The 144179-nt window shown below is 47.1% G+C and overlaps 3 protein-coding genes across 18 annotated transcripts; 2 read left to right on the forward strand and 1 right to left on the reverse strand.

Moving 5' to 3' along the window:
• The first annotated feature begins 25736 nt into the window (after positions 1-25736).
• Positions 25737-93166, forward strand: ppfia1 (PTPRF interacting protein alpha 1). 14 transcript variants are annotated; one of them, XM_060071963.1, is made up of 31 exons: positions 25737-26945; positions 28437-28694; positions 45102-45203; positions 48378-48542; positions 48639-48713; positions 50477-50578; positions 50955-51188; positions 51697-51843; positions 53591-53725; positions 54640-54723; positions 55329-55460; positions 55571-55633; positions 55895-55974; positions 56190-56340; positions 57989-58212; positions 62917-63145; positions 69887-69916; positions 70358-70473; positions 72101-72273; positions 73235-73338; positions 75146-75229; positions 82488-82688; positions 82980-83042; positions 83648-83674; positions 83948-84123; positions 84763-84860; positions 85460-85650; positions 86272-86340; positions 87483-87654; positions 87892-87953; positions 91892-93166. In XM_060071963.1, exons 2-30 carry the CDS (start codon positions 28437-28439, stop codon positions 87945-87947), a joined length of 3741 nt encoding a protein of 1246 aa, XP_059927946.1. In that variant the 5' UTR covers positions 25737-26945; the 3' UTR covers positions 87948-87953; positions 91892-93166. The 14 variants fall into 14 exon arrangements, with proteins under 14 accessions (XP_059927946.1, XP_059927947.1, XP_059927945.1 ...); XM_060071964.1 differs by lacking the exon at positions 91892-93166 and adding an exon at positions 91746-91778; XM_060071962.1 differs by lacking the exon at positions 87892-87953.
• Positions 93167-94880: 1714 nt separating this feature from the next.
• On the forward strand, positions 94881-110875 carry hcls1 (hematopoietic cell-specific Lyn substrate 1). Of its 3 annotated transcripts, XM_060071129.1 has the most exons (15): positions 94881-95042; positions 96418-96531; positions 96689-96762; positions 96840-96969; positions 101083-101193; positions 103932-103986; positions 104922-105032; positions 105759-105869; positions 106978-107088; positions 108523-108578; positions 108735-108804; positions 108916-109202; positions 109438-109534; positions 110386-110454; positions 110638-110874. In XM_060071129.1, the coding sequence occupies exons 2-15, from the start codon at positions 96448-96450 to the stop codon at positions 110772-110774; spliced, it is 1503 nt and encodes a 500-aa protein (XP_059927112.1). In that variant the 5' UTR covers positions 94881-95042; positions 96418-96447; the 3' UTR covers positions 110775-110874. The 3 variants fall into 3 exon arrangements, with proteins under 3 accessions (XP_059927112.1, XP_059927114.1, XP_059927113.1); XM_060071131.1 differs by lacking the exon at positions 104922-105032 and having other exon boundaries at positions 110638-110875; XM_060071130.1 differs by lacking the exon at positions 94881-95042 and having other exon boundaries at positions 96402-96531.
• A 5546-nt stretch (positions 110876-116421) lies between these two features.
• On the reverse strand, positions 116422-119271 carry LOC132472162 (uncharacterized). Its single transcript, XM_060071642.1, has 3 exons — positions 119003-119271; positions 118612-118786; positions 116422-118358 (listed from the first exon to the last, which is right to left on the reverse strand). Exons 1-3 carry the CDS (start codon positions 119205-119207, stop codon positions 117194-117196), a joined length of 1545 nt encoding a protein of 514 aa, XP_059927625.1. The 5' UTR covers positions 119208-119271; the 3' UTR covers positions 116422-117193.
• Positions 119272-144179: the final 24908 nt, after the last annotated feature.

Here is a 144179-nt window from a genome sequence, read left to right on the forward strand (position 1 = left end):
CTGAAAGCTGACGCAATTCTGCCACAAAGTTAGCTACAGACTGACCCGACTTCCTGAACTGGTTGTGGAATTTGAAACGCTGGACAATTTCCGATGGCCTTGGATTGTGGTGGTTCCCAACGAGCCTGACTAGATCCGCATATGGAACTTCCCCCGGTTTCCTCGGTGTGGTTAAGTTCCTTATCAGTCTGTAAGTCCTTGCTCCACACACACTCAGGAGAATGGAGCGCTGTTTAGGCTCCTCTGTTACTCCATTAGCAGCGAAAAAGTGTCCCAGCCTTTCCTCATACTCCGTCCAGTCTTCGTTCCCCTCGACGAATTCCCCGATCGTTCCAAACGTGGCCATCTGAACGCGAGGCTCTCCTACCACTATCTGTTGATTCCCGTCTTCCAGCTCCTCTTCACTGGCTTCACTCATGAAGATAACGCAGGCTGGCTTGCCCACTTTTTCCCCTTCCTTTTCCTTTTTCAAACAAAAACGGAATGTAAAAAAAACTCTTACAATTTATCCTCATCGCCAAAAATGTAGTAACCTGACCAACGACACGGACAACGGAGAACGATGTATCCACAGGTCTTTTACTCGTGCATTCACAGAACAGAGGAAATGCATAATGCCAGTGTCACTTTATAGCAGAGCCCCGCCTGGTGGTACAACAGAGAACTACTATCTTAAACATTACAACAACATTGCCTGGCGAGCCATAGCTCTGGAGATTGGCTCTTTAGGTGAGAAATCAACAATGGTCGTCTAAGTACCCAAACCTTTAACCATAATGGGAAATAGACAAAATCAGGTCACATAATGGCTAATCACACCATGTAGGTAGAAACCAGATTACTGGTCATATGTATATTTTTATTTAAGGCAAGGCAACTTCATTTATATAGCACTTTTCATACATGAAGCACACTCAAAGTGCTTCACATAGAAACATTTTCATACGATAAAATAGATAAGTAAAAGAAAACACAGGCAAAGTTCAAAAATGCATTGTCATGTATTAACTGTCTCTCTGGTATCAGATCATGTATTAACTGTCTCTCTGGATTTAAGGGAAAATAACATTGTCTCGAGCACTCAAATAAAATAGCTACTGAGTCCAACACAGCAATAACATCACTGTATTTATCCTGAAGGATCAAAAAAAGTATTTATATATATATATGCAAAAGAGTATTTATACCAGAGAGGGATAATAACTAAATTATAGGTCATCATGACTACTAGGCTACACCATACGGTTCTGCCATTGCACACTTCCTAGTGGCGAATTGAAATATTGGCGGTGCCTCTCAGGATCTGCACGGAGCTCCTGGATCAGATTGTGGTATACCCCCTGTTCTTATCTCCGTTCATTGATGGGGTGCACCCAAACCCTTCGTCTTCTCCTTGCCCGTCTACGGCGCAGCAGAAGGAGGGCAGCCACCCTCTGTCTGGCTGCCAACAATTCTTTGTTCTGTTGAAATAAAAAACCCTCAATAATATGTTAAAGAGCTTGTGTTCAATTAAAATGGATAACTACTGGCTGCATACATGTAAATGTGTGGCTACGTTAAGGCTATATAGATGGATAGATAGATAGCTACTTTATTGGTCCCAATGGGGACCAATAAAGCAATCCAGTAGCTCAATACAATAAATGCACACAATAACAATTGGCCTTAAAAGGTGACTGCACTATATACTAAAAAGGCTTAATAGAAGGTCCTGCACTTATGAAGATTGTTGATGCAGTAGGTGAATAATTGCACAAAATATAATAAATAAGAAATGACAGTAAATAAAACGATAAAGTGCCCTACAAACTAAGTTGGTAGATCTGCTGCTTGAAAACATACTTTCACTGCGCAGATTATACATTTTTCAAATTATTCAGCCAAAAAAGATGGAAAATAAATAAACCTGGCTACAATAGGCTACTCAGCCATGGGGTTTCGTCTCTTTCTTGCGGTTGGTCGGCAGGTGACTTCCTGATTTTATACTGCAGCGTGACCGTCGCGCAGCATCCTGTTGGTGTTAGGGGCAGCTATTGAGGCGCGTGAAATGCGCGCCGCTATGGCAAGCCATCCCCGCCAGAAAACGGCATAATTTAGACGCGTGTCACCTTCATTACGCCGTAAAAAACGCCGTAAAATGTAGAAAAACTGCGTATTTTACGCCGTCATGCGCAAAAAAGCGCCGCTTTTTACGCCGCAATTAAGCCTTTCAAGAGCGCGTGTAAAAAGCGCAGTTTTGAACATCAAACCGCACGTAAAATACGGCGCTTTTGTGCACATCACAACGCCGTAAAATACGGCGTTTCTCTAGTACGCTAATAATCTCCGCCCTTCTTTTCTCTCAGCCAATGCATTTGAAGCGTTTGCGCCCAATCGCTGAACAACACAAGCAGACCAAATCAGTTCAGCACAGATCTCCTCTCATTTGGCGTTAGTTGTAGCGTCATATAGATATATATATTAGTAAAGGCAGTTTCAACGTTGTGATAACCGTGGTCCAATCGGTAGAGACGCTAGGCAAGAGGTTGTCGGATCGAATCCATTTATTGTCAGATTTGTGCTTTTGTCAGATGGTCACGCTTTTATGATCGCAATGCTTTTTAGTCCGCAAGCCAGACCTCCTGTGTTATAAGTTCCAAATTCAGTGCCTTTTTAGTCAGCCAGCCAGATCATCTAGGTGTCTTGTTACACGCTTTACGAGTTAATTCTATTTAAATTATTACAGCCATGGAGCCTTTATTTTCGCGGAGTTATCGTAACATCCTCTCTTGTTCAATCGATATAAATACACAGTGGAAGGGAGTGAGAGAGAGACACTGATGAACTGGGGAGCCATGCTCTAACAACGTTCAGAGGCTTGTAACAGTCTACTGAGTCTGACACGGTACTTAAATGTGCTCTGTAGGAGGGGGAGACGCAGGAATGTTGTTGGATTCAATTATTTGTGCATGGAAGCACAAAAATATCTCCCCATCAAGGCCAACAGCAGAGTAGCCTACGAAAAGAATAGACTGATATGAATGCTTCAAATATTAAAACCCGATTGATTAGGCCTAGGCCGACATATGCTATATCAGTCCTAATCCTGAACGCACCGTGCGTACATTTTTCACGGCATTTTCCCCCAGACAGACAGACAGACAGACAGACAGACACTTTATTTACCCCAAACTAACTTTCATAATCCAGCAGGTTACACAATATAAATTACTCTTACACAAATACAGACAGCCTATACAGTAGGCTAATACAGCGCCCACCTCAGCAAAAGGTAAAATGTAAAAAGAAGATACAAGCTACATTTAAAATACAGATGCTGTAGCCTACATAAAAATACAGATGCCACATGAAATATGAAAATAGGATACAATGCAAAACTAGGATATAACTAGGCTATAATGAGAATACTTGGTTATAGCTGTGCAATGACTATCCTCCTAAATTAAATGAGTGAGATGGAAAGATTTTTGTCTATCGAATGATCCTGTCACTTTACTGTCACCACACATTGTGTGTGTCAGTAAAGTGATGAGGTAGGAGAATCCGTGTATGTGTAACCAGGGTGAAACTACATATTTTAGTTTTGATGAAATATCACCAAATTCTGATTAATAAGAAACAAATATATGTTTAAGCTATGTTCAAGGTACCTTTTGTAACCTGTTCCAACCCCTATGTCAATGTGTTTTCAATACCTGTACTGTCGCTTTAAGAAAAGTTTGTGTCTTAGTGACGTATATGCAGCGTCAAGCTCAGAATGCCGTTGGCTATCTGAGTGGAGGCGGGAATGTGATTGGGCGCAAACACTTCAAATGCATTGTCTGAGAGAAAAGAAGGGCAGAGATTATTAGCATACTAGAGAGACGCCGTATTTTACGCCGTTGAGATGTGCACAAACGCAGCGTATTTTACGTGCAGTTTGATGCTCAAAACTGCGCTTTTTATGCGCGCTCTTGAAAGGCTTAATTGCGGCGTAAAAAGCTGCATTTTTTTTGCGCATGGCGGCGTAAAATGCGGCGTTTTTCTACATTTTATGGCGTTTTTTTACGGCGTAATGAAGGTGATACGCGTCTAAATGATGCCGTTTTCTGGCGGGGATGGCTTGCCATACGCCGCTGCGCGTCGGCTGGCCATCGGGCGTACCGCCCGGTGGGCTGGCAAGCCTTTTTGGGCCGACGAGGTTTACTTGAGGTTTCTTTTTTTTTTATGGACCCGGCCCGGCCCAGCCATGTCACACAGCCGAGGGCCGAGCTCCGTTCCTTCCCTCTCGGTCGTGCGGGCTGTCAACTTAACCTGAAAGTTCAATAAAACTTTGGCCCAGGCCATAACTCATTATGATTGGTTCTGGGCTGGCCCTGGCCCTATCACACACACAGCAGAGGGCCGAGGTCCCGCCCCTTGGGCCTCGGCTGTCAATCAGTCAATCAGTCATGTCACTAACTGACATAAAAATGGAGAAGAAACGTAAAGGAGGCGCGGAGAATCTCTCTCTCTCTCTCTCTCTCTCTCTCTCTCTCATATATACTTTAGGGTGCCACTTTGACTTACTGTGTTATAATTTGTTGTGTTTTAGTTAGTTTAGGCCTTAATAAAAAATACATATATTTTGTATTCTTCCTGTTGTTCTGTGTTCTTGCATTTTTTGCTGATTGTGAGACGGTTCAAACTGTACATATTATAAGCATTAGTAATTTCAGAGGGGATTTGACCTAGCTGCAAAAGTCTCTGCAAGTGAAAGAGCGTATCAATTTTTTAACATGGTTACTCTCTTCCATGTAGGCTACGGCGCTTTATTTTAATTGTTGAAACAGCACAATATGCGGATATATCCTCTGGTATGTTGTGTGCCTCCGCATGTCGTATAAATAATCATAGTGGGCTGCCATGGGCAAAAATGCCAGGGCCATTTTTTGGTCCCAGTCCAGCCCTGGGCGCCGGTGTGTTTTGGCCTTTACCCTCGCGGCCGTAAGGCGTCCGGTGGATTCGGGCCGTTAGAATCCTGATTAGAGCATTATGAACAAGCTGAACATGACATTCTGTCATTGCCACTCATTTAAGAAACACAACATTGAACAGGACCTGAAATTCATCAGGCAATCAACATTTCGGCTCATTCGTTTCCAAGAATCGGTCTGCCAAGACACAGACCGTGGTGAAGTTAGTTTGATGTTGGATATTCGACAGATATTCAACAGATATTCGGCCATTCATTTCCTATTGAAAATGACTTTTTGCTCAATAGCTTCCGAGGTATTGGACCCAGAGGCCCCAGACCAATGGAGACCTGTCCGACTATGTGGTACTAACAACACACACCTCACTCAAAATGTATATTTTGCACCTCCTATTTTATTTGAATTTTTAAAAAATCCCATTCATTTCCTATGGAAATCGGCTTTTTGCTCAATAGCTTCCGAGTTATAATAATAATAATAATAATAATACATTTCATTTAGAGGCGCCTTTCAAGACACCCAAGGTCACCTTACAAAGCATATAGTCATCATACATTTTTTAAAAAACAAGACATTGTGGAAAAAATAAATAAATAAACATAAGCAATAAGAAATAAATAAAACAAAAACAAGACAAAACAAAACAAAACAAAAAAACAAAACAATCAAAACAGTGATCAGTTAGACGTTGTGTGCGAGTTTGAACAGGTGAGTTTTGAGTTGTGACTTGAAGGTTGTAATGGTGTCTGACTGTTTTATGTGTGGGGGGAGGGAGTTCCAGAGCCTGGGTGCTGAACAGCTGAATGACCGGGCACCCATTGTAGTGAGTCGTGATGTGGGGATACATAGTAGTCCAGCAGAGGTTGAGCGGAGGGAGCGGGAGGGAGTGTATTCTTGGAGGAGGTCGCAGAGATAACTGGGGGCTAGGTTGTGGAGAGCTTTGTAGGTGAGGAGTAGGGTTTTGTATTGGATACGGTAGTGTACTGGGAGCCAGTGAAGTTGAATGAGGACAGGGGTGATGTGGTCAGATGATTTGGTGCGGGTGATGATCCGGGCGGCTGAGTTCTGAATGATCTGCAGTCTGTTGATGAGTTTGGTGGGGAGTCCGGTGAGGAGGGCGTTGCAGTAGTCTACGCGTGATGTGACAAATGAGTGAACTAGGATTTCAGTGCTGGATTGGGTCAGTGATGGGCGGAGTCTGGCGATGTTGCGGAGGTGGAAGAATGCAGTCCGGGTGATGTTGTGAATATGGGGTGCGAATGAGAGGGTGTTGTCCAGGATGACGCCGAGGCTCTTGACTTTGGAGGAGAAGGGTACTGGGAATCCATCGATATTTATGAGTGGAGCTGGGGTGTGTTGTGATTTAGTGAGGGTGGATTTGGATCCGATGAGCAGGGCCTCGGTCTTGTTTCCATTGAGTTTCAGGAAGTTCCTGCTCAACCAGCTCCGGATCTCTTCCAGGCACTTGATGAGGGAGGTGGGGGGGATGGCAGCGGTGGGTTTGGTGGAGATGTAGACCTGTGTGTCGTCAGCGTAGCAGTGAAAACGGACCCCATGGTGACGGAGGAGTGTGCCCAGCGGGAGGAGGTAAGTGGTGAAGAGGAGTGGACCCAAGACTGACCCCTGGGGGACACCCAGTGAGACACCTGAACACCCAGACTTGTGGTTGCTTAGTTGAACAAATTGTTGACGGCCGGTGAGGTAGGATGTAAACCAGGAGAGTGCAGCACCAGTGATCCCAATACCAGCTAGGCGGTCAAGGAGCAGAGGGTGGGAGATGGTGTCGAATGCTGCGCTGAGATCGAGGAGGATGAGAATGGTGAGTAATCCAGAGTCGGCTGCAAGGAGGAGGTCGTTGGTGATTTTGACTAGGGCTGTTTCAGTGCTGTGTTTTGGACGGAAGCCAGATTGGAACGGTTCATGGAGATTGTTAATGTCGAGGTGGGACTGTAGTTGTGCGGCAACCACCCTTTCAAGTGTTTTGGAGATGAAAGGGAGATTGGAGATGGGCCGGTAATGGTTAAGGTCAGTTGGGTCAGCACCAGGTTTTTTCAGGATGGGAGTGATGGCAGCCAGCTTGAGAGTGGGGGGTACAGTACCAGTAGTGAGGGAGGAGTTAATTATGTTGGTGATCATGGGGGAGATGGACGGAAGACATGCTTTGACAAGGGAGGTGGGAAGAGGATCGAGCTGACAGGTGGTGGTTTTGGCTTTGCGGATGAGTTCTGAAACGGTCTGTTCTGTTACTAGGGTGAAGTCAGAGAGGCTGATGAGAGGTTGGCCAGAGGTGATCATCCAGGGTGGGTCATCAGAGGTGGTGCGAGATGAGGCCAGTTGTTGGTGAATGGTGTTGATTTTAGAGCTGAAGAAGTCAAGGAACGCAGTGCATTGGGTGGTGGAAATATCTGGAGGGAGAGATTTAGGAGGCTGAAGTAAGTGGTTGACTGTTGAGAAGAGGACTCTGCTGTTGCCTGTACCAGTGTTGATGAGGTTGGAGTAGTATGAGGTTTTGGCAGTGGTGAGGGCATTCTTGTAGTGATGGAGGTGGTCCGAATACATTTGGCGGTGTACAGTGAGTTGAGTCTTATTGTAGAGTCGCTCCAGTCGACGACCAGTGGCTTTGAGCTGGCGCAGATGAGGAGTGAACCAGGGAGCAGTGTGGGTGAATGAGACTGAGCGGGTTTTCAGGGGGGCCAGGGTGGTGAGGGAGGAGGAGAGGCAGTTATTGTAGTGAGTCACCAGGTCAGTCAGGGAGGAAGCTGGGGGAGGGTTGGGGTAGGAGCTGATCATGGTGGAGAGGTCTGTGGTGTTGATAAGTTTGATGTTTCTGAAGGAGATGGTCCGTTGTTCCTTGGTTTTGTGTAGTTGGGTATGAATGTCAAAAAGTACAGCTTTGTGGTCGGAGATGGGGAAATCAATGACAACAAGGTTAGTGGGAGTGATGTCAGTGCAGCAGATTAAATCCAGAATGTGACCTTTGTTATGGGTTGGGAGGTTGACATGTTGCGTAATGCCAAGACAGTCCAGAAGTGATGTGAAGTCATTAGCAAAAGTACAGGATGGGTTGTCAATGTGGATGTTGAAATCACCAAGGAGGATAACAGTGGGGGACATTGCACATACAGATGTAAGTAGTGATGAGAATTCATTGAGGAAAACGGCGGAGGGTTTTGGTGGTCTGTAAATGGTGACAATGATAGTGGGTTTGGGGCCTGAGAGTTTTACAGTTAGACATTCAAAGGAGGAGTGAAGGGGGACTGTGACAGTGGTGACTTTGATGTTTTCACGATGGAGGAGAGCGAGGCCACCCCCCCTCCCATTAACCCGGGGTTTACTAATAAAGGAAAAACCTGGTGGGACAGCTTCATTTAGATGGGAGAAGTCATTTGGTTGTTGCCAGGTCTCAGTGAGGCAGAGAATGTCTAGGCTCTGGTCAACAATAAAGTCATTTATCAAAAGGGCCTTATTACTGAGGGATCTGGTGTTCAGCAGACAGAGTTTCAGACAGGTGAGTGGAGTGTAGCAGGTTGCTTTGAGCAGAGGGGACAGTACACTGTGATTGACGGGACTGACCGTACGGGCTGTGCGAGGAGGGGGGCGGGGCCCAGTGGACCAGAAGGAGCGTATGTTTTTGTTGCTGGTGTGAGAGTACTGAAAATTCCGTCCAGAGCCTCGGTGGATGTATTTTGGTCGTTTGAGAATGTCCTGGTGGGATGCAAGCTGAGGTGGTTGGGTCCTTGAGAAGATCCGTAGACGTAACATCTCCGTTACCGAGTAACGGAGCGGCAGAAATGCGCTCACGTGAGAGTCAAACATAGCGCAATCCAGAGGAACAGGTTAAAATCCACAGGTTGTGAAGTCGGAAGAAGCCAGCGGTAGATCCAGGCGATTAAGGTGAAGCCACAGAGCCAGCACAGCGGAGGCAGAGGAGTGGAGCAAGCCGGTTGTAGCTACGCTGGAGACGGGGAAGCCAGTTGGACGGCGCCGGGGGTTAACAGCAGTCTAGCCGGCCAGCAGGTGTCATCCACCAACAGCTGCACGACTCCACGCACAAAACACAAAACAAAACACGCAGACGTTTAACGTTCAGAAATAAATAAATAAATCAAGAAAACTGACGCAGTTACTTAACGTAACTTTGTAGTCCGATCCGAGGTCCAGAAGGGTTTCAGACAGAAGGTGTTGAAAGTAAGCAAAAGAAAACTGATACAAAGTTAAAAGACTAGAAAGAAAAAGAAAATCGCGAAAAAATAATGTTCAGAAAGACGTTCCGGTGAGCAGCAGCAGCAACAGCGTTCAAAAGGCAACAGCGTCCACCAACTGTACGACCTCACGTAAAAACACGTACAAATAAAGAAAACTGGCGCACTGACAATAGCGAAAAGTGACTATATAAAACTAGTAAACTTAGCTAAACTACTAAAGACCAAAAAAAAGACAAAATGTTCAATGCAATAGTGAGAAATATCGGAAATACTGAATAAAAACAAGCCATACAGAGCGGCGTTAGACTCGCCAGCGTCCCCGTTACTAGGCAACTTATGGGACCCAGAGGCCCCAGACCAATGCAGACCAACACAGTCTCACTCCGAGAACGTCAAATACCGACTGTTGGCCAAGGCACTTTAGCGTCGGTGGCTGACGGGAAAGGTACCCTTCTGCGTCGTCTGCAGACGGAAAGGGGGTGTTCCAGCAGCCCATTCACTCCTGTATTAACCCGACGACCTCTCTAATAGACGCTGTGAGCATCTTTCCTATTGGATAGTTTTTAGTGTAACGACCCTCATTTCCAGACATCCATGAATAAAGATTCAGAGACCGGGATTCCTCCGTAACATTTAATCCTGCATTCACAATATTACAAATTCCAATGTGACTGTGTGAATCGCCAACAGGGTTTCCCTAGTTCTAAGGAACGGGTCAACACACTGGATGACGCAGTCATTTCACCTACATACATACACATTACATCAACAACATTCTCAAGCTATTTACATTAGGAAATTATCACGTACCTGCATTCACAATATTACAAATTCCAATGTGACTGCGTGAATCTAGAATAGCAAAAACCAAAGGAGAACAATGCTCTCCATCACAGACATACAACATGTGTTTGCCGCCAAAACCACAAAGTAAATCATAAAGCCTGTTAATACCATACTTAACTTAAAAACGCTATATACATATTATTGAATCAAAATGTGTAAATAAAACATGCTAATTTATTGAAATATCAAATTATATACAGAGCGCTCCGTAGAACCTGCTTACCGCCAACAGGGTTTCCCTAGTTCTAAGGAACTACGGGTAGCGCTAACGCCCAAAAAGCGTGAAAATAAAAGACATGCAGTCACGCAGCCTCATATTAACATATTGAATGCGGTACAACATATTAACATGTAAAATAACAATGGCATGTTAATATTATAATTTTGTGAGAATTCAAATTTCCAACTTTCTTTTTTAACTCTGTTACACACACCCCCTACTGAATTCTGGACAAAATTTTACACACGTTCACAACACTATACCTATGACATATCTGGTATCATGGGACTACACACAACAAGACCGACTGTAGAAGTATCCCTCAAGGATGCAGTGGATAGAGAGCGATGTCAAACCCTCCAACCAACCACCGGACATAGAATGCCTTACACATACTACACTTGCCCAAAACTGCCAATACACATATATAGGTACTAGTGTTCACATATCATATTTTACAGTATTTCTAAGCACAATCAGCAAAATGTATATATTAAAAATAAGAAACTTAAGCCCTAAGAGCTTGAACTACAGAGCTGCATACAGTCCGAACAGTCTGCCATCGTCCAGTGACATCTTGTCTAGCTATGGCGTAAAGGAGCCTGTTAACCGGTCGAACAACACGACCCAGACGCGTAGTGCGATGTGGTGCAGACTCAGGCAGTACAGTGTGTGCAGCATCACTCACAGAAACAGAAGTAACCACTGACAAAACGGTGTGATCGTCACTAACAGTCGAGGCGTCAGCCTTAGCAACAGCATCATCAGAGTATGAGTCTTGGACCTGGTCAGTCAACACGTCGTCAGTCAGGTCAGCAAATGACTCCCGGGCACTCCCTTCAGGAGGCTGTTGACTCGTGGTGTTCAGGTGACTGACCCATTCCCTGGTCCTCACCCCAGATGCAGGTATGATATCCGAGTAATTTTCAAGTCCCTGGATGCTCACAAAACTGTGCACATCATCAACTGCAGATTGAGACCCATCCGGCTGACAAAACACTTGAACCTGAGTGTGGTCGGATGTAGCCTGACCCGAAGCCATGGAATGGACAGAGACAGAAGATCGGACAGAGGACATTGAAATACTAGACCGAGAAGATTGCGGGATATCTTGAACAGGAAGAAAGTTCACCAGCATGAGTAGATTGCGATGGACAATCCGTTCACGTCCTGTGACAGTATCCTGTATCTTATATGTGTGCGTCTGGGGAGTAATCTCAGTTACAGTGTAAACAATCGACTCCCATCGGTCTGCAACTTTTCTCTTTCCCCTCTCTTTCTTGTTAGCCACAAGAACTCGATCTCCAATTTCGATCATTGGACCTTTCACTTTCCTGTTATAGAGTCTCGCCTGTCTGTTCTGTTCCTTTGTCACATGCTCTTGAGCAATTAACGTGGCTTCCTTAAGGTCCTCAGACAGCTTTGCAACATATCTGCCAAAGTCTGTCACATCAGGGTCAGTCAAAATGTTCCCAAACAGGATATCCACCGGCAGACGGGGTACCCTTCCAAACATTAGGTAAAATGGTGCATATCCCGTCGTTTCATGGGTAGTGCAATTGTACATGAAAGTGAGAGTTTGCAAGCGTCTGGGCCAGTCTAGCTTAGATTCCAGGGGAAGAGCTCTGATCATATTGCCCAACGTTCGATTTAAAAAACGTTCAACACTGCCATTCCCCATCGGATGGTATGGAGTAGTATGGGACTTTCGCACACCAGATAAGCGTAGAAGTTCAGCGATCAACTCGCTTTCAAAATTTGCACCCTGGTCACTGTGAATCCTCTCAGGGAATCCATAGACACAGAAATACTTCTCCCAGAGAACTTTTGCTACTTGTTTGGCTGATTGATCCCTGCAGGCAAAGGCCTGAGCCAGTCTGGTAAAATGATCGGTCATTACTAAAACATCCACAGATTTGTTGTGCGAATCTTCAGCTGACCAGAAATCAATGCAAACAAGTTGCAGTGGGCGGGAAGTGACAATACTTTCGAGAGGAGGTCTTCCTGCAGGCTCGGCCATCTTACTCACTATACAACGCTGACAGTGACGAACGTACTCCCTCACATCCCTGTCCATGTGTAGCCAAAAGAATCTCTGTCTGGCGATGCTCAGGGTCCTTGACTGACCCTGATGACCCGCACTGTCATGGACTCCTTTCAAGACTTTAGTCTTCAGGCAATCAGGGACAACAAACTGATGGCGTCTTGTCTTTGAAATCTGATCATGTGACACTCTGTATAAGACATCATCACTCAGAACAAACTTTCCCCAGTGTTTCAGCAACCTCAGAACTTGACCCTCCTCCTGTGCCCTTTCACGTCTGGATGGTCTCCGAGACCTCTCCACATAAAAATGTATACGAGACAAGGTCTTATCCTTAGACTGAGCATCTCTTAAATCTTCAACCGAGAAGACAGGCAGGCTGGACAAACTGTCAGGAATGAGCTGGGGCAGATGACCCACAAGGGCCGTCGCACGAGTCCTAGCACCAGAGGCCCATTCAGTGTGTGACTGGATAACAGCAGCGACTTCCTGCGTGGACAATGACTGAGCTGATGTGTGAAGGGACTGGGCATTTGTGGCTAAAAGACATGTTAGCTTCTCCGCCATTACAGACTGGTTGGTGGATTCTCTGAAGGTCTGTTGAACGGCTGTGTCAGACACAACAGCGGCTTCCCTGGCGAGTTCACGAAGTGGTTCACTGACCAGTCTGTGACCGACACTTTTGCAAAAAGGGACACGGCTGAGAGCGTCAGCAACAATGTTTCGTGGGCCTGGCACATATTTGATGTCAAAATTGTAACTGGCTAATTTTGACACCCATCGCTGCTCACAACAGTCAAGTTTAGGCTTAGTCATAATATGTGTCAGTGGATTATTGTCAGTCCACACAGTAAAGTCGTGGCCCTTCAACCAGTGGCTAAACTTGTCGCATACTGACCACTTCAGTGCAAGAAACTCTAATCGATGGGCCGGATAGTTCTTTTGTGACCGAGTTAAGGACTTGCTAGCAAATGCAATTGGTCTAGCCACTGAGTCACCCTCACGCACCTGTGATAAAACGGCCCCAAGGCCATCCAATGAGGCATCTGTAGACAGCAAAAATGGTTGACTAAAATCTGGATGAGCCAAAACAACAGAATTGATGAGGGTCTGTTTGAGTTCAGCAAATGCCCGGTCATGGTCTGCAGTCCAGTCGGTTGATTTTAGTCTGCGGCTCACTACAGCACACTTAGACTTTCGGCCTTTCTTCTGTTTCTGACCAGCCAACAGCGAGAACAGGGGTTTCGCAAGTGCTGAGTACCCCGGAATGAAGTGCTGATAAAAGTTTAGCATACCGAGAAAGGATCGTGTACGTTTCTCAGATGGTGTCACTCCATCAGCTTCCATCAAGTCATTCACAGTCATACTGCTTATGCTCTCAACTTTTCCCGGGTCAGTCGAAACGCCATGCTCGTCAACAATGTGACCAAGGAATTTGACAGACTTCCTCAGAAAGTAGCATTTCTTAGGCGCCAGTTTCAAGTTGTGGGCACGGAGTCTGTTGAACACCATTTCAAGACGTTCAAGAGCAACTCTTTCATCAGGAGCAAACACCAAGATATCATCTAAATAGCACAGCAGACTTAGATAATTTTGATCACCAAAGATGGAAGTCATCATTCTCATGAAACTCCCTGGACTGTTACAGAGCCCCTGTGGCAGCCTGTTGTATTCGTAAAGCCCCATAGGTGTAGTGAATGCTGAATACTTCCTGTCATCCTCATGTAAAGGCATGTTATAAAAACCTGAAGTCAAGTCCATTGTGCTGAACAGCGAATTTCCACCAAGTGCCGCCAAGCAATCGGCCTGATGTGGCAGAGGGTGAGCGTCCTTCAAAGTCCTCTTGTTCAGCCACCTGAAGTCAGTACACACACGCAAATCACCATTCTTTTTCCAGATAAGGACTAACGGTGAGGCATACTCACTTGCCGACTTTCGAATGATCTCTTTTTCTTCCCTTTCACTTAAGACTTGACGTAGTTTTTGGTACTGGCTCGGTGGCACACGTCTGAAAGGAAGTCTGAATGGCTTTTGGTCAATCAAGTGGATTCTGTGAACAAACCCTTCTGCTTTGCCGCAGTCAAGGTGGTTGCGTGAGAAAACATCCTGGTAGCGAACAATAAGGTCGGACAACTTGTCTTTACAGTCAGATGACGCATCACACAAGCCGACGTCAAGCTCACTCAGGCCAATGGACTCTAGCACACCAGCACATCCCACATCAGGACAGACAGGGCAAGCAGGCACGGTGGAAGTGCTCTGATGACAACTGACCAAGTCTAAATCTTCTAATGCGACACAAGGCACCAGGTCAGCAAGCTTAGCGTTACGTCTCAAAAACAAAGGCTTGTCAGAGACATTCATCACTTTCAAGGGTACCCACCCATCTGCCCATAAAGGTGTGACTATTCTGGCGACCATGAGCCCCTTGGGTGCAGACCGTGCTGATGTAGGCTCTGTCATCACTGCACTACCAGGAGACACGCGTGTGGTTTTTGGCAGCTTTCCCCATAGGAGGTATTCACAGCCGGGTTGAAGGAAAGTGGCTGAGTTGCAACGCACTGTGCCTATCTTCTCGGGCATTTCACCATCTCCCCATCTATGCAAGCCAGCAAGCATTGAAAGAAATCGTTCAGTTTCAGTGTCTGTAGATGACGGCGCAGAAACTGCTGTCCAGTATGTACTACACTTCTTTGACTCACGCAGTATGTGTTTGATCACATTGGTTCCAATAATTAAGTCATCATGTTGTCCTTCAACCACGATCGTGGGCACAATCATTTTGCAGTCATTAACTTCCATGTTAATGTTGAAGGCCAACTTCGGGTGCACTCGTCGACCTGCAACACCAATGAGAGTCACATCTGTGGAAAACCTCTCTGCTTCACACACTGCCCCAGCAGAGAGCAGGTTACGCATAGCAGTATCACTGACTGTACATGCCATCGAGCCACTATCCAGCATACCGCCGATAGTCACTTTGCCCCCAACCTTCACTGGTACATAAAATAAGCTGTCATTGCCACCCACATTTTGAGTGTTTTGATACACAGTGTTTGTCATTTTAAATTGAGAGAAATCGTCAAAATTCAAAGCCGAACCGAAATTATCGGTGTCTAGCGAGTGGGAGGATTCCGTATGACCTGTATTACCTCCCTCTGGACACAGGTCAGCTAGTTTCCCGAAGCTGGGCTGAGTTCGGGCGGGGCAATGTTTGGGCAATCCTGCCTTGAGTGACCAGGGGCCAGACACTTGAAACAGAGATGGTCAGATCTGCAGTGAGACAAGGTAGAGTGATTAGCATCTCCACAAACTCTACATGGTGGCGAGCTGAAAAAGATGGAGCGTTTCTGTCGACGCTCAGGATTAGGCGGTTCCACCCTGGCCAAGACTCTCTCAAGCATGCTCATCATGCGGCCCAGGACTCCATCATCTTGCCGCTGCTCAGCGGTGGCAAGACATGTTGCGGGCGCTGAACGTGCTGTGGCGGCAGAATGCGCTGCGGACGCTGGACGTGTTGCTGGACACAAGCAGAATCCGGGCAGGAGTTGTGAGTCTGCATCAAAGACGTGGCATGAGAAAAAGTCGACTGGGGGTCCATACCACGCGAATCCGAGTGCGCAAAGGCGTTTGAACCATTGTCTAGCACAGCTGCAGGGTGACTTTTCAGCTGTGGGAAACTCTGAGACGTTGCAGACACACCCCATTCCCTTTGATATTCATCTACCCTGAGCTGGATGTCTCTAGAAGTCCACTCACTGACGGGCTTGCATTTAAAAATGGAGGAAAGCTGCGGATCAGGACAGTGTTTTGCAAACATCTGTGCCACCTCCCCACAAATGTTCTCCATTTTCCTACCCTGACGGTGCAGTCCCTCATCAGCTGTGTCTGCGGCTTTGTTTAGTCTGATACAATAGTCGACTGGATTCTCTTTTGGCTTGGGCAATGTGGTGTAAAAGTCTTGCAATGGAAGTGACGATGAAGACTGACTGAAGTAACGCATTAGAATGTCATATATGAGATCTGGGTCCTTCTTCACATCAAGTGTGTCATCACTCCTCAGCGCTATTTGGACCACATCTCTTGCCTTTCCCAAAAGCCTTCCCTGTATCTCATCTGCCTGTTCAGCTGTTGTGTAAGACTGCTTCCTAAGGTGAGCTTTTGTCATGGCAATCCATTCCCGAACAGAGTACTTGTCAGGACCATCGCCCCTAAAAGTCACAGGTTCACGTTCAGTCTTGGCATGAACTACTACTGGCGTTGTGTTCTGTTGTGTAGGGCCTTGAGTCGGAACAGTCACTGGTCTGTCAGTCAAAGGTGTGTCATGTGCTTTAGTACAATTAGCAAGTCCCGAAGAAAAAAATCTAGCCGCAATAGAGTTACCTATTTGCTCTCCCAGTTGGCCTACCATATCAGTCAGGTGTTGTATGACAACGTTGTCATCCACTGGAGTAGAAGTACGCACATCCTCCCTCAAAAACTGTTCACTAGGAGACCAGCCCGGGCTAAAACTGTGCCCTCTGCCCCTAACAATTTTCTGAAGACCACCCACACTCCCACTTCCATATCCACTAGACAATGCGTCACCCACCCCACCTTTAACATGAAGACCCCTTCCCCTACTCATGGAGAAGCCTTTAAACTCATTGGCCCGACCACTATTTCCCTCAGCCATGCTACCTCAAGTGATATATATCAGAAATTGAAATAATTAGAAAAAAAATGAAATTACTAACGCAGAATATCACTGTCACACCAGGCCTACCTAAAAAAAAAGTATTGCCACTACACTGCGATCCAAACGACTAAGGACATATATTAGAAATGCAGTGTTAAAGTACCCCCTAGTGGTCACACGGAATCACCAAACAATTCACGATGCACGTTCCAGGAACACAGCGCAGTGCAGCACCCTCGGCGATCTGCTTGCGGAGCTGATCCAGAAGATCCAGGAGAAGTCACGGCACCAGTGTAACGACCCTCATTTCCAGGCATCCATGAATAAAGATTCAGAGACCGGGATTCCTCCGTAACATTTAATCCTGCATTCACAATATTACAAATTCCAATGTGACTGCGTGAATCGCCAACAGGGTTTCCCTAGTTCTAAGGAACGGGTCAACACACTGGATGACGCAGTCATTTCACCTACATACATACACATTACATCAACAACATTCTCAAGCTATTTACATTAGGAAATTATCACGTACCTGCATTCACAATATTACAAATTCCAATGTGACTGCGTGAATCTAGAATAGCAAAAACCAAAGGAGAACAATGCTCTCCATCACAGACATACAACATGTGTTTTCCGCCAAAACCACAAAGTAAATCATAAAGCCTGTTAATACCATACTTAACTTAAAAACGCTATATACATATTATTGAATCAAAATGTGTAAATAAAACATGCTAATTTATTGAAATATCAAATTATATACAGAGCGCTCCGTAGAACCTGCTTACCGCCAACAGGGTTTCCCTAGTTCTAAGGAACTACGGGTAGCGCTAACGCCCAAAAAGCGTGAAAATAAAAGACATGCAGTCACGCAGCCTCATATTAACATATTGAATGCGGTACAACATATTAACATGTAAAATAACAATGGCATGTTAATATTATAATTTTGTGAGAATTCAAATTTCCAACTTTATTTTTTAACTCTGTTGCATTAGGATATTTTTCTGTGAAAATGGCGGACATACTTTTTATTCTGGGTGGATAATATGATATTTCAGTATAGTTACGCCATTAAAAGTGCTTATGTAAACATTTTAGTGAGCGTTCCACAGCATTGAGAAGAGCTGTGTAATAAATAAATAAATATATTTATATATTTATTTATTATATACGGAGACCACCAGACTTCCTCAAAGCAACGAGAATGGTCTATTAAATTCAAGATGGGAGTTAAGGGATATAGTGCCATACGGTCCATCGCCATACGTCAATATGAATTTCATTCATAGAATTTCCGAGTCGATGGTCAATGGTCGGACACAGATCTTGTTATAACGATAATTGAATAAAAGCTATGGTCTACTTATAATATTATAACAAAATAATGGTATATTTATATAATATATATTTTAATATTTAATTAATTAAATACAATAACGGCTGTAAACATGTGACATGCCTACGTTTTTTGTCCTTTTCTTTTCAATGGGCCTGCGTCCATGTCACGTGACTCTCATGGTTGCTATGGTGGTTGTCAGCCCCCTCTGCCCCTTACATGGCTCCAAACCACGTGGGCGGCAACGGAGCTGCCGTCAATTGTGTTGTTTTTGTCATAAACTAGGGTCCGCTGGTTAGGAAGTAGACAGATATTCCAAGGTTTCCTTCGAAAGGCACCTTGGAATATGTTTCTATTCTCCGCAGTTTAGACGTAATTAATAATACTTTTTAATGAACTTGACTCAGTCTTTTTTAATCGCTGTCTGGTGGCTTGTTATGTCACTCTGAGACACGCATGGACAGATTTTATAGTAACACACAGCCTATAACCTATTCTTGAAAGCAAAACATTGATTTAAAGAGGCAGGGTTATTTTAAACAATTAATTAAATATGTGTGAGAGGCCATTCCTCCTCTTGAGTGTGCTTCCTATTTATGTCTAGTGTACACCCATACTGTCCACAAGCACCCCCCCTCCTCCCCATATGGATATGGAGAATTGTTGCCACGTCCCAGTGGTGGTGGTTTCATATATATGAAAGAGGGCTATAGACCTGGGGTCTCTTTTATATCAAAGGGGGTCTCAAAGGACACATACGATTATCAACTTCAGGGCTCCAGCCCTACAGGAAAGGTTTACACAGCATCATCAAATGCGCCATTGAAACGCATTGGCAACAAGCCGTTGCTAGAAATGTATCTAAATTAGTTGACAAATGATACAAACTTGTCCATTAGACCTTCAACCAGGGTGCTTCTTAGGGTTACTCTGTGAAAATTGTGGCTCTCTGGGAAAAAGCTGGCCCTAAAAAATAAATAAAAAAAGTAAGAACAACCTGAACAATCCTCTCCTGGAACCGTCACCTTATCGTGGTGGAGAGGTTTGCGTGTCCCTGTGAACCTGAGGGCTGTGTTGTCTGGAGCCTTGTGCTCCTGGTAGGGTCTCTCATGGCAGAGTGGTCTCAGGTGAGGGGCCAGACTAAGAATGGTTCAAAAATCCTCAATGAATAACGGAAGAAGAGGAGATGTGACCCGGCCCGGAGGAAGCCCGGAGCCCCCGTCTGGAGCCAGGCCCAGACGGAGGGCTCGATGGCGAGCGCCTGGTGGCCGGGTTTGCCACGGAGCCCGGTCGGGCACAGCCCGAACAAACTACGTGGCACCCCCCCTCTCTTCATCCCATGGGCCCACCACCTGTGGGAAGACCCGTTGGGGTCGGGTGCGCAGCCACATGGGTGGCAGCGAAGGTCAGGGGTCTCGACGGACCAGACCCGGGCGGCAGAAGCTGGCTCTGGGGACGTGGAACGTCACCTCGCTGTGGGGAAAGGAACCGGAGCTTGTGAGGGAGGTGGAGCGCTATCAGTTAGATCTGGTGGGGCTTACCTCCACGCACAGTCTCAGCTCTGGTACCGTACTCCTGGATAAGGGTTGGACTCTATTCTTCTCCGGAGTTGCCGAGGGCGTGAGGCGCCGGGTGGGTGTGGGGATACTCATAAAACCCCGGCTGTGCGCCGCGGTGTTGGAGTTTACCCCGGTAGACGAGAGGGTCGCCTCCCTGCGCCTAAGGGTTGTAGGGGGGAAAACTCTGACTGTTGTTTGTGCGTATGCACCAAACCGCAGCTCAGAGTACTCGGCCTTCTTGGAGACCCTGAATGGAGTCCTGTATGGGGCTCCAGTAGGGGACTCCGTAGTTCTGCTGGGTGACTTCAACGCCCACGTAGGCAACGATGGAGACACCTGGAGAGGCGTGGTGGGGAGGAACGGCCTCCCTGATCTAAACCCGAGTGGTCGTTTGTTATTGGACTTCTGTGCTAGTCATGGATTATCCATAACAAACACCATGTTCGAACATAAGGGTGCTCATTGTGTACCTGGTACCAGAGTACCCTAGGCCGAAGATCGATGATCGATTTCGTGATCGTGTCATCTGATCTGAGGCCGCATGTTTTGGACACTCGGGTTAAGAGAGGGGCGGAACTGTCAACCGACCACCATCTGGTTGTGAGTTGGATCAGGGAATGGGGGAAATTTCCGGATAGACCTGGTAAGCCCAAACGAGTAGTGCGGGTGAACTGGGAACGTCTGGAGGAGGCCCCCGTCCTAGGTATCTTCAACTCACACCTCCGGCGGAGTTTTTCTGGCATTCCTGTGGAGGTTGGGGGCATTGAGCCGGAGTGGGCGGTGTTCAAAGCCTCCATTGCTGAAGCTGCGGTGGCTAGCTGTGGCCTCAGGGTCTTAGGCTCCTCAAGGGGCGGTAACCCTCGGACACCGTGGTGGACACCGGTGGTCAGGGAAGCCGTCCGATTGAAGAAGGAGGCCTTCCGGGATATGATATCCTGGAGGACTCCTGACTCGGTTGCAGGGTACCGACAGGCTCGAAGGGCTGCAGCTGCTTCCGTGTCGGAGGCTAAGCAGCGGGTGTGGGAGAAGTGTTTCTGGAAGACTATCCGGCACCTCAGAAGGGGGAAACGGGGAACCATCCAAGCTGTGTACAGTAAGGATGGGACTCTGTTGACCTCAACTGAGGAGGTTGTCGGACGTTGGAAGGAACACTTTGAGGAACTCCTGAATCCGAATAACACTCCCTCTATGTTGGAGGCAGAGCTCGAGGTTGATGGTGTTTCGTTGTCAATTTCCCTGGTGGAGGTCACTGAGGTAGTCAAACATCTCCGCAGTGGCAAAGCCCCAGGGATTGATGAGATCCAGCCAGAAATGCTAAAGGCTCTGGGTGTTGAGGGGCTGTCATGGTTGACACGCCTATTCAACATCGCGTGGGAGTCGGGTACAGTGCCAAAGGAGTGGCAAACCGGGGTGGTGGTTCCCCTTTCAAAAAGGGGGACCAGAGAGTGTGTGCCAATTACCGGGGTATCACACTTCTCAGCCTCCCTGGTAAATCTACTCCAAGGTGCTGGAAAGGAGGGTTCGGCCGATCGTCGAACCTCAGATTGAAGAGGAACAATGCGGTTTTCGCCCCGGACGTGGAACTACGGACCAGCTCTTCACTCTCGCAAGGATCCTGGAGGGGGCCTTGGAGTATGCCCATCCGGTCTACATGTGTTTTGTGGATCTGGAGAAGGCGTATGACCGGGTCCCCCGGGAGAAACTGTGGGAGGTGCTGCGGGAGTATGGGGTAAGGGGGTCTATCCTCAGGGCCATCCAATCTCTGTACTCCCAAAGCGAGAGCTGTGTTCGCGTCCTCGGCAGCCAGTCAGTTTCGTTCTCAGTGGGTGCTGGTCTCCGCCAGGGCTGCGCCTTGTCACCAATCCTGTTTGTGATATACATGGACAGGATATCGAGGCGTAGTCGTGGTGGGGAGGGGTTGCAGTTCGGTGGTCTGAGGATTTCGTCACTGCTTTTTGCAGATGATGTGGTCCTCATGGGATCATCGGCCTGTGACCTTCAGCACTCACTGGATCGGCTGGCAGCCGAGTGTGAAGCGGCTGGGATGAGGATCAGTACCGCTAAATCTGAGGCCATGACTCTTAGCAGGAAACCAGTGGATTGCTTACTCCGGGTAGGAAATGAGTCCTTAGCCCAAGTGAAGGAGTTCAAGTACCTCGGGGTCTTGTTCGCGAGTGAGGGTACCATGGAGCGTGAGATTGGCCGTAGAATCGGAGCAGCGGGGGCGGTATTGCGTTCGCTTTACCGCACCGTTGTAACGAAAAGAGAGCTGAGCTGCAAGGCAATGCTTTCGATCTACCGGTCGATCTTCGTTCCTTCCTATCTTCACCTATGGTCATGAGGGCTGGGTGATGACCGAAAGGACGAGATCGTGGGTACAAGCGGCCGAGATCAGTTTTCTCAGAAGGGTGGCTGGCGTCTCCCTTAGGGATAGGGTGAGAAGCTCAGCCATCCGTGAGGAACTCGGATTAGAGCCGCTGCTCCTTTACTTAGAAAGGAGTCAGCTGAGGTGGTTCGGGCATCTGGTAAGGATGCCCACTGGGCGCCTTCCTTGGGAGGTGTTTCAGGCACGTCCAGTGGGGAGGAGACCTCGGGGAAGACCCAGGACTAGGTGGAGAGATTATATCTCAACACTGGCCTGGGAACGCCTCGGGATCCCCCCGTCAGAGCTGGTCAATGTGGCCCGGGAAAGGGAAGTCTGGGGCCCCCTGCTTGAGCTGCTCCCCCCGCGACCCGACCCCGGATAAGCGGACGAAAATGAGATGAGATGAGATGAGAACAACCTGGTTCATAATCCAAAATACCGGTTGACTGAAATCCTTAGAACCAGTAGGTGGCATCCTTGAGCTCGTGACCAAATGTAGGCTACATGACGCAAAAGTTAGAGCACATGGAAGAGGACATGGAAGAGGATATTAATGGTGGGGCGGTTCAAGAGTGGACATACAAGGAAAAATAAAGACCTCTGGAGAGAAGCAGGAGGAAGAGAAAATATTGTAAAATCTTTAATTTCTCACAAAGTTAATGTCAATACGGATCAGTGGTCCTCTGTCACACTTCCTTTATTAAAAAAGACAAGGAAAACTTCCATTAGTGGTTGAAGGTTTTTTGGCAGCAGGACAGACAAGGAGTCCGCACTGAAGCGTTGCAAAAAGGTAGGCTCCCAACTACAGTTTTTGTTGTAGGTAGAATTTTAACTGTCCAAGACCATAAGAAAGGCTGTTAAGCATGAGGGCCGCCTGGGACAGAATTCATACTTGGTTTTACACACACTATTATAATCTCGCATATACACCAGTATACTCACACACACACACACACACACACACACACACACACACACACACACACACACACACACACACACACACACACACACACACACACACACACACACACACACACACGTATACACCAGTATACTCATACACATACACACACGTGTGTGAGAGAGTATAATAGTGTGTGCGAGAGAGTATAGATGTTTATGCAAGAGAATATAGTAGAGGCGAGCTTCATTTGAACCGTACTGTCATCTTATGACACATACCTAGACCCCGAAGCCGCCGCCAGCCAATAATAGTATAAGCCACAATAAGCGGCCATCTGATAAACCTTGGCTGAGCCAGCTACAATTATTTGCATCAAGTAATAATTATATCACATAGTAGGGCTTTGACTCCGAATGTGAATGAAGTATTGATTAGACAGCTATTGATTAGACAGACCGGTAACCATAGCAACGCCGGTAAACAAACCTTGTGAAGCCCAATCCAGGTCTTACTGAAGGCATTTAATGGTCAAAAGATTATTAATAAATATTCGAATATTAATATTAATAAACAAACGAACTTCGAATATGATTTTTGGGCAAAAGTCAAAGCCCTATCACATAGAGACATACACATGAAAAATGTCAGCCATTTGTAGCCATGAAAAATTTGGCGGCTGCAGCAGCCATTTAGGTTTTGGCTGAGCCGGCTAGCCAGCCAATAACTTCAACTTCACAGCCAGCCATTACTCTCAAAACAAATGGCTTCGGGGTCTACACATACCTCAATATGGAGAGGCAGAGAAGAAAGCCCTAGGGGTCACAACATAGAAAAAGAAAGATTGGGAAGGAGAAAGGGTGCGCAGGGATGAAAGAAAGCTTTTCAAAGTGGTTGAAAGACGTTTTTATGTCAGTTTATCAAGAGGAGGCTGGTAAATATTCAGGTTAGCTAAATCTACTACTTGTAAAACAACAGGTTACTGTTGTCTTGCAACTGTGTAGGCCTACTGATCAGAATGGAGCCTACAATATAACGGATCATAACAAGAAAAATAAAGGAACTTGTTTGTGGTTATTTTGTTTTACTTCTATCTCTATGCAAGTCTTTGTTTTATGTCAATAGACCCAGTAAAAACGGAGTTATAAAGTTGATACTTTATAACTCTGTTAATAATCAAAAAGTTAATAAATTAATAATCCCAAAAAAAAGAAGAAGATTATTATCGTATCTGAATCGAGACTGAATCGTTCTACACAGTATTGCGATGCATCGAAGAATCAATTATTTTTCCCACCCCTATTGGTTACTGTACTCCAACAGTTCTAACAGAGTCTATTGTTTTGCATGTAAGCTTTTTGGTGAAGCTAGAGTTGCTGACACGCGCCTTGTGGTGGGGCATAATAACTGGCAGTGTCTTTCAAAGATACTGAAGCACCATGAAACAAGTGGCTACCACATAAATGCTTATCTGATGTGGAAAGAATAGGCATCCCGCTTATGCCTAGGTAAAACTATTGATAGCGAATTGCAGAGAGCCTGTTGACTCGAGTGATCGACTGCATACTCTTCCTTGCAGAAAGAAACCTGCCACTGAGGGGGACAAAATGCACGGTTAGGAAATCCTAGAAATGGAAATTTTCTGGGTATCCTTGATCTCTTATAGCACGGTATGATGTTACACTGACTGGCAGAGCATCTTAGAAAGGCTGCCTCTAAAAAAAACACCGGATATCTGTCCTGGTGCACTCAAAATGATTTTTTTGATTCAATATCAGATTGAATCAAACGCATAGCGCCTGCTATGCCTCTGCATACCCCCCAGAGAGTAGGCAGTTGCGCCCCTGGCCGAATATCTCTTGAATATCTGTCTAATATCCAACATCAAACTAATTTCACGGTAAGACACAGTATGGCATTCTTCATCTAAAAAAGAATTGGAAATGAGAATGAAATGCAAATGAGATAACGTTGAAAGAGGTCGGGCTCATCCTTGCCTCAAGTGGACGTGAGGTAAGTACAACATTAACCAGTTGGTGGCGCTAGATACTCTGAAATGGGGGCTGAATCGTTAGATTCTGTCTATTGGCATTAACGTCGATCTATATGCAGCGTTTATTTTTCAAGCGAGCTAGGGAAATCAAAGCCCAACTCAGAATAATAAAAATAACACTAGGTGCCTGCAGCGACGTGACAGAGAATATACTATGAAACCATCAAGAACCATTCTAAGACACCAACATAACCCTAAAGATCCCTGGTCCCGGGGCCCAATCGGACCAGTTGTCCCAGTCTGACCAGTGGCCCCGTAGGACCAGTGGCCCCAGTCGGACCAGTCGTCCCAGAAGGACCAGTGGTCCCGGTGCCCCGTAGGACCAGTGGTCCCGGGGCCCAGTAGGACCAGTGGTCCTGGTCCCAGTAGGACCAGTGGTCGTGGTCCCAGTAGGACCACTGGTCCCAGTAGGATCAGTGGTCCTGATCCCAGTAGGACCACTGGTCCGGGGGCCCAGTAGGACCATTGGTCCCAGTAGGACCAGTGGTCACGGGGCCCAGTAGGCCCAGTAGGACCAACCAGTAGGAGGAGAGAGGAGCAGTAGGTGGTGAGCTGGTCCAACTCGGCTCCTATTGGCTGCACTGGACCGTGAGCCGACTGCCAGGCAGGCAGTGGCGACAGAAGACAAGCGGAGCGTCTCAGAGTAAAGGCCTGCCGCAGCTTGAACCACACCGGGGGACGACCCTGTGAACTACACCGGGGGACAAGACGCTCTCCGTGGAGGTCCTAGCTCTACCCGCACCGCACTGTTCTACTCTCGCTTTAAAGGATACGAGGGTCTCGATCGGTCTGGTGACGCGACAGAAGGAAGCTAGTGAGGCTAACAGGGTTAGCTGATCTAACCCCGGGGTTAACTGATCTAAATCCTCAGATCAACACTTCACACTTTAACCAGATATTTGGTTTCTTAAAGTTGTTTGTTCCTAAGCGTTGGAGCCCGGTTGTTCGGTACTTTATTATTCAGGACGTTACTTCGGAAACCTGTTTACATTTCTTCGTTCGAACTTCGATTCAAGCTTAGCCTAGCTGCTACCTTTCTTAGCCTAGCGGCTACTTAGATTGGCCTAGCTGCTACCTAGCTTAGCCATAGCTGCTACCCAGCTGTAGCTTCCATCAGTCAGCCGGTTCCTTAAAATCGTCATCCAGAACTGTGTTTCATTCAGCGGACTAGCATGTCGCCGGTAGCTCCTCCACGTCGGCGGGTCACAGAGCCGAGCAGCTCCGCGGTGTGCTAGCCTCTCCAGGGCTAACCTCATAGCCGAGCAGCTCCGCTGTGTGCTAGCCTCTCCAGGGCGAACCTCTTTTGGGTTTTGTTACTGGTTCTCGGAAAAAGATGGATCTGTAATGCAGAATCGCGCTATGCTGTCATAGAATCACCCGTTTATTTAAAGCTAAGTAGCTAGCACTGAGTTAGCCTGCTTCATGCTAACGTGGGGCTAACCTGCTAAATTTGGAACAGTGCCTTCTGTTGAATTCATGAGGCTCTGAGGTCTCTGGACTCTCTCGATTCGTACTTGCGGGGTTGGAGGTCTCTTGACTCACTCTAAACTAGTCCCTGGGGGTTCGGAGGTCTCTGGACTCTCTCAAGTCGTCCCTGGGGGGTCGGAGGTCTCTGGACTCTCTCAAGACTTCCCTGGGGGATCTGAGGTTCCTCTTGGATTTTGATATTGTTTGACTGACGAGCAACATTTTCTCCAGAGGATCTGGACTTCTTGGACGTTTTGTTTTGAAACAGAAAGTAAATTGGACTGAAGAGACCCTACCCTACAAGGTGAGATGGTTCACTAACCCTAACTCTACAAGGTGAGATGGTTCACTACACTAACCCTAACCCAACAAGGTGTGATGGTTCACTAACCATCACCCTACAAGGTGAGATGGTTCACTACACTAACCCTAACCCTACAAGGTGAGATGGTTCACTAACCCTAACTCTACAAGGTAAGATGGTTCACTAAGGAAACGATCACTCGGGTACAGTGCATGGTGAATATGCAATGTGTTCAAGTACAGGCCTATCGTCGAACCCTAAAAGGAAGGGTGAACCCTAAGTGCCCTGACCCTGGCGATCCACAGGACATGTAGATTCATTTTACTAAGGGGATCAATTGGATTACTTCAAATAGCCTTGATGACTAATGGGTGGTGATGATGTAACGACACGTCTGCCTGTACATCAACACTATTGAGTGGTGATCGGGGTTAAGGTTTCTGTATGCCCAGCGAACACACACTATGGTTTATCTTTTAGATCTCTGGGTATGTCAGTTAGACTAGACATCTGTCGATCCGTTATTTTGATGCTGGGTTGGTATGTCAGTCAGACTAGACATCTGTCAATCCTTTATTTTGATGCTGGGTTAGTGGCGTATGGCTCCTCCCCCCTGTTCACTCACGAGTTGATTTGGCTTGACCTCCTTATCCAATTCAGTCGATTGTCATTCGTCATTATTCATCCGGATCCTTGTTGGCGTACTATAGAGTCTAGGTTAAACAGGCTCTTGTTTTCTACCCTATTCTATTAAAGGTCCCATGACATGCCACCAGGTGTGAGTGGGATTAGGCCGTATTGAAAATCTGGCTCTTCTGACATCACAAGTGGGCGTGTCCACCTACATGTACGCTGGATAGATCAGTCTATCAGCCTACCCAGTGGACTGTAGCAAACGTTGCTTATCTATCCGGGCCACATCTAGGTGGACACACCCACTTGTGATGTCAGAAGATCCATATTTTCAAAACAGGTTGTAACAGCTATTCACACTCACACCTGGTGGCATGTCATGGGTCCTTTTAAAAGTGCCAAACATACAGCAGTGCTTTTCGGCGTTGACCGTCCAAATGATTTTTGCATGTATACCTTCAGGTAGGCCTATGTGTAAAATGTAAATCCATGTCACATGGTTGTAGCTTGCCCTAAGCCAATGATGAGGACTCTCTGTGTGTACTTCCAAAGCCTCTCTGTCAAGCATTTTTCAAGGCACTGCTTAAATTACCCAAATCTTTAGCTAATGGAACAGTATTGGCCTCTAAGCTTTTATATTAATGCATCTTATTCATACATAGATTGAAACCATTTCCCAATAGAGAGAAATCAATAAAATGTTAAATCATATTTAAAAAAAAAGATTACAATAATCTTGCAAACTTCAAATAGTTGAGACCGATCTCCTTTGTGTGATGCGCTGACGGTGGCCTCTATCCCTCTCTTTGGACTGCTCTCTAACCCCTGGTGCTCTCTCCCATGTCGGCCCTGACCCAGATGATGTGCGAGGTGATGCCCACCATCAGCGAGTCAGACGGGCCAGGGGCCGGCGGCCGCGGCTCCGGCTCCCCTCTGCAGTCGGACTCAGAAGGCCACTTTGAGTCCCTGATGGTGTCCATGCTGGAGGAGAGAGACCGCCTGCTGGACACCCTGAGGGAGTCCCAAGAGAACCTGGGCCTGACGCAGGGCCGGCTGCACGAGGTCAGCCATGAGAGGGACTCCCTGCAGAGACAGCTCAACACAGCGCTGCCACAGGTAATGGGGGGTTTACCTGTGCTTGGTGTTTACCAGGGTGTACCTGATTTTAGTGTTTACCTGTGTTTACCAGTGTTTAGTGTTTACCAGGGTTTAGTGTTTACCTGTGTTTAGCAGGGTTTACCTGTGTTTACCTGTGTTTACCAGGGTTTACCTGTGTTTACCAGGGTTTACCTGTGTTTACCTGTGTTTAATAATAATAATAATAATAATAATAATTAATACATCGCATACCTGTGTTTACCTGTGTTTAGTGTTTACCAGGGTTTACCTGTATTTAGTAGGGATGCACCGAAATAAATTCTTGGCCAAAACCGAAAATGAGGAAACCAAGGTCAAAAACCGAAACACCGAAAAATAATTATTATGCCAATTATTAGTACAATGCGTTTATGCTTATGACTGTGTAATAACTTCATTAAAATCAAGGCATTGCAATTTTTGCTAATCGCTATACGTGGGTCTTTCTCAGAAACATTGAAAAACGTCCACACCGCAGACATATGGGCGCTTATCCAGACAAGTGTGTGCTGGCCGCGCTTTTTGTTTGCGTCATCACCTGTCATCTGTTTCGGCCGTGTAGTTTCGGTGATAAAAGTATTTGGGCCGAAAACCGAAAATGCGCTTTTGGGCCATTTTCGGCTGAAAACTTTCGGTGGCCGAACATTCGGTGCATCCCCTAGTGTTTAGTGTTTACCAGGGTTTACGTGTGTTTAGTGTTTACCTGTGTTTACCAGGGTTTACCAGGGTTCACCAGGGTTTACCAGGGTTTACCAGGGTTTACCAGGGTTTACCTGTGTTTACCAGTGTTTACCAGTGTTTACCAGTGTTTACCAGTGTTTACCAGTGTTTACCAGTGTTTACCTGTGTTTACCTTTGTTTACCATGGTTTACCTGTGTTTACCATGGTTTACCTGTGTTTACCAGGGTTTACCTGTGTTTACCAGGGTTTACCTGTGTTTAGTGTTTACCAGGGTTTACCTGTGTTTAGTGTTTACCAGGGTTTACCTGTGTTTACCAGGGTTTACCTGTGTTTACCTGTGTTTACCTGGGTTTACCAGGGTTTACCTGTGTTTAGTGTTTACCAGGGTTTACCTGTGTTTAGTGTTTACCAGGGTTTACCTGTGTTTAGTGTTTACCAGGGTTTACCTGTGTTTAGTGTTTACCAGGGTTTACCTGTGCTTACCAGGGTTTACCTGTGTTTAGGGTTTACCTGTGTTTACCAGGGTTTACCTGTGTTTACCAGGGTTTACCTGTGTTGACCTGGGTTTAACCAGGTTGACCTGCTTTGACCTGGGTTGACCTGGGTTTAACCAGGTTGACCTTGGAGTAGGGCTGGGCGGTAAACCGATTTTATCGATTAACTCGAGTGTGTAGCTCACGTCGACTTGTTTAAATGAAAATCGTTTTTCTCTTCAACATCCGCCAACGCTTCCCTCTCAGCTCCCGTAGTTCGGAATGGGCTCAGCCCTCCCCCCGCACAGAGCGCGCATTAACCAAAGTGATACACAAACATGGCAGCGAGTGTGACAAGTTGTATACAACAATTTATTCATATATGTATCATCTATTTTGAGGTAAACATAATTCATTTTAAATATCTGTGTGGTTCAATAATTCGTCGATCTGTTGGTAATGCCTCGGGGCTCCAGGGATCGCGCTCCTCTTCCTCATTCAATACAGACGAGTGAAGGAAAGAGCTGCGTGTGTGTTTTCTCATTCTTCTTCCGTTACTATTCCCTTTTTTAGGGTAATTACCGTTTGCAAAACACTGTATATTTATGAACACATGTTGACATTTTTAATGTTATGTTGGCACTTTATCAGAACTACCTCTTATCATTAGTAATATTTAATGTTTGCAGAAATATTTTATTTTATATATTTTACATTTTATGTTATGTTACAGGTTACACTGTTTACAATAGCAGGGCCTGCCCTAATGCCTTTTTTATGTAAATCGATTTAAATCGGAAATCAGATTTTCTTTTAAAAAGTCTGGGATTATTTTTTAAGGCCACATCGCCTAGCCCTACCTGGGAGGACTTTGGTTTACTAGGGTTGACCTGGGTTTACCTGGCAGTCTGACATCTGGAATCAACTGGAAAACGTTGAATATTGCTCATTTTGAGAAATTTTCGTAAATTGGCTTAAACTGATAAGAAATAATGTCAAAAGTTGGCCTGATTATTGTAGTAACCAAAATGATTTAATAATTGTCAAATGACAGACGAGTTGGCACAAATACAAGTCGGGTGTCGGGTGTTTTGGGAGGGGGGGGTGGAGGATCTTCCCCTCACAACTTGTCACTACTTTGAGAAACATGTCAAACATGCTATTGATTGGACCCGTAGAAATACGCATGATGATCTCTCAAAGTCTAAAGCCCATGTGAAGAACAAGGAATAGCTCCCTGTTACCAGTTTCAAAACACCAGCAGTAGTGTGCTATTGTGCACAGATTCAAGACGGGAATGTAAAGGACTTTTTGGAGCCGAGTCTGACGCACTCTTAGAAAACATAAAACAGCTTGTTTGTAGTGTAGCATTGCGGACGGGGGAGAGAGTTGAGCGACAATGAGAGAAGCCTCCGACAAACCCACCGGGCCACGTGTGTTTGACCAGCAGAAGACGGTTCAACTGAAGATCCTTCTTAACATAGTCATTTCTGAGCTGTGTGCATGTATGTTATTATTCCCATACACCGAACTATCGTGGTGAAATATTGCGATGTGTCACTAGCTGTCTGCCTCTCCATACAGCTCACGTTTTATTAATTCCCAAAAGTATTTCTGATGATAAAATGATCAAAAATCACGAAACACAATTCTGAATAAAACAAAACGGAATTTGCGAAAAAATAAAATGGAATTTGGAAAATAATAAAATGGATTTCCTAGGGCTCTACAAGTTGGGCGATATCTCTCCGGACTTCCCCAGCCACTCCTTGTGTGAATACCCTGAACCCACCACAGGTTCTTTAATGATTAGCATCTTCCTGTTTTATGCACCATATTGTCCAAAATAAGACTCACTCACTCACTCACTGGACTCACTCACTCACTTCCACTTCAACCTTTTGGAACCTGTAGTATCAATCCCTGGAAAGTACATCTTGCTGGTGTAAACTATATAGGAGGGGATAGTTGAGGGGTGGTGAACCCTAACCCTATATAGGAGGGGAGAGTTGAGGGGTGGTGAACCCTAACCCTATATAGGAGGGGAGAGTTGAGGGGTGGTGAACCCTAACCCTATATAGGAGGGGAGAGTTGAGGGGTGGTGAACCCTAACCCTATATAGGAGGGGAGAGTTGAGGGGTGGTGAACCCTAACCCTATATAGGAGGGGAGAGTTGAGGGGTGGTGAACCCTAACCCTATATAGGAGGGGAGAGTTGAGGGGTGGTGAACCCTAACCCTATATAGGAGGGGAGAGTTGAGGGGTGGTGAACCCTAACCCTATATAGGAGGGGAGAGTTGAGGGGTGGTGAACCCTAACCCTATATAGGAGGGGAGAGTTGAGGGGTGGTGAACCCTAACCCCAAATAGGAGGGGAGAGTTGAGGGGTGGTGAACCCTAACCCCAAATAGGAGGGGAGAGTTGAGGGGTGGTGAACCCTAACCCTATATAGGAGGGGAGAGTTGAGGGGTGGTTAACCCTAACCCTATATAGGAGGGGAGAGTTGAGGGGTGGTGAACCCTAACCCTATATAGGAGGGGAGAGTTGAGGGGTGGTTAACCCTAACCCTATATAGGAGGGGAGAGTTGAGGGGTGGTGAACCCTAACCCTATATAGGAGGGGAGAGTTGAGGGGTGGTGAACCCTAACCCTATATAGGAGGGGAGAGTTGAGGGGTGGGAGTGTGTGGAAAAAGACGGAGACAAAGGCAGACTTGTTTTAAGTTGTGAACTGATGTTAGCATAGAGCTAATGTTGTTTTTAGCATAGAGCTAATGTTGTTTTTAGCATAGAGCTAATGTTGTTTTTAGCAAAGAGCTAATGTTGTTTTTAGCATAGAGCTAATGTTGTTTTTATTATAGAGCTAATGTCGTTTTAAGCCAGATGTGACTTCAAGAAGTGCTTTTTTTTTTTCTTTATGGACATGTAGCCAGGACAGCGGCACGGACATTGACTAGCCCCAGAGCTCGGAGTTGGACCACTTGTAATCAATGGGTTATTAATGGTTGACTCTAATTAATGGGATATAACAATCCACAACCCTCAAAGTCTGTGGTGAGTGGATATTTCAGAAATGGATCACTCCATTTAATATACATTTAATTGAGCATAAAATAGGTTAAATAATAAGCTTACTGTTTGGATATATCTCTGCATTGAAGGCTTTATTCCTATTGAAACTAAATACAATTATATAGCTGCAAGGGTATGACTCCACAACCACAATCTAGTCTGAATCGATGCGATGACGTCTCCACGCTCTGTTCCTCTGCCTGTTAGGGATCCTCTGCCTGTTGGGGATCCTCTGCCTGTTAGGGATCCTCTGCCTGTTGGGGATCCTCTGCCTGTTGGGGATCCTCTGCCTGTTGGGGATCCTCTGCCTGTTGGGGATCCTCTGCCTGTTGGGGATCCTCTGCCTGTTGGGGATCCTCTGCCTGTTGGGGATCCTGTTGGGGATCCTCTGCCTGTTAGGGATCCTGTTAGGGATCCTCTGCCTGTTAGGGATCCTCTGCCTGTTAGGGATCCTGTTAGGGATCCTCTGCCTGTTAGGGATCCTCTGCCTGTTGGGGATCCTCTGCCTGTTGGGGATCCTCTGCCTGTTGGGGATCCTCTGCCTGTTGGGGATCCTCTGCCTGTTGGGGATCCTCTGCCTGTTGGGGATCCTCTGCCTGTTGGGGATCCTCTGCCTGTTGGGGATCCTCTGCCTGTTGGGGATCCTCTGCCTGTTAGGGATCCTGTTGGGGATCCTCTGCCTGTTGGGGATCCTCTGCCTGTTGGGGATCCTCTGCCTGTTGGGGATCCTCTGCCTGTTGGGGATCCTCTGCCTGTTGGGGATCCTCTGCCTGTTGGGGATCCTCTGCCTGTTGGGGATCCTCTGCCTGTTAGGGATCCTGTTAGGGATCCTCTGCCTGTTAGGGATCCTCTGCCTGTTAGGGTTAGGGATAATAACAAACAAACACAGAACCCTCAAGGTATTTAGGAACAACGGCGAATGCTCCGTTTATTGAAGATAATGTCGCGCAATAATTTGATGTCCTTATTGGGCGTCCTGTGTTGTGTTCTTCTTTTCCTTGGATTTAATAGCCGGCTACACTGTGTCAGGCTGCTATGAGGTCAAGATGCTTACGTAGCTGCCGCGGCTATTGCCATCAGACCTAAACCCCGCCCTACCATAAGGGTACTGTCGGCGGTGGAAACGCGAGCCGTAACTGAGCTGAGCTATACCGCGCCATCACTACTGGGCTGAGGCGTGCTGGGTCGAAGGCGTACCCTCTGGTGGAAGAGCATCGTAAGGGTTAGGGTTCCTCTGCCTGTTTATGAACGGAAGGCTCTTTACAGGCGCTTTGCCTTGTAAAAGTTTCCTGTTCCCTTCCACTGGCTCCTGCTGTGCCGAGCCTGCCCGGTCTAGCCCATCTAGAGCTACTGAATTCCTTTCTTGACTGCCTGCAACATATTGGTCTCAGTTGTTTGGAGTGGCCAGAACGGAGGAGGCGGTCCGTGCCTATGACTAATGCTGGCTCTTTCTGTGGATTTTGTCTGCATTTACCCTGCAGGCAAATTAGTTTTTCAGTGCAAACCCTCAAACCCACAACAGAGGCCTACTGATGTGGTGTCAGGGTTCGGCCTGGCCCACCAGTGTTTATGTGTGAAGCAAAGGGTTAGGGTTAGGATCAAAGCTGTCTCTGCAGTCAGAACACTGCAGTGCTGAAGTCTTCTTATGGGGGGTCGTATCAGGGGTTAGTGATGTTTCTTCTTATGGGGGGTCGTATCAGGGGTTAGTGATGTTTCTTATGGGGGGTCGTATCAGGGGTTAGTGATGTTTCTTATGGGGGGTCGTATCAGGGGTTAGTGATGTTTCTTCTTATGGGGGGTCGTATCAGGGGTTAGTGATGTTTCTTATGGGGGGTCGTATCAGGGGTTAGTGATGTTTCTTCTTATGGGGGGTCGTATCAGGTGTTAGTGATGTTTCTTCTTATGGGGGGTCGTATCAGGTGTTAGTGATGTTTCTTCTTATGGGGGGTCGTATCAGGTGTTAGTGATGTTTCTTCTTATGGGGGGTCGTATCAGGGGTTAGTGATGTTTCTTATGGGGGGTCGTATCAGGTGTTAGTGATGTTTCTTATGGGGGGTCGTATCAGGTGTTAGTGATGTTTCTTCTTATGGGGGGTCGTATCAGGGGTTAGTGATGTTTCTTATGGGGGGTCGTATCAGGGGTTAGTGATGTTTCTTCTTATGGGGGGTCGTATCAGGTGTTAGTGATGTTTCTTCTTATGGGGGGTCGTATCAGGTGTTAGTGATGTTTCTTCTTATGGGGGGTCGTATCAGGTGTTAGTGATGTTTCTTCTTATGGGGGGTCGTATCAGGTGTTAGTGATGTTTCTTCTTATGGGGGGTCGTATCAGGTGTTAGTGATGTTTCTTCTTATGGGGGGTCGTATCAGGTGTTAGTGATGTTTCTTATGGGGGGTCGTATCAGGTGTTAGTGATGTTTCTTCTTATGGGGGGTCGTATCAGGGGTTAGTGATGTTTCTTCTTATGGGGGGTCGTATCAGGTGTTAGTGATGTTTCTTATGGGGGGTCGTATCAGGTGTTAGTGATGTTTCTTCTTATGGGGGGTCGTATCAGGTGTTAGTGATGTTTCTTCTTATGGGGGGTCGTATCAGGTGTTAGTGATGTTTCTTATGGGGGGTCGTATCAGGGGTTAGTGATGTTTCTTATGGGGGGTCGTATCAGGTGTTAGTGATGTTTCTTATGGGGGGTCGTATCAGGGGTTAGTGATGTTTCTTATGGGGGGTCGTATCAGGTGTTAGTGATGTTTCTTCTTATGGGGGGTCGTATCAGGGGTTAGTGATGTTTCTTCTTATGGGGGGTCGTATCAGGTGTTAGTGATGTTTCTTCTTATGGGGGGTCGTATCAGGTGTTAGTGATGTTTCTTATGGGGGGTCGTATCAGGGGTTAGTGATGTTTCTTATGGGGGGTCGTATCAGGGGTTAGTGATGTTTCTTCTTATGGGGGGTCGTATCAGGTGTTAGTGATGTTTCTTCTTATGGGGGGTCGTATCAGGTGTTAGTGATGTTTCTTCTTATGGGGGGTCGTATCAGGGGTTAGTGATGTTTCTTATGGGGGGTCGTATCAGGGGTTAGTGATGTTTCTTCTTATGGGGGGTCGTATCAGGTGTTAGTGATGTTTCTTCTTATGGGGGGTCGTATCAGGTGTTAGTGATGTTTCTTCTTATGGGGGGTCGTATCAGGGGTTAGTGATGTTTCTTATGGGGGGTCGTATCAGGTGTTAGTGATGTTTCTTATGGGGGGTCGTATCAGGTGTTAGTGATGTTTCTTCTTATGGGGGGTCGTATCAGGGGTTAGTGATGTTTCTTATGGGGGGTCGTATCAGGTGTTAGTGATGTTTCTTCTTATGGGGGGTCGTATCAGGTGTTAGTGATGTTTCTTCTTATGGGGGGTCGTATCAGGTGTTAGTGATGTTTCTTCTTATGGGGGGTCGTATCAGGTGTTAGTGATGTTTCTTCTTATGGGGGGTCGTATCAGGGGTTAGTGATGTTTCTTATGGGGGGTCGTATCAGGTGTTAGTGATGTTTCTTCTTATGGGGGGTCGTATCAGGTGTTAGTGATGTTTCTTCTTATGGGGGGTCGTATCAGGGGTTAGTGATGTTTCTTATGGGGGGTCGTATCAGGGGTTAGTGATGTTTCTTCTTATGGGGGGTCGTATCAGGGGTTAGTGATGTTTCTTCTTATGGGGGGTCGTATCAGGTGTTAGTGATGTTTCTTCTTATGGGGGGTCGTATCAGGTGTTAGTGATGTTTCTTCTTATGGGGGGTCGTATCAGGTGTTAGTGATGTTTCTTATGGGGGGTCGTATCAGGTGTTAGTGATGTTTCTTCTTATGGGGGGTCGTATCAGGGGTTAGTGATGTTTCTTCTTATGGGGGGTCGTATCAGGGGTTAGTGATGTTTCTTCTTATGGGGGGTCGTATCAGGGGTTAGTGATGTTTCTTCTTATGGGGGGTCGTATCAGGTGTTAGTGATGTTTCTTCTTATGGGGGGTCGTATCAGGTGTTAGTGATGTTTCTTCTTATGGGGGGTCGTATCAGGTGTTAGTGATGTTTCTTCTTATGGGGGGTCGTATCAGGTGTTAGTGATGTTTCTTCTTATGGGGGGTCGTATCAGGTGTTAGTGATGTTTCTTCTTATGGGGGGTCGTATCAGGTGTTAGTGATGTTTCTTCTTATGGGGGGTCGTATCAGGTGTTAGTGATGTTTCTTCTTATGGGGGGTCGTATCAGGGGTTAGTGATGTTTCTTCTTATGGGGGGTCGTATCAGGTGTTAGTGATGTTTCTTCTTATGGGGGGTCGTATCAGGGGTTAGTGATGTTTCTTCTTATGGGGGGTCGTATCAGGGGTTAGTGATGTTTCTTATGGGGGGTCGTATCAGGTGTTAGTGATGTTTCTTCTTATGGGGGGTCGTATCAGGGGTTAGTGATGTTTCTTCTTATGGGGGGTCGTATCAGGTGTTAGTGATGTTTCTTCTTATGGGGGGTCGTATCAGGGGTTAGTGATGTTTCTTATGGGGGGTCGTATCAGGTGTTAGTGATGTTTCTTCTTATGGGGGGTCGTATCAGGTGTTAGTGATGTTTCTTCTTATGGGGGGTCGTATCAGGGGTTAGTGATGTTTCTTATGGGGGGTCGTATCAGGTGTTAGTGATGTTTCTTCTTATGGGGGGTCGTATCAGGTGTTAGTGATGTTTCTTCTTATGGGGGGTCGTATCAGGGGTTAGTGATGTTTCTTCTTATGGGGGGTCGTATCAGGGGTTAGTGATGTTTCTTCTTATGGGGGGTCGTATCAGGTGTTAGTGATGTTTCTTCTTATGGGGGGTCGTATCAGGGGTTAGTGATGTTTCTTCTTATGGGGGGTCGTATCAGGGGTTAGTGATGTTTCTTATGGGGGGTCGTATCAGGTGTTAGTGATGTTTCTTCTTATGGGGGGTCGTATCAGGTGTTAGTGATGTTTCTTCTTATGGGGGGTCGTATCAGGTGTTAGTGATGTTTCTTCTTATGGGGGGTCGTATCAGGGGTTAGTGATGTTTCTTCTTATGGGGGGTCGTATCAGGGGTTAGTGATGTTTCTTCTTATGGGGGGTCGTATCAGGTGTTAGTGATGTTTCTTCTTATGGGGGGTCGTATCAGGTGTTAGTGATGTTTCTTCTTATGGGGGGTCGTATCAGGTGTTAGTGATGTTTCTTATGGGGGGTCGTATCAGGTGTTAGTGATGTTTCTTCTTATGGGGGGTCGTATCAGGGGTTAGTGATGTTTCTTCTTATGGGGGGTCGTATCAGGGGTTAGTGATGTTTCTTCTTATGGGGGGTCGTATCAGGTGTTAGTGATGTTTCTTCTTATGGGGGGTCGTATCAGGGGTTAGTGATGTTTCTTCTTATGGGGGGTCGTATCAGGGGTTAGTGATGTTTCTTATGGGGGGTCGTATCAGGTGTTAGTGATGTTTCTTCTTATGGGGGGTCGTATCAGGTGTTAGTGATGTTTCTTCTTATGGGGGGTCGTATCAGGTGTTAGTGATGTTTCTTCTTATGGGGGGTCGTATCAGGGGTTAGTGATGTTTCTTCTTATGGGGGGTCGTATCAGGGGTTAGTGATGTTTCTTCTTATGGGGGGTCGTATCAGGTGTTAGTGATGTTTCTTCTTATGGGGGGTCGTATCAGGTGTTAGTGATGTTTCTTCTTATGGGGGGTCGTATCAGGTGTTAGTGATGTTTCTTCTTATGGGGGGTCGTATCAGGTGTTAGTGATGTTTCTTATGGGGGGTCGTATCAGGTGTTAGTGATGTTTCTTCTTATGGGGGGTCGTATCAGGGGTTAGTGATGTTTCTTATGGGGGGTCGTATCAGGGGTTAGTGATGTTTCTTCTTATGGGGGGTCGTATCAGGTGTTAGTGATGTTTCTTCTTATGGGGGGTCGTATCAGGTGTTAGTGATGTTTCTTCTTATGGGGGGTCGTATCAGGTGTTAGTGATGTTTCTTCTTATGGGGGGTCGTATCAGGGGTTAGTGATGTTTCTTATGGGGGGTCGTATCAGGGGTTAGTGATGTTTCTTCTTATGCGGGGTCGTATCAGGTGTTAGTGATGTTTCTTCTTATGGGGGGTCGTATCAGGGGTTAGTGATGTTTCTTATGGGGGGTCGTATCAGGGGTTAGTGATGTTTCTTCTTATGGGGGGTCGTATCAGGGGTTAGTGATGTTTCTTCTTATGGGGGGTCGTATCAGGGGTTAGTGATGTTTCTTATGGGGGGTCGTATCAGGGGTTAGTGATGTTTCTTCTTATGGGGGGTCGTATCAGGGGTTAGTGATGTTTCTTATGGGGGGTCGTATCAGGGGTTAGTGATGTTTCTTCTTATGGGGGGTCGTATCAGGTGTTAGTGATGTTTCTTCTTATGGGGGGTCGTATCAGGTGTTAGTGATGTTTCTTCTTATGGGGGGTCGTATCAGGGGTTAGTGATGTTTCTTCTTATGGGGGGTCGTATCAGGTGTTAGTGATGTTTCTTATGGGGGGTCGTATCAGGGGTTAGTGATGTTTCTTCTTATGGGGGGTCGTATCAGGGGTTAGTGATGTTTCTTCTTATGGGGGGTCGTATCAGGGGTTAGTGATGTTTCTTCTTATGGGGGGTCGTATCAGGTGTTAGTGATGTTTCTTATGGGGGGTCGTATCAGGGGTTAGTGATGTTTCTTCTTATGGGGGGTCGTATCAGGGGTTAGTGATGTTTCTTCTTATGGGGGGTCGTATCAGGTGTTAGTGATGTTTCTTCTTATGGGGGGTCGTATCAGGTGTTAGTGATGTTTCTTCTTATGGGGGGTCGTATCAGGTGTTAGTGATGTTTCTTATGGGGGGTCGTATCAGGGGTTAGTGATGTTTCTTCTTATGGGGGGTCGTATCGGGTTAGTGATGTTTCTTCTTATGGGGGGTCGTATCGGGTTAGTGATGTTTCTTCTTATGGGGGGTCGTATCAGGGGTTAGTGATGTTTCTTCTTATGGGGGGTCGTATCAGGTGTTAGTGATGTTTCTTATGGGGGGTCGTATCAGGGGTTAGTGATGTTTCTTATGGGGGGTCGTATCAGGTGTTAGTGATGTTTCTTATGGGGGGTCGTATCAGGTGTTAGTGATGTTTCTTCTTATGGGGGGTCGTATCAGGTGTTAGTGATGTTTCTTATGGGGGGTCGTATCAGGTGTTAGTGATGTTTCTTCTTATGGGGGGTCGTATCAGGTGTTAGTGATGTTTCTTCTTATGGGGGGTCGTATCAGGTGTTAGTGATGTTTCTTATGGGGGGTCGTATCAGGTGTTAGTGATGTTTCTTCTTATGGGGGGTCGTATCAGGTGTTAGTGATGTTTCTTCTTATGGGGGGTCGTATCAGGTGTTAGTGATGTTTCTTATGGGGGGTCGTATCAGGTGTTAGTGATGTTTCTTCTTATGGGGGGTCGTATCAGGGGTTAGTGATGTTTCTTCTTATGGGGGGTCGTATCAGGGGTTAGTGATGTTTCTTCTTATGGGGGGTCGTATCAGGCGTTAGTGATGTTTCTTCTTATGGGGGGTCGTATCAGGGGTTAGTGATGTTTCTTCTTATGGGGGGTCGTATCAGGTGTTAGTGATGTTTCTTATGGGGGGTCGTATCAGGTGTTAGTGATGTTTCTTCTTATGGGGGGTCGTATCAGGTGTTAGTGATGTTTCTTCTTATGGGGGGTCGTATCAGGTGTTAGTGATGTTTCTTCTTATGGGGGGTCGTATCAGGGGTTAGTGATGTTTCTTCTTATGGGGGGTCGTATCAGGGGTTAGTGATGTTTCTTCTTATGGGGGGTCGTATCAGGGGTTAGTGATGTTTCTTATGGGGGGTCGTATCAGGTGTTAGTGATGTTTCTTATGGGGGGTCGTATCAGGTGTTAGTGATGTTTCTTCTTATGGGGGGTCGTATCAGGTGTTAGTGATGTTTCTTATGGGGGGTCGTATCAGGTGTTAGTGATGTTTCTTCTTATGGGGGGTCGTATCAGGGGTTAGTGATGTTTCTTATGGGGGGTCGTATCAGGTGTTAGTGATGTTTCTTATGGGGGGTCGTATCAGGTGTTAGTGATGTTTCTTATGGGGGGTCGTATCAGGTGTTAGTGATGTTTCTTCTTATGGGGGGTCGTATCAGGTGTTAGTGATGTTTCTTCTTATGGGGGGTCGTATCAGGTGTTAGTGATGTTTCTTCTTATGGGGGGTCGTATCAGGTGTTAGTGATGTTTCTTCTTATGGGGGGTCGTATCAGGGGTTAGTGATGTTTCTTATGGGGGGTCGTATCAGGGGTTAGTGATGTTTCTTCTTATGGGGGGTCGTATCAGGTGTTAGTGATGTTTCTTCTTATGGGGGGTCGTATCAGGTGTTAGTGATGTTTCTTCTTATGGGGGGTCGTATCAGGTGTTAGTGATGTTTCTTCTTATGGGGGGTCGTATCAGGTGTTAGTGATGTTTCTTCTTATGGGGGGTCGTATCAGGGGTTAGTGATGTTTCTTATGGGGGGTCGTATCAGGGGTTAGTGATGTTTCTTCTTATGGGGGGTCGTATCAGGTGTTAGTGATGTTTCTTCTTATGGGGGGTCGTATCAGGTGTTAGTGATGTTTCTTCTTATGGGGGGTCGTATCAGGTGTTAGTGATGTTTCTTCTTATGGGGTGTTGATCAGGGTATCAATGATGTTTCTCAATGTAAAGAGATTGTGTCATCCTTTCAAAACCTGTCAACGGAACCTTTTTATTTAATTTTGTAGTAATATATTCGTTATTTAAATGTTGAAGCTATTCCAATTCAACGTGTTGTTGTGGAAGATGTAATTGTGGCTATGTAAGCAATGCAGTGGGTAGATGATTCAATCTAAAGGCTCTAAATACTGAAATTGACCTAAGCAGTTCACATGGTTCCCTGTGAATTACGGGGATATCCTTTCAGGCTCTGCTGGTGATTTTCACAATTCACACATGCAGCTATGTTCTGGAACATCATAGCGATGGCGGAATAGATGGGCCAGTGCAGCACTTCTGGACTGCGGACTGGGAGGAGCTAACCCTAACCATAGCCCTAACCCTAAACCTTGCATCGGAATCTGTCCAGATTCAAGACATTTTTGAAAAAATGTAATTGTTTGGAAAAAAAGAAGCTGTAATGATATTGTTATCGAATGTGTATTGGCCCGTTAAGGTCAACATTAGCGGATTGAAGTACCTCATCAGAGGAGCCCTGTGATTGGCTCACTTTCTCCACTTGAAAGTGTCCCGACATGCCTCTACGGGGGATGCGACTGCATTATTTCACAGCTGTTCTTGTTATCGTCAGTGTTCTGGAACTTAGTTCTTGGTCTTAGTGTGAAAAATCTTTGGTAAAGATTTCCTGCCATTTCGATTCCTGTTTCAAGTCAATGATCCAATGCAGGAAATGTTTTGGAACATTTCTGGGGTAGATTGCGTATGTGAAAGGGGCTTCACCTAAACTGTTGTGCTCAATGAATATTCTTCGCTGGTATCCTAGTGCACTCTAAGCCAGAAAGCTGTAAAATGTAGGACATAACAAGGTTCTGAAAGCATTTGGAATTACAGGATGCGACATACGCGATGATAAGGGCTTTGGCTGCGTTATCCCTGAACCATTGTGTTTAGGGTCCTCCATGTTTTGATGAACTGTTTCTTTAAGAGGTTGGCACACATATCCATGCCCCCTTAATCCACCCTCCCTGTTGGCCGGCTTATAGGGCAGCCCAGATCTCTTCTACCAACGGGTCACTAAGCTAAACTCACTGCTCAGTAACTAAGACACACACACACACACACACACACACACACACACACACGCGCACACGCACACACACACGCGCGCACACAGTACAATGTTAGAATTTGTGTTTAGTTCATGGCATCCATGTTAATGGAAGTATGTTGATATAATAACATTAACATGATGGTTTTTCATTATTCTACTCCTCTAATTTATTTTCTTTGATTTAGTATAAATCCATAATCTAACCTACATAATCTTTTGACTTATTAAAAGGCCAATGCCATAACACTATCCCATAATCAATGAATTATGAACTGTGATTCAGTAGGTGGGGTACCCCCAATCTTGGGTAAGGTAAGGGTAACCCTAACCCTACCCCATCTTCATGGTCTCTTGATTTCGTGTATTAGTCAAGTTAACTTATTCACCAGTCCACATCCGCGTTTACAACCGCTGTTGGCTTTCAAGTTGCAATGTGTGAGATTGATCCGCTCCCAGTTAGAAGGTTGGACCCTTTCAGGATTAAAAGAGCACCGTAAAATGTCTTGAAGGATAGTGCCAAAAGATGTATGTCTCCACAGCAGTTTGAGTTCACAGGAGAATCACATATCAAAGGGTTGAAAGACAATATTGTATAATATATACATTATATATATATATATATGTATATATTCAAAGATGTGAAGTGTGGACCTTTTTAATACATTGGGATCCTGGGGACCCTACCTACACTCACAATGGCCTGGCCTTATATCAGCATGAGTGCATTCATACATGCTAGACTCAAGTGAGGAAAAGTTAATTTAGTGTAATGATCAGTGGGAGAGAAAAGTCTTTAGGAGGCCGTACCACTCAACCCTGTACCACTCAACCCAAGGCTCTGGAATGTAGGAGCAAGCCTCCCTGTAATTACCTCAAGGCCCGCCCCGTCTGGTCCCCTATTGGTCAAAGGGCTTTGACCCTAGCAAATCATCCCCTTTCTGCCTCTCTGGCACAGCAGAATGGCTGCCAGTCACAGAAGTGGCTGGGAGGCCAAAGGGGAGAGAGAATGAGACTGAAGGAGAGAATCCCTCCTACTCATATAGATAGATGGATGGATTGAGGGAGTTTATCAGTTCAGGAAAACTAAAAAAATATATTGTACAGATACACAGATATAGATAGATGGTATCTATATAATTGTATTTGAAAGAAAATGGAGAATGTGTGCAGAACGGAGAAAGAATGCTTTATAAGTTGCAAACGGTCATGACGTTAGATGGAAACTAATCGTAGTTTCCCTGAAGTGAGTAACCTGGGGCCGCACTTCTTTCTAGACTGATTTGGGATTGGTTGGAGTATCACCAGGCAGCCTTCACATGTGTTCTGAGGGGCTGAACAGGGAAAAGGCATGTGTAGAGTCGTACAGGGGCTAGGTGGAGCTGTGGAACACTGCAGTAGGACGTAACCAGTAGCTGCATACGTCTATTCTCCAGCCTGCTTCGATTGGTTTGGCCCGTAGCATTGAGATCCGGATGCCATTCAGGGTTCAGATCGGGCGTACATGTCTCTGATTCTCCAGTTCAATAAATTATACAGCGAAATAAATACTTTTCCCAGTTTTACAAGCTATACCGTAACAGGATTTAGAAGCAAGATGAGATAAAATGCATTAATCTAACATAACTTAGACTAGAAATTAAAATAAATGAATATTAAACAAATATAAACTTCTGAAGCTTGACGACAAAGCATCACTCTAGTTAGCTGTTGGTGTAGCTGGTAAGCTGTGGGTGTAACTGGTTAACTTAAAAAAAAAAAAATGCCACTATCCCACTAGCATTTCAATTCTAATTCTAATTCTATCAATTCTAAAAATATGTGCAGTGCTACCATGTGAGCAGCCAAAGCTTTGTCATACGGGAGAAAGCTAGAAAATCATTATTGGATATTATTATTGGGTATTGGATATCCAATAATGATATCCAATATTGAAATGTGGGTGTAGCCGGTTAGCTGTCGTTGTTGCTTACTAACTGTGGGTGTAGCTGGTTAGCTGTCGTTGTTGCTTACTAACTGTGGGTGTAGCTTGTTAGCTGTCGTTGTTGCTTACTAACTGTGGGTGTAGCTTGTTAGCTGTCGTTGTTGCTTACTAACTGTGGGTGTAGCCGGTTAGCTGTCGTTGTTGCTTACTAACTGTGGGTGTAGCTTGTTAGCTGTCGGTGTCGTTTGTTAGATGTGGGTGTAGCTTTTTGTTATGAATCAATTATTTGCAAATATCCGATCCGCGGATCACTTGCGTCCCTAAACGTGAGGGTTGATCCGTACGGATCAGGGTAACCCGTGAACCGTTGCACCACTAATGGAATGAATTAAATGTCCAATTGACTGTCCATTTTTCCCTCCAAATAGTAAACAAAAACATGAGGTTTTCTTGATTTCTGTTTTTAGGAATTTGCTGCACTGACTAAGGAGGTGAACGTTTGTCGAGAGCATCTACTGGAGAAGGAGGAGGAGATTGCTGAGCTGAAGGCTGAGAGGAACAACACACGGGTAGGTGGTCACCTGCCCTACGGCAGGAGATGTAGCCTGGCCAATGACCCAGAGATGACCGCAGGCTCCTGGACACCTAATCCTAACCCTAACCCTAGACACCTAACCCTAACCCTAGACACCTAATCCTAACTCATCTGTGGGTTTGAGGAGAATGTCGGTATCCCCGCTGTTTGACTTTTGAAGATAATTCAATGTGATGTTTCGATTACTTTTCCTGAAGCCTGTTGCTATTTCATATATTTTTGTAACTCTAAAGTTTCTGGGATCATGGTTTCATTTATGGATTCAGCAATTTCAGAACCATCTGAATTGTTTTCGCAGTGATGATAAATTATTATTCTAAGAAACTCCCGACAGCAAGGTTTCTGGTTGAATCATCGAGCAGAGATATAAAGGGTGAACATGGTGGAGGGAAGGTTAAGGCTGTCCACTGATAGAGAGGTTCATTAGGGGGGACAGAGGTTAAGGGGGGACAGAGGTTAAGGGGGGAGCTGTCCACTGATGGAGAGGTTCATTAGGGGGGACAGAGATTTGATGGTTGTACATGGGGGAGGGAAACATTAACAAAGGTTAAGGGTGGCTGTACACTGGATAGATTAGAGAGGTTCATAGTAAGTGCCTTTCAACCAAAGGCACTTGACTGAATCATACTCTGTCATCTAAACACAGTCTGACAACCACCATACTCTAATTATTATGCAGATCTTCATTAGACTATTCCCCTTCATCTAGCCACAGGTCTCTAACATTATGGGCTAGATCAAATCCCGTTTTCTCCTTGGATAGCAGGATATTTACAGCATTGAGGGGCCACTCACACTAGGGCCGCGGCCCCGTGCCCGAGCTCATTTGCATACTAAAGTCTGTGTGCCGTGGCCAAAGTACAGATGCTAATTAGGGTTGCCGTGGTAGAGCTGTAGCGACGCGTCGATGATGTCGACGTCAAAAATTCGTCGACGTTAAATTTCTCCGTCGACGATTTTCGAGGACAATGGACAACAACACAGAGAACACAGTTCGCACTTTGCTGAGTCTGTTGCTTATTTGGATATATGTTTACCGTTTAATGGGAAAGAAGGCTCGTCGCCTTTATTATGTCCGTGGTCGTCGCATGGACTATATGTCATCCAGCTCAGGTTGCGTAGCCGTGCGTGTGCGCGACTGCGCGTGTCGGCTCATTAGCATCTGTACCGTAGCGGCCCGTACCGTAGCAGCACACCTCTCCCAAGTGGCCAAATTGGCCTGGCCTGGCCAGACTGGCCACACTCACACTGGCAGATTTGAGCACGGCTGGCCTTTCATTTTGTATAACAGTGAAACTATTTTATTTAGTATATTAATTGTATATTAAAAGTATATTATTAAGAATTTTTTGGTATTTATTTGAGATACATTATGGTTTTTATTAATCGAGCAACAGAAATAGATAACCATCCAATTAGTCATTAGATTAGTCGACTAATCGATGAAATAATCGCCCGATTAATCGTTTAATAAATAATCGTTTACCCCCAGCCCTACGCGGTATACGGTATTACAAGTGTTACCGGCAACACCGAGTTTTTTTTTGTAATAAAAAACAAATTCAGCAAAAAAATTAATATAATTATAATTAAGAAAATTTAAATGTGTAGAATAGCTCACAGTTCTGCTCTGTGCAGGAGAGAATTGGCTCGCCGAGAATTGACGCGCTTTCCTTACAAGACCGGTAACCATAGCAACGCCGGTAAACAAACCCCCCGAAGCCCAATCCCTACGTGAGCTCCCCGCGCCACGGCCATCCGGAGGCGCACACAGCTTTTGGCCGTGATATTATGATATATAAAATTATATTATACTATTATATATAGAATGTTATACAACGGGTGGCTTAAATCCAGCGATCTGATTGGTTCCTAACTGTTGTATAATTAGCGTATACATAACTGCTATGACGCCCAATCATTTTGTGAAAGTTTGCATATCACTCCGCGCCTGGAAGTAGAAACAGTTACAAAGTAAAAAATATTTTGAATAATGGAGAGGGTGTAAATGTTGTTACTCCGGGAGTGAGCAAGGTGATGGAGAGACTAACGAAAGCTTAGGCACACGGCGAGTGAACTGCTCCATAGGATATATTGCCGGCGAACCGCTCTAGCCGAGCCTTCTCTCGGAGGGACGCTAAAGTGTGTTGCATGGCGACCGTCGTGCATTTTGAAGGCAGCCAGGAGGGACTACTTTTTTGTATTCTTTAATAAAACAGCTACTTTGACTTTTTTTTTTTTTTAAATGTAGTGTGTCTATGACTTTCGTTTTGCCATAATAGTAACCGTTGTATAAAAGCAATAGATCACTGCAGTCAGTGGTAACTTAAAAAAAATGTGCTCATTATACCACTGTGAAGGGGGTCGCCGGCCCTCCGCTGCGCGTCGCGCGGAACAACGTCTAACACTAACCCGAACAACAGTGGTATAATGAGCACATACCACAGCCTGTCGTGTTTTATTGCTTAATTATAAGACGCAAAGAATTGGCGCGCTGCCAGCCGCTGTCACCGAGTGTGAGTGGAGAGTTTACGGAGAAGATGTAGTTTCAAAGTTAACACCGTTACCGGTAATACCGGTGTTGACACAAGCGTATTACTCGGTGTGAAAATGTCCAGACCACAGCAACCCTAATGCTAATGAGATGACACTCGCACACGCGCGGATACGCAACGTGAGCTGGATGACGTAGTCCTTGCGCGACCCTTCTTTCTTTATAGGTCCATGCCCTTCTTCCCCACAACAATCATTTCAAACAATGGCGGCAAGCGGTTCACGAGTGGGTTTACGTTGGTGCGATAGTGAAGTCGAGTGTTTACTTGAAATTTGGGCCGACGACAGCATTCACGTTGTTGATCTCCGTTGTTGTTATGGCGGCGAGGACGCTTCGTGATGACGTATTTATCGTATTACGACGTGATGACGTATGTATGAAGGAGCTATCGTGCCCACGCCACGGCCTTTGGGAGCAGTGTGACCACGGGCCAGCGGGGGGAGTGGGGAGGGGGGGAATCGTGCTGAATCTTCCTGCAGCACGGAACAGGCAAACGGCCCTAGTGTGAGTGGCCCCTAAAGCTGTCAATGCTGTAACTGGTTACAAATGCTGCAAAAGGTTTTGAGTTTGAAGTGAAGCCTGATGTGTTCCCAGCTGTTGCTGGAGCATCTGGAGTGCCTGGTGTCCCGCCACGAGCGCAGTCTAAGGATGACGGTGGTGAAGAGACAGACCCAGTCTCCGGCCGGTGTCTCCAGCGAGGTGGAGGTCCTCAAAGCCCTCAAATCCCTGTTCGAACACCACAAAGCCCTCGATGAAAAGGTAAGGCCCTACAGTGAGGAGGGTCATACACGTGCACACACTCAACCAGTGTTGTTGCTCTTAGAAGCGGTTCTGAGTCCTTGTTTTGTGATGCAGGTGCGGGAGCGACTACGCGTAGCCTTGGAAAGATGTAGCGCCTTAGAAGAACAGCTCACTATGTCCCACAAAGAGGTAAGTGCTACACACACTCCCACGCACGCACTCGCATGCACATGATGTTGGGAGAGTACTGACCCATATTCCGTCTCGGCTTCCTGCTTGATGCCTTCTTTATTCCTGGTCTCTGAGCACACAGTGCTGTCCGACCCACTGCCCTGGTCTCTGGTCTCATAGTGCAGTCAGACCCACTGTCCTGGTCTCTGGTCTCATAGTGCAGTCAGACCCACTGTCCTGGTCTCTGGTCTCTGGTCTCATAGTGCAGTCAGACCCACTGTCCTGGTCTCTGGTCTCTGGTCTCTGGTCTCTGGTCTCATAGTGCAGTCAGACCCACTGTCCTGGTCTCTGGTCTCATAGTGCAGTCAACCCACTGTCCTGGTCTCTGGTCTCATAGTGCAGTCAGAGCCACTGTCCTGGTCTCTGGTCTCATAGTGCAGTCAGACCCACTGTCCTGGTCTCTGGTCTCATAGTGCAGTCAGACCCACTGTCCTGGTCTCTGGTCTCATAGTGCAGTCAGACCCACTGTCCTTGTCTCTGGTCTCATAGTGCAGTCAGACCCACTGTCCTGGTCTCTGGTCTCTGGTCTCATAGTGCAGTCAGACCCACTGTCCTGGTCTCTGGTCTCTGGTCTCATAGTGCAGTCAGACCCACTGTCCTGGTCTCTGGTCTCATAGTGCAGTCAGACCCACTGTCCTGGTCTCTGGTCTCTGGTCTCATAGTGCAGTCAGACCCACTGTCCTGGTCTCTGGTCTCATAGTGCAGTCAGACCCACTGTCCTGGTCTCTGGTCCCTGAGCAGACAATGAGTGAGCTATTACGCTACGCTACGTTCTACAGTTGTAGAGTCCTGCTGTTATTTTCTTGTGTGGCATCTTCACCTTCAAAGTATACCAATCATAGTTGTGGTGTAGACTAGAGATCATCGTAAGTATCTCAATAGATTCTCGATGGGTGACGCTGCACTTACACTTGAGCTATGCATAGTCTTATCTTTAAAGCAGTTATTTTGTAGTAGGCATTTTTACACTCCTCCGCTGGCTTCACATGCCCTGCAATTTCGCTGTCTTGCCTTTGTAACACAGAGGGGGTATAATCCCTCTTCGTCACAGAGCCGGCTTTCTAGGCTCAATGGAGAATGCAGGGCTACGCTTGGAGAGTAGACCTCTTTAGGATAATCTGCATACCCCAAGTGTTTTTATTTTTTCATGATTCAAGACACTCGCATGCAAGAATGAGTATACGTCTGAGTGTAGGCTACAAACGCCATTAACTATTTTCAAGTGCAAAAACGCCAACTTATTCTTTATTTTTCTGACCACTTATTTTTTTATCCTGACAAAAGCCTCGTAAGGAACGTTCCTCTGGTACTCTCGTAAATCGCACCATCTTTCCCGTCTTCGTTAAATGCGACTGCATCACCTTCTCTTCCATGATGGTCAGCAGTGCATTTTACCGTCTCTCCAGTTAGAACTAATCATGTTGATATCGCTGCGTTGTCTCTGTTGGAGAGACAGTGCAGCAACACCTAGCCAAGTCCCGCCCCTGGAACTGCGGAACCAGCTAATCGCATTTACATGAAAATGAAACCGGCAATATGTGTAGGGTCCGAGAGGTTAAATTGGGATGCCAATTCAGGCCGTTAAATTACCTCGGTCAGTGTAAACCTGCGGACCATGCCGGGAAAAAGGCGTGCAAAAGACGGGCATATTTAGCAGTGTAAAAAGGTTTAGTTGGACTGTGCCTTACCTTTTCATTTCTATTTTCTCTCAATCATTTTAGGTGGCATACCTCAGGGAACAGAGCATCCAAAAGAGAGGGCTTTTAGACGGAACCCACGAGCTCAACCACAACTCTGAGAATGTAGCGAGCACTAACGGCAAGGTGAGGCTCACCTTATCCTGCCCCAACCCTTACCCTAACACTTAGGTTAGGGTCAGCCCTAACCTAAGTGTTAGGGTAAGGGTTAGGGTCAGCCCCAACCCTTACCCTAACACTTAGGTTAGGGTCAGGCCTAACCTAAGTGTTAGGGTAAGGGTTAAGGTCAGCCCCAACCCTTACCCTAACACTTAGGTTAGGGTCAGCCCTAACCTAAGTGTTAGGGTAAGGGTTAGGGTTAGGGTCAGCCCCAACCCTTACCCTAACACTTAGGTTAGGGTCAGCCCTAACCTAAGCATATGGACCGTCCCGTAACCCTTTGCCCAACGCCCTACCCTGTAAGCCTTGTTAATTAGGTCTGCATTGACCACCCCTTGTCCAGCGTTCTTCGGACGGCTCCCTGGGTCTCGAGGACGACTGCGGTTCAGGCGCCGGGCGGGTGGTGGAGCTGCAGGAGGTGGTGGAGCGACAGACCTCTGACCTGGGCCAGATGAAGGAGCGCATGGCGGCCATGTCCTCACGCATCAGCGAGCTGGAGGAGGACCTGGACACGGCCCGCAAGGACCTCATCAAGTCTGAGGACATGAACACACGGCTGCAGAGAGACCTGAGAGAGGTAATGGAGAGACTACAGTTTATATATATATATATATATATATATATATATATATATATAACCTTTATCTGACACGGGCTTCAAACATATTGTGTATAATCTTTATTTGACCCAGGCTTTGTACATGTTGAACATATAACCTTGATCTGACACGGGCTTAACACATGTTGAACATATAACCTTTATCTGACATGGGCCTCATATATGTTGTATATAACCCATTCCCCACAATTCTTTTCCTTCACAGAATTAATACAAAATGTATGATATTTGGCTTTCTCTATTCTGAATAGAGTAAGGTCCAAGAAAATAAGTGTTAAGAGTACAAACTGGTTGAAGTGGATCAGAAGTGTATCATTTGGCAGCCAGTTTGACCAAGTTCGGACAATCATCCCTCTCTAACTAACTGGTGACCGGTAAACTACTTTGTCCCCAAGCCGGTGGAAACTGAAGGTAGAGATGAGACATCCGGAGCCAAGCCGAACTTTGTGATTGTTTGTATGTGCAGTCGATGGCCCAGAAGGAGGACATGGAAGAGAGGATCACCACGCTGGAGAAGCGTTACCTCGCCGCCCAGAGAGAGGCCACGTCTGTTCACGACCTCAATGACAAACTGGAGAATGAGGTGGCCAACAAGGACTCCCTCTTCAGACAGGTAGTGCATCCCGCCCACACATCTGTTCTACTGTATCTGAGCTCTGTGTACCGCACATGGGTCATCATGTTTATTATAGTTACTTGGCCTCCTGAGCATCTTCCCCCCCCCCCCCCTCCATTATGAATCCCTGCTGTGTCCCCCCAGGGAGCTGCGGAGCAGTGAATGGGAAGCCACAGGGCGATTGAACATTCTCTTAACATTTGTTCAGTGAGATGGAAATGTCTTGTGTGGTGTTCTTTCTTTTCTTTTTAATCGGTGTTAATGCTTCCTCTTCCTCCCCCCTTTTCTACAATTCCAACCCCCACTCCGCCATTTGTTCTCTCTCTCTGACATTTTTTTTTATTTTGAACGGCCAACCACCAGCAGCAACCAACTATTGCTATTATTTATCTTGTATAACTGAGGTTATGACCAAGTTGAACCCTAACTGAGGTTATGACCGAGTTGAACCCTAACCCTAACTGAGGTTATGACCAAGTTGAACCCTAACCCTAACTGAGGTTATGACCAAGTTAAACCCTAACCCTAACTGAGGTTATGACCAAGTTAAACCCTAACCCTAACTGAGGTTATGACCATGTTGAACCCTAACCCTACTGAGGTTATGACCATGTTGAACCCTAACCCTAACTGAGGTTATGACCATGTTGAACCCTAACCCTAACTGAGGTTATGACCAAGTTGAACCCTAACCCTAACTGAGGTTATGACCATGTTGAACCCTAACCCTAACTGAGGTTATGACCATGTTGAACCCTAACCCTAACTGAGGTTATGACCAAGTTGAACCCTAACCCTAACTGAGGTTATGACCAAGTTGAACCCTAACTGAGGTTATGACCGAGTTGAACCCTAACCCTAACTGAGGTTATGACCAAGTTGAACCCTAACCCTAACTGAGGTTATGACCAAGTTAAACCCTAACCCTAACTGAGGTTATGACCATGTTGAACCCTAACTGAGGTTATGACCGAGTTAAACCCTAACCCTACTGAGGTTATGACCATGTTGAACCCTAACCCTAACTGAGGTTATGACCAAGTTGAACCCTAACCCTAACTGAGGTTATGACCAAGTTGAACCCTAACCCTAACTGAGGTTATGACCATGTTGAACCCTAACCCTACTGAGGTTATGACCAAGTTGAACCCTAACCCTACTGAGGTTATGACCAAGTTGAACCCTAACCCTAACTGAGGTTATGACCGAGTTGAACCCTAACCCTAACTGAGGTTATGACCAAGTTGAACCCTAACCCTACTGAGGTTATGACCAAGTTGAACCCTAACCCTAACTGAGGTTATGACCAAGTTGAACCCTAACCCTAACTGAGGTTATGACCAAGTTGAACCCTAACCCTACTGAGGTTATGACCAAGTTGAACCCTAACCCTAACTGAGGTTATGACCGAGTTGAACCCTAACCCTAACTGAGGTTATGACCAAGTTGAACCCTAACCCTACTGAGGTTATGACCAAGTTGAACCCTAACCCTACTGAGGTTATGACCGAGTTGAACCCTAACCCTACTGAGGTTATGACCAAGTTGCAGGGCGTATTCTATCCAATGTGTGGGTCTATAAAATATTAAATCCAGTTGGTAAAGTGTAGTGCTGTCAGCAGACGTCTTTCTTGGCATCGCTCCGTGTGACTGCTGTCCTCATCAACGCAGGACAGTCACTTCCATCGTCAGGCCAACCATTCCTGAAGTGTCTGAATAGGAACGCTCTGTTCTGTTGGAACAGATGGAGGAGAGGAACCGACACGTCCAGGAGAAGCTGGAGCTGGCTGAGCAGAAGCTGCAGCAGACCATCCGCAAGGCGGAGACGCTGCCTGAGGTGGAGGCGGAGCTGGCCCAGAGAGTGGCCGCCCTCACCAAGGTACCGGGACCCTAACCCTAACCCTATAGGACCACAGAGCATCACCTCCTAACCCTATAGGACTGCAGAAAGCATCACCTCTTTTAACGGCCTGGAAGTGACCTCCTTTAAGATGCTGGTTCAACCAGGTACGGAGGATGAAGGAAGCAGGAACGCATCTATCTGCACTGCGGCTAGTAATTTAGGGGCCCACAAACCGCCCAGACTCAAACCAAAGGCCAACAGCCTTTAACCAACCATTCCATTGCCTCTCGTCTGAACCGTTCGACAGAAAAGTTGCATTGACGCACGCTGCGAAGACTACTTCCAACTACATGGTAGCGTTTATGTTCTGCGCTTGTGGGAGATGACGAAAATTACGGAAGGGAGTGCAGGCTATAGTTAATCAGATTAGAATAACAGCGCGGTCCACGCAGGCATGGCCTCCAGAAATATGTAGAAATATCCCAAAAATGCGATGCGACTAAGTGTAGTTTGTAACTCTGCGCCGTCTCTGTCCAATGATTTGTTTACCATCGTCACTTCCGCCCCTCCGACACACCACGCTGATTCGCTAGCACCTAGTCACAACTAGTACACAACCAATCAGAGTCCACCCCCGCCAACCCCAACCCTCTCAGACTGCATGGGGATTGGACCAGACACCGTCCGCGCGGTGTCCCGAACAGAGTCTCCCAACGGTTGGGCCAATGTGTTCTACACTTCAGGATAGCGATGCAGACAACCGTAGGGGTCATCCTGAGTGAGGGGTCTGAGAAAGCATTAAGATCAATGATATAAAAAATACAAATTATATGGAGGATTTCACCAACCCAAAGCGCTCAGGTTCAGGTGATGAAAGCTACCTCGAGTCACCTGTCAAAATAATATGATGTTGAGCCGTTTGGCATGACCTGTGACTTTGATCCCTTCAGGCAGAGGAGCGCCATGGCAACGTGGAGGAGAGGCTGAGGCAGATGGAGGCCCAGTTGGAGGAGAAGCACCAGGAACTCATCAGGGTGGGAAAACCATAAAGCCCTGTACAGACCAGCTGATCTAGTTCTAAACCATAAAGCCCTGTACAGACCAGCTGATCTAGTTCTAAACCATAAAGCCCTGTACAGACCAGCTGATCTAGTTCTAAACCATAAAGCCCTGTACAGACCAGCTGATCTAAACCATAAAGCTGTACAGACCAGCTGATCTAGTTCTAAACCATAAAGCCCTGTACAGACCAGCTGATCTAGTTCTAAACCATAAAGCCCTGTACAGACCAGCTGATCTAGTTCTAAACCATAAAGCTGTACAGACCAGCTGATCTAAACCATAAAGCCCTGTACAGACCAGCTGATCTAGTTCTAAACCATAAAGCCCTGTACAGACCAGCTGATCTAAACCATAAAGCTGTACAGACCAGCTGATCTAAACCATAAAGCCCTGTACAGACCAGCTGATCTAGTTCTAAACCATAAAGCCCTGTACAGACCAGCTGATCTAGTTCTAAACCATAAAGCTGTACAGACCAGCTGATCTAGTTATTATATCAGCCGAGTTCTCTTGGTCCCTTTCTACTTAAACACAGCCCAACCAGATGCTTTTATTTCCATGTTTTCTATCTTTGTAGGCACGGCAACGAGAGAAGATGAACGAAGAGCACAACAAGCGTTTGTCTGAGACGGTGGATAAGCTCCTGTCGGAATCCAACGAGAGGCTGCAGCTCCACCTCAAGGAGAGGATGTCCGCCCTGGAGGACAAGGTGCGGGAGAATGGAGCTCACTGTGCTCTCCCTAAATAATAATGTGCTCATCATGTTAGTCCCATACGTCAGCCTGAACGGCTCAGCTAAGCTCTTTCCATGTCTGACAGAACTCCTTGATAAGGGAGCTGGACCACACCAAGAAGCTGATCGAGGAGTCGCACCATGAAAAGGTAATCACTGTTCTCATCGCTAACACTGTTGTGCAGAGACCAGTGCAGACGTTCTTAGACCGCGGTGGTCCTCAGAGACCAGTGCAGACGTTCTTAGACCGCGGTGGTCCTCAGAGACCAGTGCAGACGTTCTTAGACCGCGGTGGTCCTCAGAGACCAGTGCAGACGTTCTTAGACCGCGGTGGTCCTCAGGCCAGTGTTGGAGGACAGGCCGTGTGTCTGTCTTAAAGCCGGTCCTTGGTGACTCCCCCCCCCCCGCAGGAGCAGCTCCTGATTGAGATGGAGACGATGAGGGCAGAGAGCGAGCAGGGCAGGAGCAGGAGTAACTCGTTGTTACATGGGTAAGGAGCCCAAGGAGACCGTTGGCCGACCGTTGGCCGACCGTTGGCCGACCGTTGGCCGACCGTTGGCCGACCGTTGGCCGACCGTTGGCCGACCGTTGGCCGACCGTTGGCCGACCGTTGGCCGACCGTTGGCCGACCGTTGGCCGACCGTTGGCCGACCGTTGGCCTTGTTACTGTATCTCACACGTGTCTTTCTTTTGTGAATCTCTCAGACGATCCCTCCTCTCAAGCACCCCAGACTTTAGGTACCCAGTGTCCGCCTCCTCCATGATTGACAGTAACTCTGACCACTACGGTGGCGCCCTGGTGCTAAGAAGACCCCAGAAGGGGCGGGTGGCGGCACTCCGAGATGAGCCTTCTAAGGTAAGATCTCAATGAACTCTGAAAAGACAGATGGGTGACGACGGAACATCCAGTGGCAGGATTGTTACACACCTGATGAGTTCTGTTAGAGAGACCGGACCTGATGAGTTCTGTTAGAGAGACCAGACCTGATGAGTTCTGTTAGAGAGAGACCAGACCTGATGAGTTCTGTTAGAGAGACCGGACCTGATGAGTTCTGTTAGAGATACCAGACCTGATGAGTTCTGTTAGAGAGACCAGACCTGATGAGTTCTGTTAGAGAGAGACCAGACCTGATGAGTTCTGTTAGAGAGAGACCAGACCTGATGAGTTCTGTTAGAGAGAGACCAGACCTGATGAGTTCTGTTAGAGAGAGACCAGACCTGATGAATTCTGTTAGAGAGACCAGACCTGATGAGTTCTGTTAGAGAGACCAGACCTGATGAGTTCTGTTAGAGAGACCAGGCCTGATGACTTATGTTAGAGAGACCATTTAGGGACCAAAGAATTGATAGTCCTCCCGGTCTACGTATTCTAATCCTGATCCATCACCTTTCTAATCCTTGTTATGTAGCTGTTTTGCTTGTGTTGAAAGGTCAATCCATCAATGTTTATAAATACCATGCTTGGCCTATCCTTGATTTGGAGTGAACAGATAGTAGCAAAACAATTTTTTTTGGGGTACATAATATATATACAAGACATTATTCTGAATATGAAACTTGAATGAGGGTTAGGGGCAACTGATTTGATGTGCATTGTTACCAAAGGCTCCATTCTTTTGCCTTGGCGCTCATGTTTGGGTTCTGTCTGCTGATTGTCTCTGTCTCTTTATCTCTCTCTATTTGCCTCTACTCTGGACATCAGCGACATGTAAGTCAGTGTAATGACTGAGACTGTTACTTAGTTGCTTATTCTAAAGCATTTCAGTGTAGAAAAAGTCTATCCATGCATAGCTGTTCATTTGCTCTGGTCTTCTTGTGTGAGCTGTTTCAACATTCTCCACCTTCTCTCTTTCTATCCCTTCTTCAACCTCTTTGTCCTTTCTCGGCCTCTCTGCCTCTCGGCCTCTCTGCCTCTCGGCCTCTCTGCCTCTCTGCCTCTTATCTGGTTACTGCATCGCATATCTTCTCCCGGCTCCCCTCCTCCTCTGTCCCCTCGGTCCGGCTCCACTCTCCTCCTCCCTTCCTCCCCTCCTCCTCTCTCTCCTCGGTCCGGCTCCACTCTCCTCCTCCCTTCCTCCCCTCCTCCTCTGTCCCCTCGGTCCGGCTCCACTCTCCTCCTCCCTTCCTCCCCTCCTCCTCTCTCCCCTCGGTCCGGCTCCACTCTCCTCCTCCCTTCCTCCCCTCCTCCTCTGTCCCCTCGGTCCGGCTCCACTCTCCTCCTCCCTTCCTCCCCTCCCCTCCTCCTCTGTCCCCTCGGTCCGGCTCCACTCTCCTCCTCCCTTCCTCCCCTCCTCCTCTCTCCCCTCGGTCCGGCTCCACTCTCCTCCTCCCTTCCTCCCCTCCTCCTCTCTCCCCTCGGTCCGGCTCAACTCTCCTCCTCCCTTCCTCCCCTCCCCTCCTCCTCTCTCCCCTCGGCCTGGTCCCACTCTCCTCCTCCCTTCCTCCCCTCCTTCTCTCGCCCCCTCCCCGCTCCGCCTTCTCGCCCCTCCTCCCCGTGGCCCCAGGTGCAGACTCTGAACGAGCAGGAGTGGGAGCGTGTGCAGCAGGCCAACGTGCTGGCCAACGTGGCCCAGGCCTTCGAGAGCGACATGGAGGCCTCGGACCTAGAGGAGGACCGAGAGACCATGTTCAGCTCTGTGGACCTGCTGTCCCCTGGGGGCCAGGCGGACGCCCAGACCCTGGCCCTGATGCTGCAGGAGCAGCTGGACGCCATCAACAACGAGATCAGGTACGGATCAGGGCCGGGCAGTGCCACCGATTTAGAGCATCGATTCCGATTCATAAGGTCCCGATTCATTTGGATTAGCGATTCGATTGTTGTACGAGGAACTCTCAAACCTGATGCATTATCTAAACCATATTAACCAAATCCAATCCCCTGTAGATTAGTTAGGTGGAGGGGGTATAGATCCTGAAGGGGGGGTCTAGACCCTGTAGAGGGGGTCTCATGTGCTCTGGACTAGGGCCCGACCGATATTGATTTTTGAGTGCCGATGGCGATGCAGATTATTTTCAGAGAAAAATTACGATTACGATTTAATCGGCCGATTAAAAACAAAACAAAAAAAAGCATATAAAACGTAGTTTTTGATACCTTAAATATACTTTAAACACTTTTGACGAATATGTGAATTGAATGCAGAACCTTTGAGTGTTTTAGAATACATTTACAGTCAAAAATGAGTGTAATGTAAAATAAATAACTAACTCCCAATGTGCTGCGCTCGTGAGCAGTGACTAACACGTGCGTGCTGAGCAGTATGGTCTCACCGTTAGAGTCTACAGTGTAACAAATTAACATGGCCTGGGACCTAAAGAAAAACAGGCACAACATGCTCAAACAACGCGTCTTGTGTACATTGGTGAGGTGAGCGCGCAGATGCCTGAGCGAGTGTGCTTTCATGTTGTACGGTAAAATTCAATCTCCTCTTTTTTACTCCAGCTAAAGTTGTTAGTTAGCCAGGCGAGTAGGAGCGCAATCTGCAGGATACTAAGCGCAATAACATTTAAAATAAATAAATAAATAAAATAAATCGGTTGTAATCTGCGTCTTTTTGGCAGATGTTGATTTATTTTCAAAATTTAATCGGCCGATTAAATCGGCAGGCCGATGAATCGGTCGGGCCCTACTCTGGACACTGTAAAGGGGGTCTTATGTCCTCTAGAGACAAACTTCTTGTTAAAGTGTGTCTAGTCAAGTTTTGAGTTCATTGTCTTCATCAACCAATACAAAGCGTCAAATGAATCTGGAACATTGCCGTGCTGCGCCCACTTCCCATTTCTATAATTGAACTACCTGATGGTGTAGACGTGTTGGTATACCTGATGGTGTTGGTATATCTGATGGTGTTGGTATACCTGATGGTGTTGATGTGTGTGTGTATTAGGGATGGGTCAGAATATTTGATTATTCGTTCCCGAGGGTCATAGTCCATTTGGACCGTTACCATTTTTTCCCATTCAAATAAAAAGGAATTAACGGAAGGAACTAATGTTGGACAGGTGTCCAGGGGCATTATCCCGCATATACCATGGTCACTTGCCATAGAAAATAAATGAAGACCATTCATTTATAGGGAGATGATTTGTTTATCAACACGGCGGATGTGCTCGCAAAATGATCGCAAAAAGAAAATTTGTTTGACCGGTTTCCATGGTTATCTCCGCGTGGTTAATTTGCAGTTGCAGTGTTAATTAGCGATGTTGTCAGTTTACTGTTACATTAATCTGTAATCAGAAAACGTAGTTTTATGCTATAGACCATATAGTATCTGTGATATAAAGGCTGGGACGAATTTTGAATTATAAATATGTACACTTTATGTTGAAAGTATACCGTCGCGGTTCCCATTGAAACGAATTGCGTGGTGATTATTCTTCAAAACGAGATTTGGTAAATTGTGAAAAATGAATTTAACTGTAATCAGACAACGCGGTTATATGCTATGGACCCTAGAGTATCTGTGGTGTAAAGGCTTTGACGAATTTCTAATAATAAATATGTACACTTAATGTTAAAGGCACCCAGTGCAACTTTATGTAAACATTCAATGAAAAATAAACATTCAATTTCTAGTCTTTTTTACACGTAGTAAGTTTCAATAACTCCATACCATTACATATCGACATTCAAGGAGCAAAGATGAGACGTCGTTGTGTGGTGAGAACTGATAGAAAATCGTAAACAACAACAATCGCCGGTGGGGAGAAGCCATTTTTCCATTGACTGGAAGCCTGCTTTATTTATTGTAGGTTACAAAAAATAAAGAAAATGGCGGCATTGTTGTTGTTATCGATTTTGTATCAGTTCTCACCACACAACGACGTCTCATCTTTGCTCCTTGAATGTCGGTATGTAATGGTATGGAGTTATTGAAACTTACTACGTGTAAAAAAGACTAGAAATTGAATGTTTATTTTTAAGCCTCGAAAGTTGCACTGGGTGCCTTTAAGTATAGACCGTCGCGATTCAGCCTTTATACCACAGATACTAGTATAGGGTATAGCATATAAGCCAGTTTTTCGGATTACAGTTTAATGCATTTTTCACAATTTACCAGCTCTCGTTTTGATGGTTGAACAGACAATTCGACTGGAACTACTTAGCAGGTAGCTGTTTTTTTGTGTTTAAGATACTGTGATTTCTTGCCGACGATCCATGGCTGCCTTTGTGAATGTCGGCACACATCGAATAATCGATTATTCGTTATTATTCGAATCCCTAGTTGGTATACCTGATGGTGTTGAAGTGTTGATATACCTGATGGTGTTGAAGTGTTGATATACCTGATGGTGTAGATGTGTTGGTATACCTGATGGTGTAGATGTGTTGGTATACCTGATGGTGTAGAGGTGTTGGTATACCTGATGGTGTAGAGGTGTTGGTATACCTGATGGTGTAGAGGTGTTGGTGTACCTGATGGTGTTGGTATACCTGATGGTGTAGATGTGTTGGTATACCTGATGGTGTTGAAGTGTTGATATACCTGATGGTGTTGGTATACCTGATGGTGTAGATGTGTTGGTATACCTGATGGTGTTGATGTGTTGGTATACCTGATGGTGTAGATGTGTTGATATACCTGATGGTGTAGATGTGTTGGTATACCTGATGGTGTAGAGGTGTTGGTGTACCTGATGGTGTTGGTATACCTGATGGTGTAGATGTGTTTGTATACCTGATGGTGTTGGTATACCTGATGGTGTAGAGGGGTTGGTATACCTGATGCTGTTGTGGTTGGTATACCTGATGGTGTTGGGGTTGGTATCCCTGATGGTGTTGGTATACCTGATGGTGTTACCTGATGGTGTTGGTATACCTGTTGGGGTTGGTATACCTGATGGTGTTGGTATACCTGATGGTGTTGGTGTACCTGATGGTGTTGGTATACCTGATGGGGTTGGTGTACCTGATGGTGATGGTGTACCTGATGGTGTTGGTGTACCTGATGGTGTTGGTGTACCTGATGGTGTTGGTGTACCTGATGGTGTTGGTGTACCTGATGGTGTTGGTGTACCTGATGGTGTTGGTGTACCTGATGGTGTTGGTGTACCTGATGGTGTTACCTGATGGTGTTGGTATACCTGTTGGGGTTGGTATACCTGATGGTGTTGGTGTACCTGATGGTGTTGGTGTACCTGATGGTGTTGGTGTACCTGATGGTGTTGGTGTACCTGATGGTGATGGTGTACCTGATGGTGTTGGTGTACCTGATGGTGTTGGTGTACCTGATGGGGTTGGTGTACCTGATGTTGTAGAGGTGTTGGTGTACCTGATGGTGTTGTATACCTGATGGTGTTGTATACCTGATGGTGTTGGTATACCTGATGGGGTTGGTATACCTGATGGTGTTGGGGAACCTGATGGTGTTGGTATACCTGATGGTGTTGGTGTACCTGATGGTGTTGGGGAACCTGATGGTGATGGTGTTGGTGTACCTGATGGTGTTGGTGTACCTGATGGTGTAGAGGTGTTGGTGTACCTGATGGTGTAGAGGTGTTGGTGTACCTGGTGGTGTTGGTGTACCTGATGGTGTAGAGGTGTTGGTATACCTGATGGTGTTGGTGTACCTGATGGTGTTGGTATACCTGATGGTGTTGGTGTACCTGATGGTGTAGAGGTGTTGGTATACCTGATGGTGTTGGTGTACCTGATGGTGTTGGTATACCTGATGGTGTTGGTGTACCTGATGGTGTAGAGGTGTTGGTGTACCTGATGGTGTAGAGGTGTTGGTGTACCTGATGGTGTTGGTGTACCTGATGGTGTAGAGGTGTACCTGATGGTGTTGGTATACCTGATGGTGTTGGTGTACCTGATGGTGTAGAGGTGTTGGTGTACCTGATGGTGTTGGTGTACCTGATGGTGTAGAGGTGTTGGTGTACCTGATGGTGTAGAGGTGTTGGTGTACCTGATGGTGTTGGTGTACCTGATGGTGTTGGTGTACCTGATGGTGTAGAGGTGTTGGTGTACCTGATGGTGTAGAGGTGTTGGTGTACCTGATGGTGTTGGTATACCTGATGGTGTTGGTGTACCTGATGGTGTAAAGGTGTTGGTGTACCTGATGGTGTTGGTGTACCTGATGGTGTAGAGGTGTTGGTGTACCTGATGGTGTAGAGGTGTTGGTGTACCTGATGGTGTTGGTGTACCTGATGGTGTAGAGGTGTTGGTGTACCTGATGGTGTAAAGGTGTTGGTGTACCTGATGGTGTTGGTGTACCTGATGGTGTAGAGGTGTTGGTGTACCTGATGGTGTAGAGGTGTTGGTGTACCTGATGGTGTTGTATACCTGATGGTGTTGTATACCTGATGGTGTTGTATACCTGATGGTGTTGGTGTACCTGTTGGTGTTGGTATACCTGATGGTGCAGACGCTCCTCGTACCACCACCCTACAGGTCAGTCTCCTCTACACCACCCATTCTCTCTACCCTCAGGATGATCCAGGAGGAGAAGGAGAACACCTCCCAGCGGGCGGAGGAGATCGAGGGCCGGGTGGGGGGCGACGGCCTGGGGGGGCGCTTCCGCTCCATGAGCTCCCTGCCCCCCTCCCACGGCGGGGGGTCCTCGGTCGGGGAGTCCCCGCCCGGCTCTGGACACTCCACCCCCCGGCGGGTCCCCCGCAGCCCCAACCGAGAGATGGACCGCATGGGGGTCATGACCCTGGTAGGAACCCCAACCCTGTACTATAATATATCATATCAACTCTATAACCCCAACCCTGTACTATAATATATCAACTCTATAACCCCAACCCTGTACTATAATATATCATATCAACTCTATAACCCCAACCCTGTACTATAATATATCAACTCTATAACCCCAACCCTGTACTATAATATATCATATCAACTCTATAACCCCAACCCTGTATTATAATATATCAACTCTATAACCCCAACCCTGTACTATAATATATCATATCAACTCTATAACCCCAACCCTGTACTATAATATATCAACTCTATAACCCCAACCCTGTACTATAATATATCAACTCTATAACCCCAACCCTGTATTATAATATATCAACTCTATAACCCCAACCCTGTATTATAATATATCATATCAACTCTATAACCCCAACCCTGTACTATAATATATCAACTCTATAACCCCAACCCTGTACTATAATATATCAACTCTATAACCCCAACCCTGTACTATAATATATCAACTCTATAACCCCAACCCTGTATTATAATATATCATATCAACTCTATAACCCCAACCCTGTACTATAATATATCAACTCTATAACCCCAACCCTGTACTATAATATATCATATCAACTCTATAACCCCAACCCTGTACTATAATATATCAACTCTATAACCCCAACCCTGTATTATAATATATCAACTCTATAACCCCAACCCTGTACTATAATATATCAACTCTATAACCCCAACCCTGTACTATAATATATCAACTCTATAACCCCAACCCTGTACTATAATATATCATATCAACTCTATAACCCCAACCCTGTACTATAATATATCATATCAACTCTATAACCCCAACCCTGTACTATAATATATCAACTCTATAACCCCAACCCTGTACTATAATATATCATATCAACTCTATAACCCCAACCCTGTATTATAATATATCAACTCTATAACCCCAACCCTGTACTATAATATATCATATCAACTCTATAACCCCAACCCTGTACTATAATATATCAACTCTATAACCCCAACCCTGTATTATAATATATCATATCAACTCTATAACCCCAACCCTGTACTATAATATATCAACTCTATAACCCCAACCCTGTATTATAATATATCATATCAACTCTATAACCCCAACCCTGTACTATAATATATCAACTCTATAACCCCAACCCTGTACTATAATATATCAACTCTATAACCCCAACCCTGTATTATAATATATCAACTCTATAACCCCAACCCTGTACTATAATATATCAACTCTATAACCCCAACCCTGTACTATAATATATCAACTCTATAACCCCAACCCTGTACTATAATATATCATATCAACTCTATAACCCCAACCCTGTACTATAATATATCATATCAACTCTATAACCCCAACCCTGTACTATAATATATCAACTCTATAACCCCAACCCTGTACTATAATATATCAACTCTATAACCCCAACCCTGTATTATAATATATCATATCAACTCTATAACCCCAACCCTGTATTATAATATATCAACTCTATAACCCCAACCCTGTACTATAATATATCATATCAACTCTATAACCCCAACCCTGTACTATAATATATCAACTCTATAACCCCAACCCTGTATTATAATATATCAACTCTATAACCCCAACCCTGTACTATAATATATCAACTCTATAACCCCAACCCTGTACTATAATATATCATATCAACTCTATAACCCCAACCCTGTACTATAATATATCAACTCTATAACCCCAACCCTGTACTATAATATATCATATCAACTCTATAACCCCAACCCTGTATTATAATATATCAACTCTATAACCCCAACCCTGTACTATAATATATCATATCAACTCTATAACCCCAACCCTGTATTATAATATATCAACTCTATAACCCCAACCCTGTACTATAATATATCATATCAACTCTATAACCCCAACCCTGTACTATAATATATCATATCAACTCTATAACCCCAACCCTGTATTATAATATATCAACTCTATAACCCCAACCCTGTACTATAATATATCATATCAACTCTATAACCCCAACCCTGTACTATAATATATCAACTCTATAACCCCAACCCTGTATTATAATATATCAACTCTATAACCCCAACCCTGTATTATAATATATCAACTCTATAACCCCAACCCTGTACTATAATATATCATATCAACTCTATAACCCCAACCCTGTATTATAATATATCAACTCTATAACCCCAACCCTGTACTATAATATATCATATCAACTCTATAACCCCAACCCTGTACTATAATATATCAACTCTATAACCCCAACCCTGTATTCTAATATATCAACTCTATAACCCCAACCCTGTATTATAATATATCATATCAACTCTTTAACCCCAACCCTGTATTATAATATATCATATCAACTCTATAACATAGTACTATGCACCATGACCCTGGTAAGAACCCTAACCCTTTATTATAATATATTATTACTAGGGCTGCCCCGAATTATTCGAATATTCGAATACTCGTTCGGAAAACTAGTACTCAAAGCTTAAATCAGTATTCGGAACTTCGTTTTTTTTCTTTTTTCACATACGTGACTTTACCAGAGCGAGGGAGGCAAAATATAAGCGTCAGCGACACCAAGCAAAGAAGCGAGAGAGGTGGAGGAAGAATGGATATCTTGTTTCCCTTTACTTTATAACACAACATTAGCGGGATCTCTGGAGGAAAAGTAATACTTAAAACCTTAGCTTAGTTGTTTGTTTACGTTCGCTGTACAGCGCCGCGCCAATCAACTGTGACTGGCTTGCTGCAGAGCGTGAGCGTCTTGGGACTACCCGGTCAATATAATGGATATAATATGGACACATAAGACGAATCAATATTCGGTATTTGTTATGGATTTATTGTACAAATTCCCTGAAAAGATGCACATTCCTGGATGAATTGTAAAGCTCCCATAAGGGCTGAGATGGCAGAGAACAGCTGAATTTGGAACGGAGCAACAGCTGTTCGCTTTCACGGGGGAAAACTATAAGGAACTTCAACCTACTTAGGCCTCCTAATTAACGGTCAAAAGCTATTAAATCTTCAACAAAATATGCAGATACTGTCAAAATCGGTTCCAGGGAGTATATAGGGATTATTGATGTTGTTTTTGATGGTGTTTTTTTCTGGAACGAGTATTCGAATATTCGCTCAGAAAAACCAACGAGTATTCGAAGCCTGAAAAATGGCATTCGGGCCAGCCCTAATTATTACACGGGTCTTTTCAACGTTCCGTACACTTGCATGGGCACTTCACAACTTCCGGCGGTCAATTATTTTTGGATAATTCATTGGCAACGGATGAATAATGACTGCTGTCAAGGTAAACAAAATGACTTTTTGCCTTTGGTATCACTCCGCACGTAGTCCGGTAACTTGCCAATGTAATAAGCGGGATATGTATCAACCCAAGCGCTGTCAGTTTGCTAAGCAACGACGTCAACGTCTTGGGCAGACTATTTCTCAGCTGATCAACACTATGAATGCTGGTAACAAATACATTGTAAATAATTTGTTTCGTTTTGGGAAGTAGCCGTGTAATAAGCGGGATAATGTATAGAACTTTGCCGGTCATTATCGTAAAATAAGCCCCTTCATGGCGAAGCAAGACACGTCCGCTGCGCGTCGGTGGCCTGTTCGCCCTGTCGGGGCTTATTTTCTCGATAATGACCAGCGTTCTATACATTATCCCTTACTCATATCATCTCTATAACATATAACTCTAACGCATACACTATGACGCTGGTAAGAACCCTATAAGATATAAGCGTTGAGCCCCCGCTACACTTGCTAACTAAGCTCATCAAATATCGATAAAGAAACAAATATGTAAAATAAAAATAACGATTGATTATTAAACATCTTAACATGACAGCATCGACTAGGGTACAGAACAGCATCGTTCACTAGTGGCACGTTTCCACTGCAGGGTGCGGAACGGATCGGATCGCAAAGGTGCGGGTCGGGTCGCGTTTCCACCGCCAAAAGTGGGCGTGACCCGGACTTTGCCGTACCCGTTCCGGCCCCATTCTCGGGACTCCTCCGTTGCGGTACCCAAAACGAGACCAGACGCCTGAAAGGGTCCCGTGAAATTCTAGCTACACCCCCCCTCCGTTGATTGGTCGACAGAATCGTCACTTCCGGGTGACGCGGGGATAAAAACAAACAAACAGTAGCCTCGAGGTATTACAATATACAATTAACAGGTCGCGTAAAAAGCTTGCTTGGGCGAACAAGGAGGTGGAGACGCTCGTCTGCATTCTTGGGGAGGAAGACGTTGTTTACGATGTTTACGTAGCTGCCGCGGCGATCGACATCCGGGCTACCACCAAGGGTACTGTCGGCAGTGGAAAGGCGACCTCGGAACTGAGCTGGGCTATACCGCCCCCTCCCTACCGCACCTTTGCGATCCGATCCGTTCCGCACCCTGCAGTGGAAATGGGGCATAGGGTACAGAACAGCATCGTTCACTAGGGTACAGAACAGCATCGTTCACTAGGGTACAGAACAGCATCGTTCACTAGGGTACAGAACAGCATCGTTCACTAGGGTACAGAACAGCATCGTTCACTAGGGTACAGAACAGCATCGTTCACTAGGGTACAGAACAGCATCGTTCACTAGGGTACAGAACAGCATCGTTCACTAGGGTACAGAACAGCATCGTTCACTAGGGTACAGAACAGTACCCTAGTGAGGCCACAACCACAGGTTTGTGGCCTCAGGATTTAGCCTCTATCTCTTTAGCAATTCGCAGTCCTCCATTGTGGTGAGTTAGGGGTCCCCTTACGTTGCAATCTGACCCCTAACGTTCTTTGTGAATGCACCCCTGATGGTAAACAGAATCAGGGTTCTCGTCTCCAATATGTATGTCATTCTAATGATCTGAGCATGCCATGTATGTAACGTGTTATGTAACGTGTTATGTACCCCCCCCCCCCCCCAGTGCGCCAACTATAACCCCTGCATCATCCAGCCCTCCCTCTCTCAGCAGACCGTAACTTACCTGCCCTATGCTGCCGCTAGCTTCCGAGACCACCAACACCTCTATAGCTATGCACCCTACCTCTTCCAGGTACCCCTTTCCCCCCCTCCCCCTTCTCCCTGGCTGGGGGGGAGAGTTGGGTGCAGTCAGGCTGTCCTTAAGACTCTTTAAATTAGTTACAGTATGTTACAGTAGAATATATGTATGTATGTGTGTGTATATATATATATATATATGGTGTCACCTCGGCTACCCTCACGATAGGTTCTGCTTTGGCAGGACATAACATCCTTATTCTGAATATGCTTAGTATACTGACCCATTTTTAATTCTTTTTTTTATTATTTCTAAAGCAAGCACACAATTTATTGCAATTGATTGTGTTTGAATTTTGAACAGAAAGCGGGCGCTCGGCTTCAATACCATGTCATCTGTTTGAACATGCCCATTCACAAGTTGTTCCAGAAGTCCTTTCCTCTCCTCCATACTGGCCCTTCTTTAGCCTGCTAATCTGGGCCTCTCTCTGACAGCGGAGGAGAGGAAATGGTGATTAGGTATTTAACTCCAGGGGAAGAATAGTATCAGCCAGAAGATGTACTGCGTTGATGGGTACTGTACTCTGTCTGCGAGGAATGGATTGAGCTGTGGATCCACTCCGGGTGGACATAGGGTTAGGGTTAAATATTACCAGGAGCAAATTCACCAGCCCCTGCTGTCTCAGCCAATAGGGAGACATCAAATTAACTGGTTACCTTAACCCTGACCAGTGGATCACCACCTAGACCTTAACCCTGACCAGTGGATCACCACCTAGACCTTAACCCTGACCAGTGGATCACCACCTACACCTTAACCCTGACCAGTGGATCACCACCTTAACCCTGACCAGTGGATCACCACCTTAACCCTGACCAGTGGATCACCACCTACACCTTAACCCTGACCAGTGGATCACCACCTTAACCCTGACCAGTGGATCACCACCTTAACCCTGACCAGTGGATCACCACCTACACCTTAACCCTGACCAGTGGATCACCACCTTAACCCTGACCAGTGGATCACCACCTTAACCCTGACCAGTGGATCACCACCTAGACCTTAACCCTGACCAGTGGATCATCACCTTAACCCTGACCAGTGGATCACCACCTAGACCTTAACCCTGACCAGTGGATCACCACCTTAACCCTGACCAGTGGATCACCACCTACACCTTAACCCTGACCAGTGGATCACCACCTAGACCTTAACCCTGACCAGTGGATCATCACCTTAACCCTGACCAGTGGATCATCACCTAGCAATTTCTTCCGTTTGATGCCAAAATGTCTTTACACAAATTATTATTTATTAAACCAGATTACCCTTGGTTAACAGCCCCTGGACAAGTTTTAGTCCCTTGTTTTTATTATTTGTTATACATTTTGCTGGGCTGCACCAAGCTCCCCCCCCCCCCACCCAACCTCGCGCTGTGTGAGTTTGCCGTTTTTCTTCCCCACAGAGTTGTGATGTTCAACAACACATCTCTGCTGCCGTTTCACTTTCAGATCTCCCTGCTAACGTGTGTGTGTGTGTGTGTGTGTGTGTGTGTGTTCTCTCCTCTGGCATGGCGTGGTTCCTCTAGGTTTGAGTCTTGTGTCCACTAACTCTTTTCTTCTCTCCCTTTCTGCCGCTTTCAGCCTAGCGACCTGCGAAAGCACCGCAGGAAGGTAATCTAGACTCTGCTTCACTGCTACTGTCCCTTCTGCACCGATTCCCCTCCCGACCATCACTCAGCCCCTCCATGTGTCCCCCATCATGTGGCTGCTGTTCAGCCTTGTCTTTCTCCATCCTCATTATCTCCACACTATCAGAACATCCAACCCTCAGCTCTGTTTAAGAGTCTGTTAGATGAGTTCTACTATGTTAGTGAGATGCTTTATACAGGAGAGGATACAGTGGAACTGTCGTAACTTTATATTAATATTACTAGTTCAGAAACCATTAAGAGAGTTTAACTGTAGAGGGACTAAACTTTGTTTAACTTTCATCTGGTCCCGTTCGTTACCTGGTCTACAGAGGTTGGGGGGGCCCGGTTGGTGACCCCAACTGGTCTCTAACACACAGTGGGGGACGCTAACCCTTCTGTCTCATGTTGTGTTGCTGTCCAGTCGGCGCAGGACGACCACGCCCCAATCCGCTGTGAGACCTCGCCCCCCACCACGCCACGCTCCATCAGCAGGGGGGCGCACACCGCCAGCCACGAGGACATCAGGGACGTCCGCGGGTAACCCCCCCCCCCTAACCCGAGGGAGACGTTTACACACTCTCCTTAAGACCAGCGTTCTACCCTCGGGAGACGTTTACACACTCTCCTTAAGACCAGCCATCTACCCTCAGGGAGACGTTTACACACTCCTTAAGACCAGCGTTCTACCCTCAGGGAGACGTTTACACACTCTCCTTAAGACCAGCGTTCTACCCTCAGGGAGACGTTTACACACTCCTTAAGACCAGCGTTCTACCCTCAGGAGACGTTTACACACTCTCCTTAAGACCAGCGTTCTACCCTCAGGGAGACGTTTACACACTCCTTAAGACCAGCGTTCTACCCTCAGGAGACGTTTACACACTCTCCTTAAGACCAGCGTTCTACCCTCAGGGAGACGTTTACACACTCTCCTTAAGACCAGCCATCTACCCTCAGAGAGACGTTTACACACTCCTTAAGACCAGCGTTCTACCCTCAGGGAGACGTTTACACACTCTCCTTAAGACCAGCGTTCTACCCTCAGAGAGACGTTTACACACTCCTTAAGACCAGCGTTCTACCCTCAGGGAGACGTTTACACACTCTCCTTAAGACCAGCGTTCTACCCTCAGGGAGACGTTTACACACTCTCCTTAAGACCAGCCATCTACCCTCAGAGAGACGTTTACACACTCCTTAAGACCAGCGTTCTACCCTCAGGGAGACGTTTACACACTCTCCTTAAGACCAGCCATCTACCCTCAGAGAGACGTTTACACACTCTCCTTAAGACCAGCGTTCTACCCTCAGGGAGACGTTTACACACTCTCCTTAAGACCAGCGTTCTACCCTCAGGGAGACGTTTACAAACTCTCCTTAAGACCAGCCATCTACCCTCAGAGAGACGTTTACAAACTCCTTAAGACCAGCCATCTACCCTCAGGGAGACGTTTACGAACTCCCAGCGTTCTACCCTCAGGGAGACGTTTACACACTCTCCTTAGGACCAGCCTTCTACCCTCAGGAGACGTTTACAAGCTCCTTAAGACCAGCGTTCTACCCTCAGGGAGACGTATGGACGTCAGCCTGCAGGACATACAGGGCAGTAACCCCACCTGTTTTAACCCTATATCTGTGTCTGACAGTCTGGCTGGCCTGTTTTAACCCTATAACTGTGTCTGTCAGTCTGGCTGGCCTGTTTTAACCCTATAACTGTGTCCGTCAGTCTGGCAGGCCTGTTTTAACTCTATCTGTCTCTGTCAGTCTGGCTGGCCTGTATTAACCCTATATCTGTGTCTGTCAGTCTGGCAGGCCTGTTTTAACTCTATATCTGTCTCTGTCAGTCTGGCTGGCCTGTTTTAACCCTATAACTGTGTCTGTCAGTCTGGCAGGCCTGTTTTAACTCTATATCTGTCTCTGTCAGTCTGGCTGGCCTGTTTTAACCCTATATCTGTGTCTGTCAGTCTGGCTGGCCTGTTTTAACCCTATATCTGTGTCTGTCAGTCAGGCAGGCCTGTTTTAACTCTATATCTGTGTCTGTCAGTCTGGCTGGCCTGTTTTAACCCTATAACTGTGTCTGTCAGTCTGGCAGGCCTGTTTTAACCCTATATCTGTGTCTGTCAGTCAGGCTGGCCTGTATTAACCCTATATCTGTCTCTGTCAGTCTGGCTGGCCTGCAGGATGGACAGGGCAGTAACCCCAGCAGCAGCAACAGCAGTCAGGACTCCCTCAACAAAGCGGCCAAGAAGAAGAGCATCAAGTCGTCCATCGGCCGTCTGTTTGGGAAGAAGGAGAAGGGGAGGCCCGGCCCTCCTGGGAAAGACCCCCTGAGCCAAGGTCAGCCCGGGGGCCGCTCTGCCTCTGCACTAGGGCCGCTGGCTGGGGGTCTGGGGGTCTCTAGCTTGGGGTCTGGGGGTCTCTAGCTTGGGGCTGCTGGCTGGGGGTCTCTAGCTGGGGGTCTGGGGGTCCCTAGCTTGTGGTTTTGGGGTCTGGGGGTCTCTAGCTTGGGGTCTGGGGGTCTCTAGCTAGGGGTCTTGGGGTCTGGGGGTCTCTAGCTGGGGGTCTGGGGGTCTCTAGCTGGGGGTCTGGGGGTCTCTAGCTTGGGGTCTGGGGGTCTCTAGCTGGGGGTCTTGGGGTCTGGGGGTCTCTAGCTTGGGGCCGCTGGCTGGGGGTCTGGGGGTCTCTAGCTTGGGGTCTCTAGCTTGGGGCCGCTGGCTGGGGGTCTCTAGCTGGGGGCCGCTGGCTGGGGGTCTGGGGGTCTCTAGCTTGGGGTCTCTAGCTTGGGGCCGCTGGCTGGGGGTCTCTAGCTTGGGGCCGCTGGCTGGGGGTCTCTAGCTGGGGGTCTGGGGGTCTCTAGCTTGGGGCCGCTGGCTGGGGGTCTGGGGGTCTCTAGCTTGGGGTCTGGGGGTCTCTAGCTGGGGGTCTGGGGGTCTCTAGCTTGGGGTCTGGGAGTCTCTAGCTTGGGGTCTGGGGGTCTCTAGCTGGGGGTCTGGGGGTCTCTAGCTGGGGGTCTGGGGGTCTCTAGCTTGGGGCTGGGGGTCTCTAGCTGGGGGTCTCTAGCTGGGGGTCTCTAGCTGGGGGTCTTGGGGTCTGGGGGTCTCTAGCTTGGGGCTGGGGGTCTGGGGGTCTCTAGCTGGGGGTCTTGGGGTCTGGGGGTCTCTAGCTGGGGGTCTGGGGGTCTCTAGCTGGGGGTCTGGGGGTCTCTAGCTTGGGGCCGCTGGCTGGCTCACTGCCTCTGCACTGCCGTTTGCAGCGCCCTGGGAGTCTCTCTGACTGTCTGTCTGTCTGTCTCCCTCAGCCGGCACCCCGGAGGCAGAGAGCGGGCCCAAGGACGGCCTGGGCCTGGGCACCCTGGGGGGCCCGGCGGAGAAGAACCGGAAGCTGCAGAAGAAGTGGGTGACGCTACGGCCGTATATATATACTAGGGTTAGGGATACCAGTAGTCTGCCCGATACTGGGCCCATTACTCGAACTGGTAGAACCTCTCCCATACGACCAGGGGACACCACGAGCCGAGGCCTCCTTTTATCACCGTTACTGAAACAAGTCCCCGGTTTAGAGGGAGAAAGGGGTCAGGTCCAACGGTCCCCTCGGCTGCGGCGGCAGCTGCCTTTCTGTTGGGGCCCTGCTGCACGATGTGTGGGGACGACTGGAGAGAAGGGTTTAATACCAAACATCGCTAACTATAACGCTCATACCCAACCATGGTACTAAAGTACCCATATCTAAGTATTTCTACTTGTTCTCAGTAGTAAGTGGTATCAGTGGATGCCTGATATATACACGCTACAACAACATAGATCAGTGATACATCCCTGATATATACACGCTAGAACAACATAGATAAGTTATACACTCACATATCGGAGTATACGAAGCAGAATGGCAGGCGAGAGCACAGGGGATTGTGTAGCCCAGACTGGAGATCCTATGTGACACGCTGCTGCTACTGCTGTTGTACTGCTCCTCTCACCCTTCATCACCTGGCTCACAGCGTAAGTGACGTCTCACCCTCTGCCCTCCCTCCACACCCAGCCTTCTCCACAGCACTCCCTTCCTGCTAAGGTTTCACTCTTATAAGAAGTATTCGCGTGTAAACAACAACAATGATGTAGTATTCAGTATAATTCATTCATTTGGCTTTTAAACATAAATTCACTCCATTTTTTCTTTTTTAATGTTATTGTTTTGCCAACCTCCCCTCTCTTCTGTCGTCATCCCTTTCTCACCCCATGTGTAGTCCAAAGACAGGGTAAGTGGGTACATATTGCCTCTGCTTTACCACCTTCCTCCACTTGGCTCCACGTTTAGCCTTAACCTGTAACTCTGACCCCACCCTGCGGCCATACCTACCTCCCTCCCTCTCTCTCGGTTTGCCTGATGGCTTCTTGATTCCTTTTCCTCCGTCGTCATAACAGGAATGTGCCTCACCTGCTTTTATTCTCTCCTGGAACAAAAAGTTGGGTGCTTTGGGGGGGAAATAAGCAGTTGAAAGAAAAAATAAACTTAAAGTTCTGTGCTAAAGCGACTTGGTGCACTGTGGCATGAAATCGACCATTAATATACCTGTTTGGGCGATGCTGTTTAGTCACATCAGACCTCTGTATGGAAGATACCAGACATATCGCAATCCTCTGGCCACATATGGACTCTGCGCTTTAGAGTGCTCAGCTGTATGGAGGTTTAGAACTTAATGTAGGCCCTTGATAATGAAGAAAGTTGGCATTGATGAGCTAATTCGAACTGCATGAAGGGAATGCACGGAGCTGGTAATTAATCTGCATGTACTTTGTCCCTACTGACCCAGTGGCTCTCATAAGGGGATCCCCATCTCATTGCCATCTTTATGAAGGCGTATCAGTTTGGCGAACACCACCACCTATTATAGTTTAGTTTCCAAAAGCTTTGGGAACATTGGTTTGATGAGTTCTGTTTTAATGTTTCGAACCCAGATCATTCTGTCTGACTTGGGGTTTGGCCCTTTATGGCTTTTCTGTTCTCTGGATTTCTATTTTTTTTCCATGGTTTGCTCTCTTCTCTCAGTATGCATGTATCAGTTCCCCTGACGTGTGTGTGTGTGTGTGTGTGTGTGTGTGTGTGTGTGTGTGTGTGTGTGTGTGTGTGTGTGTGTGTGTGTGTGTGTGTGTGTGTGTGTGTGTGTGTGTGTGTGTGTGTGTTCTGATGCTGACGGCCGCTGTGTGTTTGTCACAGACATGAGCTCCTGGAGGAGGCGCGTCGGCAGGGCCTCCCGTTCGCTCAGTGGGACGGGCCCACCGTGGTGGTCTGGCTGGAGGTAAGACACTCATCTGGCCTCCCTGCTCCATCAGACGGTTCTCAGACTCTTTTCCATGATTTCTTTTCTTTCAATTATGTTTTATTGATTTTCTGTTATCAAACAAAGAACAACACAGCACAGATCTTGTCAAGTTACAAAAGAGTAATGAGATATAAACGTCACATAAATACATATTTGGATCATATAAGCATTGTTTACAGTGGAGTCATGTTAAAGGAAGAGATTATACAAACTATTTATTTGTGAAAACAAGGTGTGGGCGTCCTTTCTGCAAGAGCTCAGCAAGATCATTAGGAAGATAAAGGGTTGCCATACATCATAGAAAGCATTGGTGTTACCTTTTAAAACAGCACTAAGACGTTCCATAGGAAAAACACGAAATGTTTCTCTCTACCATTGTGTAACCGAGGGAGGCTTCTCCTGAATCCACTGGAACAGAATACATCGTCTTGCTAAAAGCAGAAGTTTATACAATAAAATCAACTGTCCAGTGGGTAGAGGGAGCTGTGCCGTAGTTATACACAGAAGGAACAAAACTGGGTCCAACTTAATTTTTTTGTGAAAAATTTAACTAAGCTCCTTAGCGACGTTTTTCCAATATCTGGATATTAAAGGACATTGCCAAATACAGTGGTAGTAGGTTCCTATTTCTTTATTACACTTAAGATAGAGGGGGGAGAACTCAGGATTAATTTTGTGTAGAAATTGAAGAGTACGTTGTATTCTGTGTAATATTCTATATTGACTCTCCCTGAGTCTGTTGCATGTATATATTTTCTTAGCAGACATAAAGCATTGGACCAGGCCTCTGTGCTAAGTTCAACCTCCAAGTCCTTTTCCCATAGATCCCTCGCTCTGTCAGAATTAGCAGAGTTAAAAGGCATTAATTTTTCATAAAAGAGAGAAATCGATTTCTTGTCATTGAGGGTATTCAAATTAAAATGAAGAAGGAAGCTTTCAATAGGACTCAACATTGGTTGATCATTCGGTAATTTAAGATTAGATTTTACAAAATGCCTCACTTGGAGAAAACCAAAGAAGTGGTTACGTGATACTTTGTACCTATTCTGAATTTGAGTGAATGACATGAAATTACCGTTTTCAAATAAATCAGAAACAAATCTTAGGTCCTTTGAGAACCAATCATCGAAAATAGTCACTCCAATGCCTGGGGGGAAAGCTTTGTTCCTAGTTAAAGGTTGTAACGCTGATGAAAACTCTCTTCGGCCGATGTGTTTAGTGATGTCACGCCAAATCCTAAGTGTGTTAAGCATAATAAAGTTAGTTTTAACCTCTGCTGGGAGTTCACCTAAGGCAGTTGAGGTAAGGCTAAAAATAGATAGAGGGGTGCAACACCAAGCATCTACGGGGGGCTCCCCTTGATGTAGAAAATGTCTCAGCCAGCCTGATATTATACGGGCGTGACAAGCCCAATTGTAGTATAAAAAATTAGGGAAAGCCTGACCCCCCCTGTCTATTGGTAATTGCAATATCTTCATCTTTATTCTAGCTTTCTTTCCGTGCAATATGAATTTAGACAACAATCGTTCAATATCCAAAATTAATTTCCTATTGATCTTTAATGGTAGCATCTGCATAGGGTACAATATCCTGGGAAGTACATTCATCTTAATTAAGCTTATTCTACCCATCCAGGACAATGGGAGATCAAACCACCTGTCAAGGTCACTTTTAATTTTTGTCAAGGTAACTTTGAAATTTAGTTTGTACAGCTCTTTAATATCTGCTGATACTTTGATGCCCAGGTAAGTAAAACCTGAGACCGATCACCTGAATGGGAAATTGACAGGGGCCGCCCAGGGCCCAGAGCCACCTAATGGTAAGGCCTCTGACTTGTTGTAGTTAACTTTATATCCCGATATCTGGCCAAATTGATTAATGATTAATATTAAGGTAGGGATGGAGTTCTCAGGGTTTGTAATAAACAATAATATATCGTCAGCATAGAGGGAAATCCTGTATTCAATGTCTCCCAACTTGACACCAGAAAGCCCCTGGTGGGTCCTTATAACTTCTGCAAGAGGCTCGAGGGTGAGTGCAAATAATAAAGGCGAAAGGGGGCAGCCCTGACGCGTACCCCTGCACAAGGGGAAAGCGTCAGACACTGAACCATTCACAAGGACCCTCGCAGCCGGAGATTTGTATAACACTTTGACCCACTCAACAAAGCCTGCACCCAAACCAAACCTGTTAAGAACATCGAATAGATACTCCCACTCCACCCGGTCGAACGCTTTTTCAGCATCCAGTAATACTGCAAGTAGGGCTGGGCGATATATCGAATATATGCGATGTATCGCGAGATGTTCTCCAGGGGATGTATAAAATGCCCCTGTCGCGAACATCGAATACAAATTGGCACGTAATCTGTTTCTTTTTGCCGCCGCCGGCATACTCATTGTGCGTTCGGACCAAACGCGACGGGGCGACAAAATCCCATATAAAGTGAACGTAGACGCGTATCGGGCGAATTCTTCGCGAGAGAAAACCGGCAACAAGTTTTGATTTGTCGCGCCACACTTTCGCCGTGCACAGGCGAGCGCGTTCACGAGGATTTGTGGCGCGACAAATTCGCTCGAGTTGAAATGTATTTTAATTTCTCGTGATGACAGCCAATCAGCGTTCAACAGCGTGGCCACTGAGTGACATGTGTAACGTAAACAGCCAATCAGCGTTCAACCGTCAAACTCAGTGCAGTGCAGTCCGGGGTGAACTGCAGCATGGAGGAGAAAGTGATTTTTGCCGTTTGCGACTCCCGGAGCTCTATATATAATAGTATATAATATAATATAATTGTATAATATCACGGCCAAAAGCTCTGTGCACCTCCGACGTCTCTCCCTCTTCCACAAAAGGTAAAGACATGCAATGGCACAAACACACTGACTCACTCCCCCCGCCCGCTGCGAGTCCGCGAGATTCTCATGGACGCGCGTGTGTGACGTAGACTGGACGGCGCGCTGCTGTAGGTGTGTGTACCTCCGACCGGTGAGTGAGAACAGCGAGAGAGAGAAAAAAGGATGGAAACTGAGGATTTGGTTTTGAAAAAGAATAGCAATGGATCCGTCGTCTGGCAGTGTATATATAATAATTATTATGCAAACAGTTAATAAATAATTAACGGTTTGAATAAATGCTGTGTTGGTAAATCTAACTTGCTGTGATTTTCCTTTTCTTATGTGCAAGTTCTAAATTGTTCCAATACAAAGCACTAATGAGTTTAAACAATATGTTGTTTCATGTAATCTACATGCAGACTTATATTTCAGGAATACTAGAATTATTACTGACGTAACATTATACCAGACATGGTTGATTCGAGCATTTATGATGTGCTCTAGAGGAGATTCAAAATATATCGAGATATATATCGTGTATCGAGATATAGTAAAAAAATATCGAGATATTCATTTTGGCCCATATCGCCCAGCCCTAACTGCAAGAACCTTGTTTTTTGTATTTTGTGCGAATTGAATAACATTTAGGAGCCGTCGGACATTGGAGTGAGAGTATCTACCCTTGATAAATCCTGTCTGGTCCTGCTTCACCAGGATGGGCAACACCTCTTCCAACCTCCTAGCCAGAAGCTTGGATAACATTTTACAGTCAACCCCGAGCAAGCTTATTGGTCTATAAGATGCACAAAGATCAGGGGGTTTATCTTTCTTTAAAATGAGAGATATATGGGCGAGATTTAAAGTTGGTGGAAGTGAGCCCCCGTCAAATGACTCCATAAAAATGTTAGTTAAAGGACCCACCACAAATTTTGCCATCTTTTTATAAAACTCGGGACCAAAACCATATTGCTGATTCTGCTTTTTGAGTTAGAAGTTGATCTAAAGCAGATCTGACTGCTTCCAATTTCTTTAACACAGATGTGGAGGAAGAAGCTTTAAATTCTCTGTCTAAGCGAACAATATCTAGCTCAAGCTCTAGCTGTTTCACTAATGTAGTCTTCCTTTTTGCGGCCGTGTAAGAAATGATGGACCCTCTAAGAAATGCCTTGCCTGTTTCCCATAGAGTAAACGCAGAAACCTCAGGTGAGTCATTTGTGGAAATACAGAGTTCCCATTGATTTTCTAAATAAGTCACAAATGCAGGGTTGCTAAGAAGAGACGGATACAGACGCCAGTGTCTAGAGAAAGGGTCATGGTAAGGTGGCATTACTTCAATAGAGACTGATGAGTGGTCCGAGAGAACACATGTGTTAATGGACCAAGCTCCGGTTCTATCTAGTAGTGGTCTAGAAACAAAGATATAATCAATTCAAGAAAATGAATGGTGGGGACGAGAAAAAAAAGTGAAATCTTTTCCTCGTAGATTAGTGATTCTCCATGCGTCAAAAAGGCCAATATCAGAGCAGAGCTCTATCGTAGCTCTTGCCATTTTAGATGGAGGTCCGATTTTAGTATCTCGAACAACTTTATCTAGTGTGAATGGAAGACATTTGTGGATAAGTATTGCTGCCCCTCTGCTTCTTGAATTGAAAGAAGAGTAATAAATTTGACCCACCCAGTCCCGCTTTAATTTTAAATGTTCAATATCTCTAAGATGCGTCTCTTGTAATAATGCCACCTGTACCCTGTCTTTCTTAAGCATGGAAAGCAATTTGCGTCTCTTAACAACATGGTTGATTCCTTTGACATTTAACGTTATGATTTTCGGGCTACTCATCAACTATATGATTGAACATAAAACAAATAAAAGTGATCCATATCTAACTGAAAATGACCCCTTACCATGAGCATAGTACAATACAGCGTTATTTGGCGCATGAAATTAATGAGCTGTGCTGGTATGAACACAAACAACAAGAACCTTCTTCATGCTCAGAGAATGATGTAAACATGAAGAAGATACCAGAGTATGAGAAATATGAACACACAAAACAAAAACAAAAAGCTACCCACTGGGTAGTGCTAAAGGAGCACATGCTGCTAAAATCAGTTTCCACTTCTGGAGCAAGATAAAAAAAATAAAAAAGCTCCATATCACACCCCCGCCCCCACAACAAAAAGTTTGTTACCTGCCTATTGTTATTCCGGCCACATATCAATATAAGGTATCAAAGTATGTTAATAATGAACAGAGGGAGCCCCTCCTTAAATGTTAACCTACAAGAGTGAGCATAATGAGATCACTTAATAATAACCACGCAAACCTTGAACGTATTAATTGCACATAGTAAAGCCATGTCACCATTTGTGCCTTTTAAAGTAGCTTGTGGAAGTGTCCTCTCAAAATACAATAGCTGCTGTTATAATAATAATTAAAACCAAAACAAAACTTACGTAGACCTTAATGATATGTGTCCATGTAGTCTCCCAGATCAAGCATGATAAAAGTCATACTTCAGGCGTCTCCTGTCCGGCTTTTTAAATTTTCTGCATCTCTTCGTGATTCAAACTTGTGTTCTTTGCCGTTGTGGTTCACAGCCAGTGTAGCCGGGAAGCGCATGTTAAAGCGGATGCCTCTCTCGATCAGAGCCTGGCACAAACCGTTGATGGCTCGTCTTCTCTCCCGAACCGCAGACGATAAATCCTGATGAATGAAGATCCGCTGCCCGTCATGTTCCAGATTAGGCGTTGCTCTCAGTGCGGCCATTATCCTCGCTTTATCCCTGGAGTTGTGCAGTTTAATAATCACCGGGCGGGGACGCACACCCCGCGGCCCCGAGCTCCGGTGCGCCCGGTCAATTTCGATGCGGCTTTTAACGCCGGGAGTCACTTCCAAGCCGAGCACGGTAGGCAGCCAACCTTCAAAGAGGTGAATGTTTTTTTTTCCCTCGGTGCTCTCTTTCAGATTGAGAACACAAATGTTATCCCTCCTGCTGCGGTTCTCCATATCATCTTCTCTGCTTCAGCGAGCCTCCCCTGTAGACCGGTCACTGTATCCTCCACACCCGACACTCTCTGCCCGGCCTCGGTGATGCGCTTTGATTGGCTTTCCAAAGTAGTGGATATTTTTTCCAAAGTCTCCGTGAATTAGGAAAGTTTTTCTTCCATCATGTCGCCAAAGTTTTGAGTTACCTCGCGAATCAGAGCTGCGGTGTTCACCGTCGGGGAGGGCTCCTCTTCACCTGCTCCTCCGGAGCGGAAAAGTAATGGCGAATCCGTTTTTTGGCTAGCAGTTGCAGCAGTAGCCATTCCTCATGTGTTGAATTTCGTCTGTTTCGACATCACTTGTTGTCAAAATTTTACTTTTTCTGCTTGCCGCTAGTTCCTACACTATTGAGTTAATGTGATTAGCCGAAATGGGAGCGATAACTTGAAATAAAATATATTTAAGACAAGTGGGAGCGGGAGCTCAGTGGAAACACGTCTTCTAGCCAGACATCGTCACGGGACCCCCCCTTTTCCATGATTTCTAATCTGCCATTCTCTTACTCCATCTTTCCAACATGCTTCCCCTCTGCTCCTCCCCCTCCCCTTCTCCTCCCCCTCCCTCCCTCCCCTCTGCTCCTCCCCCTCCCCTTCTCCTCCCCCTCCCTCCCTCCCCTCTGCTCCTCCCCCTCCCCTTCTCCTCCCCCTCCCTCCCTCCCCTCCTCCCCCTCCCCTTCTCCTCCCTCTCCCTCCCCTCTCCTGCTCCTCCCCTCCCTCCCTCCCCTCTCCTGCTCCTCCCCCTCCCTCCCTCCCCTCTGCTCCTCCCCCTCCCCTTCTCCTCCCCCTCCCTCCCTCCCCTCTGCTCCTCCCCCTCCCCTTCTCCTCCCCCTCCCTCCCTCCCCTCTGCTCCTCCCCCTCCCCTTCTCCTCCCCCTCCCTCCCTCCCCTCCTCCCCCTCCCCTTCTCCTCCCTCTCCCTCCCCTCTCCTGCTCCTCCCCTCCCTCCCTCCCCTCTCCTGCTCCTCCCCCTCCCTCCCTCCCCTCTGCTCCTCCCCCTCCCCTTCTCCTCCCCCTCCCTCCCTCCCCTCTGCTCCTCCCCCTCCCCTTCTCCTCCCCCTCCCTCCCTCCCCTCTGCTCCTCCCCCTCCCCTTCTCCTCCCCCTCCCTCCCTCCCCTCTGCTCCTCCCCCTCCCCTTCTCCTCCCCCTCCCTCCCTCCCCTCCTCCCCCTCCCCTTCTCCTCCCTCTCCCTCCCCTCTCCTGCTCCTCCCCTCCCTCCCTCCCCTCTGCTCCTCCCCCTCCCCTTCTCCTCCCCCTTCCCTTCTCCCCCTCTGCTCCTCCCCCTCCCTCCCTCCCCTCTGCTCCTCCCCCTCCCTCCCTCCCCTCTGCTCCTCCCCCTCCTCCCTCCCCTTCCCAGCTGTGGGTGGGTATGCCTGCCTGGTACGTGGCGGCCTGCCGGGCCAACGTGAAGAGCGGCGCAATCATGTCGGCGCTGTCAGACACGGAGATCCAGAGAGAGATCGGGATCAGCAACCCGCTGCACCGGCTGAAGCTCCGCCTCGCCATCCAGGAGATCATGTCCCTGACCAGCCCCTCGGCCCCGCCCACCTCCAGAACGGTACACACTCGGGCGGCCCCCCATCTCTCTCCTCCCAAAGACACTTCTGTTCTGACTCTCTGTTCGGACTTCTGTTTTCATTGGTCCTGGCTGCTGTCACTGAGCTGCTGAACTCTTAACCCTCGCTATCCCGGCATGGCGCTGGAGCCTTTCTTCTCTGAATACCGTGTACTTCATTGAACTAACTTCTAATTGAACCACTGCGTCTTGGTCTTCCTCTCCCTCCTTGTCTTTTGTCACGCCTGCGTATCACACCTCACTTGTGATTGGTCGGTTGGGTCACCTGATCAGTCCACGGGGAACGTGTGGGTGACTCATGAGGAGATGGAGAGTTTGGCGGCCACGCCCCCTACGGTCAGTCCACCGCGGTGTCATGTGGCTTAGGGCTAGGTTCCAAGTCATCGTTGAGTCTCAGCCGGCTGCCACACCTCAAACTAGTGCATGCAAACTAGTGCATGTGAAACAGTGCATGTAAACCAGTGAATGTGAAACAGTGCATGTAAAGTAGTGCATGCAAACTAGTGCATGTAAACTAGTGCATGTAAACTAGTGCATGTAGGCAATTGCATGACAACACATGAATAGGAAGAGGGGCACCGGAGTCACTGGAGCCTCACGATGCCACTTGGAACAAGAGCTGTGTGCCTTTAGCTGGTGCTAGTAGTGAGGCCTTCCTCTAGAGCAGTGCCTTCCCTCAAAGCGTTCTAGTTGTGTCTGTGTGTTTGTGTGTTTTGAGAACTGGACAAATCAATTCATATTATTTAGATTTTGCTTCTATTGTGCAGGATGCTATCCGATCATTTAGTACCAAGTGGACAACATCGATATATACATTGACCATATTGCTGCCTGGATGTCCTGGTGACGGGCGGTTTTATTAGACCTGCATGTGAAGCCTCTACTGCCGTACTAACCCACCTGTTCTCTTGTTCTCAACGCGCTACACACGCTAACACCAGGAGGATGACCAGGGCAGCTGGGCCCAGGTTGGCACTTGATTACCTGACCCTTAACCCTTAACCCTTAACCCCACCTCTCTGATCGCCGACCGCTCACTCCCTATCCTCCGCCCCAAAGAATACTGGTGTTCAAAGTGTTGAAGTATAAATATTATCATATTACATATTGCATTAACTGACATCAGACAGCACCTTGCTGACCCTAGGGTTAAGGTAACCCCTAACCCTGACCCTCCAGGCTCCAGAGGGTCAGGGTTAGGGTTAAGGTAACCCCTAACCCTAACCCTGACCCTCTGACAGACGCTGGCCTACGGGGACATGAACCACGAGTGGATCGGTAACGAGTGGCTGCCCAGCCTGGGGCTGCCGCAGTACCGCTCCTACTTCATGGAGTCCCTGGTGGACGCCCGCATGCTGGACCACCTCACCAAGAAGGACCTGAGGGGGCAGCTCAAGATGGTGGACAGCTTCCACAGGTAACAGGTCTTGCTATTGGCCGGTAACAAACCGAGTTGAATGGATGGCCTATAGGATTAGCCATGAACGGTCTGCTTCAGGCTGGGCCGCGCTACTATCACAGACCAGACTTTATAATCTGAAGCTGACCGCAGACCAGCTGAAGTCTGGCCGAACGCTGTTTCACCTTCTTTTACTCAAGCCTGATTGGCTGACGGCTAACACAGCAACATTCACCTTTTCTCGAAGCCTGTGAAAAACCAAATGTCTGGACAGCGAACCTGCTGGTCTGAGGTCCACTGGTCTGAGGTCTGAGGCCTGAGGTCTGAGGTCTGAGGCCTGAGGTCTGAGGTCCACTGGTCTGAGGCCTGAGGTCCACTGGTCTGAGGCCTGAGGTCCACTGGTCTGAGGCCTGAGGTCCACTGGTCTGAGGTCTGAGGCCTGAGGTCCACTGGTCTGAGGCCTGAGGTCCACTGGTCTGAGTTCTGAGGCCTGAGGTCCACTGGTCTGAGGCCTGAGGTCCACTGGTCTGAGGTCTGAGGCCTGAGGTCCACTGGTCTGAGGCCTGAGGTCCACTGGTCTGAGGTCTGAGGTCCACTGGCCTGAGGTCCACTGGTCTGAGGTCTGCGCTCACCAAATGTCTTCCTGTCCTGTAACAGAAACAGTTTCCAGTGTGGGGTGATGTCTCTGAGGAGGCTGAACTACGACCGCATGGAGCTGGAGAGGAGGAGGGAGGAGGCCCAGCTGGAGACCAGCGGTACGTTTCACCTCCTGCTGCTCCCCGCTCCCTATAACCCTGTCTCATGGCCCAGCCCACTAAGGACCAAGGGTTAGACCAACCTAACCCTAACCACTAAAGACCAAGGGTTAGACTAACCTAACCACTAAAGACCAAGGGTTAGACTAACCCTAACCACTAAAGACCAAGGGTTAGACTAACCTAACCCTAACCACTAAAGACCAAGGGTTAGACTAACCTAACCCTAACCACTAAAGACCAAGGGTTAGACCAACCCTAACCACTAAAGACCAAGGGTTAGACCAACCTAACCCTAACCACTAAAGAGCAAGGGTTAGACTAACCTAACCCTAACCACTAAAGACCAAGGGTTAGACTAACCTAACCACTAAAGAGCAAGGGTTAGACTAACCTAACCACTAAAGACCAAGGGTTAGACTAACCTAACCACTAAAGACCGAGGGTTAGACTAACCTAACCACTAAAGACTGAGGGTTAGACCAACCCTAACCACTAAAGACCAAGGGTTAGACCAACCTAACCCTAACCACTAAAGAGCAAGGGTTAGACTAACCTAACCACTAAAGACCGAGGGTTAGACTAACCTAACCCTGAAGAGCCCTCCTGTGTAGACGTGCTGGTGTGGAGTAACGAGCGTGTGATCAGCTGGGTGGCGGCCATCGGTCTGAAGGAGTACAGCGGCAGCCTGTACGAGAACGGGGTCCACGGCGCCCTGCTGGCCCTGGACGAGGCCTTCGACCACAACACTCTGGCCCTGCTGCTGCAGATCCCCACGCAGAACACACAGGTACACGCACACACGCACACCTGTCTGTACGTCTGCATCTGACACACCAGTGGGCTTCGTTGAAATACAGTCGGTCACTACTTAGTCATCTTAACAGTTTGAGGTCAACAGAACAAGCCCACAAAAGGTTTCCTGTTTGCTGAGAACTCAACTCTTTGAATGTGTATCGTGTAACTTCAGAGAGAACGGGGGCCAAACTACTTTAGATTGACTGTTAGCATGGCTTTAGGAGGGGGGGTCTGAGGGATAGATTGACTGTTAGCATGGCTTTAGGAGGGGGGGTCTGAGGGATAGATTGACTGTTAGCATGGCTTTAGGAGGGGGGGTCTGAGGGATAGATTGACTGTTAGCATGGCTTTAGGAGGGGGGGTCTGAGGGATAGATTGACTGTTAGCATGGCTTTAGGAGGGGGGGTCTGAGGGATAAGGATCTCCTCGTGGAGCAGGAAGGGAGGAGCAGCCTGGAATGTGTGGAGGGAGACAGCGGGGCGCGGTTCAGTCTGGGTCGTCTCTCCGTGCATGGATTGGGTCGTCTGCCGTTGATTTGGTAGTTTTTAATGGTGTTGGTGATCTTAGGGGTGAAGCTGCTCTGACTGTTCTCCACCCTTCCTCCACCCTCCAGGCCAGAGCCATCCTGGAGAGGGAGTACAACAGCCTCCTGGCCATCGGCACCGAGAGGAGAATGGAGGAGGTGACTCAGCGTTCGGATCTCAGTACATGTCTTTGACCACCTGAGACCAGCCTCACACACACATTCACACACAGTCAATCCTCCACACTCGGCGTCATGCGTCATGCTCGGCGTCTAGACCTCGCTAGCCACCAGGATCGTCCATGGCCGTCTAGTGGTCTGCTTTGGCTCTGTGCTCCTTGACCACAACCCCTCCTCCCCCTCCTCCCCCAACCCCTCCTCCTCCCCCTCCTCCTCCAACCCCTCCTCCTCCCCCTCCTCCTCCTCCCCCAACCCCTCCTCCTCCCTCCTCCCTCAACCCCTCCTTCTCCTCCCTCCCCCCTCAACCCCTCCTTCTCCTCCCTCCTCCCTCAACCCCTCCTTCTCCTCCCTCCCCCCTCAACCCCTCCTTCTCCTCCCTCCTCCCTCAACCCCTCCTTCTCCTCCCTCCCCCCTCCTCCCCCTCCTCCTCCCCCTCCTCCCCCAACCCCTCCTCCTCCCCCTCCTCCTCCAACCCCTCCTCCTCCCCCTCCTCCTCCTCCTCCAACCCCTCCTCCTCCAACCCCTCCTCCTCCCCCTCCTCCTCCTCCTCCAACCCCTCCTCCTCCTCCCCCTCCTCCTCCAACACCTCCTCCCCCAACCCCTCCTCCTCCCTCCTCCCTCAACCCCTCCTTCTCCTCCCTCCCCCCTCAACCCCTCCTTCTCCCTCCCCCCTCAACCCCTCCTTCTCCTCCCTCCCCCCTCAACCCCTCCTTCTCCTCCCTCCCCCCTCAACCCCTCCTTCTCCTCCCTCCCCCCTCAACCCCTCCTTCTCCCTCCCCCCACAACCCCTCCTTCTCCTCCCTCCCCCCTCAACCCCTCCTTCTCCCTCCCCCCTCAACCCCTCCTCCCCCCTCAACCCCTCCTTCTCCTCCCTCCCCCCACAACCCCTCCTTCTCCTCCCTCCCCCCTCAACCCCTCCTTCTCCTCCCTCCCCCCTCAACCCCTCCTTCTCCTCCCTCCCCCCTCAACCCCTCCTTCTCCTCCCTCCCCCCTCAACCCCTCCTCCCCCCTCAACCCCTCCTTCTCCTCCCTCCCCCCTCAACCCCTCCTTCTCCTCCCTCCCCCCTCAACCCCTCCTTCTCCTCCCTCCCCCCTCAACCCCTCCTTCTCACTCCCCCCAGGATGATGATAAGAACTTTCGCCGCGCTCCGTCATGGAGGAAGAAGTTCCGGCCCAAAGACATGCGGGGTGTTTCCCTGGGCGCGTCGGACACCCTGCCAGCCAACTTCCGAGTGAACAGTTCTGGTGCGGCGGTGTCGCCCTCCACCCAGCCAAAGAGGAGTACCATGGACGGTAGGCAGTGGGACAAGGTCCCCAGCGTGCTGCTGGAACTAAAGTGTGTGTGTGCGCGTGTGTGTGTAACATGCTGCTAATGTAGTGAAACATGGAGGCCAGAGTAGCTGTCTCATCACTGGTGAATCTTGCCTCCGAGCTGAATTCTTGTGAATGGCTTTGTGCCTTGCCGTTTGCGTATGTGCCGTGACTAACTGCATGTCTTTGCATGTGACCTTTGTCGTCGTGGAAACGCAGGGAGCCAGTCTATACAGAGGCTGGACACTGCCACAGTCAGGACCTACTCTTGTTAACAGACGGTAAGGCCACATGCACACCCTTCCAGGAGGGAGTCTGACAGCTCCCGCTGCACTTTGCGCGTTTGGAAAGCGACCTCATTTCCCGTAAAACACCTGATTAAACCGCCGGAGCGGGCCCCGTTCAACACGAGTCTTGAAGTGATATTTTTAAAGGAATAATTCACAGAAACATATGTAATGTAAAATGTCATATTCTAATATTGGTGTCTTGCGCCGCAAAATATTTAGACATCGAGGAAGTTTAGCCTTAATCTTTTAGCTCATTCTCAGGATTCCAAATAGCTTCCACCTGGCTAGCAGCTGTCCACTGTAATCAGTCGGCATGAGCTGCAATGGCTTATGGGGGATGGAGGAAACGGTAGCTCAGCATTTGCTGAACGCTGTTTTTGACACTAAATGATTCACAGTTCCTTGACTTAAAGGCACCCAGTGCAACTTTCGAGGCTTAAAAATAAACATTCAATTTCTAGTCTTTTTTACACGTAGTAAGTTTCAATAACTCCATACCATTACATACCGACATTTAAGCAGCAAAGATGAGACGTCGTTGTGTGGTGAGAACTGATACAAAATCGATAACAACAACAATGCCGCCATTTTCTTTATTTTTTGTAACCTACAATAAATAAAGCAGGCTTCCAGTCAATGGAAAAATGGCTTCTCCCCACCGGCGATTGTTGTTGTTTACGATTTTCTATCAGTTCTCACCACACAACGACGTCTCATCTTTGCTCCTTGAATGTCGATATGTAATGGTATGGAGTTATTGAAACTTACTACGTGTAAAAAAGACTAGAAATTGAATGTTTATTTTTCATTGAATGTTTACATAAAGTTGCACTGGGTGCCTTTAATGAGAAGGTTCTTCGAGGTTGAATTCCTTTCTCCTACCTCAGGAGATGTCGCTCTGTTGATGCTCTGAGGCTGTGAGACCATCCTGATCTCGCTAGGCCACATTCTGTGTGTTCAATCTGGCCTCCATTCTGTTGGAAGTCTTTCTAGCCGTGTTCAAAGGACAACCAATGGGCACTAGGGGGCAGAGTTTCAGTTCATGATGTAGAAAGGAGTTTAACAGCCTGCAGAAGAATGAAGAATGAAAAAAAAATAAAAAAACACAGTATTCAAACAAATTATATCCGACAGAATCAGATGAAAGACGATGTTAAAAGGTATAATAATTCTGCCCAGGAGTGGTTGCATAATTGATTAAGACTTTTACATTTTGGGGGAATTAATATTTTAACTACTTTCAAGTTTTATAAAATGGAAACATTTTCGTGGTTCCCATTCTATGTATTACTCCTCAAACCAGGCGCTTTCCCTGTCAGTTAGGATTCAATTACTCCTACTACTAATAATAATAATAAGAACAAAGTTCTCCTGTCCTTAAAGCTCCCGCAAACTGCCATCAGGCCAGCAGAGAGCTTAATGAAGCCCCTCACTCTGCCATCAGGCCAGCAGAGAGCTTAATGAAGCCCCTCACTCTGCCATCAGGCCAGCAGAGAGCTTAATGAAGCCCCTCACTCTGCCATCAGGCCAGCAGAGAGCTTAATGAAGCCCCTCACTCTGCCATCAGGCCAGGCGCTGCTTCTGCTTTAATAACGCATGTTCAGCTCTCCTCCCTTCCTGTCTCTCCTCCCTTCCTGTCTCTCCTCCCTTCCTGTCTCTCTCCTCCCTTTCCATCTCTCTCCTCCCTTCCTGTCTCTCTCCTCCCTTCCTGTCTCTCTCCTCCCTTCCTGTCTCTCTCCTCCCTTCCCATCTCTCTCCTCCCTTCCTGTCTCTCCTCCCTTTCCGTCTCTCTCCTCCCTTCCCATCTCTCTCCTCCCTTCCTGTCTCTCTCCTCCCTTCCTGTCTCTCTCCTCCCTTCCTGTCTCTCTCCTCCCTTCCTGTCTCTCCTCCCTTCCCGTCTCTCTCCTCCCTTCCCATCTCTCTCCTCCCTTCCTGTCTCTCCTCCCTTCCTGTCTCTCTCCTCCCTTCCCGTCTCTCTCCTCCCCTTCCTGTCTCTCCTCCCTTTCCGTCTCTCTCCTCCCTTCCCGTCTCTCTCCTCCCTTCCCATCTCTCTCCTCCCTTCCTGTCTCTCTCCTCCCTTCCTGTCTCTCTCCTCCCTTCCTGTCTCTCTCCTCCCTTCCTGTCTCTCTCCTCCCTTCCCGTCTCTCTCCTCCCTTCCCATCTCTCTCCTCCCTTCCTGTCTCTCCTCCCTTCCTGTCTCTCTCCTCCCTTCCCGTCTCTCTCCTCCCTTCTCATCTCTCTCCTCCCTTCCTGTCTCTCCTCTCTTCCCGTCTCTCTCCTCCCTTCCCGTCTCTCTCCTCCCTTCCTGTCTCTCCTCTCTTCCCGTCTCTCTCCTCCCTTCCTGTCTCTCCTCTCTTCCCGTCTCTCTCCTCTCTTCCCGTCTCTCTCCTCCCTTCCCGTCTCTCTCCTCCCTTCCCGTCTCTCTCCTCCCTTCCCGTCTCTCTCCTCCCTTCCCGTCTCTCTCCTCTCTTCCCGTCTCTCTCCTCCCTTCCCGTCTCTCTCCTCCCTTCCCGTCTCTCTCCTCCCTTCCCGTCTCTCTCCTCCCTTCCCGTCTCTCTCCTCCCTTCCTGTCTCTCTCCTCTCTTCCCGTCTCTCTCCTCCCTTCCCGTCTCTCTCCTCCCTTCCCGTCTCTCTCCTCTCTTCCCGTCTCTCTCCTCCCTTCCCGTCTCTCTCCTCCCTTCCCGTCTCTCTCCTCTCTTCCCGTCTCTCTCCTCTCTTCCCGTCTCTCTCCTCCCTTCCCGTCTCTCTCCTCCCTTCCCGTCTCTCTCCTCCCTTCCTGTCTCTCTCCTCCCTTCCCGTCTCTCTCCTCCCTTCCCGTCTCTCTCCTCTCTTCCCGTCTCTCTCCTCCCTTCCTGTCTCTCTCCTCCCTTCCTGTCTCTCTCCTCCCTTCCTGTCTCTCTCCTCCCTTCCCGTCTCTCCTCTCTTCCCGTCTCTCTCCTCCCTTCCTGTCTCTCTCCTCTCTTCCCGTCTCTCTCCTCCCTTCCTGTCTCTCTCCTCTCTTCCCGTCTCTCTCCTCCCTTCCCGTCTCTCTCCTCCCTTCCCGTCTCTCTCCTCCCTTCCCGTCTCTCTCCTCCCTTCCCGTCTCTCTCCTCCCTTCCCGTCTCTCTCCTCCCTTCCCGTCTCTCTCCTCTCTTCCCGTCTCTCTCCTCCCTTCCCGTCTCTCTCCTCCCTTCCCGTCTCTCTCCTCCCTTCCTGTGTCTCTCCTCCCTTCCCGTCTCTCTCCTCCCTTCCCGTCTCTCTCCTCCCTTCCCGTCTCTCTCCTCCCTTCCCGTCTCTCTCCTCCCTTCCCGTCTCTCTCCTCCCTTCCCGTCTCTCTCCTCCCTTCCCGTCTCTCTCCTCCCTTCCCGTCTCTCTCCTCCCTTCCCGTCTCTCTCCTCCCTTCCCGTCTCTCTCCTCCCTTCCCGTCTCTCTCCTCCCTTCCCGTCTCTCTCCTCCCTTCCCGTCTCTCTCCTCCCTTCCTGTCTCTCCTCCCTTCCTGTCTCTCTCCTCCCTTCCCGTCTCTCTCCTCCCTTCCCGTCTCTCTCCTCCCTTCCCGTCTCTCTCCTCCCTTCCCGTCTCTCTCCTCCCTTCCCGTCTCTCTCCTCCCTTCCCGTCTCTCTCCTCCCTTCCCGTCTCTCTCCTCCCTTCCCGTCTCTCTCCTCCCTTCCTGTCTCTCTCCTCCCTTCCTGTCCCTCTCCAGCGCTCTGCTTCTCGTGCCTCTCTTCCCCGGTCTCTCTCCCTCCACCTCTCTATGTATGTATCTCCTTATTCTCTATTCTTAGTGTATTCTCATTATTCCTACAGGTAGCCACTGGTCAGAAGAGGGTTAGGGCTAACCCTAACCCTATTTCTTAGTGTATCCTCATTATTCCTACAGGTAGCCACTGGTCAGAAGAGGGTTAGGGCTAACCCTAACCCTATTTCTTAGTGTATCCTCATTATTCCTACAGGTAGCCACTGGTCAGAAGACGAGAGTGAATTTCCTGCCTTCAAAACCAGGATGATGAACTGAGACGACCTCCACGGACGAGACCTTGTGTTTTAACAAATCCTCCACATGAATTTAGTCCTATTTTCACCTTCTCTGGATATCCGTAAAGGACATATGCTAGATGTATCTATGTTTTATATCCTATTTATCTTGGCAAGAGAGGGGGAGAATAATTGATTTTAGAAGCCTCATGTAATCCTCTTTATTTGACCCTTTAATAAGCCTGGGCCCTTATGTCTATTTCAGGTGGAAATTAATATTTCCACTGTCTGGGGTTTGTAGATTTCTATCAGACATTTTATCTAATCTTTATATATATATATATATATATATCTATATATATATAATCCGTTTTTTTATATATATATTTCTTTTCTCATTCTATATTTTTGTTGTATCTTTTTGTTTTAGGGTTATTCCTCTTCATTTGAATTCTGATTGTTGAATTCATTCTCAAGTGACTTTGACACATGATATAAATTAATACAATAGCCTTTTACCCATTTAACCCTTGGAGTTTATTTTTAACAAATGACTTGTGTATTATTGCATCTTGTACGTATGAGTGAATATCCAATATATTGCTGGAGTTCCTGTTTGCTATCATGCTGGACCTGGAGCCGCCCGCCGCTGTTTGGTGCTGCAGAACACCATCGACCTGTCACCAGGTCCTTGGACCTGTCACCTGGTCCTTGGACCTGTCACCTGGTCCTTGGACGTGTCACCTGGTCCTTGGACGTGTCACCAGGTCCTTGGACCTGTCACCTGGTCCTTGGACGTGTCACCTGGTCCTTGGACGTGTCACCTGGTCCTTGGACGTGTCACCTGGTCCTTGGACCTGTCACCAGGTCCTTGGACCTGTCACCTGGTCCTTGGACCTGTCACCAGGTCCTTGGACCTGTCACCTGGTCCTTGGACGTGTCACCTGGTCCTTGGACGTGTCACCTGGTCCTTGGACGTGTCACCTGGTCCTTGGACCTGTCACCAGGTCCTTGGACCTGTCACCTGGTCCTTGGACGTGTCACCTGGTCCTTGGACGTGTCACCTGGTCCTTGGACGTGTCACCTGGTCCTTGGACCTGTCACCTGGTCCTTGGACGTGTCACCTGGTCCATGGTGTCCACAGCCCGTCTTCATGGTCACGTGGAACAGAACCCTCACCTTCCTGCACTCCTCCATATCGATACCAAAACGAAACTCTTGAATAGAAGCAAAGAAAAGCCATATAACTGTAGCGACAACAGAACATAGGGCTACTTTCAGATGCAAGTGAAAACACAATTCCAGGTTCTCTAGTTGATCTTGCATGTGAGGGAGTGCCTCATGCCCCACTCACTTTATACCCCCCCCACTGCCTTAACCTGAACGACCCCCCCCCCACCGCCTTAACCTGAACGACCCCCCCCCCACCGCCTTAACCTGAACGACCCCCCCCCCCACCGCCTTAACCTGAACGACCCCCCCCCCCCCCTAAACCTGAACATCCCCCCCCCCCCCCCTAAACCTGAACATCCCCCTCGCCCTCCTTCCGCCTTAACATCCCCCTCGCCCCCCCACCACCTTAACAACCCCCTCGCCCCCCCCCCCCCCGGAGAGCGGGCCAGCCCCCCGTACAGTAAGCCCCGCCCCCCGGAGAGCGGGCCAGCCCCCCGTACAGTAAGCCCCCCCCCCCGCCCCCCGGAGAGCGGGCCAGCCCCCCGTACAGTAAGCCCGCCCCCCGGAGAGCGGGCCAGCCCCCCGTACAGTAAGGACCCCCCCAGCCCCCCGTACAGTAAGGACCCCCCCAGCCCCCCGTACAGTAAGGACCTCAGGTTACAGGCGGCTCTGAGCTGCTCTCCTCCGATGGACCAACTCCACGCGGCCTCTGGATCTCCGATCTCCGAGACCACGACGGGATCCAAAATACTTTTTATAAGGAAGAAAAACACTTTGTACGAAAACTTCATATCAAGCCTTGTTTCTTAACTCCATAATGTCCTTTTGTTATTTATTATTACTCATCACTGTGTGTTTTGTGTGTGCGTGCGTGTTGTCACCTTCTTTCTTTCGAGTGTCCATGCAGTAGGTCTATTTTTGACTTGCAAGCACTTGAAACCGGTTCCTCTGTGTGATCATGGCCGATGGCTGGAGCTGTTCTTCATGTAAACGTTTGTAATGTTGTCTGTCGCTGTGATGTTTTTTTTTTTTAAGGCATAACTGCACAATGCAAATCATGTTGCTGTTTTGTTTCCCTCCTTCCTTTGAGATTTCTCCTGAACTTGTAACAATGATGTACAGTCTGAATACTTATGAGCTATTTTTATCACAGTATTATTTATTGCTTACTTTCAATAAAATACTGAAACCTACTTTTCACTGACCACACAGTAAAACAAACTTGCTTTCTATTTGTAATGGTTGATTTCCAACCACCAATGCAACTATATGTTTTAAGTATTCATATCAATAGTTATCTATACTCTAATTCGAATATAATGAACTCAAAATAAGATTTGGTTCATTAATATGAAATGTACTCCTTGGGTAGGCTTTGTCTTAAAAAATAATCTTGCTATTGATTAATGATCAATGAACGGCCTGAAATTAGATTAGTTTCGTCAAGAGGTGATAACAAGTTAACTCATGGGTGTAGAATCTGATCCTACACCCATGATGAGGATCAGATTCTCATGAGGATCTGATCCTACACCCATGATGAGGATCAGATTCTCATGAGGATCTCCCCGATGCCTCCGTGAGCACCCGATGCCTCCGTGAGCACCCGATGCCTCCGTGAGGACCCGATGCCTCCGTGAGGACCCGATGCCTCCGTGAGGACCCGATGCCTCCGTGAGGACCCGATGCCTCCGTGAGGACCCGATGCCTCCGTGAGGACCCGATGCCTCCGTGAGGACCCGATGCCTCCGTGAGGACCCGATGCCTCCGTGAGGACCCGATGCCTCGACGTCGTAAGGTGACGTCACCTGAAGCAGGAAGTGGGATGAAGCCGGAAGAGGATCCAGGAGCCACTCGTTAATTTTCCCGATCAGATCTCGTTGCGTCAACAGGGACTCGTCTTGGTTTAGTTGGTTTAGTTAGTAGGGTGTAATTATCGCTTCATCTCTTTGTTCGGTGAGTACCTCTCGGTTTATCTTATGTTTCTGTCATAAGGGAGAACACTGAGGCTGGCTAGCTGAAGGAGACAGCTAACCCTAACTACTAGCCCTAACCAATCCTAACTACTATCCCTAGCTAAAGGAGACGGCTAACCACAAATCACAGCCAGGGTCAACATCCTAACCCATCCTATCTAAAGGAGACAGCTAACCACCAACCAAATCAAAACAGGGTTAACATCTCAACCCTAACCAACCCTAACTCTAACTAGCCCTTAGCCTAACTATCCCTCCTATCCCATCCACCTTCTCTATAAGGTGGACTCCTTCCGGTTATATATGATCGTCTGGTGAAACCTGTTCATTATTGGAGATGTTTATTCGTTACATCTTAACCCTAACTACTAACCCTCACCTATACTGGTTAACCAGTAAATGATGAGATGTTTTGCCTTTACATCTTAACCATCACTAACCCTAATGGTGCTGTGAACTGTACATTATGAGATCTTTAGCCTTTACATCTTAACCCAATGAAACTACTAACCCTATGGTGTTAAACCAGTAAATTATGAGATGTTTAGTCTTAACATCTTAACCCTAACTGCTAACCCTAATCTATGGTGTTAAACCAGTAACTAAATGTTGAATATTAAATGACACAATGTTGTTTAATATTATTATATTAACCTTTTGCTTGGCGTTCATCATATCTGTGTTAGTTCCACATGTTAACACAAGCGATTTACCATCTTTTATCTACTATTTAGGGTAGGGTTAGATGGTTACCCTAACCCTTTATATGGTCTACTACTTTAGGGTTAGATAGTTGCCCTAACCCTTTATGTGGTCTACTACTTTAGGGTTAGATAGTTACCTTCACCCTAACCCTTTGGTGTTGGATGGTCCATCATGTATCATTCATTTGATCTTCTACCTCATCAATTTATCCTCATTTCTATTTGCACCCCCTACAATGACTGATCAATGCCACGATCATGGCATTGTGTATTAAACTGTGTATGACACTGTGTATTACGTTGTGTGTAGCGCAGTGTGTAGTCCAGTGTGTAGAACAGTGTGCAGCACACTGTGTTTTGCAGAATTGGAACCAGCTGCTGCTTGTTCAGAATGTGTCCAGTCAGGATTCAGGAGAATCCTTAACTCTGGTGTTTGAGTTCTGTAACTGAAGACTCCAGATGTTCCTTCAGCCACTCTAAACAGTGGAGTTAGGGTTAGGGTTAACTAGCCCTAACGCTAACCCTAACTCTGGTGTTTGAGTTCTGTAACTGAAGACTCCAGATGTTCCTTCAGCCACTCTAAACAGTGGAGTTAGGGTTAGGGTTAACTAGCCCTAACGCTAACCCTAACTCAGTGGAGTGCGTGTGCAGCCTGTGTGTGTTTGAAGGACGTCACAGACGATGTGGAAGGCCGCCGCGGGACAGTCTGTCAGCGCTGCTGTGGAGGACGGAGGTGACGACTGGGAGACAGACCCTGACTTTGAGGTAGCATCTAACCCCAACCCTATCTATGACTACACCAAGGTCCCAATCACCATGCCCCGCCATCTAACACTTGATCAGCAGTCCCCTAGAGCCGGCCCCAATGGTCTCTGCCGTGGGCGCTGGTGGTTCAGTGTCTGAGTGAGTGGTCTCTCTCCAGAACGACGTGACGGAGAAGGAGCAGCGATGGGGGGCGAAGACGGTGGAGGGCTCGGGACACCAGGAGCACATCAAGTGAGGAGCTGAAGCTCAGCCTCCTATCTCTGCACCTCTTGTGTCTCCAGTGTTTTAAGCTGCTCTTCTCCCTGCAGCATCCACCAGCTGCGAGCCAACGTGTCCACAGAACACACGTCCATGAAGCAGAAGGAGCAGGACGACATGCCCAAAGCCTCTCATGGATACGGGGGCAAGTTCGGGGTTCAGCAGGACCGCATGGACAAGGTACCAGAGCGACACCCTAACCTCTACACCCTAACCCCTACACCCTGACCCCTAGCACCCTAACCCCTAGCACCCTGACCCCTAGCACCCTGACCCCTAGCACCCTGACCCCTAGCACCCTGACCCCTAGCACCCTGACCCCTAGCACCCTGACCCCTAGCACCCTGACCCCTAGCACCCTGACCCCTAGCACCCTGACCCCTAGCACCCTGACCCCTAGCACCCTGACCCCTAGCACCCTGACCCCTAGCACCCTGACCCCTAGCACCCTGACCCCTAGCACCCTGACCCCTAGCACCCTGACCCCTAGCACCCTGACCCCTAGCAGCCTAACCCCTAGCACCCTGACCCCTAGCACCCTAACCTCTACACCCTAACCCCTACACCCTGACCCCTAGCACCCTAACCCCTAGCACCCTGACCCCTAGCACCCTGACCCCTAGCACCCTGACCCCTAGCACCCTGACCCCTAGCACCCTGACCCCTAGCACCCTGACCCCTAGCACCCTGACCCCTAGCACCCTGACCCCTAGCACCCTGACCCCTAGCACCCTGACCCCTAGCACCCTGACCCCTAGCACCCTGACCCCTAGCACCCTAACCTCTACACCCTAACCCCTAGCACCCTGACCCCTAGCACCCTGACCCCTAGCACCCTGACCCCTAGCACCCTAACCCCTAGCACCCTAACCCCTAGCACCCTGACCCCTAGCACCCTGACCCCTAGCACCCTGACCCCTAGCACCCTGACCCCTAGCACCCTGACCCCTAGCACCCTGACCCCTAGCACCCTGACCCCTAGCACCCTAACCTCTAGCACCCTGACCCCTAGCACCCTAACCCCTAGCACCCTGACCCCTAGCACCCTAACCCCTAGCACCCTAACCCCTAGCACCCTAACCCCTAGCACCCTAACCCCTACACTGCTGTCCCCTAGCACCCTGACCCCTACACTGCTGTCCCCTAGCACCCTAACCCCTAGCACCCTAACCCCTAGCACCCTAACCCCTAGCACCCTAACCCCTAGCACCCTAACCCCTAGCACCCTAACCCCTAGCACCCTGACCCCTAGCACCCTAACCCCTAGCACCCTAACCCCTAGCACCCTTACCCCTAGCACCCTAACCCCTAGCACCCTAACCCCTACACTGCTGTCCCCTAGCACCCTAACCCCTAGCACCCTAACCCCTAGCACCCTAACCCCTAACACCTAACCCCTAGCACCCTGACCCCTAGCACCCTAACCCCTAGCACCCTAACCCCTAGCACCCTAACCCCTAGCACCCTAACCCCTAGCACCCTAACCCCTAGCACCTAACCCCTAGCACCCTAACCCCTAGCACCCTAACCCCTAGCACCCTAGCCCCTAGCACCCTAACCCCTAGCACCCTAACCCCTAGCACCCTGACCCCTAGCACCCTGACCCCTAGCACCCTAACCCCTAACCCCTAGCACCTAGCACCCTAACCCCTAGCACCCTAGCCCCTAGCACCCTAGCCCCTAGCACCCTAACCCCTAGCACCCTAACCCCTAGCACCCTAACCCCTAGCACCCTAGCCCCTAGCACCCTAACCCCTAGCACCCTAACCCCTAGCACCCTAACCCCTAGCACCCTAGCCCCTAGCACCCTAGCCCCTAGCACCCTAACCCCTAGCACCCTAACCCCTAGCACCCTAGCCCCTAGCACCCTAACCCCTAGCACCCTAACCTAGGCCTAAACAGGTCTCTGGCTCCTCTACATGTTGGCCCTTTAGAACTGATTAAAGTGTAGCATCAAAAACGGATAGATTTCTTTTGTGCATGTAGCAGCACAATGTCTTTAACTGCTGAACCAACTCCACACACCTGTAAATGAAGGCGTAAAAAAAAGATATACTGTGTATATTAAAAGAAAAAATTAAGAAATTTAAAACTTACAGCCACACAGGGGCAAATCGAGATTGCGATTATGTAACGATTTATCGTGCAGGCCTACCCTAAACCTACACTGCTGTCCCCTAGTTAGATTCAATGCCCCGATTCGCTGTAGGCCCCGATTAACTGTTCACAGCCCCAATGTTGCTATTCATACTAGATTGTCAGTCAGCACCAGTGTTTAATGTTTAATATTATACTGGGATATTTGTCCTAAACAATTATCTTTTAATATCATTGTTACTTTGTTCTGATTAGTATGAAGGAGTTCCCTGTGAGGGCTATCTGCCCACAATGTTTACTAGGTTATAATATTTAACAGCTGAGTCAGCACGAAACACAGACCGAAAATCCATTGCATCGTTGATCTTTGTGCCTTGAATACTCCTCTAGAATTGATTTTGGCTGACGAGCGTCAACCCAATCCTAAACTCATCAGTGTTCCTTTAACCCGGGCCCCGCCCACACACCTCAGGGTTCAGCCCTAACCCTAACCTCAGGGTTCAGCCCTAACCCTAACCCTATGAAGGGTTCAGCCCTAACCCTAACCCTATGAAGGGTTCAGCCCTAACCCTAACCCTATGAAGGGTTCAGCCCTAACCCTAACCCTATGAAGGGTTCAGCCCTAACCCTAACCTCAGGGTTCAGCACTAACCCTAACCTCAGGGTTCAGCCCTAACCCTAACCCTAACCTCAGGGTTCAGCCCTAACCCTAACCCTATGAAGGGTTCAGCCCTAACCCTAACCCTATGAAGGGTTCAGCCCTAACCCTAACCTCAGGGTTCAGCCCTAACCCTATGAAGGGACCTGGACGCTCTACCCTGGGACTGCAGGCCTAGCTTTACCTGCAGGCAGGGCTGTACGCTTACTTTTTAAAATGGTAGCACTGGTGCTAGCAAGTGAAAAAATTCAGTAGCACAAAAATAATTTTGGTAGCACGTATACTACAGTCAAAAAAATAAAAATACTATGTGTACAGAATAGGACGTATATACAAAAGTAACACTATGAACAAATTTAACAACAGTAAAGTGACAATGAACATATTAAATAGTAAAGTGACTATGTTGAATGTGTTCACCACATCAGCAGCCAGAAGTGGTGAACACATTCAACAAAATTAAGTAATTATTACAAATTTAACAAACAATTATTTATTAACCTCTGATGTCCTTTCCCCTACCTCGAGGCAATATTTACAAAACATAGACTTCTTGGATTGGTCGTATTCCAGCCAATTGAACGTTTGTAACCACTAGGGGTTAAACCTGGACGTTTTCCCGTTGGCCGAGACGGAGTCATGGGTGGAGTCGGCTTCGTCCGAAGGTGCCGGTTCCGTGCTTGTGGTCGCCGAGTCAATCTCTTCCATACGTGGATTCTTTTTACAAGTTTCCATCTTTATTTGATGAAGAAGAACTTCCGAATGCGGGGAAATATCTTTTCATTTTTCTGTTTTGCTTAAAAAGTGAATTTCCCGTGACCGTTACAAAGCCTCTTCCTCAACGTGTGAATGTTCGGGAAATGTCGTTTTTTAGTAGTCGAGCGGAACTGGCGAGCCTATAACTCAAAATACATTTCCCTGCATGCATCGCTCCCATCATGCTCCCACACACTCGCGCTTAGCTGTGCCATTGAAAGCCGTACAGAAAGACGTATTTTTTTTCGGCACGGGTCCTTCTCACCCTTTCGCACCGGTGCGAGTGGACTTGTATTTATCTTCGCACGCTAAATATTTCAATAGCAAATGCGATCAAAACTGTCGCACTGTACAGCCCTGCCTGCAGGCCTAGCTTTCATTGCAAACTCCTATTTTCCCGACCATAGGACCTGAGAATAGGAGTTTCCTGGTCCATTTTTGTTAAGACTCTAAACAAATTCCAACATTGACATGTCTCGTCAACGGCTATCGTCCAGCAGCCCTGGAGGTCAGAGTGGGGGGGTCAGAGTGGGGGCTGGGGTCAGAGTGGGGCGTGGCTGTTGCTGTACCAGTACTCCTTCACCCCCTCCACACCTCCTCCCTGGATGGGCGGGCCACTGTTGCCCCGTTGCCCCCCCGGGCTGCAGTGCTCACTAGGGCTACTGTAGTGAGTCGGGTACCAGCACTCTGCATCCCCTTGTCAGGCTGAGTCTCTCACACCCTCCCACTCCGGACGCCTCTCCTCCCTGTGTCTTCAGCGCTGTGCTCTCTCTCCCTGACAGTCTGCCGTTGGCCATGACTACCAGAGCAAGCTGTCCACGCACTGCTCCCAAACCGACACCTCCAAGGGCTTTGGGGGCAAGTTCGGAGTGCAGGCCGACCGTGTGGACCAGGTAGGCCCTCTCTCCCCCCCGGAGGATAGGGTAAGGGTTAGAGCCTCTAGGGTAAGGGTTAGAGCCTCTAGGGTAAGGGTTAGAGCCTCTAGGGTAAGGGTTAGAGCCTCTAGGGTAAGGGTTAGAGCCTCTAGGGTAAGGGTTAGAGCCTCTAGGGTTAGGGTTAGAGCCTCTAGGGTAAGGGTTAGAGCCTCTAGGGTAAGGGTTAGAGCCTCTAGGGTAAGGGTTAGAGCCTCTAGGGTAAGGGTTAGAGCCTCTAGGGTAAGGGTTAGAGCCTCTAGGGTAAGGGTTAGAGCCTCTAGGGTAAGGGTTAGAGCCTCTAGGGTAAGGGTTAGAGCCTCTAGGGTTAGGGTTAGAGCCTCTAGGGTAAGGGTTAGAGCCTCTAGTGTAAGGGTTAGAGCCTCTAGGGTAAGGGTTAGAGCCTCTAGGGTAAGGGTTAGAGCCTCTAGGGTTAGGGTTAGAGCCTCTAGGGTAAGGGTTAGAGCCTCTAGGGTAAGGGTTAGAGCCTCTAGGGTAAGGGTTAGAGCCTCTAGGGTTAGGGTTAGAGCCTCTAGGGTAAGGGTTAGAGCCTCTAGGGTTAGGGTTAGAGCCTCTAGGGTAAGGGTTAGAGCCTCTAGGGTTAGGGTTAGAGCCTCTAGGGCAGGGATGGGCAACTGGCGGCCCGCGGGCAGCATGCGTGCGGCCCGCGTCCTCACTCAGTCAGGCCCGCACATAATTAAAAAAAATAAATAATAATAATAATAATTGATCGAGTTACAGAAAACTCGGTCAAGAAAGATGAGAAGAATTCATAGAATTCGAAGGCAAACCCATGCGTCTAGTTTGCTTAGAAGCGATATCAGTCATTAAAGATATCCACTTAAGTCGCCACTACAACTACTACAACTGCTTGTTGGGTTTGAGTTCATTGAGTTGTTGCACTTAATGTTGGGCCACTGTTTTTCCGATTTTTGACTTCATTGAATGATGATGTATGTGAGCCCTTTGCACTGATAAAAATACTGACCATTCATGTGGCTGTTTGAGCATGGAAAACATGAAATGAATGTATGTTGGTTCAATTAACATACCATACCGTACATAGGTTATGATTCTGGATGATTTTTTAGGTAGTGGCCATCCCCAAAATGCACCAGAATACAGGAAATCATATCTACCAAATTCAAAATTGTGTAGCTTCTTTCAGCTCACGTTTAGTTGAAGTGTGCAGTCATGTGGCCCTCCGATGGTTATGATGAAAAATGTGGCCCTCTTTATTAGGGCCCGACCGATTTATCGGCCTGCCGATTTAATCGGCCGATTATAGCCTTTTTGAAAATAATCGGCATCGGCCAAAAAGACGCCGATTACAACTGATTTTTTATTTTTTTTTATTTTTATTTTTTTATAAATGTTATTGCGATTAGTATCCTGCAGATTGCGCTCCTACTCGCCTTGCTAACTAACAACTTTAGCTGGAGTAAAAAAGAGGAGATTGAATTTTACCGTACAACATGAAAGCACGCTCACTCAGGCAGCTGCGCGCTCACCTCACCAATGTACACAAGACGCGTTGTTTGAGCATGTTGTCCCTGTTTTTCTTTAGGTCCCAGGCCATGTTAATTTGTTATACTGTAGACTCTAACGGTGAGACCATACTGCTCAGCACGCACGTGTTAGTCACTGCTCACGAGCGCAGCACATTGGGAGTTAGTTATTTATTTTACATTTTACATTACACTCATTTTTGACTGTCAATGTATTCTAAAACACTCAAAGATTCTGCATTCAATTCACATATTCGTCAAAAGTGTTTAAAGCATATTTAAGGTATCAAAAACTACGTTTTATGTTGTTTTTTTTTCTTGTTTTTTTTTAATCGGCCGATTAAATCGTAATCGTAATTTTTCTCTGAAAATAATCGGCATCGGCACTCAAAAATCAATATCGGTCGGGCCCTACTCTTTATCATGAAAGTTGCCCATCCCTGCTCTAGGGTTAGGGTTAGAGCCTCTAGGGTTAGGGTTAGAGCCTCTAGGGTTAGGGTTAGAGCCTCTAGGGTAAGGGTTAGAGCCTCTAGGGTAAGGGTTAGAGCCTCTAGGGTAAGGGTTAGAGCCTCTAGGGTAAGGGTTAGAGCCTCTAGGGTAAGGGTTAGAGCCTCTAGGGTTAGGGTTAGAGCCTCTAGGGTAAGGGTTAGAGCCTCTAGGGTTAGGGTTAGAGCCTCTAGGGTAAGGGTTAGAGCCTCTAGGGTAAGGGTTAGAGCCTCTAGGGTAAGTGTTAGGGTTAGGGTTAGGGTCCCATCGAAAGCACCGATGGGAAATGTTTGAGAAATGAGTCAGTTCCAAGCAGTTCTGAAGGGCAGACACACACCTAACACATATTCATGACATGGGATCTGAAAGCTTTACAGGAACCTCTGCCATAGCCCTAACCCTATCGAACAAGACATTTGAGTGAACATTGGCCCGTGTCTGTTCTGATGGAGGTGTGTTATTCAGATTATTCACATGGGCTGAATCTTTGGCTCCAATAGCTGCACATACGGAGCTATGGATGGTATCGCTATAATGATGGCACTATAATGATAGCACTATAATGTACATATTAGTACATCTATTATTCAGCTGTGTGTGTGTGTGTGTGTGTGTGTGTGTGTGTGTGTGTGTGTGTGTGTGTGTGTGTGTGTGTGTGTGTGTGTGTGTGTGTGTGTGTGTGTGTGTGTGTGTGTGTGTGTGTGTGTGTGTGTGTTCTCCTTCCAGTCAGCTGTCGGGTTTGAGTACGCCGGAAAGACGGAGAAGCACGCATCTCAGAAAGGTTTTCTTAAACACATTAAACGAGCTGTGCTGCACATTGTGTAACCCTAACACTGTAGTAGGACCAGGCTGTAGCTACTAACACCCCAGGCTGTAGTAGGACCAGGCTGTAGCTACTAACACCCCAGGCTGTAGTAGGACCAGGCTGTAGTAGGACCAGGCTGTAGTAGGACCAGGCTGTAGTAGGACCAGGCTGTAGCTACTAATACCCCAGGCTGTAGTAGGACCAGGCTGTAGCTACTAATACCCCAGGCTGTAGTAGGACCAGGGGTTACGTTTTGGGGTTAGGGTCGAAACATCAAGAGCCATGAATCTGAATGTCACGGCCGTGTATTAAACCGGCCAGACGCTTCGTCGTGTCTATGACTACTCCACGGGGTTAGGGGGTAAACCTGACCTTTGACCCCTGTGTCTGTAGACTACTCCACGGGGTTAGGGGGTAAACCTGACCTTTGACCCCTGTGTCTGTAGACTACTCCACGGGGTTAGGGGGTAAACCTGACCTTTGACCCCTGTCTGTAGACTACTCCACGGGGTTAGGGGGTAAACCTGACCTTTGACCCCTGTCTGTAGACTACTCGACGGGGTTAGGGGGTAAACCTGACCTTTGACCCCTGTCTGTAGACTACTCGACGGGGTTAGGGGGTAAACCTGACCTTTTACCCCCGTCTGTAGACTACGGAGTAAGAGGGTAAACCTGACCTTTGACCCCTGTCTGTAGACTACTCGACGGGGTTAGGGGGTAAACCTGACCTTTTACCCCCGTCTGTAGACTACGGGGTAAGGGGGTAAACCTGACCTTTGACCCCTGTCTGTAGACTACTCCACGGGGTTAGGGGGTAAATCTGACCTTTGACCCCTGTGTCTGTAGACTACTCTACGGGGTTAGGGGGTAAGCCTGACCTTTGACCCCTGTCCTTTGACCCCTCTCTGCAGACTACTCAGCGGGGTTCGGGGGTCGCTACGGGGTGCAGGCGGACCGCGTGGACCAGAGCGCTCTTGGCTTCGACTACCAGAGCAAGACGGAGAAACACGAGTCCCAGAAAGGTCAGCAGACGGACAGGAAGGCAACAGGCAGGCAGACAGACGGGCAGAGGGGCAGACATGGAGAGGCAGACAAAAACCATCCTATTTCAAAGAATGGTTGAATAGTTTTAATGTTTCAGCTTTGAATGTTTTATCCATGGGGAACATTTTGATCACGCGTCTATTGGGTAACTAAATGTAGACGCGTGATTGATTAATCTCATCTTTAGTTCACTGCATTGGAACCGCTGTAATCAGCAGTGTGAACATCTGTATTGACCAAACTATGTAAAGGAAAAGTAGTAGTAGGTAGGATTGCGCACAAACAATACTATATATATATATATATATATATATATATATATATATATATATATATATATATATATATATATATTTAATTCACCCTGGTGAGCCACCTCTACCCTCACCCACACACTCCAACGTGCCCCTGCACGTTCCTTCTCCAGTCTTGTTCGTATTCGTCACTTCACTCCTCTGTTGTTCTTTCCTGTTCGGGCATGTGGAGATGGTTCCTGAATACCATGAGCCGACCATTCATCTTTCTTCTTAGCGTTTCTTAAGTATTCCCTGTGGTGGTTGTCTAGAGTTCTGCTGTTTCAGTGTAGATGTTAAGGCCTGCAGTCCTCCCATCTGCTCCTTTCAGATATCTTCAGGAATGTATCAGGCTATGTTCAGTTCTCACCCCTAACCCTTACCCTTTCCCGTTTACCGGTTCACTCCTAGATTACGCCAAAGGCTTCGGTGGCAAGTACGGAGTAGAGGCCGACAAGGTGGACAAGAGTGCCATGGGCTTTGAGTACCAGGGCAAGACTGAGAAACACGAGTCACAGAAAGGTTTGTTCTGCTACCGTCAGCTTAACCATACTGTTTACTGGGCTAAGAGTAGCACTCATTGTGTCTTTCAGAAAAACTTATTTGCATCTATACCATATAATTAAAACCATTTAAAATGGAGCCAAAGCAGGTTGCCCAATTGGAGAGCCTCCTCTAGTCGGTGGACCAATAGGAGAGGCTCCTCCTCTAGTGGGTGGACCAATAGGAGAGGCTCCTCCTCTAGTGGGTGGACCAATAGGAGAGCCTCCTTCTCTAGTGGGTGGACCAATAGGAGAGCCTCCTCCTCTAGTGGGTGGACCAATAGGGGAGCCTCCTCCTCTAGTCGGTGGACCAATAGGAGAGGCTCCTCCTCTAGTGGGTGGACCAATAGGAGAGGCTCCTCCTCCAGTGGGTGGACCAATAGGGGAGCCTCCTAGGAGAGGCTCCTTCTCTAGTGGGAGTCCTTAGTTCTCCCAAAGCATTCCAGGGCCCGCAGGAGCAGGGAGGAGGTTTAGGAGGTGGAGGCTGATCAGGAGGCCCCAGTCAGAGGCCCCAGTCAGAGGCCCCAGTCAGAGGCCCCAGTCAGAGGCCCCAGTCAGAGGCCCCAGTCAGAGGCCCCAGTCAGAGGCCCCAGTCCGATGTCCCAGTCCGATGTCCCAGTCCGAGGCCCCAGTCCGAGGCCCCAGTCCGAGGCCCCAGTCCGATGCCCCAGTCCGATGCCCCAGTCCGATGCCCCAGTCCGATGCCCCAGTCCGATGCCCCAGTCCGATGCCCCAGTCCGATGCCCCAGTCCGATGCCCCAGTCCGATGCCCCAGTCCGATGCCCCAGTCCGATGCCCCAGTCCGATGCCCCAGTCCGATGCCCCAGTCCGATGCCCCAGTCCGATGTCCCAGTCCGATGTCCCAGTCCGATGTCCCAGTCCGATGTCCCAGTCCGATGTCCCAGTCCGATGTCCCAGTCCGATGTCCCAGTCCGATGCCCCAGTCCGATGCCCCAGTCCGATGTCCCAGTCAGAGGCCCCAGTCAGAGGCCCCAGTCAGAGGCCCCAGTCAGATGCCCCAGTCAGATGCCCCAGTCCGATGTCCCAGTCAGAGGCCCCAGGAATGATTGAACGATGTTTAATCTCAGATTACACCAAGGGCTTCGGGGGCAAGTTCGGCGTGCAGACGGACCGCCAGGACAAGTCAGCGTTGGGCTGGGACCACCAGGAGAAGCTGCAGCTCCACGAGTCCCAGAAAGGTACTCGGGGAGGGGGGGGGCACAGTGTCACTCCCAGCGTCTACATGGGCACCGCCCCAGCATGAGACACACTCTGGGGGTGTGTTTGGGGGGGGGGGTGGGGGTGTGTGTGTGAGATGATTACAATGAGGTCTGGGTCAAGCGATTATTTTTAAAACGATTAATCTAGCGATTATTTTTTCGATGCATCGATTAATCTAACGATTCATCTTTTCATTCCGATTCGATTTCGATTAGATTATCTCCCCATTAATTGACTAATAGCAATTTATACATGTTGATTTACATATCTGAATGAAAAAAAGTTTCTTGCCTTTTAAATTCCATAATAAAAGTGCAAAGTAATGCATTCTTAGAATTCTACAGTGCTCGGTCATCTGCAGCTGCTACCGGGTGGCGCCTCTTCAGGTGCTGGTGAATTGCCGTGGTGCTAGAATGGAAAGTCATCTCCATTTTGCAAAGACGACATATCAAGGAATCGTTATCTTTTACATTAAAGAATTCCCATACTTTAGAGGAACGAGTGTGTGGCGCCTTGCACTTATGAAAGTCTGAGGAGCTACTCGCGTTTCTACTACGCTCCGGCGCCGCCCATCTTTGTTTTGGGTTTTTCGAATCGACGCACATTTTTCGGGTCGACGTAATTTATGCCTCGACGTCATCGACTACGTCAACGCGTTGTCCCAGCCTTAATTACAATGTGTCTCACAGGCAAATCCTTGCTCCAAAGAAAGCACTTTATTCAGCGGTTTCACTTCTCTCTCTCCTCTCTGATGTGGTCTCTTTAAAGCCAACAACTTCCTCTATTCTGCACTGCATGCGTGTGTGAGATGCTGAAAGGGGAAGTGAGACCCTTTCTCAACAGTCACCATGTTGAACGGGAGTCATCTCTGCAAGAGGAGAGCGGTTTCCAGAGAAGTGTTTTTAAAAAAACGATTTTTTGATTCTACATTATTCTTTATTTGAGCGTTGATGCCGGAGTTCAGACCGTAGAGAGAGTAGAGAGTGATTATTTCGGTTTTAAGGTTCAGATGATTAACAAGCAAATGTTTTTAAAATAGCTGTTGTGTTCAGAGTCGGTTCTAACCTTGTCTAAGAGAAACACAACATTCCTCCTGTGAAGATTGAACTTCATCCTCCAGCCTCTAACTGTTAATGTTTTGGTTAGAGTTAGGGCTAGGGCTAGGTTATTCTGCTGGAGCTAGGGCTGGGGTTTGAGCTAGGGTTATGGTTAGGGTTAGAGCTAGGCTTAAGGTCTTCTGCTGGAGCGAGGGTTAGGGTTAGGGTTAGAGCTATAGGCTTAGGCTCTTCTGCCGGAGCTATGGTCAGAGCGTAAAGACGTCCGCTGCACAGAGGGAGGCCTCGTGTTGACAGGCTTTTATTGTGAAAATACAAAACATACATTCTTGGTGATTGATGTTCTTGTGGTTCCAGATTATTCCAAAGGATTCGGAGGGAAGTTTGGTGTCCAGCAGGACAGAATGGATAAGGTAGTGTGTGTGTGTGTGTGTGTGTGTGTGTGTGTGTGTGTGTGTGTGTGTGTGTGTGTGTGTGTGTGTGTGTGTGTGTGTGTGTGTGTGTGTGTGTGTGTGTGTGTGTGTGTGTGTGTGTGTGTGTAAACCTCCCGTTTTTCTGTTGCTCTGCAGAGTGCAGGAACCTTTGAGGACATCGACCGGCCGAGCTCTGCCTATCAGAAGACCAAGGCCACGGAGGCTGGTGGGTTGGACTAGTACTGCCTGGCCTCTCATCCCATCATAGGTTTGACTAGTACTGCCTGATCACTAGTACTCCCCCCTCCTCCTAACCCTCCCCCCCCCCCCCCCCCAGCGGGCAGCGGCACGGGCAACATCAAAGCTCGCTTCGAGAACATCGCCAAGCAGAACGAGGAAGAGGACCGGAGGAGGGCGGACGAGGAGCGGGGACGGCGCCAGGCCAAGGAGAAGCTGGAGCTGGAGGAGGGCCGCAGGAAGGAGGAGCTGGAGGAGGGCCGCAGGAAGCAGGAGCTGGAGGAGGAGGCCTGCAGGAAGCAGGAGCAGGAGGAGGCGGCCCGTGTCCTGGAGCCCGCCCCCGTGCGCGTCCCTAGCCCCGCCCCTCCGGCCCAGCCCGCGTATCAGGTGCGAAGAGAACGACTTCATTAAGAATATAAATATAAAGTCTTTATTAATTTAGCGTCGTTCAGTACGAGGTCAGGTGTCTGTCTGTCTGTCTGTCTGTCTGTCTGTCTGTCTAGCCCCCTCCCTGAGGAGGAGGAGGTGACGCCCCCTCCCTGAGCAGCAGACCCTTCCTCCACCTCAGTGTCTCCTTGTAGCTCCTCATTGTGACTCTGGCTCCCCCCTGTGGTTATGCTAGAACGCTGCGGTGAAGGAGGAGCTGGAGGCTCCGCCCACCACGCCCGGCGGCCAACCAGAGGAGGACCTGTACCAGAACGTGGAGGCGGAGCCTGGAGGTGAGCCTCCAGAGGATTCTGTGTGTGTGTTATGCCGCGTTTCCACGGTACGGTTCGGTTCGCAAAGGTGCGGCACGGATTGCGTTTCAACCGCCAAAAGTGGGCGTGACCCGGACTGAGCCGTACTCGTTTTGCCCTCGTTTTCAGTACTCCTCCGTTAGGGTACCGAGACGCCTGAAAGGGTGCCGGAAAATTCGAGCTACACACCCCCTCCGTTGATTGGTCGACAGAACCGTCACTTCGGGGCGACGTGGGGATAAAAACAAACAAACAGTAGCCTCGAGGTATTATTCTTTACAATGAACATGTCGCGTAAAGCGCTTGCTTGGGCGAACAAGGAGGTGGAGACGTTCCTCTGCATTCTCGGGGAGGAAGACGTTGTTTACGATGTTTACGTTACTGCCGTGGCGATCGACATCCGGCCTACCATAAAGGGTTCTGTCGGCGGTGGAAACGCCACCTCGGAACTGAGCTGGGCTATACCGCCCCCTCCCTACCGGACTGAGGCGAACCGAACCACACCCTGCAGTGGAAACGCGGCATTAGTGTTGTGTATCAGAGCTCATACAGGTGTGTGTTAGTGTTGTGTATCAGAGCTCATACAGGTGTGTGTTAGTGTTGTGTATCAGAGCTCATACAGGTGTGTGTTAGTGTTGTGTATCAGAGCTCATACGGGTGTGTGTTCGTGTTGTGTATCAGAGCTCATACAGGTGTGTGTTAGTGTTGTGTATCAGAGCTCGTACAGGTGTGTTAGTGTTGTGTATCAGAGCTCGTACAGGTGTGTGTTAGTGTTGTGTATCAGAGCTGTGTGTGTGTGTGTTGTGTATCAGAGCTATGTGTGTGTGTTACAGACGTTGCCCCGGGCGATGGCGGTGAGGACCAAGGGGTGACGGCCGTGGCGCTCTACGACTACCAAGCAGGTGAGGTGGGGCTTCTATGGGGGAGGGGCTATCCCTGTGGGAGGGGCTATCCCCGTGGGCGGGGCTATCCCCGTGGGCGGGGCTATCCCCGTGGGCGGGGCTATCCCCGTGGGAGGGGCTATCCCCGTGGGAGGGGCTATCCCCGTGGGCATGCCGCGTGTTCACCGCCTGTTCCCATGGCAGCCGGCGAGGACGAGATCTCCTTCGACCCCGACGACATCATCACCAACATCGAGATGATCGACGAGGGCTGGTGGCGCGGCGTGTGTGGGGGGGCCTACGGCCTCTTCCCCGCCAACTACGTGGAGGTCCGCCCCTGAGGAGGCCCCGCCCCCAACCCCGACCCCCCCTCACATCCACACCACGGAGGACGGAGACGCCGACCCCCCCAACCCCCCCAGACCCCCCCTCACATCCACACCACGGAGGACGGAGACGCCGACCCCCCCAGACCCCCCCAGACCCCCCCTCACATCCACACCACGGAGGACGGAGACGCCGACCCCCCAGACCCCCCCAGACCCCCCCTCACATCCACACCACGGAGGACGGAGACGCCGACCCCCCAGACCCCCCCAGACCCCCCCTCACATCCACACCACGGAGGACGGAGACGCCGACCCCCCAGACCCCCCCAGACCCCCCCTCACATCCACACCACGGAGGACGGAGACGCCGACCCCCCCGACCCTCTCAGCCCCCCCGTCCCCCCTCCGGCCCCCCCCTTGTCCCTCTCAGACCTTTTATATTTGATGTTCTCCGCTCTGCTCCTCCACTGGGGGGCGCTGTGGCCCTGCGCTGCGGAGTCACTGAGTCAGAACAGGGAGAGAGCTCGATAAGAAGCCCTTAACCTTATCTTATCTTTATCTTATCTTATCTTTCTGCTGCTCCTTCACATGAATCTAGAGCGGTGGGGGCAGTGCCGTGGGGGGATAGGTGATAGGTGTTTGTTGCCCGGGGAAACGCATTTGATTCTGGATCTGCTCATTTTAGCACTTAGTCTGTTTGCTTCCGCTCTGATGCACAGGAAATACCTTGGAAATAACCTTTAATCATGATTGTTGTTTAAATCATTAAGTATTGATTGATTGATGGATTGTTGTTACTAGAGGTTGGAGTTAGGATCCACTGTCTCTAATCTGATGAACTCTAGTTCAACATAATCATACAGTTAACATATTGTTCATAGTTCTGTTCACCACCACTGAACCACATTGGACCATAGAGACCATTTAATGCACAATTCACAGAAAAAAATCTGGATTTATGTTGAACTAAGAAACTGAAAACCGTGGAGAATGAGGAGCTTTTATTGAGCTTTTCTTGCTATTGTCAGTGTGAGTCTTGGTTATGGACCAGAGTGTATCTGTATGTTCTACGTGTTGGCCTGAAGCCGCCATGATGAGTCAGAGTGATTCCTCTTCAATGAAGGGTTAGGGTTTGGGTTAACCCGAACCCCCGTAGAGCAGGTTAGCAGTAAGGGGCAGAGGCCTACTCAGACCCAGGCAGCTGGAGGGTTTTTGTGGGGAAATTATGAATGAAATATTAAACCATTTCTAAAGAAATAAAAGCTAGTAATTTGTAGCAGCCAGCGAACGGGCATTCTAGTGGCTTGGTCTCACTGCGCTCTAATACAGGGGAGATTCGTACAGGTTTATACTGTAAAGTCATACTTCATAAGGTTTATACTTTGATTCATACTGTATGATTCATACTCCGTAAGGTTTATAGTGTACTATTCATACTTCATAAGGGTCATACTGTACTATTCACACTTCATAAGGGTCATGCTCGCATCACGCTGATGGGACTTAGGGCGTTCTTTTTTTCTTTCCAAGTGACCTTTCAAATGTGTTTTTATTCGTCTTTCTTTTCTTTTGTTTGCTTGAGTCACATAACCTGCTTTAACTTTTTTTTAAGTCAATAGTTTCAATAAATATGGTGGTAAATATGACTTGTTATTTTTTTTAACCAACATGGTAACTGTCATGGAGTCATGACTTCGCATACTAGCCAATGAGAGGCAGAGTAGGGCGGGTCATGACTTCGAGTAATAGCCAATGAGAGGCAGAGTAGGGCGGGTCATGAATTCGAGTAATAGCCAATGAGAGGCAGAGTAGGGTGGGTCCTGTCTGGCTTCTCCCCTCCGTCGGCTCAACTCTGCTGCCGACAGACCGTGCCGGGCTGCACTGCTAGCTCCACCTCCAGGCAGCGTGGAACACACTGGCCCCGCCTCCAGGCAGCGTGGAACACACTGGCCCCGCCTCCAGGCAGCATGGAACACACTGGCCCCACCGTGGGCCCAGCGTGGAACACACTGGCCCCACCGTGGGCCATCGGAAACGTTTGGATCAGCGCGGAGTCTGGTCTGATTCAACTTTCAAAGTCTGAGAGCGTTGGCAGTCTGTGGGAGGGGCGGAAGTGACGATGGTAAACAAACCACTTAAACAGATGGTGCAGTTACAAACTACACTTTGACGTTGCATCGCATCTTTGGGATATTTCTACATATTTCTGGAGGCCATGGCTGCGTGGACCGCTCTGATTATCTACGGTCTGCAGTGCACTCCGTTCTGTCATTTCCTGTTTTCAGGTCTCGATTGCTGGTATGAGACTTAGCGCCACCCGATGTTAGGGAGACCTTTTGCATCTAGCGCAAGCGCAGAATGTACACGCTACTGTGTAAAATAAAATTGGATGAGTTTTAGGAAAGAGGGGGGTGTGTTATGCCGCTTTTCCACCGCACATGTAGCTCGACTCGACACGACTCGACACGACTCGACACGGTAGCAGCACGGGTCCTTTTCCACCGCAAATAGTACCTCCGGGACGTGGGCGGGGTCGGCTGCGCGAAAGGGCCGTGACGTATTTTGGTACGCGACGCAAACAACACCTACGCAACCCACACATGGACAGAACCCACATAACAACAATGGAGAACATCGATGCGATGGTATTCGTGTTCGTATTATTAGCTGGCATGTTGAAGAAGTGGAATATGTTGGCTGCGGCGCTGCTATGGCTGTTACCAGCATGGTTGCCATGTCGCTCTCGTGACTTCGTCACACTCTCTGGCCAATCAGTGGCCGGCCGTCTGCCGACGTCACCTTTTAGCATCGGCTCAGCCGCTTGGAACCTAGAGCGAGGCGGTACTAGAAAAAGCAGCCACTTCAGGTACCAGATACCATGTTTTCGCGGTGGAAACGCAAAAAAGGCGAGCTGAGTCGAGTCGAGTCGTGTCGAGCTGGTACCATGCAGTGGAAAAGCGGCTTTAGATGCTTCGATCAGCAATTTTGGGACCGATTACCAATCAGCAAAATCATGAACTACCGATCACAGAAGGGCAGGGGAATGGGAATATTCCATGTATTTTTCTTTAGTATATTCTACACGTGAAGTGAACCTCCTAAGATGGCGCAATTTGATTGGTTCGCTATCTCGGGATATTGGGCAATACCCATGATTTAGATCTCAAACGCGGGATATTGTTTTCTAATGAGTGACGGTCGTCTCGTCAAGCTAATAAAAACGAATAAATCATGGCAAAAAGTCTTATCTTTTCTATTTTTGGAGTGTTCACATACTAAAACAATTATTCACCTCACGCTCTGTGAATAGTGGGGCCTATTCCCCACTATTCACTTCGCCTTCGGCGAATAATATGCTGCGTTTTATTATCCATCCGTCTCGGAGGTTCGAGGACGTTGCCTAGCGACACGCATGAAAACGCCCCTTTTCCTCGGACGGTGAACTCGCCATCTCGGTTGAACTCATGCTGCGTTTGAGTATTCTCTGCGAACCATCTCGGATCTGAAGCCACACCCACACTTCAAGAGTTTTATTATTTTGCTCGGTCGTTGGAGGAAAACATGGACGCCACCCGTAAAGCTGTTGTCGCGGTAGCATTGGCAGAGGACCAGCCGCTCCAAAATAGGTAGGCTATAGGCCATAGGCAGAGATACGGACTGTGATGGAAAATCTACATGTTGTTACGTTTTTGGTCTATCTAAGAACTTAAGTTTTGTTACTATTTTGTGTGATGCATATATTGAGCTCCTGCGTCACGTGACTTTTGGTTGTCGGACGCCATTTTGGCAGTAAACATGACGACCAGCGCCAGCAGCCTTCAAGAGTTCCTACCGAGCGAGTATACGTGCCATTTTAGTTTAGATGAAATTCGTTTTTATACTGGAAAATTACATAGATTAAATATAAGTGACCCATATAACGCTCCTGGGGTGCTTTTCAAGAGCATAACATCCAACGAAGATTATTTACCTGACTTGAGCTACGCTGACATCCACAGCTATCTGGTAAATTTCCCCTCAGTCTACACTGGGGACTCCCTCAGAGCTTACAAAGGCTTGGATGCTTATAAATGGTGTCAGTCCGGCTTTGTAACTCAACTTCGACTGTGGAGTCTTGCATCCAAAGACTTCGGTATCATCACTGCAAGGGTAAGTATTAAATTATCCCAGTTTGATAGACCGTGTCACGTTAGCATTGTTTGTTTATTAGCTTGACTAGGTACGGCAGTGTCACGTTAGCATGTTTGTTTATTATCTTGGGTAGCTACTGCAGTGCATCTGTAACTTGCTAGTTTGTGTTTTTGAACGTACCCAACCTAAGTGGCTGTCATTTTCAACCTTAATTTATATTTTTTGAATATCATACATAGGTTAATCACTCCCAACGGCTGAATGACAGTCAACTGAAGCCATGGGTGGTGGTGAGGAACGACGGTGTAGTGATGGGAGCCCACTGTAACTGCACAGCAGGACTTGGGGAGAGTTGTTCTCATGTGTCAGCTGTGCTCTTCAGACTGTGGGAAAAAAACAATGCAAGGCATGAGGAGATCAGCTGCACGTCCAAAAAATGCAAGTGGACCTCTCCCAGTGAGGATGCTGGGAAGAATGTGGAGTACCAACAGGGAAAGGACATCATATTCAACAGTAGTCAACAAAATAAAAAGGGGAATTCCACCAAGGGTACATCTGCGCCCCCATCTTTCCCACCCCTGACTGCTGCTGAGCAAGCGCAGTTCTACCAAAACCTCTCTCAGTGCCGGACTCAAGGTGGGAAGTCCTGCAGACCTGCTGTTCTGTCAGTTGTTCCCGGGTATGCCACAACCTATGTACCAAAGGCTGTCAAGCTTGATTTACCTGAACCCCTTACCAGTTTGTACGACAAGAAGGCAAGAGACCTGAGCCTGGCTGAATTACAAGAGCGTGCAGAAGGAATATTTGATGACTTGACTGTCACTGAACAACAGGTAGAGAACATATTCTTTTTACTATTGACTGAAATCTAAGATCTACCATGTTATGTGCACATGTGCTGTGTGTGCTGCTAATTTGCAATGTAAATGAGTAACTGAGTAACTGGATTGGCATGTTTTCTTCAGAGTGATATTGTAGAGGAGGAGACGCAAGCCCAGTCCAAGTCCAGAATTTGGTTTGATCAGAGGAGTGGTAGGGTGACAGGATCTACCTTCAGAGCAGCAACAAGAACAGAACCAAGAAAGCCAGCAGTGTCTCTCATAAGACAGATATGTGACCCAAAGTCCCATGTTTTCAGCAGTGAGGCTACCAGGTATTCATGAGCATAGAGAAGTTGTGAGGTGAATGAACAGAGAGGGTAAATGCAGTAAGTACTAGGCTATTCTTTAAAAAAAAAAAGAGCAGAAGGGTAAACCAAGTACAGCATTAAACATTTTGTTAAGGGCAGGGAAGTAGTAATGTGGGGGGCATTACTATTGTCCAAACCTAATATTTACATTCTTTCTTCAGTTGGGGATGCAAGAATGAAGAACAAGCCAGAAAATACTACGAAATGCAACATCGTCTATCACACAGAGATGTCCTGATTAGACCAGCCGGATTTAAAATATCAACTCTCCACCCATTTATTGGGGCCTCACCGGATGAGTATGTTTCCTGCAGCTGCTGTGGTACAGGGGTTATAGAAATTAAGTGTCCATTTTCAGCAAAGGACCTTTCTATCAGTGAAGCTGTACAGTCTGTTGGACACTTTTGCCTGGAACAAGATTCCCAAGGAAAAATTAAAGTTAAGCGAGACCATGCATACTTCCACCAAGTCCAGATGCAGCTATTTGTTACGAAATGTGATTACTGTGATTTTATTCTGTGGACGGAAAAAGATGATTCACTCTTTGTGGAACGCATTACATTCGACTCAGAATTCTTCCAAAAAGAACTTGAACTTGCTCGTACCTTCTTTATAAAATGTATAATCCCAGAGTTGTTAGGCAAATGGTTTTCTGCACCAAAACAAGCAACTGCAAACACCAATCCCCAGCAACAGTGGTGCTACTGCCGCGCACCTGCGGCAGGGAACATGCTTGTTTGTGCCTCAGGGTTCTGTGCCGTGGAGAAGTTCCACCAAACCTGCCTTCGGATGAAAAGGGTACCGAAACAGTGGGTGTGTCCAAGCTGTAGGAAACTAATCAATGCCCAAAAAAAAAAACCTTAATTACTTGGTCTTACTTAATTACACAATGTGTGAATATGAACTAGCTGATGCAATGTAAATATTTAATTGGTTAATAAAAACTGTTAAGCCAATGTTGTTCTCTTCTGTGTCTGACTGTCTGTAGTAGTATCTGTAGCGATCATAAAACATGGATAGATCATTCAAATCTAGTGAGTGAGAAAAGTAGTCACAACAAACAAGTGAGAAGCAATCAAAAAGGTTTATTTTCTGTTGGCACACAAATTCATCACTCAAAGGGCACCACAGAATCTGGTACATTTGTTAGTCCACAACATACACTCACAATTTTATCAAGATAAGTAACATCATTTTCTGTCTCTATATCTGTGAAAGTTATTGGCACAGTGTTTTGTAAGATAGTATATTTCTGACGAAGTACTCCTATGACTCTTTCAATGTGAATTCTTAAAGAGGCTAGAGATCTTGTATTCTCTATGTCAACAGGATCTAACTGTACTTTCCCACGAGTAAATGCTGGAATTTTTAATTCAGCCTGACACCTTTCAACAGACTCCTTCACCAGAAACCCCCTGTCTGCCAAAACAACATCTCCTGGGAGAATATTGGGTAAAAAATTACTGTGTTCTGTAATGAACTTATCACTGGTGCGACCTCCCCATCCAGTAGAAATGAAAGAAATTGTACCTTGAGGGCAAATGGCAATTAAATATTTCATGGTGTGATGTGATTTGTATTTTGAGTAACACTGTGCACTGGGTCGCAATCTACTTGGTTTCTCTAGAAATATTTCAAAACAATCTATGATACAAACAGTCTTCTCGTAGCCGCCATTTCTAAATACATATGGAAGAGATGTTCTTAGAGATTCTCTTTCAGGCCACACCACTAGACTTGGCACCAGTCTACAATAAATCAAATTAACACAGTGTTTGAAGTGTCTGGAGACAGTAGTTGGGTCAATGCCAAAATAAAAACCTAAAAAGTCAAATGTCAAGTTCATTCGCAGCTTCATCAAAGTCAACATGTATTGTTGAAAACATGTTATCGATGCCTTAAGTTTGAGAAATGGAGTCAAAGATTGAAAGATGGTCATCAGACATGTATAGGTTGCTAACCCAGTGAGGACATTCACCTTTTTATCATCATTTTGCAAACGTATCTCTGTCAGGGTCTTCCTACTTATTTTGTCCCTTAACAACATATTTTCAGTTCTTAGAGCTTGGCATTCTAGCTCAAGAGACTCGATGCGCTTACTACAGGTTTCAGAGGTGCATGGTGGTGTTGCTGGATCAGGCTGGACAGGATCTTCATCACCTGAGTCTTCCAAAGGATCTGTGATGGGGGGCTCTATGACTTGGTCTTCTGTGATGGAGGGCTCTGTGGTTTGGTCTTCTGTTGCTGCATTGTTTTGGGGACAATCAGTTGATGCCCTGATGAAAACACAGAAGCAGCAAATGAAGTTATCATGCATACAATACTGATGACAATGACATGTTTACACGTTTACAGTTTGGGATGTTTCATGGAAATCACATGACATTATCCTTCATTAAATGACTGGTGTGATGTTTTTGTTTATAACCATATCATGGCAGTTACCTATTTGAACACTGATCACAAGTAGACCCAACATGAAAATAATCAATCAGACGGGGGCTTGATCTAACAACTAGTTTTACCCACCTTAGACGGGTGGCTTCTGCACATAGCTTTGCCTGCTCTATTTTCTGCAATTTCGCCTTCTGCCTCCTGTTGAACACCTCCAGTCTAGCTTTCCGTCTCCTCTTCTCTGGAGACGGAAGATAGCTAAAAAGCGATGGCACAAAGTCCGGACTTAAAGGGTTGTCACTCTTTCTCCCTACAAAATAAAAAGGAATGTCAACACGGGTTTGTTTACCACTAGCTTACTACAAGCTAATTTGCTAACTGGGTAGGCTGCGCCAGAACCATATCTTGAAAAAGGGACGTCACTATGTCCGCTAGTTATAATAACTGGATGGTATGATTCAAGTACTTAGGTAAAATTAAACTGACCAGAAACTTTTTGTAACATTGTACTGTATTCGTCACCCACCTGATATGAAGTGTTCGCTGCACAACCGAAATCCAACGGCCGGCGGGTCCCACCTTTCACTGTTGTTCTGTTGGCTCCTGGCTCTTTTAATAGCACTTAACCACATTTCCCTCCTCGCTGCATCTTTTGGGATGCGATAAAATGAACATCCCTTCTTCTTCCCTCGTCTGTTTCGGCAACCTGGTGCACAACAGTTGTCAACCATCCTGTCAAGTGTCACTGTGTCACCGTGACAGCCAGTCAGTGCCTGCCAGATAACTGACGCGATTACTGCCAAAATGGCTACGCCTATCGTTTTTCGGCACGTGACCAGCAACTATGACGACAGGCGCAGGAACTCAATTGCCTGCCTTCTACTCTCCTTTTGGGTCATCTAACGTGTGAACCTTCCAGGGTCGTGTGATGCGTTTTATTGCCTGCCTGTTCCTATGTTTTCGTGTCTTGTAAATCATCTTCCATGCAATCCTTTGATGTATGGGCCTGTTCCACGACCCTCTGGCTAGCGTCAACGAAGCCAGAGGGTTACATGGCACGGCCACCACCCCCTCCAATGGCATCCAGGGGAGCTTCAATTGTAAAGATTACCATCTGGTAAACAAAGGCTTTTGGTTTATTGGGGGACACACCCCCTCCAGAACCCAACTCAAGTGAATAAGAACTCACGACTGAACAATCGGTGGACTTCTCCCGAGCGTACCTTTTAGTGTATGAAGTAACACGCAACGAGAAGCTCCCATCTGAGGCCTCAGATTATTGTAATGTTTGCCTGTTTTATTGTTTGTTGATGCATGTTGTGATGTATCTTTGTTCGTACTTTTATTACAAATATATATGACCACTTATTGTCAACAGTATTGTGTGCTTTTTGCATCTAAATATCTCATCTGTCTTAGACGCAAACTCTGATAGAGAAATTGCCACGACAGGACGCAGTAAGGTATTGCAGTAATACGAGTGATTGAAATTGCAATTTAAACCACCAAAGTGGTCCAAGCACAATGAAAACAGTTCATACTTCAAGTCACACTGGGCGCAGCCATCTTGAATTCTGCCTCGGAATTTTGCTCGGTCACCACTGATGCTGCGTTTTATTATCCATCCGTCTCGGAGGTCAGAGGACGTTGCCTAGTGACACGCACAAACACGCCCCTTTACCTCGGACGGCGAACTCGCCATCTCGGTTGAACTCAGTGGTGAAAAAATTCCGAGACAGAATTCAAGATGGCTGCGCCCGGTGTGACTTGAAGTATGAACTTTTTTCATTGTGCTTGGACCACTTTGGTGGTTTAAATGGCAATTTCAATCACTCGTATTACTGCAATACCTTACTGCGTCCGTATCTCTGCCTATGGCCTATACAGCCTACCTATTTTGGAGCGCCTGGTACTTTGCCAATGCTACCGCGACAACAGCTTTCTGGGTGGCGTCCATGTTTTCCTCCAACGACCGAGTGAAATAATAAAACGCTTGAAGTGTGGGCGTGGCGTCAGATCCGAGATCCGAGTCAGTTTGACCAATAGGCTGTATTCACTAAGCTGTGTGACGTACTTCCTGTTTCAAATAATACGGCCCCGCCGGTTCCGGTCTGTGTGTTCATCGCGCTAGCCAACTGACGTTGATATTTTTTAAACATGAATCAAGACCGCAAACATTTAAAAACGGTACATTTTCATAGGCAGGAGAAACCTACGCCAGCACTGCTGTGTCCCCAACTGTACAGCGTCAGCCAAATCCAACGGGGTATTACGTTTCCATGGCTTTCCGAGCCAAACTGACGTGAGGAGTCAATGGATTGTAAACATACGCCGGGATAAATATGTCATCACCACTCACTCTAAGATCTGTAGCAGACACTTTAGTTCTGACAAGATGATTGAGCCAACTACTCTTCAGGATCGAAGGAGACTTACAAAAGGTGCCGTACCGACCCTTTTTGAGTGGAACCAGGATACAGTCGAAACCCCAAGGCGCGGCGTGTAGGAGAGAGTGGATCGGTTCGCCAAAACTGCCCCTCCGGAAGATGAAGTTGATCTCCTTTTCAACGATGAAGACGACTGCTCTGTCCCTGAACCGGCTGCCATGGATATGTCCGCATCCGCTGCTGAAAGCCTCTCAAATGAAGTACAGGAGCTGAGAAAGGAGCTACAGGAGTCACGTCTCCAGCGAGAGTTTGGACTGCAACGGTTTGCTGGCTCTGACGTAGACATCCGATTTTACACAAGGGAAGCAACTACAATTTTTTTGTATTAGCCTATGTTATAATAGCACACAAGTAGTGTTGAGAGATGGTGTAATTGGAGTTGGGGATGTCCATGTCTTATCAGAATTTATGTATATGAATGTCACCGCACCAATAGTACAGAAACCAACAACATTTATAAATTATAATATAGATTTGTGTATAGAGTTACAAAGACGTGTTTCCAGTTCAAGTCTACAAAAGTTTATTTTTAAATAGTTGAAAAAAAGTCATAAGTTATTATTCTATGACATGAAAATAAAAATGTATGAATTCATCAGGTAACACCCTACTTATCTGCATGCAAGTACACGGCAAACCACCAAACCGCGCCTCCCAAAGATACGGCCCGGACAGGAACACTACTCTAAAAAGAAAGAGCACAGAGACCACATTAGGGCATTGGATATCCAGACACATCAGGTCGTCTTACAGGAAGTTGGGGCAGTTATTGAACTGCACCCAAAGAGGAAACTAAACAAACCTATCTGTCAGCTGAGTGCCAGAGATTAGTTACGACCTCATCCGGTAGAGCAACCGTTGCGTAGTGGCACAAGTCAAAATACAGGTAAAAGGGAGGTGACTGAGGCTGAAACAGGTATATGGGAGCAGGGCTCCAGAGTGCGACCAAAATATTTAATAGTGCGACTAAAAAAAAAATCTACGTCGCACTGGTGCACCTCACGCTGCTCGGGTGAAAACAAATACTTTTTGCGAAAGCGCAGCATCTCTCTATGGTCGCCAATAAGAGACAGAGCTCAGGGCGTTTCTTTGCCTCTGATTGGCTGTCATCTTTTTCACTGCGTGTGTGAGTTCAAAACATGTGATCGACCTGGGCCCTGTTTCCCGAAAGCATCTTTAGCCTAAGTGGATCGCAGAGTGGGTCGTACGAGCATCGTACAGTTTTCACAACGTTTCCCTAAAGCATCTTTGGTAACGAACGTCTTGAAAACGCTCGTCGCTAACGAGTGCTCCAGGGTACTCGTAGGACGCTAAGAGCCTCGTTAGCCTACTATAGCCTCAGTGGCGTAACCAGCGGACATTCCTAGTATTGGATGCGTTTTATTATAACACATTGGTAATGGTGTATCACGTGCGTCTGAGCCTAATGTGGGCCATTATGTTCTTAGTTTGAGAGAGACAGTCCAGGAAATGTTTGAGCAGGCAGGGCACTTAAAATGTGTGAGAGAAAGTGGGGGGGATTTGTGCAGACTGACATAGGCTACTCATAAAACGTAGCCTAAAATAATGTAAAAAAATAAAATAAAATAAATAATAAAAATATTAATTATAAAAATATAAAAAAAAATGCTAACTAACAGGCAAAAGGCTGGGATATGGTGGGGATTGGTCACGTTGACGGGAATGTTTAGTGACATGTGGGAGGGTGGAGGGGGTTAAAAAAAAGTCTCAATCACTCTTCGACGTGCATGAAAACCAGCCGCGTAGTTATGAGTGAGGCCGTCCTCACACCGATCTTCCTCGTCGTCATCGTCCTCAACGTCCTCCGGTTCAACCAAAGCTACCCCAGCCTTAGCTTCAATGTTGTGCAACATAGCTGTCACACATATCACAGCGCATGACTTGGCCGGCGAAAACTGGAGCCCTCCGCTGGACTTGTGAAGGCATCTAAAGCGCAACTTCCACCTCCCGATCGTGCGCTCAGGTTAGGACTGATATATATGTCGGCCTAGGCTTAATCAATTGTGTTTTAATATCTTTAGCATTCATATTATTGCAATCTATTCTTTTCGTAGGCTACTCTGCGGTTGGCCTTGATGGGGAGATATTTTAACCCTTTTTAACCCCATGTGCGGTCAGAATGTGACCGCTTATAGTGCATTCGTAGGCGAAGCAACGGCGTTTCGTATCGAAACTTTAAAAAAACACATGTCCAAAAAGCATACAATATGCCGTGACAAATGTGTAGATAAAGTGGCCCCTCTCCCAGCTGCATTTCAGAGGCAGGCAGTAGTAATCAGGTCCTCGGAGGAATCCGAAATGATCATAAAATGTAATGTTGCATACAACATTGCAAAGGAGGAAATGCCGTTCACCAAATTTAAGTCAGAGATTATCTCATCTCATCTCATTTTCTTCCGCTTATCCGGGGTCGGGTCGCGGGGGGAGCAGCTCAAGCAGGGGGCCCCAGACTTCCCTTTCCCGGGCCACATTGACCAACTCTGACGGGGGGATCCCGAGGCGTTCCCAGGCCAGTGTTGAGATATAATCTCTCCACCTAGTCCTGGGTCTTCCCCGAGGTCTCCTCCCCACTGGACGTGCCTGAAACACCTCCCAAGGAAGGCGCCCAGTGGGCATCCTTACCAGATGCCCGAACCACCTCAGCTGACTCCTTTCTAAGTAAAGGAGCAGCGGCTCTAATCCGAGTTCCTCACGGATGGCTGAGCTTCTCACCCTATCCCTAAGGGATGTGACTTGAAAAAACTCAGACCCTTCTGAGAAAACTCATCTCGGCCGCTTGTACCCGCGATCTCGTCCTTTCGGTCATCACCCAGCCCTCATGACCATAGTTGAGGATAGGAACGAAGATCGACCGGTAGATCGAGAGCTTTGCCTTGTGGCTCAGCTCTCTTTTCGTTACAACGGTGCGGTAAAGCGAACGCAATACCGCCCCCGCTGCTCCGATTCTCCGGCCAATCTCACGTTCCATAGTACCCTCACTCGCGAAACAGACCCCGAGGTACTTGAACTCCTTCACTTGGGCTAAGGACTCATTTCCTACCCGGAGTAAGCAATCCATCGGTTTCCTGCTAAGAGTCATGGCCTCAGATTTAGCGGTGCTGATCCTCATCCCAGCCGCTTCACACTCGGCCGCCAGCCGATCCAGTGAGTGCTGAAGGTCACAGGCCGATGATCCCATGAGGACCACATCATCTGCAAAAAGCAGTGACGAGATCCTCAGACCACCGAACTGCAACCCCTCCCCACCACGACTACGCCTCGATATCCTGTCCATGTATATCACAAACAGGATTGGTGACAAGGCGCAGCCCTGGCGGAGCCCAGCACCCACCGAGAATGAAACTGACTGGCTGCCGAGGACGCGAACACAGCTCTCGCTTTGGGAGTACAGGGATTGGATGGCCCTGAGGATAGACCCCCTTATCCCATACTCCCGCAGCACCTCCCACAGTTTCTCCCGGGGGACCCGGTCATACGCCTTCTCCAGATCCACAAAACACATGTAGACCGGATGGGCATACTCCCAGGCCCCCTCCAGGATCCTTGCGAGAGTGAAGAGCTGGTCCGTAGTTCCATGTCCAGGGCGAAAACCGCATTGTTCCTCTTCAATCTGAGGTTCGACGATCGGCCGAACCCTCCTTTCCAGCACCTTGGAGTAGACTTTACCAGGGAGGCTGAGAAGTGTGATACCCCGGTAATTGGCACACACTCTCTGGTCCCCCTTTTTGAACAGGGGAACCACCACCCCGGTTTGCCACTCCTTTGGCACTGTACCCGACTCCCACGCGATGTTGAATAGGCGTGTCAACCATGACAGCCCCTCAACACCCAGAGCCTTTAGCATTTCTGGCTGGATCTCATCAATCCCTGGGGCTTTGCCACTGCGGAGATGTTTGACTACCTCAGTGACCTCCACCAGGGAAATTGACGACGAAACACCATCAACCTCGAGCTCTGCCTCCAACATAGAGGGCGTGTTATTCGGATTCAGGAGTTCCTCAAAGTGTTCCTTCCAACGTCCGACGACCTCCTCAGTTGAGGTCAACAGAGTCCCATCCTTACTGTACACAGCTTGGACGGTTCCCCGTTTCCCCCTCCTGAGGTGCCGGATAGTCTTCCAGAAACACTTTGGTGCCGACCGAAAGTCCTTCTCCATGGCCTCTCCGAACTTCTCCCACACCCGCTGCTTAGCCTCCGACACGGCAGCAGCTGCAGCCCTTCGGGCCTGTCGGTACCCTGCAACCGAGTCAGGAGTCCTCCAGGATATCATATCCCGGAAGGCCTCCTTCTTCAATCGGACGGCTTCCCTGACCACCGGTGTCCACCACGGTGTCCGAGGGTTACCGCCCCTTGAGGAGCCTAAGACCCTGAGGCCACAGCTAGCCACCGCAGCTTCAGCAATGGAGGCTTTGAACACCGCCCACTCCGGCTCAATGCCCCCAACCTCCACAGGAATGCTAGAAAAACTCCGCCGGAGGTGTGAGTTGAAGATACCTAGGACGGGGGCCTCCTCCAGACGTTCCCAGTTCACCCGCACTACGCGTTTGGGCTTACCAGGTCTATCCGGAAATTTCCCCCATTCCCTGATCCAACTCACAACCAGATGGTGGTCGGTTGACAGTTCCGCCCCTCTCTTTACCCGAGTGTCCAAAACATGCGGCCTCAGATCAGATGACACGATCACAAAATCGATCATTGATCTTCGGCCTAGGGTACTCTGGTACCAGGTACACTTATGAGCACCCTTATGTTTGAACATGGTGTTTGTTATGGATAATCCATGACTAGCACAGAAGTCCAATAACAAACGACCGCTCGGGTTTAGATCAGGGAGGCCGTTCCTCCCCACCACGCCTCTCCAGGTGTCTCCATCGTTGCCCACGTGGGCGTTGAAGTCACCCAGCAGAACTACGGAGTCCCCTACTGGAGCCCCATACAGGACTCCATTCAGGGTCTCCAAGAAGGCCGAGTACTCTGAGCTGCTGTTTGGTGCATACGCACAAACAACAGTCAGAGTTTTCCCCCCTACAACCCTTAGGCGCAGGGAGGCGACCCTCTCGTCTACCGGGGTAAACTCCAACACCGCGGCGCTCAGCCGGGGATTTATGAGTATCCCCACACCCGCCCGGCACCTCACGCCCTTGGCAACTCCGGAAAAGAATAGAGTCCAACCCTTATCCAGGAGTACGGTACCAGAGCTGAGACTGTGCGTGGAGGTAAGCCCCACCAGATCTAACTGATAGCGCTCCACCTCCCTCACAAGCTCCGGTTCCTTTCCCCACAGCGAGGTGACGTTCCACGTCCCCAGAGCCAGCTTCTGCCGCCCGGGTCTGGTCCGTCGAGACCCCTGACCTTCGCTGCCACCCATGTGGCTGCGCACCCGACCCCAACGTGTCTTCCCACAGGTGGTGGGCCCATGAGATGAAGAGAGGGGGGGTGCCACGTAGTTTGTTCGGGCTGTGCCCGACCGGGCTCCGTGGCAAACCCGGCCACCAGGCGCTCGCCATCGAGCCCTCCGTCTGGGCCTAGCTCCAGACGGGGGCCCCGGGCTTCCTCCGGGCCGGGTCACATCTCCTCTATTTCCGTTATTCATTGAGGATTTTTGAACCATTCTTAGTCTGGCCCCTCGCCTGAGACCACTCTGCCATGAGAGACCCTACCAGGAGCACAAGGCTCCAGACAACACAGCCCTCAGGTTCACAGGGACACGCAAACCTCTCCACCACGATAAGGTGACGGTTCCAGGAGAGGAGAGATTATATGGATGAAGAAAATTGGATTAAACGTCAACCCGACATACAGCAATGATACAGCATGTGCCCAATTTATTGGTGTAATAGGAGATACATTAAAGGCACCCAGTGCAACTTTCGAGGCTTAAAAATAAACATTCAATTTCTAGTCTTTTTTACACGTAGTAAGTTTCAATAACTCCATACCATTACATACCGACATTCAAGCAGCAAAGATGAGACGTCGTTGTGTGGTGAGAACTGATAGAAAATCGATAACAACAACAATGCCGCCATTTTCTTTATTTTTTGTAACCTACAATAAATAAAGCAGGCTTCCAGTCAATGAAAAAATGGCTTCTCCCCACCGGCGATTGTTGTTGTTTACGATTTTCTATCAGTTCTCACCACACAACGACGCCTCATCTTTGCTCCTTGAATGTCGATATGTAATGGTATGGAGTTATTGAAACTTACTACGTGTAAAAAAGACTAGAAATTGAATGTTTATTTTTCATTGAATGTTTACATAAAGTTGCACTGGGTGCCTTTAAAGAAGAAGACAGCTGCGGACGTTGGTAACGCCACGTATATGTCTTTCATGATTGACGGCGACACAGACATCTCTACAAAGGAGTGTGTGATTATCTACAGCCGCATTTTGCGGTAAGGACAGCCGGTCAGCATATTAATTGGACACGTCGAGGTGGAGCATGGACCAATATCATCCCACTGCAGACGCAAATGGGCGTTCTCGTGTGGTGGGGGTTCCCGTTTACGCAGACTGGAACTCCCCCTTCTTATTCTTCGTCGCCTTTCTCGCTGAACTGTATTAAAATGTCAGTGTACTACTCTGAAACCATGTAAATAGTGTTGTAAATAAAAAAATAAGGGGTAACACTGTTGTTTTTTTATTGGTCGTCGTGATAAAAAACATAAGGGGTAACACTGTTCTTTTTTATTGGTCGTCATGAAAAAAACATAAGGGGTAACACTGTCGTTTTAATCAAATGAAACACAAGGGGTAACACTGTCGATATTTATCAATTAGTACATAGGGGGTAACACTGTCGTTTTTATCAAATGAAGCATGAGGGGTGACACTGTCGTTTTTCTTTGGTCGTCATGAAAAAAAACATAAGGGGTAACACTTGTTTTTTAATTGGTCGTCGTGATAAAAAACATAAGGGGTAACACTGTTCTTTTTTATTGGTCGTCATGAAAAAAACAAAAGGGGTAACACTGTCGTTTTCATCAAATGAAACATAAGGGGTAACACTGTCATTTTTTATTGGTCGTCTTTTAAAAAAAACATGAGGGGTAACACTGTCATTTTTTATTGGTCGTCATGAAAAAAAACATAAGGGGTAACACTGTCGATATTTATCAATTAGTACATAGGGGGTAACACTGTCGTTTTTATCAAATGAAACATGAGGGGTGACACTGTCGTTTTTCTTTGGTCGTCATGAAAAAAAACATAAGGGGTAACACTGTTGTTTTTTTATTGGTCGTCGTGATAAAAAACATAAGGGGTAACACTGTTCTTTTTTATTGGTCGTCATGAAAAAAACAAAAGGGGTAACACTGTCGTTTTCATCAAATGAAACACAAGGGGTAACACTGTCATTTTTTATTGGTCGTCTTTTAAAAAAAACATGAGGGTTAACACTGTCATTTTTTATTGGTCGTCATGAAAAAAAACATAAGGGGTAACACTGTCGATATTTATCAATTAGTACATAGGGGTGACACTGTCGTTTTTCTTTGGTCGTCATGAAAAAAAACATAAGGGGTAACACTGTTGTTTTTTTATTGGATGTCGTGATAAAAAACATCAGGGGTAACATTGTTCTTTTTTATTGGTCGTCATGAAAAAAACAAAAGGGGTAACACTGTCGTTTTAATCAAATGAAACACAAGGGGTAACACTGTCGTTTTAATAAAAAAAAACATAAGGGGTAACACTGTTCTTTTTTATTGGTCGTCATGAAAAAAAACGTAAGGGGTAACACTGTCGATATTTATCAATTAGTACATAGGGGGAAACACTGTCGTTTTTATCAAATGAAACATGAGGGGTGACACTGTCGTTTTTCTTTGGTCGTCATGAAAAAAAACATAAGGGGTAACACTGTTGTTTTTTTATTGGTCGTCGTGATAAAAAACATAAGGGGTAACACTGTTCTTTTTTATTGGTCGTCATGAAAAAAACAAAAGGGGTAACACTGTCGTTTTCATCAAATGAAACACAAGGGGTAACACTGTCATTTTTTATTGGTCGTCTTTTAAAAAAAACATGAGGGGTAACACTGTCATTTTTTATAGGTCGTCATGAAAAAAAACATAAGGGGTAACACTGTCGATATTTATCAATTAGTACATAGGGGTGACACTGTTGTTTTTTTATTGGTCGTCGTGATAAAAAACATAAGGGGTAACACTGTTCTTTTTTATTGGTCGTCATGAAAAAAACAAAAGGGGTAACACTGTCGTTTTAATCAAATGAAACACAAGGGGTAACACTGTCGTTTTAATCAAATGAAACATAAGGGGTAACACTGTCATTTTTTATTGGTCGTCTTTTAAAAAAAACATGAGGGGTAACACTGTCATTTTTTATTGGTCGTCATGAAAAACAACATAAGGGGTAACACTGTCGATATTTATCAATTAGTACACAGGGGGTAACACTGTCGTTTTTATCAAATGAAACATGAGGGGTGACACTGTCGTTTTTCTTTGGTCGTCATGAAAAAAAACATGAGGGGTAACACTGTTGTTTTTTTATTGGTCGTCGTGATAAAAAACATAAGGCGTAACATTGTTCTTTTTTATTGGTCGTCATGAAAAAAACAAAAGGGGTAACACTGTCGTTTTAATCAAATGAAACACAAGGGGTAACACTGTCGTTTTAATCAAATGAAACATAAGGGGTAACACTGTAATTTTTTATTGGTCGTCTTTTAAAAAAAACATAAGGGGTAACACTCATTTTTTATTGGTCGTCATGAAAAAAAACATAAGGGGTAACACTGTCGATATTTATCAATTAGTACATAGGGGGTAACACTGTCGTTTTTATCAAATGAAGCATGAGGGGTGACACTGTCGTTTTTCTTTGGTCGTCATGAAAAAAAACATAAGGGGTAACACTGTTGTTTTTTTATTGGTCGTCGTGATAAAAAACATAAGGGGCAACACTGTTCTTTTTTATTGGTCGTCATGAAAAAAACAAAAGGGGTAACACTGTCGTTTTCATCAAATGAAACACAAGGGGTAGCACTGTCATTTTTTATTGGTCGTCTTTTAAAAAAAACATGAGGGGTAACACTGTCATTTTTTATTGGTCGTCATGAAAAAAAACATAAGGGGTAACACTGTCGATATTTATCAATTAGTACATAGGGGTGACACTGTCGTTTTTCTTTGGTCGTCATGAAAAAAAACATAAGGGGTAACACTGTTGTTTTTTTATTGGATGTCGTGATAAAAAACATCAGGGGTAACATTGTTCTTTTTTATTGGTCGTCATGAAAAAAACAAAAGGGGTAACACTGTCGTTTTAATCAAATGAAACACAAGGGGTAACACTGTCGTTTTAATCAAATGAAACATAAGGGGTAACACTGTCATTTTTTATTGGTCGTCTTTTAAAAAAAACATGAGGGGTAACACTGTCATTTTTTATTGGTCGTCATGAAAAACAACATAAGGGGTAACACTGTCGATATTTATCAATTAGTACACAGGGGGTAACACTGTCGTTTTTATCAAATGAAACATGAGGGGTGACACTGTCGTTTTTCTTTGGTCGTCATGAAAAAAAACATGAGGGGTAACACTGTTGTTTTTTTATTGGTCGTCGTGATAAAAAACATAAGGGGTAACATTGTTCTTTTTTATTGGTCGTCATGAAAAAAACAAAAGGGGTAACACTGTCGTTTTAATCAAATGAAACACAAGGGGTAACACTGTCGTTTTAATCAAATGAAACATAAGGGGTAACACTGTAATTTTTTATTGGTCGTCTTTTAAAAAAAACATAAGGGGTAACACTGTCATTTTTTATTGGTCGTCATGAAAAAAAACATAAGGGGTAACACTGTCGATATTTATCAATTAGTACATAGGGGGTAACACTGTCGTTTTTATCAAATGAAGCATGAGGGGTGACACTGTCGTTTTTCTTTGGTCGTCATGAAAAAAAACATAAGGGGTAACACTGTTGTTTTTTTATTGGTCGTCGTGATAAAAAACAGAAGGGGTAACACTGTTCTTTTTTATTGGTCGTCATGAAAAAAACAAAAGGGGTAACACTGTCGTTTTCATCAAATGAAACACAAGGGGTAGCACTGTCATTTTTTATTGGTCGTCTTTTAAAAAAAACATGAGGGGTAACACTGTCATTTTTTATTGGTCGTCATGAAAAAAAACATAAGGGGTAACACTGTCGATATTTATCAATTAGTACATAGGGGTGACACTGTCGTTTTTCTTTGGTCGTCATGAAAAAAAACATAAGGGGTAACACTGTTGTTTTTTTATTGGATGTCGTGATAAAAAACATCAGGGGTAACATTGTTCTTTTTTATTGGTCGTCATGAAAAAAACAAAAGGGGTAACACTGTCGTTTTAATCAAATGAAACACAAGGGGTAACACTGTCGTTTTAATAAAAAAAAACATAAGGGGTAACACTGTTCTTTTTTATTGGTCGTCATGAAAAAAAACATAAGGGGTAACACTGTCGATATTTATCAATTAGTACATAGGGGGTAACACTGTCGTTTTTATCAAATGAAACATGAGGGGTGACACTGTCGTTTTTCTTTGGTCGTCATGAAAAAAAACATAAGGGGTAACACTGTTGTTTTTTTATTGGTCGTCGTGATAAAAAACATAAGGGGTAACACTGTTCTTTTTTATTGGTCGTCATGAAAAAAAACATAAGGGGTAACACTGTCGATATTTATCAATTAGTACATAGGGGGTAACACTGTCGTTTTTATCAAATGAAGCATGAGGGGTGACACTGTCGTTTTTCTTTGGTCGTCATGAAAAAAAACATAAGGGGTAACACTGTTGTTTTTTTATTGGTCGTCGTGATAAAAAACATAAGGGGTAACACTGTTCTTTTTTATTGGTCGTCATGAAAAAAACAAAAGGGGTAACACTGTCGTTTTCATCAAATGAAACACAAGGGGTAGCACTGTCATTTTTTATTGGTCGTCTTTTAAAAAAAACATGAGGGGTAACACTGTCATTTTTTATTGGTCGTCATGAAAAAAAACATAAGGGGTAACACTGTCGATATTTATCAATTAGTACATAGGGGTGACACTGTCGTTTTTCTTTGGTCGTCATGAAAAAAAACATAAGGGGTAACACTGTTGTTTTTTTATTGGATGTCGTGATAAAAAACATCAGGGGTAACATTGTTCTTTTTTATTGGTCGTCATGAAAAAAACAAAAGGGGTAACACTGTCGTTTTAATCAAATGAAACACAAGGGGTAACACTGTCGTTTTAATAAAAAAAAACATAAGGGGTAACACTGTTCTTTTTTATTGGTCGTCATGAAAAAAAACATAAGGGGTAACACTGTCGATATTTATCAATTAGTACATAGGGGGTAACACTGTCGTTTTTATCAAATGAAACATGAGGGGTGACACTGTCGTTTTTCTTTGGTCGTCATGAAAAAAAACATAAGGGGTAACACTGTTGTTTTTTTATTGGTCGTCGTGATAAAAAACATAAGGGGTAACACTGTTCTTTTTTATTGGTCGTCATGAAAAAAACAAAAGGGGTAACACTGTCGTTTTCATCAAATGAAACACAAGGGGTAACACTGTCATTTTTTATTGGTCGTCTTTTAAAAAAAACATGAGGGGTAACACTGTCATTTTTTATTGGTCGTCATGAAAAAAAACATAAGGGGTAACACTGTCGATATTTATCAATTAGTACATAGGGGTGACACTGTTGTTTTTTTATTGGTCGTCGTGATAAAAAAACATAAGGGGTAACACTCTTCTTTTTTATTGGTCGTCATGAAAAAAACAAAAGGGGTAACACTGTCGTTTTAATCAAATGAAACACATGGGGTAACACTGTCGTTTTAATCAAATGAAACACAAGGGGTAACACTGTCGTTTTTTATTGGTCGTCTTTTAAAAAAAACATGAGGGGTAACACTGTCATTTTTTATTGGTCGTCATGAAAAAAAACATAAGGGGTAACACTGTCGATATTTATCAATTAGTACATAGGGGTGACACTGTTGTTTTTTTATTGGTCGTCGTGATAAAAAAACATAAGGGGTAACACTCTTCTTTTTTATTGGTCGTCATGAAAAAAACAAAAGGGGTAACACTGTCGTTTTAATCAAATGAAACACATGGGGTAACACTGTCGTTTTAATCAAATGAAACATAAGGGGTAACACTGTCGTTTTTTATCAGTCGTCATGAAAAGAACATAAGGGGTAACACTGTCGTTTTTATCAAATGAAACATGAGGGGTGACACTGTCATTTTTCTTTGGTTGTCATGAAAAAAACCATCAGGGGCAACACTGTTGTTTTTTATTGGTCGTCATGAAGAAAAACATAAGGGGTAACGCTGTTGTCTTTGTCAAATAAAATATAAGGGGTAACACTGCTGTATTTTATTGGTCGTCATGAAAAAAAACATATTTGAAAAAAAAAAAAAAGTGTCCTTGTCAAATAATATATGAGGGGTAACACTGTTGTTTTTCATCACAATAAACATATTATATAAAAAAAAAACCCTCTTTCATTTTAAAATAATAGTATGAGATTATTTAAAAAAAATATATGTATATTTAAAAATATATATATATTCTATTTTTTATATATTTCCATTTTCTTTTCTTTTTTTCTTGTGAGAGTAGCGTCTTGCCCCTAATGACCAGTCGCCACTGGTCATTCTGACCTGGGACATTTAGAATTGTCGGTCCACCTCATTTTTTTCCGGTCATTGACCGGTAATAACCGAAAACGGAAACTCTGCTATAAACCGGCCTAACTTTCACCGTCAACACCGAACCCCTCTTCGCACGGCTGTCAACATCCGAAACATACGCTAGTTCGATTTTCTCAAACAGCAGTTTTAAGTACGGGTAGCATAGAACTAACGTTAGCCAAGTGTGGGCTCCATGATTGCTAAATCTAATGAGAGAGGTAAAATTGCCATTAAGGAAGGAAAGCATAGTATGCCTTGCGACTGTGCTTCGCAGTATGCCTTGCGAAACCCAGTATGCCTTACGAAATGGTTTGGTCAATGAAACGCTACCAGGAACGCCTAAAGGGCGTTCTTGTGTCATGAACTATGTGATGACACCGATTCTCTGGTTCGATTGTCTATGATCGGACTATCAATTCCTCATCAATACCTTCTCGCATGGACATGCACAAGGTACGTTTGAAGGCCCAGCCACATTACAGCATGAGAGATAACAAAATATAAATCTTAAGAAAATTGTATAGTATTCCTTAATATTATTAAAAATGAATAAATTAAAAGTTTTCGAAAATTGAATAGTATTCCTAAATATTATTAACTTTTTAACAACTTTAATTTACCTCTCCTGGAACCGTCACCTTATCGTGGTGGAGAGGTTTGCGTGTCCCTGTGAACCTGAGAGCTGTGTTGTCTGGAGCCTTGTGCTCCTGGTAGGGTCTCTCATGGCAGAGTGGTCTCAGGTGAGGGGCCAGACTAAGAATGGTTCAAAAAACTCCAATGAATAACGAAAAAAGAGGAGATGTGACCCGGCCCGGAGGAAGCCCGGGGCCCCCGTCTGGAGCCAGGCCCAGACGGAGGGCTCGATGGCGAGCGCCTGGTGGCCGGGTTTGCCACGGAGCCCGGTCGGGCACAGCCCGAACAAACTACGTGGCACCCCCCCTCTCTTCATCCCATGGGCCCACCACCTGTGGGAAGACCCGTTGGGGTCGGGTGCGCAGCCACATGGGTGGCAGCGAAGGTCAGGGGTCTCGACGGACCAGACCCGGGCGGCAGAAGCTGGCTCTGGGGACGTGGAACGTCACCTCGCTGTGGGGAAAGGAACCGGAGCTTGTGAGGGAGGTGGAGCGCTATCAGTTAGATCTGGTGGGGCTTACCTCCACGCACAGTCTCAGCTCTGGTACCGTACTCCTGGATAAGGGTTGGACTCTATTCTTCTCCGGAGTTGCCAAGGGCGTGAGGCGCCGGGCGGGTGTGGGGATACTCATAAATCCCCGGCTGAGCGCCGCGGTGTTGGAGTTTACCCCGGTAGACGAGAGGGTCGCCTCCCTGCGCCTAAGGGTTGTAGGGGGGAAAACTCTGACTGTTGTTTGTGCGTATGCACCAAACAGCAGCTCAGAGTACTCGGCCTTCTTGGAGACCCTGAATGGAGTCCTGTATGGGGCTCCAGTAGGGGACTCCGTAGTTCTGCTGGGAGACTTCAACGCCCACGTGGGCAACGATGAAGACACCTGGAGAGGCGTGGTGGGGAGGAACGGCCTCCCTGATCTAAACCCGAGCGGTCGTTTGTTATTGGACTTCTGTGCTAGTCATGGATTATCCATAACAAACACCATGTTCGAACATAAGGGTGCTCATAAGTGTACCTGGTACCAGAGTACCCTAGGCCGAAGATCGATGATCGATTTCGTGATCGTGTCATCTGATCTGAGGCCGCATGTTTTGGACACTCGGGTAAAGAGAGGGGCGGAACTGTCAACCGACCACCATCTGGTTGTGAGTTGGATCAGGGAATGGGGGAAATTTCCGGATAGACCTGGTAAGCCCAAACGAGTAGTGCGGGTGAACTGGGAACGTCTGGAGGAGGCCCCCGTCCTAGGTATCTTCAACTCACACCTCCGGCTGAGCTTTTCTGGCATTCCTGTGGAGGTTGGGGGCATTGAGCCGGAGTGGGCGGTGTTCAAAGCCTCCATTGCTGAAGCTGCGGTGGCTAGCTGTGGCCTCAGGGTCTTAGGCTCCTCAAGGGGCGGTAACCCTCGGACACCGTGGTGGACTACGGTGGTCAGGGAAGCCGTCCGACTGAAGAAGGAGGCCTTCCGGGATATGATATCCTGGAGGACTCCTGACTCGGTTGCAGGGTACCGACAGGCTCGAAGGGCTGCAGCGGCTGCCGTGTCGGAGGCTAAGCAGCGGGTGTGGGAGAAGTTCGGAGAGGCCATGGAGAAGGACTTTCGGTCGGCACCAAAGTGTTTCTGGAAGACTATCCGGCACCTCAGGAGGGGGAAACGGGGAACCATCCAAGCTGTGTACAGTAAGGATGGGACTCTGTTGACCTCAACTGAGGAGGTCGTCGGACGTTGGAAGGAACACTTTGAGGAACTCCTGAATCCGAATAACACGCCCTCTATGTTGGAGGCAGAGCTCGAGGTTGATGGTGTTTCGTCGTCAATTTCCCTGGTGGAGGTCACTGAGGTAGTCAAACATCTCCGCAGTGGCAAAGCCCCAGGGATTGATGAGATCCAGCCAGAAATGCTAAAGGCTCTGGGTGTTGAGGGGCTGTCATGGTTGACACGCCTATTCAACATCGCGTGGGAGTCGGGTACAGTGCCAAAGGAGTGGCAAACCGGGGTGGTGGTTCCCCTGTTCAAAAAGGGGGACCAGAGAGTGTGTGCCAATTACCGGGGTATCACACTTCTCAGCCTCCCTGGTAAAGTCTACTCCAAGGTGCTGGAAAGGAGGGTTCGGCCGATCGTCGAACCTCAGATTGAAGAGGAACAATGCGGTTTTCGCCCCGGACGTGGAACTACGGACCAGCTCTTCACTCTCGCAAGGATCCTGGAGGGGGCCTGGGAGTATGCCCATCCGGTCTACATGTGTTTTGTGGATCTGGAGAAGGCGTATGACCGGGTCCCCCGGGAGAAACTGTGGGAGGTGCTGCGGGAGTATGGGGTAAGGGGGTCTATCCTCAGGGCCATCCAATCTTTGTACTCCCAAAGCGAGAGCTGTGTTCGTGTTCTCGGCAGCCAGTCAGTTTCGTTCTCAGTGGGTGCTGGTCTCCGCCAGGGCTGCGCCTTGTCACCAATCCTGTTTGTGATATACATGGACAGGATATCGAGGCGTAGTCGTGGTGGGGAGGGGTTGCAGTTCGGTGGTCTGAGGATCTCGTCACTGCTTTTTGCAGATGATGTGGTCCTCATTGGATCATCGGCCTGTGACCTTCAGCACTCACTGGATCGGCTGGCAGCCGAGTGTGAATCGGCTGGGATGAGGATCAGCACCGCTAAATCTGAGGCCATGACTCTTAGCAGGAAACCGGTGGATTGCTTACTCCGGGTAGGAAATGAGTCCTTAGCCCAAGTGAAGGAGTTCAAGTACCTCGGGGTCTTGTTCGCGAGTGAGGGTACTATGGAGCGTGAGATTGGCCGGAGAATCGGAGCAGCGGGGGCGGTATTGCGTTCGCTTTACCGCACCGTTGTAACGAAAAGAGAGCTGAGCCGCAAGGCAAAGCTCTCGATCTACCGGTCGATCTTCGTTCCTATCCTCACCTATGGTCATGAGGGCTGGGTGATGACCGAAAGGACGAGGTCGCGGGTACAAGCGGCCGAGATGAGTTTTCTCAGAAGGGTGGCTGGCGTCTCCCTTAGGGATAGGGTGAGAAGCTCAGCCATCCATGAGGAACTCGGATTAGAGCCGCTGCTCCTTTACTTAGAAAGGAGTCAGCTGAGGTGGTTCGGGCATCTGGTAAGGATGCCCACTGGGCGCCTTCCTTGGGAGGTGTTTCAGGCACGTCCAGTGGGGAGGAGACCTCGGGGAAGACCCAGGACTAGGTGGAGAGATTATATCTCAACACTGGCCTGGGAACGCCTCGGGATCCCCCCGTCAGAGCTGGTCAATGTGGCCCGGGAAAGGGAAGTCTGGGGCCCCCTGCTTGAGCTGCTCCCCCCGCGACCCGACCCCGGATAAGCGGATGACGATGAGGAGGACAACTTTAATTTATTCATTTTTAATAATATTTAGGAATACTATAAAATTTTCTTAACTTTTTATTTATTACATTTTTCTGTTTCCCTTTTGCAATCTATAGGCTAGTGACCTGTATGATATTTTTTAATCTTTATGAATTTATGCTGCCACAAAGCAAACATTTGCTGCGCTTGGGCATCAGTGTGCAGATTGGCTGGGGAAAGCGGTTGTTCTGGGTGCTGATGGTGCTGCAGTTAACCTAGGCCACAAGGGGGGCGTTATAGCGCTTCTACAAAGAGATGCAGGAGATTTCGTTGTGCCCTTTCACTGTATGCCTCACAGGTAGGCCTAATTATATATAGGCTGTTGTGCATATTCTCATATTAATGTAATTTATCTATTTGTAGATTAATTGTGATGTATCTTTACAGATTGGAATTGGCAATGTTGTCAGTCCAGAGGGACAATGCTATGATTGGTCAAGTATATGATCTGCTACATTTGGTGTGGAAAACGTACCATTTTAGTTAAAAATCAATGAGGGAGCTGAAGGCCATTGGAGCAGACCTGGAAGTGAATGTCCTAGTCCCCGATGGGGTTAAAGGAACACGATGGCTTCCACATGTCTCCAGGGCCCTGGAGTCATTCCTCAGGCCTGGACAGAATGGCCATGGCCAGTTCTCTGCAGTCTACTGTCATATGGACCATTTGGCAGGGCCTCTTCCAATGCAGATATTGCAGGACGAGCCAGAAAGGTCAAGAAATCAATGGAAGATGCCACTTTTGTGGCTTTTTGTCACTTTCTGGTTGATGTTTTTGCTGGAGTAACCAACTTTAGTCTCCTACTTCAGAAAAATTAGACCATCCTACCTCAGGTAGTTTGTGCTCTTGAAAATCTGCTGGTGACCACAGAGGTGATGGCTGCAGGACCTAAGCCTGGGGGCAGACTGTCACAGTTCATGGCTGACCTTAGGCTGCAGAGGAGGCAGCAGGGTGAAGTGCCACTCTACAAATTCCAGACAGTTACACTCAACGGGGAAGTCTCTAAGCTGGCAGAGGACGGTGGTGCTATCACTAAATTACACAGAGCAATGTAGGCAACAATCAAATCTACTGTCAAACACTAGAAAGCAAGATTCTGTAGCCTCCTAGGAGAGGATGCTACCCAATCTGCCACAACTAAGGCTGTCAAATGCTTCAACATCTTCTATCATGATAGCTGGCCAGAAGACCAAGAGGAGTTAGTGGACCATGGTGCTGATGACCTAGCATTTCTCTTGGATCACTTCTCCCCTGTCCTCACAAGAAATGGTGTTAACACTGAGTTGGCAAAAGAAGAGTTTGTGGGCCTGAAGCTGATAATTGCCAGGATGTTCAAGGACAAGACCTACCTCAGCCTCTGGGAGCTGATGTTAACCAGAGCCAAATCAGCTGCCCAGAAAAAAGAAGTGGTCGCACCTGCACGTGCATCAACAGTACTTTATAAGTAGTTACAGATGTAATTATACGTGATGCCATTGCATTTGTATTTGTTGTTTGAGCTATACTTTTTTCTTTTCCTTTCAGAGACAGCAGCTCCAGCCCATAGATTAACTCTTTCTTTTTTCATCACTGTTGATGAATCACAAAGCTTGATCTAAAAGAAAAAGGTAAATCATTAGAAAGGTAAATCTAGAAATATAACCTCAGCATCATGGGTGAAAAAAAGGAACTTGGTTCCTATGAAGGTAAGTACTTCAACTGTGCTAGAAAAGCCTACCATCCTGAATGCTTACTGTTATATTATCTCCCTCTTAAAATAAAGATGTGTTTTTTTTAAAGCGGAATCCAAGAATCACACAATTATTCCAATGTACCTGTACTTCTGCTGTGCAAACGACAATAAATATCTTGAATATTGAAAACTGCCTGGTAGTCTTGTACTCAGTACCTTGACTAAATTAAATTGTGTGTGAAAAACAGGGAGACATGAAAAACATTCAAGTTGGTGGCCCTTGAGGACGACACTTAGCTACTGCTTAACCGAACAAACACCACTGAACAGGGATGAACACAGCTTCCTGCCTGGACTCAAACTCTGGTGCCTCGCGCTTCCTCATCGACCTGTAACACAAGGCTCTCACGCTGACCTGCACTGTCAGCTTGTCTTTATTGGACACCGAATGAAATAACACAAATTCATTAAGCTTAAATTGTACTGGGTTACTCGCATCATCACATCTATAACATGTTACTACATGGAAAGAAACTATGTGGCTAAAAATTTAACTATTATTACTCAACACAACAAGCAAACATCAAGGCTGATATAAAACACTGGTTAAGAAATCTTGTTGGAATTTGCTGTTTCTGCATCGTAATACACGTTAGAAATTGACAGTTAACTGACAGACTAGACTTTGTCAGTAGCTAACGTCTGTTAGACGTAGTTTTCTTACCTTCGTAGCTGTGAATATAGGTCACAGCATACAGCCTAAACCCCTTCTCCAATTTACTGGTCGGAGTTTTCGTTTCCCTGCATAATCGATGTACATCAGTGATGTTTATTGTCGGCAGCTCTTGTAAACACCGGGTGTAGAACGTCGCCATCTTTGACCGGAAGCTGTGAAGCTGTATTACGCATAGATATATATATTAACTAGATGCCCTACGGCGGCATATACAGGGCTCCAGAGTGCGCCTAATTTGGGCGCACATGCGCCTAGAATTCGGGGTAGTGCGACCAAATATTTTATTTGGGCGCTGAAAATGTATCTGGTATAATTTTATTTATTTACAGAGCAGTCTATTCATAATATTGTAATAACCACGGAAGAGGCAGTGAATGAATTATTGATTAGACAGCGATTTATTAGACACCTAATAAACCGAACACGCAAGACCGGTAACAATAGCAACGCCGGTAAACAAATCCGCGAAGCCCAATCCAGGGGCCTGTACTACGAAGCTCGATTAGAGGGTTAGCGAGGTATGTTGAGCTGACAGCCTGGGTTAGCTGTACCATGATAGTCGATCTCTCCAAGTGTCGCTGTCTCACCATGGTGACTTACGCTCGCAACCAAACCTGGTCGGGAGCAGCTTTTCAGCGAGTCTACCCGGAGATCGGCTACTTATATCGGCGTGCGCAGCTTCCTAGCCCCTCCTCCGATAATGGCGTCACCATTTGTGGGTGTTCCCATGGACCTCGGCGCACTTATCGTACAGGCGTCTCTCCGGAGACAGAGGGTTTTTCGGGACAGAACCGATCCCTTGGCATTGTCTGACGATATTCTTTATGAGGGATACAGATTCTGCATTTATTTAAGGCATTTATTTAATGGCCAAGATATTATTAATCAATGGCGTAAATATCGACGGTGCAGCCGTTGCAGCTCCCTCCCCCCCCCCCCCCCCCTCAACAACTCAGCGCAAGGAAGGCACGGTCCAACGCCCCCCCCCCCCCCCCCCCCCCCCCTCAACAACTCAAAACTTGGGTGCACCATAAATACGTGCTGGTGCACCCAAATAAAAAATGTAGGCGCACCAGTGCACCCAAGGAAAAAGTTAGTCTGGAGCCCTGATATAGAACGTCACCATAGGCCGCCATCTTACCACAGTAAAGCCTTCTGGTGGAGTCTGTTGTAGACTCACTGACGTAAGTCAGTGATCTGCACAAACGCTAATACTCTTATCTTGCTGAAATCTTGACAGATTTACAAACGGATTGGTTTCTAACAAACATTATTAACGTGGTTATAATTCTGGATGCTTGAACATGTTTAAATTGCAGATTTTCTCTTCGAAAAACGACTTATTCGTGCAGCTTAGTTGTGTATCACGGGTAGGCTAATAGCTACCCAGCAATTTTACATCGATGGGAGAGGCAGAAGTGCTATTTTCAATATAATTTAAGTTGAACATGATTAAACTGAAGTTGCACATGATTTCCAATCGGGTTTGTTTGTCTGACATTATGAATTCTACAGGAAATTGCTAACAAGTGAAGATGCCAGACTTTTGTGCAGCCTACGGATGCGTTAATCTGCGAACTCTCGAAACGAGAACCTGTGAGATCACCTTTCACCTGTAGGATATTATGATGTTATGACTTTTATTTTTAGGATAATCGTTAGTTACTTAGTGGAAGTATATACAATACAGGTCCTGTTACACAGCGGGGCTAGTATGACGTAACAGTATTGCTAGATTGTTGTTGACACAAGGCTTTTTAGAATATGTTTGTTAACACAATCACTGAATGGAATTTTGGACACCTTTTTATTGTTTTTAGTGTGGTTAATCTTAAATACTGATGAAAATGTTGACAATAATCAACATGCAGCCTTTCTTGATGTATATTTGTAAAGGGAAATCTTGTACCTATTTTAGAACGTTATTCTGTTTTTCTTAGAACCTAACAATTATTCATACGTATGTACTGTCATACCTTTACTTTACTTTACTTTATTATGGATCCCCATTAGCACTTGCCTCAACAGCATTGCTATTCTTCCTGGGGTCCTTCACACACAAAAACCCACATCATACACAACAACACTACAGATACACACATACATAGACAATAGTTCACTTACAAAAATTCAGAAGAATTTCAAAAATTATTCTATCATAGTTAAACAGATCAGTCAAGTTCATGAAATATTTGCAGATACTGTTTTACCCTCATTTTAAATCCTTCTTTTGTAGTGGAGCATCTGATATAACATGGCAGCGAGTTCCATCCTACCACGGCTCTGTACAAAACAGTTTTCATTATAACGATGACTTCACTATGGGAAAGTTAAACCTTCCTTCTATAGCATGTCTCGTTTGATGTTCATGTTGAGGACAGAGATTTAATAACCTTTTATATAATACATTTGGAGTCTGTGTTTCTTTTATGTTTCTGATGAAATTTGTAACACTTCGACTAATCTTTTAGCCCAATTATTACGATAGAAACGCGAGTTTCTTAATTTGAGAACCAAGCACATTGATTGTGTTCGTTTGAGACCACTTAATAATACTACAAATAACGAGGAGATAGCTCAGGGAATTACATTAACTCATATATTTTCAAACTGTTCATATCTCCATATACATTCACCAAACAACCCTCAAATAAACCCACAGGCCATATACATTCACCAAACAACCCTCAAATAAACACACAGTTCATATACATTCACCAAACAACCCTCAAATAAACCCACAGTCCAGATACCCCAAAAGTCTTTTCCGCCGATGTGATCTGATAACCGCGTTAATAAGCGGCCTCCATTTGCGCGCCCCTTGCGCACACTCGCGCGTTCTCCCTCTAGTTCAAAGCAAACAAAAAAGAATATCCAAACGAAATCCCCGATGTCCCCGAACCAAACTCCGCAAGCCACGGTCTCTTACGTCCGGGGAAATTTGGCAATCCGGGAAAAAGACAGGCAAAGAAAAACAAGATGACCCAGGTCGTAACAAAAACCTCCTTCAAAAAGTATAAATCGCTCTTACCGACGTATCCAAAGAGTCGGCAAGAGTTGTCGACTTTGTCTCAGTGGTTCTTAAAGCTTTCCCACTATTAAGCTTTCTCCGTTGGACTGGCGTTTGTTAGAGGTCCCTCTCAGACTCCCTCCATTCATTCCGCCCCCCCCATTCATTCATTTCCTTGTATTTAAAACCTCTCGAACCTCATCCCGTCAGCTGACAGGCACGTCAGCTGATTTGCGGAACACCGATCCCCGGTCAGAAAACAATAACAGTCATAAATATAAAATAAATACATATAAATATAAGGCCACAGGTACACATTAAGGTAGGAACATTACTTTAGGATCACCACATTATACCTGTTAATTCTTTACATATTGAAACCAGGTAATATTTTTACAGTGTATCCTAAAATATTAAATATGTGGCCTAGTGTCACAAATTTACCAGACAATAAGTTGACCTTTGACTCACCAGCCATCTCAGACTATCATGCATGTCTTTTACATTAGTTCTGTAGGAACAATTTAATGCACAACGTGCTACTTTATTTTGAACAACTTGTAATTTCTTCAAGTCCTTCATTGAGGCACCAGACCAAATAACAAAACAATAATCAAGTTGTGACAGAGCTAGAGCATTTAAGACTTGTCTAATGACATCTGGTGGCAGACCCTTAGAAACTCTTCTTGTAACAGAGACTGCCCTTCCCATTTTGCTTACGATATTATCAAAATGGCTGGACCAGGATAAAGTATGGTTGAGAGTAATCCCCAAAAGTTTTGTCTCTTTTACTTGTTCAACGGAAATGTTGTTGATGCTTAAATTCAATTTCGGTTCAGATGACATTTGATACCTTGTTCCAATCACTATATACTTTGTCTTAACAACATTAAGTATAAGTTTGTTGGCGTCTATCCATCTTATTACTAAATGTATTTCATCATCTAAAATCGTATTTATTTAAACCGTATTTAATCCTGCTACATATATGGTCGAGTCATCAGCATACATTGAGATTTGAGACTTTTGTAAAAGTGAAGGAAGATCATTTATAAAAATTGAAAATAATAAGGGACCTAAACAGCTTCCCTGGGGG

This window comes from Gadus macrocephalus, chromosome 14 (genome assembly GCF_031168955.1).
Source record: "Gadus macrocephalus chromosome 14, ASM3116895v1".
Classification (NCBI taxonomy): Eukaryota; Metazoa; Chordata; class Actinopteri; order Gadiformes; family Gadidae; genus Gadus; species Gadus macrocephalus.

Coding starts and splice junctions, on each gene's coding strand:
- ppfia1 (XM_060071962.1), top strand. CDS start 28,437: ATGATGTGCGAGGTGATGCCCACCATCAGCGAGTCAGACGGGCCAGGG. Junction 54,724..55,328: donor AGCACCAGGAACTCATCAGG/GTGGGAAAACCA, acceptor CTATCTTTGTAG/GCACGGCAACGAGAGAAGAT. Junction 63,146..69,886: donor GCATGGGGGTCATGACCCTG/GTAGGAACCCCA, acceptor TGCCGCTTTCAG/CCTAGCGACCTGCGAAAGCA.
- hcls1 (XM_060071129.1), top strand. CDS start 96,448: ATGTGGAAGGCCGCCGCGGGACAGTCTGTCAGCGCTGCTGTGGAGGAC. Junction 96,970..101,082: donor AGCAGGACCGCATGGACAAG/GTACCAGAGCGA, acceptor TCTCCCTGACAG/TCTGCCGTTGGCCATGACTA. Junction 109,535..110,385: donor CGTGGAGGCGGAGCCTGGAG/GTGAGCCTCCAG, acceptor TGTGTGTTACAG/ACGTTGCCCCGGGCGATGGC.
- LOC132472162 (XM_060071642.1), bottom strand. CDS start 119,207: ATGGTTGACAACTGTTGTGCACCAGGTTGCCGAAACAGACGAGGGAAG. Junction 118,787..119,002: donor CAGCGAACACTTCATATCAG/GTGGGTGACGAA, acceptor TTTATTTTGTAG/GGAGAAAGAGTGACAACCCT. Junction 118,359..118,611: donor GCAGAAGCCACCCGTCTAAG/GTGGGTAAAACT, acceptor TGTTTTCATCAG/GGCATCAACTGATTGTCCCC.